The sequence below is a fragment of the Amblyomma mixtum genome, chromosome 6 (assembly GCF_055824585.1).
Source record: "Amblyomma mixtum isolate Tamu chromosome 6, ASM5582458v1, whole genome shotgun sequence".
In the NCBI taxonomy this organism is placed as follows: Eukaryota; Metazoa; Arthropoda; class Arachnida; order Ixodida; family Ixodidae; genus Amblyomma; species Amblyomma mixtum.
In genome coordinates this window covers 129,086,037-129,229,541 of record NC_143017.1, presented here as the reverse complement: position 1 = coordinate 129,229,541, position 143,505 = coordinate 129,086,037, and the positions used below count along the sequence as shown (strand labels likewise).

General features: G+C 47.0%; 4 protein-coding genes and 1 pseudogene across 9 annotated transcripts; 3 read left to right on the top strand and 2 right to left on the bottom strand.

The window, feature by feature from the left end:
• The first annotated feature begins 31,653 nt into the window (after positions 1 to 31,653).
• On the top strand, positions 31,654 to 61,285 carry LOC149340394 (ATP-binding cassette subfamily G member 4-like). The gene is made up of 12 exons (XM_089551118.1): positions 31,654 to 31,846; positions 33,060 to 33,219; positions 41,078 to 41,267; positions 43,448 to 43,593; positions 45,092 to 45,215; positions 49,498 to 49,612; positions 50,800 to 51,068; positions 54,074 to 54,151; positions 55,514 to 55,682; positions 57,324 to 57,424; positions 58,887 to 59,042; positions 60,932 to 61,285. Exons 1-12 carry the CDS (start codon positions 31,654 to 31,656, stop codon positions 61,283 to 61,285), a joined length of 2,055 nt encoding a protein of 684 aa, XP_089407244.1.
• Positions 61,286 to 63,602: 2,317 nt separating this feature from the next.
• Positions 63,603 to 65,626, top strand: LOC149340393 (uncharacterized). Its single transcript, XM_089551116.1, has 3 exons — positions 63,603 to 64,772; positions 64,942 to 65,228; positions 65,533 to 65,626. Exons 1-3 carry the CDS (start codon positions 63,603 to 63,605, stop codon positions 65,624 to 65,626), a joined length of 1,551 nt encoding a protein of 516 aa, XP_089407242.1.
• Positions 65,627 to 79,946: 14,320 nt separating this feature from the next.
• LOC149340392 (uncharacterized) lies at positions 79,947 to 82,709 on the top strand (annotated as a pseudogene).
• Positions 82,710 to 84,668: 1,959 nt separating this feature from the next.
• Positions 84,669 to 122,346, bottom strand: LOC149340391 (uncharacterized). Of its 4 annotated transcripts, none has more exons than XM_089549152.1 (6): positions 122,204 to 122,346; positions 106,178 to 106,451; positions 101,651 to 101,774; positions 99,428 to 99,568; positions 94,274 to 94,487; positions 84,669 to 84,912 (listed from the first exon to the last, which is right to left on the bottom strand). In XM_089549152.1, the coding sequence occupies exons 1-6, from the start codon at positions 122,322 to 122,324 to the stop codon at positions 84,743 to 84,745; spliced, it is 1,044 nt and encodes a 347-aa protein (XP_089405278.1). In that variant the 5' UTR covers positions 122,325 to 122,346; the 3' UTR covers positions 84,669 to 84,742. The 4 variants fall into 4 exon arrangements, with proteins under 4 accessions (XP_089405278.1, XP_089405277.1, XP_089405280.1 ...); XM_089549151.1 differs by having other exon boundaries at positions 122,084 to 122,237; XM_089549154.1 differs by lacking the exon at positions 122,204 to 122,346 and adding an exon at positions 107,512 to 107,651.
• A 5,678-nt stretch (positions 122,347 to 128,024) lies between these two features.
• LOC149340390 (uncharacterized) lies at positions 128,025 to 136,784 on the bottom strand. Of its 3 annotated transcripts, none has more exons than XM_089551232.1 (4): positions 136,445 to 136,784; positions 130,795 to 131,038; positions 130,046 to 130,433; positions 128,025 to 129,465 (listed from the first exon to the last, which is right to left on the bottom strand). In XM_089551232.1, the coding sequence occupies exons 1-4, from the start codon at positions 136,454 to 136,456 to the stop codon at positions 129,339 to 129,341; spliced, it is 771 nt and encodes a 256-aa protein (XP_089407358.1). In that variant the 5' UTR covers positions 136,457 to 136,784; the 3' UTR covers positions 128,025 to 129,338. The 3 variants fall into 3 exon arrangements, with proteins under 3 accessions (XP_089407358.1, XP_089407359.1, XP_089407360.1); XM_089551233.1 differs by having other exon boundaries at positions 136,448 to 136,784; XM_089551234.1 differs by lacking the exon at positions 136,445 to 136,784 and adding an exon at positions 132,423 to 132,511.
• Between the last annotated feature and the right edge of the window lie 6,721 nt (positions 136,785 to 143,505).

The following is a 143,505-nucleotide window of genomic DNA, read 5'->3' as shown; positions in this document are numbered from 1 at the left end:
AAAGTGTTTGCGTGTTCACATTTTTTTTTTCAGCGTAACCACCGGAAGCACGCACAAAAAATGTGGCGAATTCTGGATGTAAACTGAATTTTTCCTTACAGGTTAAACCATATTGGCATTTCTCACAGAAAGTTAACTAGGATTACTGAAGCCTGTCTTCAAACTGCCGACCATGGTCCTAATTTGCACATAAATTGCTCACTTTTTTGTGTTTCACTGACCTAGACAGAGTTCTTCACGGCATAAAAAAAGCGTTGTGTAATGTCAGCGCAAACATTTAGAGAACTCTAGCTGTAATATGCGCATAAGTTCACATCTGTATGAGAAAGGAGCTCGCGAAGCGATCTATCTTTACAAAAGACAAGTTATCAAGGCATAATTTATCAGCCGCCAGAACGACACTTGAAACCGTCTTCGCATTCGTAAAAAGTGAAGCGGTCCGGAAGCAATACTTGACCACTCTGAAACATTGTATCTAGACCACACTTCAAAAACCCGCGCAAAAAAAAAAAGAAAAGAAACTAGTCTACTCTCGTCACAGCGATGAAACAGCCCCCCACACAGCAAATATTCCCCCCTAACGCTAGATGTTGCGTTCCTCCCTCTTTCTCCTGAGCCTCAGAAGCCCCAACTTGAGGAGCAGTAAGTCCAAAGTATCCTTGTAAACCACTGGACGGGAGGGGGCGCAAGGGGTTCTGGAAAGTGAAAGGATTGAAGTTTGGGCAGTGAGAAAGGGCTGACATGCTCGAGGAAAGTGCAGAAGAGGGAACGGGTCAGTCATTATGCAGAGTTATGGAGACTTCGTTTGGCTAAACTCTGCCAGCGAGCATCTCTCCGTGAAGGCATATCCCAGCGAACGGGCGATGTGCGGCGGGTTATTTGGTGGCGGGGTATTGGGTGATGGGCGTGAGGGAACGAAAGCCCACGCGCCGAGGGGAGGGGGTGAGGTACTAGTAGGGCTGGTGCGCAAGCAAGCGGATTTTCGCTGTGAGAGCAGCGTGGCTTTAGAACGTCACAGGGCCTGTTCGAGACGTGGAAGGGAGAGCGAGTGATGCTGCACACAGACACACAGACAGGCAGCCATCTTCCGTGAGGTCAGCTACGTCAGGAAGAAAGAAATATGAATAAAAGTCCGCGAGAAACAAAAAGAAAAAGCCCAGATATTTTTGGCATCCCGGCAACGACCTCGAGTCGCCCAGTTTGTATAAGCCCCACAGCTAGGACCCTAAGCCGCGGCTCAAGCTCACCCTTCGTCTTCTCGCAACCAACAGATCCTCCCCGGCCTGCCTGCCCCCTCTCCCTCCTCCCTCTCCCCTTTTCTCTGACTCCCACTCTTCGCACATCTCGGCTCGGAGCTAGCGGGGCGCCGGACGCACGTTATAAGCCTTAAGGTGAGATCGGCCGCGCGCTGGAAATCCCTCGAATAATTCATGTTAAAATTCGAAGGGCTTTTCGAGCGCGAATACTGGTAGAAAAAGCTGCGAGCAAAAGCGCAGCGGCGATGCAAAAACAATGCGATGCTACGGCAAAGCAGCCAGACTTCGAGCTGAAGAGAAAAATAACCTTTTCAGTGAGCCAACATGAGGCGAAAGATGGAAAAAAGAAAGATGTAAAGAAGATTAGGCCTGTCAGCGGAGAGTTCCCGGAGCCTTGAGGCAAGTTTACAGGCCACACGTGGCTTTCGCTACAGGATTTAGGTCCGCGACTTGAGCAGGCAGAAAGCGTAAAAAGAGGTTTAAAAAAAATATACCTAGGAGGTAACATGTCCAGTCGAAGGGATAAAAATATATACTCCCGGTTCTCTCTGCTTTACCCGTGAATCGGCTGGTGGAGTAAGCCGACGTGTTTTGAGGCTGTGTATCCATAATAAAATATGTCATGACGCTGAGCAGCCCGCCACGAAGCTACTCGCTTTTCGCTTGCGAGTGAAAGCGGCTTTCGGCCATAAATCAGACATGCACGTGCATCCCCCCAAGGCTTATAAAGTTTCGCAGCTGAAGCCTCGCGAAGGCTGGGTCTTCTTTCGGCCGAGGGATTATTGAAAATATTTGCGGCTCCATTTAGCTGTTCGTCTCTTCGCTACGTAAGGGCTTGGGCGAGGATACTCCTAAACATGGAAGCGTTTTATGAGACAGTCTAGAAGTCTCTCAACTAGCTGTGGTGTACATGTATACGTTGTGGTGCACATATACGATGCACAGTCTGCGTCAACTTTGTGTAGAACGCTCGAGCGGGGCATTGCTGGGCAAAAAAGCGACGTGACACCTGGACACATCTGCTAGGTTGTAGGCACAAGTATCGTCCCAAAGTTGAGCCATATGAACCTGCAAGCACTGTAGGCACGGGAACTTTGCTGGCTACAGTACAATTTCAGTTTTTGTTGTCTGATGCAAATTGCTTCTGTGCTTCACACAAAAGTGATGCAGACTGTACATACACGTGAAGTCTACACACGTTGAGCACAGCTCATGTGGTCCACTAGAAAGCAAAATGGCTCCCTGCAACCAGGTCTGAGGAGAAAATAATTCCACGTTTTTCGCCCTTTTATGAAACAAAAAAAATTAGAGCAATAGTTCCGTTGCAAACCGCCCCACTCCTGCGCTGCCATTAGGCTCTCAGTACCAGTCACATCTGGACCAGTCACAGAGCGCAAAAGCTTTGCGAGCTTCCCCCCCTATTAACAGCCCAGTCCAATCAGCAGTTTGCTTTCATCCCGAACGAATGCCGGTATGTTGGGCTCAGAAATATCTGCTTCCCGATACTTTGGATGCGGCAGTATTTCCAATAGCAACCACTGCGTCTTGTGCATATCTAACCCCCCCCCCCCCCCCTCTTGCCCTAGAACATCCCGCGGAAGGCTGTCCGTGCTCCCAGTCCTTTAAGAGCTCCTGCTTCCCATTCCTCAAGCCTCTAACAGCACTTGACTACCTGGACAACTTTATATTTGTCCAGCTGTTAAAAGCGGTTTTCCGGTCATGATATACAAAGAGATGGATGCTATCAGCGACACTGTTTGTCAAGAAACATGTTCTTCACATAACTATCCCTGTAAAAGCAAAAAAAAAAAAGTTAAACCTTTGCAGTAACTTTTTTTTTTTTTTACAGTGATGGCAGTATAGCTTATGGTTTATGAGGGGGTCTCCAGGCACAAGGTCTCAGTGAAGTCGGTCCGCTGCGCGCAGCTACATGACGTCAACGACAGGTGGCGCACCATGTCAAAGCGAGAAGGAGCGCAGGCGTAAGAGCTACCACTCCAAACTTTCTGGATTGTTCAGCCGCTGATGCCGATGCACCTGCCATCCAGTGCTAAGAGGTGAAGCTGGCGCTTGAAAGAATGCGCAACAAATAGTACGTCGCTAACACCAGCAAGTAGAGTCAGAAGCCGCAGCAGTAGCCACAACAGCAGCCGCCAATCAGCCAACCACTCCTAAACAACTCTGTGCCACTTCGGGTAAAGCGACGAACCAGTTTGAATGGGAGGTCCGAGGCAATTAGTTTGGCTACTATAGCTTTATCGTACATATTTACTACAGCTGAGCGTTAAGCGACAGCTCGCGCTAATATTTCACCATAAGCTAAAGCAGAGCTTAGCTGCGCGAATCTTTTTCAACTACTTCACCCCCGAAAACCTTTTGTGACAACATGGGTGCATGGCATCACCGCACGGATGATGTTTCCAGCTCATTAAGAACGGCGACGAGGAGTTTCTCCTATAATCTCCAAACGGCATTTTCCCCCTGAGGAAAAAGTGCGCGCCAGTGCCTGGTGCGGCCCTTTCGAACTGTACGATCGAGAATTTTTTTACTGTGGCACCAGCCGTACGGGAACTTCAAGCCATCTGGCCGCAGCAGAATGTGTGGCTTCGTGGGGCTCCGGCATTATCCCCAGGAACCTCACGCTAATGCGTGGAAACAATGGAGCCCTCTCTGGTGGCCATTCTCGTGCTCGCCATGCTGCGGCCATGAACTGACCATAAGTTGGCCATATGTAGACTACGTGGTGAAATCAAGTCGAGCATTTGAGGACCATTAGAGGATCGCGTGTCGAACACGTGAGGCCCACATGCTGTCTTAGTACGAAGCACCGAATGAGCGCCAATGTGATAACGGCGTCCTCCTCGCCCGCAGGCTTGTCTCACCGCTGCGCCGGTGTGAAATTTATGTGCCGGTGTGAACTTTGTCGGACACTCCCTCATCCGTAATCCCGATCTCAATACAAGGACACTAGAGAACGTCGCCTCTTAAAAAAGCCGGCGATTCGTGTTGGAACGTGTAGTCTCTCAAGTTAAACCCATCGTTACTTAGTGTTAAAAAAATCCGGTTTTCTTTTCTTCATCTGCGGTTTTCTCAAGAAGTTAGTCCTGCATCATTAACATTGTGAAATCTACACGTTTTTCGTTTGGTTTATGAGGGTTTAACGTCCCAAAGCAACTCAGGCTATGAGGGACGCCGTAGTGAAGGGCTCCGGAAATTTCAACCACCTGCGGTTGTTTAGCGTGCACTGAGATCGCAAAGTACACGAGCCTCTAGAATTTCGCCTCCATCGAAATTTGACCGGTGCAGCCGGGATAGAACCTGCGTCTTTAGGGTCAGCAGCCGAGCGCCACAACCACTGAGCCACCGCGGCGACTGAAACCTACATGCGCATATGTGAGTGTGCCGAGAAGTGTGGCCATGGAACCTGATACCTGAAGCATGGGTTAGTGATGCGCGGCTGTGTGTCTGCAGGACAAATACCACGTGTGCTACGCATTAGAATCTACGCGAGAGGCGAGCGCTGACCAGTGTGTTCGTGGACATCTCCATTGCCCGGATCACTCTATGCAACTCATTTTATTATAACCCAATCACCTTTTATGTGCACTCTATCCCCTCTCTATCGTTTCCTTCTCCTTTCCCTCGTGCGGAGTAGCAGGCCAAAGTCAGGTTTCCCTCGGCCGACCTCTCCGCCTCTCCTTCCATTAAAGTATTTTTATGTTTTGCTGCCCCGGTAGGAAGGGAGACGGCCTGGACCGAGATTCCGCCCAGCGGCAACTGAACCCAACCTTAAGCAAGCTGTAGTTAAGTGATTTTTTTCCAGTTGTAAAAGCGGTATCGCCTGCATTCTTTCAATTTCACCCGCCGTGCTGGCTCAATGGTTAGGGTGCTCGGCTGCTGACCCGAAAGACGCCGGTTCGATCCCGGTCGCTGCGGTCGCATTTCGAAAGAGGTGAAATGCTAGATGCCCGTGTACTGTGTGATATCAGTGCACGTTAAAAAACCCCAGGTGGTTGAAATTTCCGGAGCCCTCCACTACGGCGTCCCTTATAGCTCGAGTCGCTCTGGGACGTTAAACAATCATAAACCTAAACCTTCTAATTTCGGCGATGAAATAATGTCCAGCCTTCCTAAATAACCTAAATAACGAATAGAGAAGGGAGCATCTATGGGACCAGTTTTGGGTGTTAGGGAGAAAGGGCATGCTTGCATGTTGGTTTGCATCTTGTAATAAATCGGCAAAGGATTCAAACCGCATCATTCCCCCGGTGCGGGGAGGGGTTTCTAAGGCTGCTGAAAACCAAAGTTTCACCGTGGGGATTTTCTATCTGCCACTAGCTTCCCCGTGAGTACATTACTTTGTTCGAGGTGGTGGTAAAACACAAACAAAAGGTGCGAAATACAAGGCGCAGGCACAAGTTGGAGGCATAAGGCAAAAGCCAGAAAAAACAAGCATAGGGTACAGAACAATGTACAGGCACAAGGCACAAAGTACACGAAGTTCCATCACAGGTAGAAGGTACAAGCTCAAAACACAAAGCGCAAAGCACAGTTTTGTACAAGACATAAGGCACAAAGCACAAGGCGCGAGGCACAAGAGGAGCACAGAGACCCTTGACACATTACAAGACGATCTAGGGCGATTGCCGCCTTACCTACCGCATTTTTTTTTCTTTTCAGCGCCTTTGCTCAGTGTGTTGCGCAGGACGAACAATAACGCAATAGTTCCGGCGATAAGTTCTTACACACAGCGTTTATCTTGCATGCAACGCCACGTCTGTGTCAAGCACTTGTGCTGTCCGCTGAAAAGCATACATATAAACGTTCGATAACAGCTCTTTGGTTCGAGTTACGCTGATTATGTCTCACTCGCGTTTCTTGGTTATTACACTTGCTAGTAAGCATTTCCTTCGAACCCAACAGCTATCGGGAAGGATTTCGTTTTCTTCGCTAACGCGAAACAAAGCTCGAGTGCTCTAACCGGCAATAAACTCGTCTGCAATTCCATATTAAACATGCCACCTGTCACGCCCTTCTTTGATTTGCGTAAAAGTCCCAGCTAGACTTGGCCTCTCTTAACCGCCCGTCTTCTCCGTAAGGCTGTTTTTGTAAGCTTTAGAGCTTACTTTTAGGTCCGCGTCTTTTTCGTCTTTGTTTTGGTGTCTTCCCTTTGTTAACCTCGTAGCTGCGACGTTTATTCCGGCTCCCTTCTCTCTTCTCATCACCATGTTTCCCTCCACGCCGCATCTCTTCTCAACTCCTTTTTTCTCCGTAGGGCTTCAGGCATATCTGGAGAAGGAGTTTCATGCATTTATTCATCTTTATTTGAAGACTGCAGGGAAAGAGAAACCATAGGAAAAATATTGCGTGCGCACGATAGTGACCGCGAATAGGCGCTGGCGCATTACGTCTTATTCATGTGTTTTTTTTTTCTTTGATTCTTCTTTCTCTCCTTCTTCTTTCACTTATCATGGGAAGCCTGCTTTAGGCATTCCGCCGCCATGTGTCTTCCCGAATTTGTATTCGATGGCGGTGCTATAACATCATTCAAGCCTTCGGCTCTCTCGGAGGGTTTGTGCTTTTGCGCATTTCCGCCCGTGGCTCGACTACGCGCCCTCGCTTCCAGTCAAATCCAGGAAAAGCACAGCACCAATCCTCGCTGCTCTCGTCTCGAAGCTTTCCTGTTCCTTTTTTGTTTCAGAAAAAAAAAAAAACGGAGTCCATCTGCGTGCAAAACAGTTTCCACTTTATTGATTTCCTTGACTTTTGCTTCGCCTCAGATTTTTAAAACATTTTATTTGTTGTTACCACCGCTTTAGCAACTGCTCATCCCCGGCAACTCCGCGGCTTGGCCGCAGCTTCAAGGATGTGAGGGAGGATTCCTTTCGGAATGCGTTTATCACCCCCCCTTCTCCCATCACCTAAAGCTGAGCAGCTCCTCTGTCATCTTTTGTTCCGTTTGCTTTTTCGAACGCACACTCGCGTTTTTGCAGACTGGTATAGGCAAAGCTCCTCGATGTATGTTTCGCGGCTTTCGTTGCACAGATGGGAAGGCTGCAATTTACTCGCGCATAAATCGCGCAAAGAAAAAAAGTAAGCCGATTGCGCAGGAACGTATTTCAGAAGTGCGCTCTCCTCTTTCTATCTATCTGTGTTTGCTTCAATAATTCAATTACCCTTCGCACCCCCCCCCCCCCCTCTCCTTGTTTCATATACTACTCCCAGTTCCGTGTTCGTATTTCCTTCCTTCGAGAGCTGCGATGTTACGTCGGCCTTGCTGCGATGACTTATCGAGACGCCAGCGCAATACACAGGCAATATTTTTCGTTGCTTGCAATCGTAGATACAAGAAAAAAATATGCCACTCCTTGTTTTTTCTCCTCTTCTCCGCGCCTTAGCATCGTAGTTTCTGAAGAATTCGTCACGCTTTTTGCTCTATGTGCGTAGAAGCGTTGCCGGTAAAACAAAGTGGAAACAATATCACCAAAATGTGACGAGCTTGGACCATATCTGACTAAGATATTTTTGACAAACTCAACCGGCACGTTCACAATGCTTGCATGACTGCAAAGCAGGCATAGTTGCTCTAGTGCTTTTTTAACCTCGAGGGCAAATGAACATGTCTATGGAGGAAACACCACTGTCACTATAACAACTCCGGAGAGGTTTTCCTTTGAGAGAGGCGGTTGGTCTTATTTTCATTAGAGTGAGCGCTCAAAATGAGGAAACACTCAACCTTCTATATCCCATCGAACGGATTCCCTCTATTCACTGCTTACCGGACCTATAGTTCAGATGAAGCCAGATAATATAGGCGCTGATGTAGAGCCAGCGCGAAATGAAACGCGTACAACAAGACTCTATTTTCATTGGTACTATGTGAAGACCGCTGCGAGCAAATAACGATCCCAGCCTATATTTCCTCCGCAGAACCTAATATTTTTGTGCGCTTGTGTCCACGTCTCAGTTAAGCTGTATGGGTTTGATTTGACGCTCATGGTACGTATGTACCGTCAACACCAGGCACGCAAGGTCGTCAAGTGAGAACGTCTCTTTAATGTATGAGGCAACTAGCACAAGTGTTTCACCACTTAAAAGAAGGACTCTCGCCAAAGAAATGAATGGAATGCAAAGCTAGCTTGTCGTGCTGTCACAGCTTCTGAACACCAGCCTACACACTTTGAGCAACGAGGGAGCGGGTATTCTCAAGTTGGCCACTACAGCTGTCGTTGTCAAATTCTTCCTCTGGAGGGACGTCAAAAGAGCGGAGATTTACTTTTTCAGGCTAAAACATAAAGGTAGAGCCTCTGAAATCCTCATTACTTTCGAGTTTTACAGCACTGTGGATGGCAGCACACTTGAAATTGATCCACCCACGGTGTAGGCCGCATGTAGCTTAATTCGCGCACAGCGACCTCTGCTGTCGGTTGATTTATCACTACAGAACCTGCTGTTTCTTATATTCCCTCCGTCCTCACTTTCCCCTTCTCTGCGCTGCTTGATTTGTGAGGTTTCAGCAGTAATTTGGTAATAGAGGCTGATGACGTCGTTATTATAGAATTGAATTTCAGGTGTCAAGGTGTGTGGTAGAAGCATCGGCACTCCATAAAGACTTGTCGACTGTTCTTGCTGATGTGCAGGCTAACGTAGACAGAGAAAGGCGCATGCTTCTCGCGTGATGTGAACGACAAGTGTCGTCTAACTCCGCTTTTTTTACAATGGTCTTCTGGTTGTGATGCTCTTGTTCTAAGTTTAAATGACACAGAAATCATGGTCACAGAGAAGGCAAACGTAGCAAGACGAGGCAGGGACAGACATTCATGCCCCATTATACGAAGTTTGCGGTGACAGGGTGCACACAGCTGACGCAAGACAGCGTTAATTGGAAATCAACGAGAGAGACTTTTGCACTGCAGTAGATGTAGATGGGCTTATGATGATGACTTATCTGATGATAAAGATTGCACATGAGGACTGTGATTGTTAACGCACACCGGCATACAGTCAGTGTCAGTGTCACTTCCAGAAGCGTCTCTAGATGACCAGGCACCAAACCTAGAAGCTCATTTATTGTTTTGCGTTGCGGCGACTATTCTGGATGAGCGTTTCTTGCGTGCGTGCTTCGTTTCTTGCAGTGCTTGGGTATTTGTGTATTTGGCAGGCCTGTATGGAACCGACACGTCTTCCGTTGAAAATTCGTTGTTGCTATCTTTCGTGCACGACTGAGACACAGGTATATTTGCTTGTCTTGTGAACCGATGAAGATATGTGTAAGATGTCACAGGTTCGGTTGTGTTTTATTTTACGCCCGAATGACGTGTCGAAAACGATCAGATAATGCGGACGATCTCGTTTTTCTTTGGTTTTATTTGAGCGTTAATGAATGTGGAAGCTTTGATGTCCTAGTCAGTGTGCCTGTTTAATATTCTTACTTAGAACTAGAGTGAGGATAGACTGACTGTTCAAGTGTAGGGAGGATAAATTTGTATTAGGCTGAGCTTAGATTAAGCTGATTTTTATCGAAAGCCGAGCAGAGGTCGAAGTGTAGATTGGTTAGCACCGTGCGCAGATATACTGCGGCAACAGTGTTGGAAAGTTGTTGCTGACCAACTGTGGGAATACTGGTAGCTGTGGTGCTGATGTCGTATAGAAAGTGTCTCGTACCGAAAACTGTTCCTGAACGTGACGAGTACTATACGTAGAGTGCGTACGCCACAGAGAGACATTATCGCATGTTTGAAGCCGATTCTGCCTAAAGAGAAGACCAGGTTTATTTTTTTTTCCTTTTGGAGCGCACGATAGATGCAGTTAGACTTCTTAGGGAAAGGTTTCTTTTTTCCTCACGCGTGAACAACTAATAATCTCTTTCATGTCACATGAACTGAAAGCAGTTGATATCGCTGCCAACATGTCATCGTGCCACCTTTACAGACTAGCACGAAGTATTAGTCTCACGAACAGATGACTTGTGCTAGCTTCTTTTGGTTAACCTTTTACGGCTGACAAGTTTGCTCATGCGGTCATTATTAACAGTGAAAGACGCAGTACGTGTATCATACAAGAAGGAGACTTCGATCGCGGAGTTGCAGCAAGGGAGGCGCGACTTTTTGCACCGAATACGGGCAAAAGAAGGTCGTCTCTATTAAACTTTCTAAAGCCAAATGTCCTTTCCAAGCTGACACGCCAGGAAAGTTGCTTGTAAATGGCCGGTTCCTTAAAACTTTATTCGAGAAAAAACGCTTCGTAGTTTGCAAAGCTTAAAGAGCGTTACACACTCAATTCCGTCGTTCTTCTCAAATCATTTCTAAAGAAACCATCCACTTGTCTAGCTGGACTCATATGTACTAATACCAAGAAGCAGAGTAAAATTGTGCGCCGAAATGGAAAGCATTCGCCTGGAGGTCTTCTGAACATCGCAAGTTTGCTCTTCACCATGCAAATTTCGAAGGTGCTAAAACGCCTTCGCTTTCATTCGACTATGGCGTTTTGCTCTTACTGCTAGCCGTTCCTGGCAGACGCGCCGAAGCGAACTTCAGATAGGACTAGGCAAGGGCGACAACAGAAAATCCCATTGCTGTCATCCCTGCTCGTCGAGCGCAAATCCTTTAATATTTCCTTCCACGTGAGGCGAGCACCATCCGCACTTTCTCGTTCCGGCCATCCGGAGGAGTCCACCCTGCACCCCACGGGCCGCGGAGAGCGAGACCGCCCGCTTATTTCGTTCTCAAGTGTCTGAGAACGTCTGCGCCGCTCTCTAAAATGGATTCCGCGCCTCTTTTATCGCTCGCTCTTGGTCATTCAATTTGGCCTCAGCTCTGGCAACCAGCGAGAGTAGACACCAGCGAGAAAAAAAACAAAAAAGAGAGAAAAAAGCGCTAACAAGAGGAAAAGGGCGTAAACCTTTGAAGTCCTCCTCCCCCCCTGCCTTCTTTCCGACGCACTGGGACACACACATACAAAAAGGCAAAAAGACAGCGCAGTGAAGTTTTCCGCAGCTGTTTCGGCGCGTTGGGCCCTGTAAAGCCGAGGCAAGCACGACCGAGCACACATGATCGAATTTGCTGTGGGATGAAACCCATTGCCTCCTCAAGTCTCTTCAAGGCTTCAGGCTCTCCTCGTGAAAACCGCATAGGCTGTCGTCCAGGGAGCCAGTAGATTCCAGGAGGGGGCATCAGGGAGGGGGGGGGGGGGGGGGTGAGACCATGGGTATAAGGGAACGGCGCCGAGGACGTTGCTGCTTCTACAGCTTCGCGGACGCGCAAGGAAGACAAAACTGCTTCTAGGCTTTGAAAAATCCGCGGATCTTCGTAGGGAAAGCGCAGAGTGAGCCGGCACTCGATATCGATTAGGCGACGAGACGGCGTGCATTAGAGTCGGTTTCCGCCTCTCTCTTGAGAGGCCGCGGCAAAGGGGCGGGACGGAGTTTGGATCCACGGAGCTGAAGAGCCGCTGCCGCTCACTCCGGGACTGCACGCGCTTCCTCAGAGCGAAATGGATTCATCGACGCATTAAGCCAGCTTCGTATGCGGCGCGCTTTCACCCACACCGCCCGCCCGACTCAATGGGATTTATCTGCGTCAGGAAAAAGGAGAGGAAAAGCAATCTGGCTGTCTGCCGGCACTCAGGACAGTTTTCTACGGGTTAGAACGATGTTTTTCTTACTTTTTTTATGCCGTGGATGCGATATTCACCTTCGCGTCCAACATAAAACACGCCTTCCATTAAAAATGGCCAGCTTAATCAGTTTGTGGTAAGAGTTTAGTGAACAAATCTGAAAATCGTGCCTTTGATATATCTTGTTCTCAGCGGCTTTTATTACTCTAGCGCAGGATAATTGGTTCGCACTGATTATTAGCGCGAACTTCATTTGTGTTAGGCAACTGAGAAGTTAAATATCTAATATACCTTATAATTAAGTTATGAAAACAAAAACGAACATCCTGATTCTTATTGTACTGTAATATGACATCACCACCCTCTATTCGAACTCCACCTCTCCCTTTCCTTCCCTTCCACTTTGCCCCGTCTGGAGTAGCAGGCGAGAATCTTGTTTGCGCCGGCCGATTTGACAGCCTTTCCTCTTATTGAAGCTATTGAAGTTTACCCTCTCTCCGTTTCTGAAAACAACCAAGAAAAAAAATTGCGAGACTTTTCCCTTTCAAATATAGAACTGTCGCGCTCTCTCGCTGGAAGGTCAGCAGTTTATTCCTTTCTGCAGTAGACTGCATTTTTAAACTCTGCATTTACGAGTTCTGTAAACATCTCCTTTTCCTTTCATTGTCACTTTCGTCCCTTAACTGGGTTTAGAAAATCGACACTTTGCCCTTTTTCCAACATCTCTTTACTCCAACGCACTCATTCTTCTTCTCTCTCTCTCTCTTTTTTTTTTTGCTGTGAGAATCCGCTGCTCGCAAATTTGTGAACCTAAACCACGCGCGGCAGTTTATTCCATCAGTTAATCAACAATAATTATTTGATCGACGCTGGCCAGTCAATTATGTACATATGCACCGCCGGCGATCATCAGGAGCCCATGCTTTCCTCACGCAATTATAGCTTGTAGTAAGGAGTTTTTTTCGACCTTTCCGAACACCCGCAGACACACACACGTACAGTCAGACAGTCACGCACATCTACATACATACAATGCAGCGAGAGCTGTTTTATGGATTCATTTCCGCGTGGTTCCATGCGTAGCCCGTGACGAACCGGAGCACAGCTGAGATGACGTCATTGGGAAATTCCAAGGAGCAGAAGATGGTGGAGCCAAGGTCGGCCGCAGATGCTGCGCGCGTAGCATGACGTCACAGCGCACAAGTAGCGCGGGGAGGACGCAAATGCATTTTTAGCGGAGTGCGAATACTATTTCTTCAAAACCCAGTCGAGTGCGAACAGTGTGGCTTTGCTACCGAACCGAATACGAATGAGGCAGCTAGAAATCTATCTGAATATGAATCGAATAGTTGTAGAACCAAATCGAATACGAATCGAATATTTTTTACACATATGCGCTACTTGAGCGATTATTCGTACAGAATGAATAATCGTGTCCAACAGCTTATCCCCACCGGTGGCACTGGGGTACTTCGCTAAATTTTATGTAGTTATAGCTCCAGCTGTCGTAAGAAACAACACTCATCTCCACTAGATGGTACGCAATAATAAGGCGGTATATAAACCTGACCCTCTTGCCACACGTATAGAAAAATTACCTTTTGCTTGTGATGAGGACAGCGAATTAACTAGCGCCACAACTCGGTAGACGAGACGGTCGAGCGATGTGTGAGCCATGGCTCTGAGAACGGGCATCAAGACAGGGTTCGCTAAACCTGCCCGAGTCCGGCCTAGAAAAAATGTTCCATTAGTGTCGAATAATTTTAAACATACACTATTTGATTCGTTCATCGGCTCGGATAGGAGGATCTTCGATTCGCAGTTTCAAAAATTCGATTGTTTGTCCAGTCCAGTGCATTTCTGCCCGGGCTCGATGCTCTTAATCGCACTCTTAAGCGCATTAATATGCTCTCGCTGATTAACGCCGCTAAGCTGAGCTGCACCATTTTTTTTCTGTTTCTCTCTGTTTCTATTCTCTAGGACTATTTCTCTCTATTTCGCTCAAGCTGCACTGCTGTCCGTCCCTGAAGAACTCAGGTGTCGGAAATACGGCCAGTTCTAGCTTATGGAGGTGATTGGCTGTAGGCACTGTGTTTTATTAATGTATGCCAGGGAGAAATGCACACGTGGAATGAACATGAATAAAAACACGTTTGCAAGATACCAGCGCATGAACTCGTGATTTCGCAATATCTAACTGGCGTGCCTCTTTCGTGAAAAGTTCCACCAGCATTAGAGTTGCTCACGCGCGTATCACACGCACTTACTTATGCTATGTGTAATACATCGACGACATAAGAACGCAGAAAAACGCACCCTTTACGTTTTTAGCTTCATGTCTAATAAAGATCCGTGTGGAAGTGTGCGCGAGGTGTCTCTGAGTTGCAAAAACGCCTTTGAAATTTTAATCTGACTTTCCTGGGAATGTGTCCGTTGCTGAGGAGACAAGGATTGGATGCTTGCGGTAGCGCGATAGGCGTAGAGCAGCTTTCACGGTCTCCGCCGCAGAAGATATCAGTGTCAGGAGCCTGCTTACACAAGTGCGCTGTCCTTAAGCGCTCAGAAGTCAACAATCCGCATGTGGAAGCTGACGGCTCGAGCTCTGTAACCTCCACTGCGCAAGCACAGAATATTGCCGCAGAGTGCCTAGCGAACGTGACAACCTGGTGTACCGTACCCGTAAGGCCTGCTCTCGAGTTAGAACGCGGCTCCATGAAGGCCTCGTGTTGTCAGAAAAGCTTCACATTATCCACGGCGACAGGGGGATCAGCCTAAGCGATGCTGCTCGTATAATTATTTTTTTAGTTATCTATCGCGGCGTTTTGATGCTCCAACTTCACAATCCAGTAAACGCTGGTACTCCAATAGAACACACATAGCAACGTGCAACGCGCATGTAAATTTCACCCCTGGTCTACAATAACCGAGGCGATATGTTAGCCGGCATCGATCACTTTTTATAATAATTATTTAAGAGCTTCTACTGCTTTAATAATACATCTCAACCTTTTCAGAGGAAACTTGGCCTTTTTTTTTTCTTTATCCTTCTCTCGCGCAGATAATGTGGGAAGAAAGGCAGATAGATTTAGCTAAACTCGAGGTTGTTTAGCTCTTCATCTCCTCGGCTTAATTTTGTAATGCGCCGATAGGGTTAACCTTTCTGACGCGCGCCGAGCGTGAAGCGTCGCTTTCCGCTTGAATGTTTAACGTGGCACGTGTCGCACAGCCGCCCAGTCGTGCTGCCACGGACGTCCGCTGTCAACGTCTAGACATGCTAGCGGCGGACGCGGCCAGGCGCGCACACGTACACGCGGGTGACAGTGCGCGAACGACAGCGGGTTTCTGCGGAGACGAGTATGGGCGAAGCAGGATGGACGCCTGAGCGCTCGCCGTAGTTTCCTGCACCGCTTCGTCAACCACACTTCCCGCTAGTCAAGTCAACAGTTTGGAAGCTACGCGCCTCTCCGAAGCTGCTTGCCGACATTTTCGGAGCTGTTCACGTCATTCTGTAGAGGAGGCAGCGCTCGCGATGTGGACAGAGGAGACAGCGGAGGCACAGCGCTGGCTGACAACGAAGCTGCATTTGTAATAAGGGAGTAATTACTCATTGACCAAGCAGCATTTATTGCAAGCACGGCGTGTATGGAGTGGCGTTGTAGAAAATAAGGAGTAACTAAAAAAAACAGAAGCCAAGACGGCGGTCTTTGTATCCCCTAAAAGAAGACATTGGCCAGATATTCAGTCATTTTTCCGAATGTGTCAGTGCAGTTTTTACCGGCTCACACCCGAGCCCAGTCTGTTCTTAAGCATGTTATTCATCTCCAAAAGTCGTATATAGCAAAGGGAACACAGAGTACCGGTCTTCAGCCATAACGTCTGCGGTAGCCTTTGTCTTCATGGGATGTGCCGAGAGAATGCTAACCCGTCGAGTGGCTCTGAAGTCTTAATACGCAGCCAATCGGCTTCCCTCTAGATTTGATTAGTGGCTGTGTTGTGCGTGTTCGAAGCATCAGCATTTCCTGCTTTGTTTCCATGTAAAGCTTCTTGATCAACTTAAAAGACCTTTTGGTGCCTTTCTGTATTCTACACTTGCGACAACAGCAGCCAGAATGGCCGATAAAGCCAGATGACGCTTTGCACTTGCAATACAAAACGTAGACTGTAATTAAGACCAGCATTTCAAGATTTGCAAATTGTTACAGAACAGCAGACACGATTTTTGTCCAGAACCTGTTTTCTTTGTATTTGTTTGTTATTCGCTTGTTTTATAAGCACTTGGCGATATGTCTTGCAACGCTTTAACTAGAAACCAGGGATTCCTGGCTTCTTTTTAAACTACAATGTTCTCTTCAGAAAGCACGATTGTTCCAGGGAAGCAATGCGGCGTAACGCTAACGGCAGGCCAGTCAAATCTTACAAACGATTTTTGTTATGCAGAGCGCAAAGGAGGCGCGCCGAAATAAAAACGGAGAGACTAAATACGACAACGACACAAAGCAAATGGATGAACTGCTAGATAAAAAGCTTTTTTTGTCTGCATAGCAGCGTCAACATAGAGCAACCCATTAGTTACGCGTCCCTGGGTTTTTATCCAGGGTGTTTAGGCTGGCAAAAAAAGAAAATGCTTTAACTCTTACCAATGCAAACCATTTTCAAACGACGATAGAAACAGTATTTGTTATTCTGCGTCCATTTTAAGGGAGCGGAAGAGCGCAGACGTAGCTTAGGCTAGATGCAGCCATCCATTTGAAGTATGAATCGTTGGCGGATTACACTTTGCCAGAGAAGCCATGCATAATTCCTAACTTAGGCGACATGTAGCAATCCATTTGAACTATGCCTCGTTGGCGGATTATATTTTTACCAGAGAAGCCATGCGTAGTGCCATTAAAAGTGTTATTGCAAACCTTTGTTGCTGCTCTTCCCTATGCTGTGTAGTTGAGCATTATTGCAGCAATATGAATGCGATTTCATAGGCACGCGATTTAAAATGTGATACAGACACTCAAAAAACACTTAAGACCCATTTAATCAATCACAGTGCTAAGCATAGCCGTGGAATATGTGCGAGCGGTGAATTACGTGCATTTTGAGAGCTCTCCGATACACGTCTTTCCAATCATGACAAGAGGCCGGTTTTACACTTTGCTTCGCAAATCAATGTTTCACTGACAGACGCCCATTCTGCCACAAATACAAGTTCATTGTACGGTACGCGAGACAGCCGTTAGAATTTGTGCCGTAGTCTCCCACCTTCCACTGCAGGGCTGTTAATCGTTCATCTCTTTATACCGCCGGTGACAAGTGGAAACAAAACGGAACTGTCGCAGTAATTATCACAGAGTGTTTTGCAACCACAGGCGTACCGGTTAGATGACGAGAGTGGTTATTTTCTTCAGTTTGCGTTGCATGGAAGACCCAGTGTCTACTTAAAGAAGTAGCAAAACTGCCGCAGGAACATCTCATAGTACCTAATGCACCACAAATGCCATTGTCAGCCTACGGTGAAGCACTGTGAAGCACCGCGAGGCACGTTGAAGCAAACTGAAGCATTTTGAATCACCCTGAAACGGTTTGTGCTCCCAGCACCTATGGCGAAATAAAAGACACGTTACTGCTTGTCATTCTACGTCATACCACATTCGCAAATGTGCGGTGTCGTTTCCCGTGCAGTGGTCAAGACTCTTCGCTCGCTGTAGCTGCTGGCAGTACAAAACGTTGCTTTGGCCTTCACTGCAGTGCACATAAACTTTGATGTCGAGCATGAGAAGCCGCCCCACAACCCGGTACTGCAAAGTGCTAGCCGCAGAGTTTTTCGCTCTCCCTTCATATATTTCGCCCGAGAAGAAACAAAAAGAGAGAGAAAGAGAGTTATGGTCAAGAAGGAGAAAAAAAAAACTGAAAACGAAAGAAACGAAAGGCCGCCTTTGATCGGGAAACTCGGCTCTTGGCGCCTACTTCGCGTAGTCGCCGACCCCTTCAGGCGTCAGACGCGACAACTGGCTGCTTTCCCTCGGGACAGCTAGCGGGACAGGCGTCGCGCGTCGAGTTCCTTGACAGCGCCTCCAGCCGCTAGTGGTCCCCGATTGCGAGGAGCCCACTTTGCTTGCCAAGCATCCTTCCTTTTAAACTAGGGTCCCTCGTCCGGAGGGCAGGCGTTAGGCCTCGGGAGCTTTCTGACGGGACAAAGGAGTCTCGGAGACAGGAAGCAAGCTGCCGGTGTATTTGCAATGCGCGCCTTTGAAGAAGAAATAAGAATGAATACGGGAGCTTGTCCTTTTTTTTTTTCTCGAAGTGTATGCGCGTGTGTGTGTGTGTGGGGGGGGGGGGGTGTTTACGTCGATTGCGTGTTGTTTGTTCGGCATTAAAAGAATCGCAGCGTTGCTTCCGGCGAAATAGAGAAAAATACGCCGTTCGTGTGCCAGCAAATCTTCCTGTCATATTCATTTTTGTCTATGAGGATGTAGACTCCACAGTTTGGCAAATTCTAGAATGCACGTTGCAACTTATAGCTCCTTTAGCTTCTAGAACAGAGTAGTAAATTTTTTTTTAACTTGAAATGATGTTCACTGTCTTGTTTTTTTTGTTTTTTTTTTAAGATCAACGGCGCTGCGCGACCTAAGTTCTGAAGGAACATTAAGTAAAAACAGCATACGGCCTGTTTCGGTAGAGTACAGCGTTCTATAATCAAAAAGAGACCCCACTCGTCGAAAACTGAGCTTTCATAAGATAAAAAGAAGCAAAAACTAAATACAGGTGGCGCCATCAGTGGCAGGTTTGGCAAGTAAACCGCGTGCGTCGACAGCATTTTTTTTTCGCGGATCCCAGAGGCTAAGCTACACCACCATTCACTTCAAAATGGCGCCCACCAGTCCTTTTAGTATAGACGTCACGAATTTGAATAGTGTGGCGGAAAAATGTTTAAATTCAATTTCCTCAGGCAGACATGCGTCTTTTGCCACCAGGAACCAGGAACAGTGTCGCCTGGCACTGTTGGAAACTGTAGCTGGGATGTAAACGGGAACGTGAAATCAGCAAACCGCTAGTAAGAAAACGCTTTATTCTTTTGCATATCCAGAGAAAAGCCGTTTATGACCCCGTCTCGACGCCTACCTGGCCATAAAACGCTATGGTCAAGTACATGAGCAGAGAAGGAGGACTCTCGCGGCTTCGTAAAGAAGGGCTCGGTAAAAATTCACCGGTAACGATTATTACCATCGTTGCATTGTACTGAGGCAAAAAGGCAGGAGTCATTTCGTGAGCGCAACACTAAAGGTAGTTTATTCCTCGATTTAACGAAGGAATGAGTGAAAGAAGGATTTAAATAGCGATTATTAATAAGCGGTGCATTGTTTACTTGCCAAAGCCGAGGTAGCGCATACGAATATTTACCTTGACACAAAATCACACTACAATGAGTTGATATTTCTTATCCTCGTCGTTCGCGCTGTCTAAATTTACAATATGATAACATATCAACTGTCCCAGAAGGCTCTTCTTCGTGAGCTCTACAGCTCCCCTGTTCAAAACTGTCTGAACTAGGAAGCCATAGCGTTTTCGAAACGTCACATTTTCTTACGGAACTGATCAGTGATCAGTGACAAGGGCGTTTTTTCACCTCGCCGCCGAAAGTGGAATCGACACTACGGCCTCGAGCTCAGTAGCTGACTGCCATAGACACTTAACCTTCAATGCAGGTTTTTAGCTTTCAAGACGAAACAAGGAAAAAAATAAAAACGGTTCAAGTGTCCAACTTTCACCAAGAACCACGTCAGAAAAGCTGGAAATATAGGCCTATTCCCTGTGACAGAATCTCATTACGGCTCTGCCACGTAACTACCGTCACCTGGAAATAGAAGTCCTCAAGTTGCTGGGTTATAGATTCTCTCAATATCTGGATTGTTCTGACATGCCCATCCATACCTTGTGGTATGGGTTAATGACTTCACAGGTGAAGGTGCGATGCAGATCGCAGAAATATGGAAACATGTAGCTAAAATTTACTAAGGATCAGTGCCCCTACCCCCCCCCCCCCCTCCCCTCCCCTCCTTAGAGTTTTCTGCCCTTTATATTCATCGGTATCTGCTTAACGCGTTTGCTTGGGCTAAGCGTGCAATGTCGCTGACATTACGAGAGCTGATATGCCCCAAACCAGAACTGAATGAGTGTACGCCTATTAGTTTCTGCTTTGCAAGTTTCTTCGTAGGCTGGGACTTAGCTTTACTAGTGAACGTGCTTACCAGTAACATACAGAGCGGCTTTGTGTGCTAATGCGAGTCTCGCAACGACAAGCTAAAGTATGTTAAGAAAGCTCACTGATCTTCTCCGATGCAAACATGAATTTTGAAAGCCAATCTTGCGATCCACACATAAACAATTTTTCATGAACCCAGCCCTAGAAAAGATAGGGTTATGATTACTCATGAAGACATATAGGAAGATAGCTTTGTGTCGTCGTCGCTCAAGCGCCCTTCATTTCTCCGTTGATGGATACGAACTGTGAACGGGGAACGTAAAATAGTCGCAAAACGAACGGAAAAACTGCTATGTTAGAAGCGCAGTGAACAGCGTGCAAAGTTGCCATACTCTGAGCAACATCGGCGCTGCTTGAAATACGTGCGTTCGGATCAACGGTGCTCCGTCAAGTCTTATCGAGGGGTTGACGCGGATTCCGCCTGGATGCAAATGAACATGCGAAAAAAGGAGAATATTCCTTTCTTGGTACTTGAATGTTGACGCGTCACAGCAAGATAGGCCGAGTAGGCGGGCCATCCGTATCAGACCTCAAGGAAGGTGCGAAGACCCATTGCCTCCTTTCCACGGTTTGAGCACAGTGCGTCCCTGTCTGCCAAGGAGCCGCATAATCTGAACAGCGAAGCAAGTAAGCAGCGATATAAAAGTACCAGCCTTCAAAATATATGGCCGACGTATATCAATGCTATCGGGACTTCATCGGCTCTCTCCGCGTTCGTGATCAGCGCTATAGGGCTTGATCGAAAGAGTTGCTGGCGAACTCAGTTCGAACTTCATGCATAGCCAGAATCACTCAAGCATTATAATAGAAAACTTGAACGATCTAAACAGAGTGAACTGTGAGAACTTTATAGGCACAATATACATCACAACGCAGAGTGATGACTGCTCATTTAAGCTTCAGCGTTGGGACGCTACTCGCGTCACCTGCGTGGGAGAAGTATCCATGTACGAAAAACTGAAATTCTCTGACGCGATTTTTCCGTACTCGATCGACCAATGCAATTTTGAATGTTGAATTAATCATAGCCGAAGTTTCTTTCAGTTGCACTTGGTAGTGCTAGCGTGAATCTTACGTGCGTAACAGCGCAATTATTCGAGGATATGGCCCGCCGTGGGCTTTCAAGTGAACTGGCGGCTTTTCACTGAACTTCACGTTTGGCAACACTAAGCGCCGGGCGCTGTAAGATAGGCGGATTTCGCGCGCATCGGAAGCGATGCTTCACTGCACACGCCTGAACAACTGCTGAACAACTGACAGCGCCTACGTTAGGTCGAGTGCTAGAATGCGTACATAAAAAACTCCGTATCAGTCACCATGATTAGATAAGTGGCAGATGCCTGTTGCCTTCAGTTACGGTGCTATGAGGGCCTTAATCTAAATAACCATCTCTCACGAGATACTGGAAAGTGCTAAAAGTTAGATGCAACTGCTTCGAAGTCAGCTGCTTCGTGTCGTACGAGAACACTTAAATTAGACGTCTTCGTAGCTATCATAGTTCTTATATAGAATTCTTGTATACTTCATTGACTCCAGTAAAAAGTGCGATTTCAGCGAACTGCCTCGTAGTGTAGGCCTTTTAGTGCCGTTCGTTTCAATAAGAGGCAGAAAAAAAGCAAAGTTATTCAAAAAATATTGGCAGCTGCGGTTTAATAGCACCGCGCCATCTGATGTTATGGCACGCTAAAACCAGAGCACTGGTAGAATGTCATGTAGAACGTCATCCTCATCTTCCTCGTTAGAATGACTACGCACACTGCAGGTCAAATGCCTCTCCTATGACTATTATATTAACCCTCTCCTTTCAGGCTGCGGCCACTGCATCTCCGCAAACTGCTTAATCTCATCCGCCCACCTAACTTTCTGCCGCCCCCTGCTACGCTTGCCTTCTCTTGGAATCCACTCCGTTATTCTTAAGGACCAGCGGTTACCTTGCCTTCGCATTACATGCCGTTCCCAAGCCCACTTCTTCCTCTTGTTTTCGACTAGGATGTCATTAACCCGCGTTTGTTCCCTCACCCATTTCGCCCGCTTCCGATATCTTAAAGTTACACCTGCCATTTTTCTTTCCATAGCTGGCTGCGTTTTCCTTAACTTAAGCTAAACCCTCTTTGTTAGCCTCCACGTTTTTGCCCCATAGGTGAGTACCGGCAAGATACAACTGTCGTATACTTTTCTCATGAGGGACATTGGTAAACTGGCATTCATGATCTGAGAGAACCTGTCATATGCGCTCCACCCCATCCTTATTCTTCTAGCTATTTTCCTCTCATGATCCGGATCAGCTGTCACTACCTGCCCTTACTACCTCCAGCACCTCACCACCAATTGCGAACTGCTGTTCTCTTGCTAGACTGTTGAATATTACTTTGGTTTTCTGCATATTATTTTTTAGATCCACCGTTCTGCTCTGCCTGCCTAACTCATTGATCATGCTTTGCAGTTCATGTCCTGAGTGATTTAGCAAGTTGATGTCATCTAATCACAAATTACTTAGATATTATTCATTAACTATTGTCCCCAACTGTTCAAAATCCAGGCCGCGGAAAACATCCTGTAAACAGGCAGTGGATAGCACTGGCGAGATCGTGTCTCGCTGCCTGACCATCTTCTTTATTGGAATTTTATTGCTGACTTTATGGAGGACTATGGTACCAGCGCAGTCGTTATAGATGTCTTCCAGTATTTTCACTTAAGATTCTTCTACACCCTGAAGTAGGATGTAGTAGCTCATAACTATTAAATTCTCAACTTAAAATCTGTGGTTTAAAAGTAGCAAATATTACATAATAATCATGAGGTGCATGAAGGTACGAGATGTGCCAGCTCCATTTGCACCTGCAAAACGTGGGTAGCGCAGGTTGAGGAAAATTCTGAGCCTTAGTTAATAATATTAAGTGATGGGTAAGTGATCAATCGCACCTTTTTCTCCGGTTCAACCTTGTATGCTCGTTTGAAACTTTAAAAAATCTGCTTTTTCAACAAAAAATTATAATTCTCATTATATAATGGCCCAGCCATAATAGAGCACTCCTTCAGATGGCGCAACTTCAGTTGTTCGCTTGAAGCCATCCTGAGCGCTGATGGCCCAGCATCGTTTTCCACGTGTATAGGGCGTTCAAACACGCGAGGGAATATTGATGTACATAAGCAGATTAAACTGCGAGTTGCGATCGATGTATGTTACGACTATAAAAGAAAATCTGATTCAGGTAAACAGTACTAACTGGCAGTTGACTGTTATGGCTGCCCCCTCACCCCTATCTCCCCCTCCCCCTACCCTGACACGGTTGCGTGCACTTATTTCTTCTATAAAACATGGATACACCGCTGCGAAGCACTAAATCTGGTTTCCCCAGTGTGTGCTAGTAAAAAGTGAAAAAAAAAAAAAGTGGAAGAGAGGCATTTGAATATAATAGTTGTCTGCGAATGAGTCGTGTCGCTATGCACCCGTTTACCAGCCTCTCCCGCACTTCGTGATTAGTATTCCGTACTGGGATTTTCCATCGATCCGATGGCCACACGTTAGCGGTGCACGCGTAAGAAACGGGTACATTGCTCAAGGCAGGGATGAGAAGGGGTAGAGAGGAGTGCAGGGCCGTGATGAGGCACGCCGAAATAGAGAACGTAATGTTGACCGACCGCATTGTTTAAGCTGTGTCAACGGACCCATGTATGAGGAGGCGAAAAACGGTGGTTGCGCTTGTGTAATTCACTTTCCTACCATAAACTCGGAAACTGAGTCACCTTGGTAGCGGTGGTCGCGTTAGTGTAGTTGCTCTGCTTTGGCAACTGCACACAGGGTCTTGAGAGAGGCCGTGTAGCGCAGGGCTCCGGACTAATTTCGACCACCTGCAGCTCTTTAACGTGCACTGACATTGCACACCATAAAAGAGTTTTCGCATTTCGTCACAGAAAAATGTGGCCGCAATGACGAGCACCAGATCCCGCGATATCGCGCTGAGGAGAACGCTCCAGCCACAGCGGCGGATAGCAAATTAATTCAGCTTGAGGAACAAGGAGGTTAAGTGAACTTGGCCGGGGTGACGGTGCTTGAGCAATTTTCTTGGGCTGAACAATGATGAGCAGCCGCCACCTCCTTCGTGCACCGAAATTTGCTGTAACCCACAGATTTAACAATAAACTGACAATAAAGCACTAGCATCTTCTAAGCATTGTTGCTACCGACAGCCGCTTCCTGCATTGTTGCGTTCTCCAGCAGCAAGTTTTTGTACCTTAAATTGTACAGCAAGGTGTGGTGCAGCAAGTCGCGGTAATCAAGGAATAGACGTATTCATATCTAATCGTGCTCTATAGTCTTCATTTTTTTTATTAACTTAAGACGCTACGCAGTGAGAAAGCAAAAGGCACGTGAAGGGATCCCACAATGGGCACGGTACCAAATTCGTCACCTACGCAAAGACGAAACCGGCAAGCCTTGCGTCCAACGAGCTCTTTTAAATCGCCGAAATCGCCGCCGTATTAGGGAAGCGGGCACCAGGATGTAGACTAAAACGTGGATTTAGATAAAAAAGAATGAGTCGGCGTGCAAGAAGAACAAAGGAAACCAGAAACAGCAGCGGCAGTATAAGGTCAGGCCCGGAGCTTATTTTAGGCGCGTGCCTCGGGCTGGGTTGTAAACGGCGCGCGCCGGTCTGCGAGGCAATGCAATTGAGGCCCTTTCTCCTCTTTGGCGTCGTTTATTAAACGAGGCCCGGCCCCGTATTACAGCGTGCCTCCCACGGTCGAGACCCGCCGGAAAACCCCCTCCCCGCGCTTTCTTTTTTAGTATCCAAGCACCTGGTGAAAGTCGTAGGCGGGATATACCTAAGCCTACATATGCGCCGTTCGCTTATTTGTTCCTGCGCTATAACCGCTTTCTTCTATCCCGCTGTTCTTTTTGCCATGTTGATGCTCGCTCCCACAGAAGGTGCTGGCTGTTGCGCGAACGTTTCTCAGTTTTGTGTGCGTTTCTTTTTTTTTTCAATGTTGCGCTTTGCTTCAGTCGTCTTTTTCTGCACAGTCGGGGACGGAAAGTAGGATTACCGCCACCAGACGCCATTTATTTTTGTCACCGTCGGTTCATCCCGCTGTGTACTACTCGGCTGCCCTCCGTTCTTTCCCGTTTCTTCTTTTGATTTACCCTATTTTTCCGGCGAGAAAGAAAAGAGGACAAGGGAAACCGTAGGGATAGTAAAGCTCGATTCAGACTGCACACGTGAGGCGTGCCCTGCCCTAACCTCTACCCTCGGCCCCATCCGTGATTTCGTCAACGGCCCGCGCAGTGGGGGTGCAGGCAAAGGAAGAGTTGCAAAGAGAGAGCGGGGTGGTCTTGTCGTTAACCTGAAGCTCGCTGTTTGTTCTTGGTCCAGCCGTTTTTATGGCCCGGGGCCTTCGTGTGGTGTGAGGACGATCGTTTACCGTTTAGCAGCGAGCTGAGGTCTTTGTTATACCTAGAGTTATAACTGTCCTTTCCTACGTGTACTCTGTTGCTTAACTCACCGCTCGCACATTTATAGCAGGATAAAAAATATACCGGACTGTAGAAGCAATAACAAGAGTAAACGTTCTTTATTCTTGAATGCAGGGAGAGAGAGAGAAAGCACTTTATTAAAGAGCGACTTATTAGCGCTCAAAATATTCTGGACATGGAGCACCAGAACACGTCGGTCGTCTGGTTGGTCCGACGCCAACCAGGTATTCCAGGTAGGAGAGGAAATAGGGGAAGTAGGGAGTTCGAAGGACTACTTGGGCACTGAAAGAGACAGTGCTCCAGATTGGCGAACTGCGAGGGGCGGGTGAGCTGACGCAAGAATGGTGTTAGTGTTAAGATTGCGGAGTTTATGAGCCTGGGTAACACTGAGTTGAGGGTGGAGTTTGGGGAAGGCAGACCGTCAGCTGTTAAAAGGAAGCTTTGGTTCCTTATGCCTCGTGAATATGGCGTAAATTTTTACCTTGCGTGAAAAAGGGGTAAGCGTACGAAAAGGCGGCCTACGAGGGGGGCGGTAGAGTTGGAATTCTGCATGAGTGGATCGGCATGCGAGTAAAAATTTTCGCTTGTAGACGATAGAGTGTAACTTTTTCGGGACAAGCGCGAAGTTTGAACGGTTCAATCTCATCTTACATAATCTGAAGAATGCATCATATTTGTTCTGCAGATCAATGGTGAAAAGGTTTTCTTCACAAGATGCAGCCAAGAAGTATTCGATAATGTAGAACCTTATAATGGCACTCTCGCAGTTCTTGCGATGTGACAGGATGATGTTGGTGCCATTCGTCCCGTGATGTGGAAGGAGGTAGAGAGAGAGCGCTGAGGAGCGTGATGTCTTTCCTGTGTGGGCGAGTGATACGGTCATACCTGTCATAGTGGTGTTGACACTGCATGAATGTCACCTTTACAGGGATGCAGACAGCTTCCTGATAGAGATGGCAGTGTTCGTTCACAGAAATGAGGATGACCTCCTTCTGAAGCTTGAAGCATAAAAATATGTGAACGGCAAAAATGATAAGTTCAACGAATAGAATTGTGAAATCTACGCACACGCGTACGAGCCGATAAACTCAGAAGTACACAGCGAGACCTTTCTGCCATAGTCATCCTACGTCACTTAACATATTCTCCACACCAGCAGTTACTAAAGCGCGGGATTGCAGCGAAACGACGTGTAGTTCTGTTTATTTCTGATAGTAAATGCATAAAAAACAAGAAAAAGATTTATAAAATAAAATAAAATAAAAATGGGCATTCGGATAATGGCTGACGAACGTTACACACAGTGAAAAGCAGGCAGTCTGTAATACCAGTCGTTACAAGTTACTCATCCAAGTGCGCTCATAAATCGTGAAGCGACTGTTTACCACCCTAGGCAGAAGCAAAAGCGAAGAATGCTTGGAAAGCTTCAAGCCTTACGCAAACATTTCCTTCGCGCAATATTGCTTAATGCGATCATACGATGGGGAATATTTCTTTGTCGTTTACTGTCCATGTAGCGCGAAGTATTTCTGCGTCCTCATAAATTACGCGTAGTGTGCTCCACTGCCATTCCAGATAAATATTTATTTTTGATTTTCTTTATTTTCTCTCGCTTCGGCGACAATTACGGCGATCGCAAGATGAGTTCACTGATGAGAAGAAGACTCCTGGGCCATGCAGTAAAGGGGGGAGAGGGAACTGGCTCTCCATCCTTGGTGCGGTAACAAAGGACAGGGTTACTAATGTGGCGTAACTTTCGAAAACATCTTTTAAATAATTTTTTTCTTTTCAAGCGGGCTTTCTTCTCCCTTTTTTTTTACGGTGTTCCGGCCTTTCGTCATTGCTTTTCTTCTTTATTCATCGCACAACTAACTCTGCCCGATCCCCGCCGTTTCGAAGGCCCAGCGGGTACGACCCCTAGCGTGAATTACTGTCTCTGCGGTCCTCGCGAGCCATTCTTAAGCTGGAAGCGCGCCAGTGGCCACGCTTCTTACGGCGCATAAATTGACGTAATATTTTATTCTCCCCCGAACGATGGGAATCTGCGAACTTCCCCGCTGTTTCGCTTATTCGTTGGCTTCGGACGCGTCCACATCCTTATGGGCTTCTCGCTTCCCTTTTCTTATCCCTTTTTCTCGAGGGCCGTATAGGGGAGGATTATTAGGGTCAAACGGAACCCTTGATTAATGCCGGACATTTTCCAATAGGAAAGCCGCCATAATCATCCCTCGCCGGAATGAATCAAGCGGCCACTTCGAGTCGGTTCATGGGGTTTGCGCCTGCCAAATGACTCCCGTATTTCTGCTCGTGGCTCCAGAAAGAAGTTCTTCGTTGTTAAACACGTTGAGGAGGGAGAGCTACCGCCGTCGTTAATTTGATAAGGGAAGCCGTATTCCGTATTCGAACTCGCGGCATTGAAGAAGAAGAAAGAACAAAAAAAAGAAAAAAGACGTCAATAAATGCCCCCGTATGGAGCCGACGGTAGCCCATCATTTCTGGTTTGGTGGTGGTAACTTCGAAGCCCATTAGATGGCGTTGAAAGCGCCGACTGAAACTAGCGATGCAGGCGCGTCCTAGAAACCACACAGTTATTCGGTTCTCGTTGAGAACGAATGGGTACTAACTCACATTCTTTATGGGCGATGCATGGATCGCTTGTTCTCTAACTGAGGAATTACGCGGTATCCCTGAAATCGCCGGCCTTTAAAGTTTAGTCTCAGAAACACTTATTTGGTAGAGTTCACTGTCAATAGCAGTTATTTATCCCTTCCAGTTGGCTCTTTGTATCTCTGCACAAAGGTCGTTGTTTTAATGGATTCGTTTCATCGTACAGTAATAGTGGAGAAGTGTACAATATAGAATGAGCATGTGATAGTCAGTCATGTCAGTGAGGTATCCAGTAACCTAACTAGAAATCAGCGAGTGTTGCCGCAAACAATGGACAGGAAGAAAGGACATTCAAAGCCCTGCAACCAATTAATGCATTGTATTTTAAACCAGTAACCCTACAACGGTTACGCTAACTAGCCTCCAGCCAAACGGTTCGTTGTGAAGGAGGCCGAGAGAGGTCACAGCATAACCTTTTATCGAAACATCGCTTGTGGACATCGGTCATGGGTAAATGTTGTCAAAGCTACGCTATCAGTACTGCCAAAATGGACCTCCTTATTGGCTTTGCGTGTTTGAGATGCATTAGAATAAGCGTTCACGGCGATGCCTAAACTTTAATGAAAAAGCATCAAGCGTGTTGTTAGTATTGAAGAGGTCACACTAAAGCGCAGCCCAAGATTGCTTCTATGTGGCCATTTAACGAAAGTTCAAGGAGCCTTGTAACGACTCTATGATCACTGAAAGAAAGTCCAAGGGGTCCTGTAGCGCCCTTGGATGACAGAACAGCTTCTGCATGTTTTTTCCTTTTCTTTTTCTGAGGCTTTTCCTACGATCCCGGCACAACCAGTCTCCTGAGACTACAAGCGCATGCACGTGGCATTAGAGCGTGCAGTTCAGCTTTCCTGAGCCAGTCATACGTCAGTCTCAGGTTAATAAAAGACCAATTCTTGCCAGTTTTAATAAATTGACGCTGCCAGTTTTCTATATATATATAACCAGAGAGCTTTTAAGTGCAATTCTGTAGCTATTACGTCACATGCCATTCACAGAGCAGGAAACTAAATAAAACAGTAAGCAATCTACACTTCGCAAGAGTTCTCTATGCTCAAGAAGCCTGACAGAGGATATAAGCGAATATAAAGCAAGCGGAATGGGATTAACATATATCGAATCTTATGTGACTGAATCTCGTCACTTGTTTCCTCACTCATCATTCCTCCTCCTCACTTGTATTCGGGGTATTGTGAGTTTGTTGTGGGTAAACATTTTTTGCTTTCAGCAACAAGAAGACAACTCTATCAGGGTGGGGTGACAAAAAGGCCCTTCTCGTCCTAACCGGGTCTCACCTCCCAATCGTTGTGCAACATCTCTGCATCCTTTTGACTAAACGCAATAATGCACATAGTTTAGTGCAGAAGTACATGGTTATAACATTACAGTATGAAGCACTAAATAAAGAAAGCACTGAACTCTAATCTCATGGGTGGCATTCGTTACTATGTCACAATTTTGCTTTAAGTGATACTGTTTGCTTGAGAACCTAGAGCATCATTCTGCGGGGACGCGGATGATGCCCTACTCTTCGCAGCTATGCGTGGAGGTCAACCTTTCACTACAGCAGGCCGCGGTTTTATAGTGACTTTCGTTTCCAATGTTCTCGTGTCTTGTCTACTGTGTGGGGTACTGTTTCAGTCTGATTACTTAGTCCACCAAGGGATCCCGCTGTATTTTAAACGCTTCTTTGTACTCAATGAACTAGTCCTCATCTGTTCTACTTCTTGGGCCTTCCGTCTTCTAATGAAACTTGCCTCCCATTTTTGCAATCGGTCTCTGGTCACTACCGCGTTGTGGAGACCGCGTTGTGGATGAGATCACATAACATGACACGCACAGGGTAATCAGACTGAAGCCATATCAAGTACATGCATCGAATCCAACGCACCATGAGAACCCAAAACCAGAGCGCAACTAGAGCGCCTTGCGAGCGAGGGGCAAAGAAGACGCAAAAGATGGCAGTGCGCGGCGCGCGTGCCGAACGGGCACCACGCCCAGTGAAAGCACCACGATGAATCCCAACCCGACTGGTAAGGCCTCCCTTCTGCAGCCGCCTCTTCTATTCCGCTTCATCTACGCTTGCTTGCAGCCGATGACTGCCGCGGTCTCTGCTTCAGCGAGCCTTAGGCGCCCTAGGCTGTAGGAATGCTTGCTGTCTCTGCGTTCATGGGCTCCGATTTTCTCTGTTTATTTAGCCTTGTGATTGCCCCTGGCTAACGGTGCGGAGGAACATGAGCATGCATGCACAGCTGTCCGCGCAGAATTTACCTTGATAGCTGAACTTCATGCGAGCTTCCCCGGGTCAATGCGATGGTTTTTACACCCCCTCGTGACTGCACGCCTGAGAGGACGTTTCTTTTGAGTAGAAGGGAGTGCCCAGCATTTCCGAAAATAACTGGTCCGAACTTAACACCACCGAATATACAAGGTATCAGATGTTCTTTATCACGTCGTTCGCGGCACGGGAAACTATTTTATCTTGCCGTTATTTCAGCAGTGCGCCGGACACTAACTTTGTCGTTCTGTTGTTTCTCTTCTCTCCCTTCTTTTACAGAAAAAGGAGGAACTCCAACAAAAGATGAGCAGTCAAGTAAGCTCACAGTTTAGACTCCCGAAAGCCTGTGATGTAGTTCATATTCGTGAAGGTTTGCTCACGGCATCATGTTAACTATTACTAGCCCCGTAGATCGCAAAATTTGCTTCCTACTGCGAAGACCTTGGTTTTTGTTTTGTGTATGTGTAGACGTTAGATCGAATTTTTTCCAAATGAAAGTTGGAATAGTGTTGAAATAGCGGAAATCATATTTTTCAAATTTTTTTTTCCCCTAGAACCGCAGCAACAGCATTATTCTGTTAGTTACGGCCTTGATGAAATGTCCATGTGATTTTAATTTTCCCAGAGAAATCGACCCCACCGACCCAGACACCTGCAGCGTCCACTAGTCATGGTACGACTTTTTTCTCCTTTGCTTGTTTTTGAACATCACAATCACAGCACAATCTAGAGCGATTTGAAGATGATCGCTTCCCGGCCAACAAGAGACAGCTTTCCTTGCACTTATAGTTTAAAACGCATATTTTTCTGCTTTCATTTTCTTTTTAACTTACATATTTTACATCACTTAATCACATAACGTCAGTGTGCTCAGCGTAAACACATCAGCGTGCCTATCCAACCACTAGATATGTATTTTTTTTCGTTGAGTTAACTTTGGTGGCTCACTGAAGTGTTTCTGTTAGCTTCTGTTGACGCTTCGAGTAATGTTCAGCTGTTAAAATTTATTTAGCCACGCACAGGACAGTGTAAAATCTACACCAAAATATCGCCTATCCTTGGAGCTTTTGTCTTGCGGCTGCCGGAGCTCCACGTTTAGTTAAGTGACCACACCACCATGTGCGCCGCAGACAAGGGCACGGCGACCACATTCTCGGACTCTGAGTTGCTGCGTAAAGTCCAGTTCCCCGTGGCGCGGGGGTCGAATGAGACGGCCGCCAAGACGGCGCCGCCGGCCAACGGGCTGGCCGAGGAGCTGCGCGTCACCATCCAATGGAACGACATCTCGTGCACCGTGCCCATCATTAAAGGTGAGCCACGATGGAGTGTACCTCCGTGCCGGCGTCTTACGCTCAGCGATATCTCGCATCGCTTCGGGCCGTATTCGTGAGCTGGTCCCCATTTCGTTCTAGCAAAACGCACAGCTGCGGTAGCAGTCAGAGAAGCTGGAAGAAGTAGTTTCTATTACAGAGACTTACGCAAGCCTTTTAGAGCGCAGCTCTTAAGCGCCCGTTCATGGGCTGAGCGGCGTCCCTGGCCGTCGGGCTCCGCGTAATCGAGACAGCGAACGAGCAGCACAGCGGAGGGCGAAAGAGAGCGAACTGAAAGCGGAGGATAAAATTAAGGTGACAGTTAAGAAGACGCGATGAGGAAAGCAGAGGAAGAGAGTACGGTAGCAGCAAGAAGAGGCTCCGCAGCGGTGACCCGCTAAGAAATGGCGCCACAGCGCGCGCGCCATCGTCCGTTCACCCGACGTTCGGCACTGCGTATTCGGTACATGCCGTCGCCAACGGTTCAAACAGCGCAGTATCTGCGCTAAAAAATTTCATTACCAAAAAGCGTAATCACCGGCCAATTTTTTCATTGCTCGCTGGTAGCCTCGTTTTTTCGGTTGGAAGTTGGACACCACTTGACACGTTTATTCGTTAGGAGCATTTAAATTACGCGCCTGGCCCTTGGGTGCCTAAACCTTACCCTTAGCAAAGTGGCCTTGAAAAGCGAGCGCTGTGCAGACGTCTCAGGAATATACGTGGCGACAAGCCTGCGTAAGCGAATGGTTTCGCAATATTATTTGATGAATTCAAGTCATGTTTGGCCTCGCATACTGTATGATTTAGTGAATGGTACTTACACTGAGAACATGGAGATGATGCACCACGGAAAGCAACATTCACGCAGCGAAGATTGCAGAGCTTCACGTACTAAAGTTTGTTCCACGGCTTATAAGAGGGCTTAATTTTTTTTCAAGTAAGTGTTGATATGCTGCATCTAAGGATTAAGTTTAGAAGGAACCAGTGGCGGATAGTTCGACTTGCACAATCAACAGCTGCCCCGTTTTCTCGTCCTGTGCTTAGAATTCGTGCGCCAAAGACACATTGCTTGACCTGTGCGAGTGGGTGCGGTTGCTTAAAACATGATTTCTTAGCCGTTTCTTAATTAACTTGTGCGGCAAGCTATGCTGTCCTGCTTTTCTTTTTCTCATTCCTGAAACCACTGCTGGCCGTGACTAACTTCCGCACGCAGGTGTGTTCGAGAAGACGGTGGAATCCATGAACAAGCCCTCGCGGAGGAAGACTGCCGTGCGCTGCATGAGCGGCAGTGCGGGGCCTGGCGACCTGGTCGCCATCTTGGGTCCTCCCAACAGCGGGAAGTCCACGTTGCTCAACATTCTCTCCGGATACTGGTAATGTGCCGCAAGCGGTGCCTACCTTACATTTTATTCATTATTTCAAGGAACAAGTACTGTCCTCGACAGCAATTAACGGGTTGCGTATTCTCGGACAAAAAAAATAATATTGAGCTGCTTCGCGACCTAGCTGCTCGGTAATGTTACACCATCAAGCATTTCAGGTGATTGGCTTTTGTGTACTGCTTAGAAATAATTTTCTTTTCCTTCACACCCACATCTCGTAAGCGTTTTTTTGCCGATAGTACGTGTCGACAAGAAAGAATGTTTGACATTTTCTGAACTCTAATCAGAGCGCACACTTATTGCGGCGTGCGGTAAACTGATATTAAAAAGTAACTCCCAATTAGATTTTATTTCCCTTTAAGACAACGCTCTACGGATGCGCAATTGTTAGTTTATCTTGCCCAGAGCCATGCGATGCAGCTTGTACCCAAGAATAAGAGGAGGTCAGCCAACCGCGACTCGGCATGTTGACCCTCAACAAAATGTTTGCCCACGCATTGAACCGAGTCAGCCTATAGGACAAGCTGCTTACAGGAAGCTTAGCTGGCTTGCAAAGACCCTGGCTTAGAAAGTGAGCTCTGTCTGCTGTTTGCTTTTTTTGCTACTACCTGGCAGACCAAAAATGATCGTCGTAGTGGCGGTTACTGGAAAAGTGACCACAAAGTGATGTAATCAAGCAAGGCCTACACCTCCCACGTGTTTTAAAATGCCCGTATTTGCAATTGTCGAACTATTGTGCTGCGTTGATCTATACGGGGGCATCACACACCCTTCCCTGTCCTCGCCACCCCTTTTTTTCTTTTCCCACCCTAATATGATTCTTAGTAAATGCATGTCTGTTTTCTTCATAAACAGATCATTAATAACGAGTACGTGGCGAAACCCTTTCGGTGTTCCCTACGAAACACATTGCTCCATCATACCCTGCACACATGCTTCAGTAGAAATGCGTGCGTGAGCGCCCGTATAGTGCGTAAAGGGAGGGGTTGGGGCATGGGTGCGCGTCATACTTCATCACTGTCATCTAGAGTAAACTGCTTATGTAGATTTGCAGAGCCAGACAAGCCTCCCCGGTTGATTAAAGAGTGTATTCTCAGTCTATTCAAATGGATGTTTTATCAAGCGCAGTGTTGCATTATAATGAATGCGAAACCATATACTGCGACGTTAATGACCCTGAATGAAAAATAGTTTGCTGTGCAAATGCTGCCTTGAGTTAGAGATGATCGAAACGTAATTTGACTTTATGTCACAGCGGATGAAAGTGCCGTCGTATAACTCTGTGTTCAGCTCATAGCAAGGGATTATTAGCTCAGTAGTTCAATAATATTTATTAATATCTTAATACGGTTTAAAATTTCTTCTATTATTAAAGTCCTGTTTTTATCAACAAGGACGATAACGTCACGCGGTACTACTTTTAGCGTGTTAATGCCGCTTGAAGCCGGCGCGAAACGAAATAAGATCGCACAGGCACAGGCAACACTTGAGCGCAAGTACTAGTCGCTTTTAATGTGCGCCTGTTAGCTGGTCATCATCCGTAAGTCTCCCTGTGGTTGAACTTTCAAAAAGTGTTGTAAATCTCGCGTTTCTACCGCAACTTTTACTTTCGTCTTACCCTCGGGTATTTCTTGAAGCCACTCACTCTAGCGCTAATCTCCTTCGAGTAAATGTCACGTGCATTAATCACTGTCATCTCGAGCAGGGGGTGATGGATTTTGCTCGGCTCCGTTTTCGGGCTGAACTCTGCTATTTCGGTGCATTCCCCCGAAACCTTTCTTTGCAATACAACTTGGAACCTATTTTTTGTTCAAACTTTTTCTTGTGTGTTGTGTGAGTGTCAGGGTTCTCGACGGTTAAGGTCGTTTGAGTGGCAACTCCTCCCCAAAAACAGGAGCATTTTCGGCGTACCAACCTCTCACCGAAGAACAAGACCGATTTAGCGCTTGCTATCTCGAAGTTGCCGTTAAGTGTGAGCACAAAAACAGCAAACTGTACATCCGCTTCTTAATGCCACTACTCTTCTGGGATTTTTTCTCATTATGTTGTCACTGGACTAAGCTAAGACTTGCATTTAAGCTTGTTGCAGAACTTTATATTCTTTTCCTTTTTTTCCAGCAAAGTTGAGTCCATTTTACCGGTGTTGATACATTTAATTTGACGAATGTAACAAGAAGAAACTATATCACAAAACAGCTTACGATGGACCGCACCTTTCGTTCAGTATTGCCCATGCTTTTAAGCTGGATTTAAAAATCGAGGTCTCATAACCATGAAAAAAACAAATTAGATAGCTGTTCTGAAACCGCACTCATTAGATTTGGCTCTAGAATCGTATCGTCTAGGTTTAGGTACGTCATCCGAACGTAATCACCACAAGAAACTTACTGAAAGGAACCGAAGTTTTTCTTTGTCCAGTGAGCATGCTGAGACCAGAGTAACACATGCACATATTGAGTCTGCTGCATCACTGTAGAAAAGCTAGAGAGTTAGCACACAGCTGAACCATGACCTCCTGTTGCAATCCTTTAAAAAAAATAACTGTCTTGCAAAAAAAAGAGTCAACTTTAGCAGCCTGGCACAAACAGATCTTCATTTCATAAGCAGAGATGCGGTCGGAGAAGTTTATGCCATTTCTTAAATTTCCTGCTGTCATTCTCCACTTTCTTTCGGCCGCTTACAGTATAATTAGCATGCATTTGCAGTGGTATACACGTAACTAAACCGTTGGAAAATCAAAGTGAACACTGAACCGCGCAGTAAAAAGTATTCGTACCATCCGTCGCAAGGCCTCTCGCTGACTTGACCAAAATCGCTGGTTGCCTTTACTTTTACCTGCCCACGGGGCGCTCTAATTATGGCCACCGTTTACGAATAGGAAACGAGGTTATTGCGGTGAGCGGGGGTTTAAAAAAAAAAAGAAAAGTCTATCACACCAACAGGCTTGCTAAACGAAATGAGTAGAAATAAATGGAGCGGCATCCCACATGTTTTTATATGAATGAGGCCTTTGACTTTTGGCATGCAGCGAGCGAAAGTCACTGCTGCACATTCTCGACACCAATATGCTACTGGAATCGAGTTACCGTTATTCCGGCACAGACCGCTTCATTGGTATGTCGACTTTAGAAGAACGTCAATTTGGGCTAGATGGTGCATTATTTGAGACAGAAATGGTAATAGCGTTAGGAGGTCAGCATGGACGGAGCAGTACCATTATAACACCATGTTATCTTACCTGCCTTTGCTGCTTAAAAACAGGACATCATAATTTGGTTATATGGGGTTTAACGTCCCAAAGAGACTCAGGCTATGAGGAATGCCCACCCCCTGTGGTTCTTTGACGTGCATTGGCACCGAACAGTAGCCTGATCTCTATCATCACCTCTATCGAAATGCGACTGCCGCGGCCGAGATCGAACTCGCGTCTTTCGGGTCAGCAGCCGAGCACCATAACCACTGAGCCACCGCAGTGGTTCGCATCATAGTAGCCTCACTCTCTTATTCACTGACATGCATGCGAAAGGCAACTCTGTAATATGGCATACCGTAAACTGGTTTTGTACTTACTGAAGCAGGTGGAACACCGTATCAATTTCAATACCATCCGGGCTACAACTCGTTTAACTTGATATTTGATTCATGCCTATGTTTCAATCAGCTTGCACCAACTATGTTGTTCAACGGTTGTAAATGCGCCATGTATACTTCTAAGTCCAAAAACATCGCAAAGAATTGAATTAAAAAAAAAAAGAAAAGCGTTTGACGTATACTTCGGAATCGTAACTCTTTTCGACTCCTGCATGTTATTTCACTCCGATATTCTTCAACTGACGACACCAAGGCTCGGTCTTCGTGTTTGCGTGGCAGTTCGGGTTTTTGTAGTGAAAAATCTATGGCGCACCACAGTTTTAAAATAGCTATATGTCAAGCGGGGCACTAATATGAGGGACAAAAACAAGGCGCTAACCAGACGACTGCCCCTCGCTAAGCGCTGGTGCGAAATGTTTTCATGGGCGGTCAACGTTGGGCGAGCAGTGTGGCTGAGTTTGCGCGAACGCAGTTTATGAGTGGTCAGCGGATATGGGGCTGCTGCTGCGACGACACAAGTGGGCACTCGATTCCCGCGTGCTGAAGCTAATGATGCTGCACTCATTTATAATGTAGTATGCGGATGTTAGAGGCCAGAAATAAACAAAACAAAAATTCATCTCCACCCACCCACCAAGGCCCACTAAGTTTCTGATGCAGCTGCTGCAGTCGTTAGCTGCTTAGGAAATGGGTTGGTACCTAATAAAGGTCAATCCTGATGATTTAGCCACATAATCACAAGTGGATATATGCTTGGTAACCGTAACACTTTACGAGCACTAGTAGCTAACTTCACTTCATGCAAGGCTGTAAGCCGAAGTATCAGAAGCCTCCGTCCTCTACCTAACTTTGAATTTAATTTGCAGCCATACTAGTAACTTTGCTCATTGCCCTTGTGTGCTTGCGCGCGTATGCGTGCGTGCTTTTCGAGTTTACTCATTTTCAAACTCCGTGACGAAGTGTCAGCAATGACTTTTTTAACATGAATGCCACAGAAGCCAGAGAATGAGTAGTGAGGATATGAAAACATATTTTGTTTCTGCATTTGAAAGAGCATCAGACGTGAGAGCGAAATATATCGTAGTAATAGCCAGAAATAAAAGTAACACGCATAAACGCCTTAGAGCAGCTCGGACTTTTGCAGCACTGCCACGCGTTATACCTTACCGGACGTGACCCTTAAGCAGAACATGTATAAAGAAGACGCCGTGTTTGATATTATGTACATACTTTCCCGCGACTAAGTACTTTATCTGCACTCCTGCTCTCGTTGCCAGAAGTCATTTCTTCTCGAGCAAGGTTTGTCTTTTTTTTTTTCTTCGCAGTGTGAAAGTATTTTTTTTTTTTGCTCCTGCGCTGTATGGAGAACCCGCGGCTTTCCGGTGTAAACCTCATTGGGAAACCCCCTCTCTCCTTGACTCGCGCGGCCGCATATTTTTAAGCACTGTTTGTTTCGCGTCGCCGGAAAGCGCTGACGCTAATTACCGCCAAACTGTTGTCGGCGCTCAAACGTGAATACGCACTCCTGTGCCGCGATTTTCTTTCCTCCTCTCTTTCACCCTTTGCACCGGAGGCGCGGTTCGCCTCCGGAACACGAACCAACAGTTGGCCGGTGCTCGTCGGCGGCGGCGCTCGCTGATGACGCCCGCGCACCCTGGCGAGAGGCTTGAGCGCGACTCCACTCAGCGTGTCACGTGCAGAGCACGTTCGCGGCTTTTGTGGCCGGAAAAGTCCCCAGCTTTGGTCGCTCGCACCGTTGCATTAGACACCACGGCAGGCGTGGACCGCGGAAAACAAGTGGGGAAAATAGTGCCCGCCAGTGTGGGTCGAGCCAGGTCGGTCCTAATGAGGCGGCAGAAATATAGCCCAGAGATTGGGGAGACGTGAATGTGTAACGAGACTTGGCGGGCACTGAGATTTTTTTTTTAACGGATAGGTAAGTCATAGCACTGCGCGCTAAGTCTTCTGTTTTTGTTTATTATGAAAACAGCGCGTCCTTCGGAGAGAGTATTTAAGTTAATGGCGATGATAATGTCTGCCGCGGTGAGGTGTGGTTAGCTCCGCCACATGGATGGCAGGCACAAGGGCGTCCGCAGAATTTTTTTCAGGGGGGGGGGCCCATTGGTTGTTGGCGCCGGAGGGGGGGGGGGGGGGTATATTCGTAGCGAAAAGGCACTATTTGCGGAGTAAATTTATTTATTTATATATAAATAAAAAATAAGTAAAATACACACATGAAAGAAAATTACAAGCAGCAAATTAAAGCGCGGATTGTAGAGATACATTGGAGTTTATCAACAAAGAAACAATTAAAATTAATAAAAATGCAAAAAGATACTATCAATACTCGAAGTGCTCAGTCTTACTGCATACGGGTTCTCGACTCACCCGAATTGATGACCAGCACACAGCGCAATATGTTCACAAACACGCAACTACAGTCACTCAGTCAGTCTTCCTTGAACAGCAACTGTAGGCGCCTCGGATTTTTCTGGGCGAATTGCGTAGTTACACGGGTGATAAATTCATTTCTGTGCTTCATTACACGCTCTCAGTGCACAGTCATCATATATATTGATTGGAAAAATGGTTGAACGAGTACGTTGAAAACAAAAGATGACTATATACAACGAAAACTTATTTACAAGATAAATGCACGCTCGCAGCTTCATACACCTCGCTCCATCTTGCTCGCGCATCCGCACAGTCGAGCAACCGCACACACACTGCTCGCCGCTCGTCGTTTTCTCGTCCGCTGTCTTGGTTGTTCTCACCTTCGTTGACAACCCGCCACTAAAAACACCGAAGCACAAACACAGAGGCGCGCACATGTGCAAGGGCTTACTTGCCACAATATCCACGAATGCGCACTTTTGGGGTTTAAGGAACGCCGCGCGACTTCCGAGGGGAAGGGACACCCGCAACTAATTCGGTCGGAAAATTTGTTTTGTGCTTTTATGGGGTTCAGAGCCCCAAAACGACTCAGGCTATAAGGGACGGAGTAGTACAGAGTTTCGGATAATGTCGACCACCTGGGTCTCTTTACCATGCACTGACACGCACAGTACATGGGCGCTGTTGTGATTTGAGGCCCAGCCAGAGGTGACAGGCGAGCCAGGCAGGCGCCATCGGGCTGCGTTGACCAAAGGCGCTGGTTTTCGGAGAAGACGCAAGGAACGCTGGTGTGGGGGCGCCTCTGGAGACTGCGTCGCCGTGAACAAAAGCAGCTAATCCCCTTTGCCGAAGGTTCTGAAAGCGGCGCTTCTACCGCACTGAGCTCTCCCGTGGATCGGAGGAGACAGCGAGCGGCGGCGGCGCCAACTCGTCGCCCGCTTGCCCCTGAGCAGCCCGACAAAGCGGGGGTGGACACGGCTGATTTGTCCTTCCCCCCTCAAGAATTCATCGGTGGCCGGCGTACGAACGTATCCTGATTCTAGCGAGCGACCTGTGCCCTCTTAGCGCGCGAGCGGCGCGAACTTGATTACTTTTGTATTTTGTAAATAGTGTACAAAGCTCTCCCCTGTCCTTTCTCGCTGTCGCTCCCCTCTATACATCTCCTCACTGTCCTCTCCCTTTCCCTTTCGTTTCCGCCGGCTGCAGCTCGGGTGCTTAAGATATTAGATAGCAATTGCCGCGGCCGGCAACACTCTTTTGCTTCACTTTTTATTTTTATTTTTTTTAAATAAACCACTACCACCACCACCACCTGTGCCCTGTGCACTGTCTGCCTCCGTGTCGCTATCTCTCTAGAGATCAAAGAAACAGACACCCATCTCAAGACGGCTCGAAACACATGCTCGCCGGTGCCGCTGCATGTCTGCAACAGGTCGTCCTTCAGCAGAGCTGGCGGTGGCGTGGTTTGAAAACGGCGGAACGACGCGCGCCCGGACGCGGCATTTCGCAGATGTGACCAAGCGTCGAAGCGGGGCTGCTTTTACCCTTTTGGCTGAGCGCACCACCGCCCCTGGCGTGCGGCCATCACTCACGGTTCGAGTGAGTGATTTTCCAGGGGGGTGCAGCCGCCCCCCCTTGCCCCCCCCCTCCGGACGCCCATGGGCAGGCATCGCAGAAAAGTAAAAATACAATCGAAAGAGTGATATCTGGAAGCGACTCTCTTTTTTCTTTTTTACAGTGCATATTGGCTTGCAGTGTTCGAAGCTGAGTAGTGTTCAAAGGAGAACTGCGTTTACTGCTCGAAGTTGTGCGAGGGCCCCAGGAAGGGGCCCCACTCAGGCGCTGCCTGCTCCTTGCCTTACAGCAGAGAGGGCTACGGCGGCGAAGTGCTCGTCAACGGCAGGCGGCTGGGAGCAGACGCGCTCAGCGAATGCAGCTGCCACATCCCTCAGACGGACCTGCACCTCGACTGCTTCTCGGTCAAGGAGACGCTGTGGATTGCCGCGGAGCTCAAGTTCCCCACGTCCACTGATCGCAAGGATAAGTTTCGAGCGGTGAGGTGTTGGTCAGCTGTTCTTTAAAGCAAGTAGAAAAAATTTCGCGGGGAAACCTATTTACTGGAAGAGTTGGCAATGCGATAGCATGAAAAGCTGTTGATTCCTTTACTGGGAGCGATGTCACTTCTGATTGTTCACGTTACGTCACTTCAGAATGGGAATTATCCGTTCTAGTGGCGTCACTCCCCACCAACCAACGTGAGTTTTCCGATCTGGTGCCGTCACTTTCCTCCAGCATATGGGCGAATTTTATGAACTACGACACATTTTTTCAATAACATTTCTGTAATCATCATCATCAGCCTTACTACGCCCACTGCAGGGCAAGGTCCTCTCGTAGAGCAAACATTTATGAAAGTTTTAGTGGTGGAAATCTAGCCCGTGGTTTCAGCAGCACACCCTGCCCCTAACGCAGAATGCGCTAAACGATACTCTACTTTATTTTACTTTCATAATGGATAATTATTTAGAGTGTAATTGTAAATGATAAATGCAAGCACATGAAAAGCTGGATCCAAGGCTCATTACATTTAGTCGAATAGGCGTTAACATAGGCAAGCCTTTTATGCAACTGCACAGTTTCAGGGGTGGCCTGAAATTATGGCGTTGATTAAACTCATGAAAGAAAACAAGTTTTGGGTATCTGACTAGTGGCACTATCTAAGAACATCTGTCATCACATGTTTTGCCGCATTCTATAAACGTTCCCTATTCTGAAATATTATTGGCATACAGCCAGGAACTCCCGATTCGTAAAAATTAGGTGGCTTGCTTTCTTGACCTCTAACGTGTGAATATTGGCAAAATCTTTTTCTTACCAGCGGTGTTCAGCTATCTGGACGAAAAGTTTTTCCTAATGAGATTGATATGGGCCCGACGTATCTTTAATTTTGTGCCCAGCCTTGAGTAAAAATTTTAACGCAGTGCTGACACGCAATCCCTAACTTGACTTTTCTGCAAGTATCAGTATCCATGAATGTATCCATACTCCTTGCGGAGTATTCGTCGAAATTATTATTAAATTTTACTCACACGACTTCCTCAAAAGTAACAAAACAAACCTCAATGAGACGGCCTTGTAATTTCTGTTTAACTTTAAACTATTACTGCAGGATTTTAAGCCTTCATCGATGCTTTTGTTCTTCGCTAATAGCATTGTCTCACAGGGCACAACCCTCTAAAAAAATCGGGCGCAAAAGAGGAGAATGCTTACTCCTGCAAGGACTTTAAAGTAACACATAATCCACTCAGCTTAGAATTTCGCAGTGTTCTGCAGTCACGTCCACAATTTCCTGATGCAGCACTGCTTGTCTTAATTCTTAGGCCGAAACCAGCCCAATAGATTGCAAGAATGCAGTTTCTGAACTTCGGTTCCCTGCCTTCCCTCTTCAGTCTTCGTTCTTTGAACGCTCTGGTTAGCCCTTTAGCAAGCGTCCACATACATGAAAAAGTAAACGTTACCCGTCCTGTTGTGCAAGATCAGGAAGTTCCATGCCTGTTTTTCCCTATCGCTGCCACCAGGTTTCTCCCCTGGAGGGCGCAAGCTGCCTGAATAAAGTTTGCTTCCGAATTCTTCGTCCGTCTGCCCTCCCGCCTGGTAGCCTGTCTTCTTTTCATGATATAGTGCATCCTAGACGACAAACACAACATAAAAGTTTCTGTCGTCACTACAGATTTTGTGTTGTTCTTGATCAAAAATTGTAGTAACAAATTTTTGTAGTAGCAGAATTTTGTGTAGTTACTTCCGACTACAGAAAAGTACTACAGACAAAATTACAATACTACAGAATAATACAGCAAAACAACAGACCAATCTGACGCTACGACACAACTACGAAACATTTTGTCGTATTTTTGACACGGTTCTGCCGTTCTTTTTTTTTGTTTTTTTTCACTGGATTCTTCCTGTAAGAACAGCTTATTAACAAGTCACTGAAGGTACAGTACCACGAAAGGCGGGGAGAAAGTTGAGCCCTCAGAATATGTCTTCACAGGAATCTCACTGTAATGTTAGCGCAAAAAGCGTTAAACTGCCAGTCTATTAGCAGGTGGTGCTTTCGTTGCTGTTATTTCTTCCGCTCTCGCGACAGCAATAAGCCGCAAGAGTAGAAACAAACTGCTCAGTCAGCTTGATTGCATGTCGCAAGCCCGTAAGGGGCCCACCGCCTCGTTGGCAGGTTGTGAACGCCATGGAGCGCTGGGGCCTGATGGACGTCCGGCGTATCCCGGTGTCCCTGGTCAGCAAGACCCACCGGCGCCTGCTGACCTGCGCCGAACAGCTCATTCGGCCGCAGCCTCTCATCTTCGCCGACGACCCTACAAGGCAGGCACAGTTCGCGTAAAAGCCGCGCACTTTACGCTTCATACCACCCACTAGGACGAACTGCTGAAGACGCAGCTCCACTGCAGTCTATCTTGTTGAACATTGTTTCCACTGGTACAAATTTATTCGTTGTACTACAGTAAACGCGCAGTGTGCATGCGCAGGTGGCTCTGTGGTTGTGGCACAAGTCTCCATGTTATTCTCATTACTTTATGACAAGTAATGCAGCGTATAGGATGAGATCAGTGACAATAACAACTTTACTTGAGTGCACCAGCACAGTAGTTCCGTGGCCTCAATGTAAATGGACATAATTCAACGACGCAGCGATGGCAGCTACAGCAGCTATGCCAGAGGCAAAATCACTGTGCATGGAAAAAGTGCCAATGTTCTCCAATGTTTTTAGAGCGCTGTTTGGTCAGATATTTCCAGGTTTCCTGCGTTCCTTAGTTTCAGGGTTGAAAATAGAAGGAGTAATAAAAGCAAACATTCCCGCACAAGCGCTTATTTGTCACCCTATACGTGTTAGAACTGGAGTGTTGGCTTATGTTGAAGCTAATCTTCTATGAAGAAACAATGCACTTTAGCATTCCAGTTAGAACTAAGCTCCACTAAGCTGTAAGGTGGACCGTCCGAAAGAAGTTGGCTTCGTCGGTAGTGAGGAAGCCTTAAAGCAAAGCGAGCAGGGTGCAGTATTTGTCAAAAGAAACCAGGTAACGGAATTTGCTTCACAGCTTTACAGAACAGCCCTTGAATAAGCCTTCAAAGAATGAGCAGAAGGGCTCTCCTTACATTACGCGGATTTAGAGCTCAATGGGTGCCATAAATGCGCCACTGCATGGCTATGAGAAAAAAAAAAGAACGTTGCTTGGCTATTTTTGGCGCAGACGGCACTTACCTCACATAAAATGCTAATCGTTCCTACCGACGTCACCACCTAGCATTCACAAGGACCGAAATTTCGAGCAAGTGAGTGCTTCGATCACTAACGTTACTTGTTCGTCTTAGTTGAAATTCGCTCTGTGGCTACATCTTACTGCGGCACGCCAATGCGTCCCGTATTATACACAATTCTTGGTGCCTGCACACAAATAGTGATGTAAAACTGATATAGTATGCACGTTCCATTGTGATGGCACACGAACCTACAGAACAGGGCTTGTTGGCATTCAGCAATTTCAAGAGCGCCAAAGTAGAGTTCCCAAGAGATGATCAATCACGTTTCTCCAACAATCAGGAGCAAGCAATATGAAGAGATACCCATTGTTCACATTCAACAGTCGTTTTTTTCTACTTATGCATAGAAGTTGAAAGGGCATTAAATGAATCAGATGCATCCGGAGGAAAACTACTTGATAAAACAAGTGCGCTTATCACTCGTACGTGGCGAGTAATCCTTGACTGCATGGAAAAGGGGGGCACCTCTTTGTGATCCTAGTACCTGTAAAGTGCTTGCCGCAACACTCATTCGCCGCATACGGTGGGTGTTGGTCCGCAGAAACGTGGACGCAACGCAGGCGCACATCTGCTTCCGAACGCTCAAGTACCTGGCCTACAAGGGCCACACAGTGATTGTTGTCATCTCGAATCCGACCGTCCTGATGCTGAAATATATCACCAAGGTGAGCAACCTACTTTCCAGCTTTTCTTTTTTGCGGTATCGCAGACCGACTAGAGCGAGGCTCTGTTGCGTGAAATATGTTATTGCATCCATGGCACACATATTGATGGCAATGTCACACCCTCGTTTTAGACGGTACATATATTGAAAACCTCAAGCTTGTGCCTTAAATTAAGCACTGAAGTTAATCTTCATGGCTTTGTAGAAGAGCTCTGCCTGGAGTTAGTCGTGAAATGATTGCTCAAATTCCTTTAAGGGCTTTGAAAAAATAAGTTTAAGGGGAACCCAAGGAAATCACACGAGAATCTAAAGTAAGCTCTGAGGTTGAAAAAAATAGAGCACTGAATACATTCATTATTATTGCATGGGACTTCTAACCTACTTACAAATCATTACATTTGTTCGAATTTTTAAGTTTAAGAACAATGACTACACAAAATCGCGGCGTAAAGTGCTAACTGGCTGCACAAACCAGTGGAGGAAAACAGTAGAAATTCTATAGTATGAAGATAGAACACTGCGATGGCGGCGGTTTTCCTACAGTCCACATGAGCCGCACAGACAACAAATATATCAAACATTGTATTTGTTCATGGGCAACGCTTCTGTGTCTTTATTCAATGTGGACGCTCTTGTTTATGAAACCTTGAAAGTTTCTTCATAAAATGTAAAACCTTAATAGAAAGCATGGGTGCTAACAGATCATTACTCATGCAGAGACATGTTTTCCTTTACCGATATCTGCTAGTGTATCAGAAATAACAAAAAAAAATATGATTATCAAAAGTTTGCTTCTCCTGTAACAATAGTGCCTCACAGGCAGAGCACGCTCTACAGGAGCAAAGTGCGCGCAACACGCACGCACGCACATGAAATACCATATAAAGTAATCTAGTAATCGGAGCACAAATGATCCAGGTGTGTGAACGCGAACACATGGACCCACTGTGAGGGACGTCTAGATAACGGTATCTCACCTTATGTTCTTTAGCGCAAATAGGGCGAAAAAAAGGGTTACCTTGTTGCCTGTAAAGCGTTTTCAGGAAACATCAAAATAAATCCTGTGCTCACGCTTAAGTCTGTTGTTTATTTTATCGGCACAGTAAGATTCAACACCGGGAAGTCACCTAGCATATTTATGGCTACAGAGCACGAGGTGAGGCTCTACTTAAGATCTGCTGTGACAACTAAAGAAAAGCGAAGCGTCGGGTGTGTCTGTCACCACTTTCGAACTTTGTGAACAGATTTCAAAATCACTTGCTGAAATTTAAAACCGGACCATAAATTAGGAGCAACTTGAGAAATGCAGAGCTTTTTTTGTCGAAGAAAAATTGTTTTTTTGCAAACAATCTGAAGTGCAACAAAGCTTTGTGATATGCATAACGACAGCACCACGCAATTGCGGCCTCGATGTTTGAGTGTGAGTAAAATTAATCTTATTCTTTAGCTTTCTGCATTTTTAACATCATTGTTGCGCAAGTCACCCCTCCCCCCTCTTCTCTCATTTTTTTTAACGCAAGTGCAGATGAGTGTGTAGCGCTCGTAATGTCACGTAGTTTGCAACTGGACGCCTTGACGAATACTTTCTTGGCTGCTCCAAACACATCAAGGTGCCCAAATAATATGCCAACCTTGATAAACACATGACCCTGAACTCAATCAGCTTGTGTGACCTTTGCTTGGGTGGACCCAAAGTTTCAGTTTCAGCATACAGGGTCCAATAAACTCTGTGCGTGCGTGTACGTTTACAGGTGCGTGCGTTTTTTGTGTGACCGAAGCATGGATGTAATTAAAGTCCATGAATGTCATATAAGCGACCTGAAAACAACGTTTAGGGCACACATGCGGCTCTGAAGTTGACTGATAAGTTTATTACCGTAACCGATGCGTATGCAAGTAAGCACCACGCCATCCTCGATGGTCCCAACGCACAACATCCGCGCAACCCCACAACAGGACCAGCGAGAGCATTCACGCATGCGATGCAGTTTACCTCAGGGCTCCGAGACCCGCCACACATGCGCATGTTTTTTTTTATGACTGCCTACATCGACGATCCAGACTTAACTGCGGCGAGCGGCCCAATTTTCGCATGACTTTCTACAAACAGCGCCAAGGGGCTGTTTGCATCGCCATTAATTTGCATTCAAATTTACTCTGCAGCGCACTTAGTCAAGACAATCTGCATTGCAAATGCGAAGTTAGTTCCGTACGAGCATTTTTCGTTTTTAAGAATTTCTTGGGATGCGCTTTTTCGCTTTTTCGAGTCTTTGCACCAGGCTTATTTCCCGTGTTCTTTGCCTAAAGACAGTCCAGAAGCCCGCTGCTTAAAATCAAGTATGGAAGATTGCCGCTAAACTTTCTACTTAAACAGGAATGGCGTATATTTTGTCTGGTTCTTTGGAATCGTTTAGCTCTTTACTTGAGACTAAAGCTAAAAGTTAACTCTTGTACTAGATATAGTCGAGCTGAAGGGAGGAAAGAACTTTTTTTCAAGAAGTCCTTGTCAAGAATGAAACTGCATTCAATTAAGCAGGCGGTAATCTTTCTACAAGCTCAGCTATAAGTCCCTGCGCGCACGTCATTATGAAGAAAACATTCATAAGAATGAAATCCTAGTTCTGTGAATTTTTACAACTCCTTTATTTGTTCATTGCTCCTTTTACCTTGAAGTTATGGTTCCTATAAGTAACATTTTGCGAGTCTACGCCCGTTTAATACTTATATTTATATGTGTCAACACCCACAAATCTTTACTGCGGTGAGAGGACGCCTCTATGGTATAAATTTCGTTCGGTATAATGGCGATGCACATAATTATGGCTTTCTTCTGTCTATGTAGCTTCCTGAGAATTGGCAACAATGATCCACCTGGGTTTTGCCTTCATTGGATGTATGTTGGCCTAAGTGGATAAAGATAAGAAAACAGCGGTAATAGCCAGGAAAAACAAAGCTAATATTCATGCAATTATTGGTCCTAGCAACCTTGTCGCAATCGAAGTCTCGAAGTTTATTTTAATATAGACTCACGCAGTGAACAAACTATGCCAAGGGAAATAGGCCAGGAGATATTCGTCGATAAATCGCAGCTTTTTCCTATCTGATTCCGTTCCGAAGCTGGGCTCTCAGAGAGCACCAAGAGCGCCACCCACAATAATACGTCAGGAACTCACGAGCACGTAACTACATCCACTTAGAATCGCGTACCTGCAATACAGCACAGCCAGCTGTGAGTACGGCATACAGGGCGCAGGAATTGCACTAACACTGCTATCGGTGGCAGCTCCTGCTTATGGTATGTCATTGGGCTGTGAAGATAGGCGATGCGGTGAATGTATGTTGGGCTCAGTGGATACATAAGAAAACAACGTTCGCAGTTAGAAAAAAACATAGTGTGCAAAGTGTGCATAGTGTGTGGGTGTGCAAAGTTTCTCGCTGAGAATAGAAAAATTATTCCGCGTTGCTTAGACACAATAATGGTAATATTTCGTTATGAGATAAGGAAAGAAGCTGTAACACCTAAGCCGCACCGTGGAGGAAAACATAGAGGGGTTGAATGGAGGGAGAGAACAAGAATCGCTGCAGTGAAGGGCTCTAAATTATTTTCGACCAGCTAGGGTTCTTCAACGTGCACTGACATAGCACAGCACAGGGCGACGTTTGCAGTTTGCCTCCAACGAAATGCGGCTGCCGAGACACTGCTAAATGGAGCATTTTTTGCTTGTTGTAGAGGATTAGTTTGTTTGGCAGTTATGAATTTTTCATGATCCGGGTAAATAAAAAGTAGAAAAACGCCCTGAAAACACCAGCCTGTAAGGGTTCTTTCACGCTGTCCATTATCTTAATGACGGCGAGCGTCAAGAACCCTGGCGGCGTCATGCGGATCTCGCAGAGCTCTGCTAAGCATCCCACAAAAATTAATTTACTTCTCAGAATATTAGTTTTTCACTTCATGCGCCTGTTCCTATCCTCCTGTTTTCCGGGGCGTTGTTCTTTTTCTTAATATTCCATTGTTTTATGCGTGAAAAATCACGGGTAACATCACACTACCCCGTAAGCCCGTAAAGAGTGATCATGGAAAGTGGACCATGGATCATGCAACAGTGGAAAGTTCGGAGTGCAATGAGAGTTAAGAGGAATCCAGTTTTCGCTAACTGAGATGCAGAGGTTAGATACGGCCGAATAACGGAAGCATGAGAAGCTCGCGAGGTTTCAATGCCGAGGTCTCTGCACGAGAAATCTCTCTTCCCAACTAAGACGGGGCCGGCGCTTCTGCCCATCAGCTGTACGTGTTGGCTGAAGGCAGGCTCATCTACAGCGGCGTACCGGCGGACTTGCGCAATCACCTGGGCGCACACGGCTTCCTGTGCCCGCCAGAGGTGTCCGTCACTGAATACAGTGAGTATAGCGAGTACCTTGCGTCTGCGTGTTTCAATGACGCCCTGTTTCCTTGCTTCGTTATAACTTTTGTTATCTCACAGCCGCTAATATTTTGTACCACGACTTCGCATCAGAGCTACACTTATTATTTTTCAGGTCATTCATTATGGCAGGCAAACACCATCATGACGGGGAGAGAACAGCACCTATGCATTAAAGAATACGTGCCACTAATAAATTATGTGATCTTAAAGTGTGTCCCTGTAAAAAAAAAAAACAAAAAACTTTGCATTTCTAATAAGGAGTAGCACTATAGCCTCATACTCAAAAGCAAAATTCATCATCATCATCATAAACCTAACTACTCCCACTGCAGGACAATACCACTCCATTCAAACCGGTCTTGCCAGCTGCGGCCCTCTTATCTAATCTCACCACCCACCTGACTTTCTGATGAGCATCGGTTATCTTGCTTTCGCATTACCTGTCCTGCCCATACCCATTTCTTGTTCTTGATTTCCAGCAATAGATCTAATGATATCAGAGAACAAACGCGAGTTAATACTCGCGTTTGTTCCTTTTGTTGTATCTTAGCATGATTAAGTACATTCACAGCTCTAGTGCTTGAGGTGGTACACTGAAGTACAAGCTAATGATAACCATCAGCGATGAGGTAATGATACACCTCATCAGCTTACCACCTCACTCCTGAGACGGTACTCTAAGGTACAAGCTAATGATACCATCAGTGTGAGGTGATGGCGCACCCCACCAGCTTACCCCCTCAATATTTCAGCACTACCTCTGAACGCCAGTGCCTGAATGAGTGCACCCGAGCTCGTTTTCTTTGGAGTGGTGCACTGATGGTACAAGATCCAATAGCTTGCGGTACACTTAATGTGATTTTGATAGGGAAGGGGGGGAGGGCGGCGATGCACATAATTTTAACATATTACAAACCCCAAACTCTAAGGGGGCTTGGTATGACACACTAAGTTTTGACGCGTTCCAAGCTCCAAGAGTCTGCACTTGCGTACAAAGGTAGTGCAGAGAGCTTAGGGTGGTACACTGATAAGTGCAAACATTAAGAGGCCTGAGCGCACTTACGCTGTGGTATCAGTGTAACTGAACCTCAAACACACACATACACTAAAGTCTCAACGCCGCAGTGAATTTCAACACGCCCGGCACTCATCTGGTTTCAGTGCTCCAGGTGGCAGCCAAGATGCATGGTGGCCTCCGCGCCCTAGCAGAGACCGAGACGATGAAAACAAAAGAAATGCAGCAGCAACGGAAACAGCAGCAGCAGTCGCCGTCAGCAAAGCCTTCGCCGAACGGCGCCACGGCCAGCGACCAGCCCCAAAGCGTTACTGTGGAGTCGCGGCGCCCCAAGGCGAGCGAAGCCGCGGATGGCAACAACGAGGCGAGCAAGGCGACCGAGAGGCGACGGAACAGCCTCGGCAACATCTTCGAGGTGCGCATGCTTCCTCCCCCCTCCCACCCCTCGTTCTCTATTTTTTTTGTGCTTCACCTATAACTGTAGTAGCGCTGTGTCTGGTCTCTTCTGTCCTCGTCCTTGTTCAGGTGCGCTGTTGTAACCTCATTATGTCACATCAGCTTGCCCGTCAGTCTGCGTTGTTGCACCAATCATAAAACTTTCTTTTTTAACACCACAGACGTCCATTTGCGGCATTGATAAAGCTTGTCCGACTGCTAGCCGTAGTTAGACGAGCTCTTTCCCAAACATCATCATCATCATCAGCCTGACTGCGCCCACTGCTGGACAAAGGCCTCTCCCAAGTCTCTCTATTTAACCCTGTCCTTTGCCAGCTTCAGCCACCGTATCTCAGCAAACTTCTTATCTCCTCCGCCCACCTAACTTTCTGGCGCCCCCCTGCTACGCTTGCCTTCTCTTAGAATCCACTCCGTTACCCTTAAGGACCAGCGGTTATCTTGCCTTCGCATTGTATGCCCTGCCCAAGCCCATTTCTTCCTCCTGATTTCGACTAGAATGGCGTCAATACGCGTTTGTTCCCTCACGCAGCGGGCAGAGTGGGTGAGGGAGGGTGGAATCGTTTGCCAAACAAAAGATTGGCAAAGCATTCGTGCTTACAAGGTCTACTGTGCACTTCGAAAACGCCCTAGTTGGTTTTGATCATACTGCATCCTAAGCCTTGCTGCACTCATCACTGCACTGCATCAGTAGAGATTAAATAACTATATATTATTTCTCTTACCCTTAAATTCAATATCGTGCCTGTATTACACCATGTGGACCTGTGCTGTTTTTCTGGTATAAAGAAAGTGCATCGAAGAAAAGCACAGATGAAAGGGAATTACTTCATAAAACAGCACATGCACTCTAACCCTGCGATGACTTCTAAGGTTGTGAAAAAATGGTTCTAACATGTTGGGAATATACCTCCTGCCCTATTTCCCACAGAATTCCGCAGCAATTTCGTAGAAGAGCACGACACATTGCACCAAACTATTCACTATAAAGGCAGTTTGCTCAGGATTTTTCCCGCGAACACCACGAGGAGGGTGGGCTTTCGCTATGAAAAGCAAGGAGCGCCAGTAGTAAGGCTGGCTATGTCTGTTGATTGTTCAACTGAAAGGTTTTGTTGTAGCTTTGGTGAAACATTTTATAAATATTCTTGTGCACGAGTTGCATTGATTTCGGTTGAGCAATGTTAAAAGAGCGCGTGAATGGCATGATGCGTACAGAACGCACTTTCCGCTGCAGACTAGCAGCACTCAGCGGTGACGGTGTGCATATGGGCAAGGCACAACAGTGAGAAAATAAAATGTGTACATCGAGTGAGAAAGTGGGCCCGAACACGAGTTGTAAGCAAAAAGAAGGATAAGAGCATGCGAAATCAGTAGAAATGCTGTGTTGGTCAAATGTTTAGGGGAATCTCCCAAGGTGCAGTAGATTTCTAATAAGGGAGTAATTACTCATTGGCATCCACCCGAGCACATTCATACGGTTACAGTGGAAAGCTATACAGCTTTTACAGCTTTCTTAGCCGCATGGCTGCGCTCGGGTGGACGTCAGTGAGTAATTACTCCCTTATTAGAAATCTACTCCACCTTGGGAGATTCCCCTAAACATTTGACCAGCACTGTTCCCACTTCGAGTTATTTATCGATTCGCTCTCACCTTACCATAAGCTTGCCGTCCCGGTTAGCTCAACTGATAGAGCGACTGCTCAGGAGAAGCGGTAGACCCGGGTTCGAACCCCGGACCAGGACGAATTTTTCTTTAACTAGGATGTTTCTGAGAAAGCTGTATAGTTTTCCATTGTAGCCGTATGGCTGCGCTCTGGTGGATGTCAATGCGTAATTACTCCCTTATTAGAAATGCGGCGACTTAAACTGTGCTCACATTTACAGCTTGTTGAGTTCCTGATCAAACGCTTCCAGGTTGCTGCGATCGTGAACAGAGATTTGTTTAATAACCATATCAAGCACATCCTTTAGATTCGTAACTCAGAATTTTAGCATGTCTTTGCAGAATATAACCCGCCTTGAAAAGTGTGTTTAATATAGCAATGAATAAAGAAGACGGTCGAAGTCGTCTCCGGGGAAGTAAATAATCAAGTGCTAAAGAGAATGGGATTCAAACCGTGTGGGGTGCACTGACGAATTTCGTTTTGTCTGTAAACAGCGCTTAATGAAGGCCCAAGATTTAGAGGAACCCCCAAGGTGTGTAACAACGCAGTAATTACTTTTTAGCAGCAACCCTATCGCATCGAACACGTTAGTTCAGTTGGTAAAGCAACTGTACTGGTGAAAAGGTGGTCGCGGATGCGAACCCCGGACCAGGGCGAATTTGTCATCAACTACGAGGTTTCTCTGGCAGCTGTACTGCTTTCCTTTGTGCCTGTGTGGCCGCTCTTGGGTGGATGCTAATGATTAATTACTCCCTTATTACATAGCCCTTGATGTAAAAACAATCATGAACTGTTACTGTGCTCAAGCAATACTGTTGAACGTATTCACTTCGAACCTTCCTTTCGCTTTCCTTTTGCTCAAGTAAGACGAGTGATTCAGAAAAATGGCTTCCTCTGATTATCCCAGAAATCGCAAAGGGCAAATCGTATGTTTTATTTGATGCGCTGAGACAGTTGGTGTCGGAGGTCACGATCGAAAAATCGAAACTTTCTAACGTAGGTTTATTTTCAGGGCTCGATATCATTTAATGCGTTTCCACACTCTATACTTGAACGCTTCAGGTACGTGCATAAGGGAGCGTGTTGCGACAGCAGGTTATAACGTCCTACTTTTGCAATACGATTCTTTCTGCAGTAACGGATCGATTAAATGTCCGCTTTTTTTCGATTCTATTTCGATTCTATTATCGCGATTTTTCCTTCTTGTTGCACTGGGCGTTTCATTGGACGTGCCATAATCGCGGTTATGTTCTAGCCCAACCGGTGTGTACAGATCCTCGCTTCTCTGCGTTCTGCCTTCCAGGGTCGCACCAGCGTTGACAACAAGGACCTCTTCTCTCTTCTTTTCAACAGGTTCATTTTCTACACTTTCCGGAGTTCGGTAAGTTCCCCGCCATCCCGCGCATTCAATGCCTGAATTGGTTACGTTTCTTAAATAATGGCGACGATAAACCCTTCACTAATAAATGTGCGTGCTTAAAAGGAGACTGAAACAAACTTAACGCGATAGCATAAGAAGCCTCACCTGGAAGAAAATGTGTCGCCAGACGTTATACTCGCTGATTGGCTGACTAGAAGTGACGTCATCAAACCGGAGCATTCCCATTAGCTGATAGCTGCATAGGAAGTGACGTCAACTGACCGTAGAGTTCTCATTGGCTGGATGGAAGTGACCTCGCTTTCGGTAAAGTCATCAACAGCTGCTAATGCAATCGCATTGTCAACACATAATAGAATCAGGTGACCCAGTAAATTTCTTGAGAATTCGATGAGATTCATCGATCTAAATGTTCGAAACTTGTAGGTAAATTAAAGCAAGTGTTTTGCGCACGCGTTTGGAATGGTGACGCAAAACGCCGATTAAAGAAGAAATGTTCTTCAGGCTTCTTCTCAAAGCATCAGAGGACTGCGGAGAAGCTCATATTGACGTCAATGCTGCCAAGGTTTCATTATTCCGCTGCCTAATTCGCCCACAACCTGCCATGCGTCGGCCCATGCAGCCAAACAACGCTTCCAGTGCTTTACATTCGCTGGTGGTGGTTTCCTTCCTTCGAGAAAACGTTTCTGCGTTGTGAATGTACCGCCGCTGCAGATGACGTCACCACTGGGCCCTCTACCGGTCGCTGGGCTTTGCGGAGAAGCCTAAACACCGCCGCGGCTTCATTCGGCGGTTACATCACCATTTCAATTGCTACCGCGAAAAGACTTCGCGTGTTTCAAATGCAAAATTCAAACATTCCATCCCTTTAGCTCGTCTTATTCTGAAACTTCTTTAACTGTGATTTAAGAAATCAACACTACAGAGCTAGCCATATTTCTGCTTCACTGCAGCTTTGACTTCTTGATCGCATGAACAAAATGTATTTCCGCTGCTCATAGAAATATTCCGTGGCGACGAAAATGCGGAGAGATTTTTTTATATATAAAATTTCTCAGCAATTGTCTGCACTGGTGGAACGCAACATTCGCACTTTCAGAAGAATAGAACAGTTGGCATTTTTCATAATTTCCAAAAATTCATAGGTGTCTAAGCGTGAACAAGAACTGACAGTAAAGTGTGAGCTTCAAAGAATAACTCCAAGAGCTCATTTGCTTGCGAAGATATCAGTTCAGCGAAGATCGATATTCAGAGCCATACAAAAGAATGTAGATGAATGGACATTGTGTTTTGCTCTCCCAGCAGAGATTTACCGATAACGCGAAAGCATACATGCATGTATTGGTCTTATTCTTTCTTTTCCAGGTTTACATGTCGTACAGGCAGTTTGTCAACATCTCCTTCATCGTCATTTTTGCTAACGTGTTCAACTCGGTCGGCGTAGAACATGACTACACGGACATGAATGTAGCGTTCATCTTCCTGTACATGTCCTGCCTCTCGGCATTCTCGCTGATGAGCGCCACTGCCAAAAGTGAGTACGCCTACAACGTTAAAAAAATTGAAACAACGGCAAAAAAAGGACTTCATCAAAATTAGATACAATACAGTGCAGTGCAATCCAATGCTATCCAGTGCATATCAATTCAGTAAATAAAGTACAGTACTATACAAAACAATACAATCTTTATTGCGCGTGAAGGTAACAAATACAGATGGCAGGCCTGCCCAAGCCTCCGACTAACAGTGTCTGGCAGTCAGGCCGCAGGAAAAGTGCACGAAACTATTAGCGGAATATTAAATTTAAAATTATACAGAAAACGCTGCTTCAAACTTCGTAAGCTCTAAGTGCTTTCTTATTCTCACGTCTTGTTTCTAGCACAGGCGCATGTAATTTATGTAGCTGGAATATAATACCGACGCGTTCTTCAAACTTTTCGTAGCCTTGTGGATCAGGCATGGTTCTTTGGATGTTAGGCAGCAGGCCGGGGTACAATGCATATTGTAATCTATATTGTAATTGCTATTTTGTAATCGCTATGAGTGAAGCGTTGCGAAACCGATGATGCCTCGAAAGCTTTAGTGAAATTGGCCGCCCCAGTGCATACCTCGCCTCATGCCTCTACCACGCCCCTTGACATTTGGCGATCGCCAATTTCTGCAATTGTATCAGGCATGGTTGCGGCGCCAATATGTACAAGTGGTTGTAGAAATTGAAACATTTCATCTTTCAGTGCTCGTACTTCGCCTTTCACCTTTCGATGTTCGTAATTTGGAACTTCTTTCCTGACCCTACTCGCGACCTGCCTTTGAATCTTTGATCTTTGTTCTGCAATTTGTAGCTGACATGCTTCTGCTGTGCGTTTCCTTGTGCTTTCATATTATCGCACATGCTGCTGCTTGTTATCACTTGTTTATGTATTTTTACCTTCTTTTGCAGCAACCTCATGCGATGTCAGTTGAAGTTAAAGAACCCGAGGTAGTCGAAATTTCCGGAGGCCTTCATTACGGCGTCCCTCATAGCCTGAGTCGCTTGGAGACATTAAACCCAAATAAACTAAACTAAACTAAACTAAAAAACAATGAGGCGATCCTCGGTTGGTCGACTGAATGCGTTATCAGCCATATATTCGATATATCCGAGGACCCAACATGAAATTTCGTTATATACGAGGTGCCATACTCTTAGCTTCGTTGTATTACAAGTAACACACAAAATTTCGTTATATCCGAGGTTAAGATGCGAAAGTTTGTTATATCCGAGGCGGCATACTTAGGCTCGGTATATCTGAGTAATTTCGGAGTTCGATGGGCCGGTGGACCACCTGCCACTGGCTACGACAGATGGCGGTCGCCATTTCCTCTTGCACAGAGCCTTCTAATGCTAGCGCATTTATAAATAAAAATAAATTCCCCATAATCCATTTTTGCGAAGTACCAGTTTCTTTAGCTGTCATTTCATTTGATGCGGGCAGCTGATATCGTGTGAGTTGCTTTCTTTCGCTTCACACTCAATGAAGGTGACGAACCCCGAAACCAGCGCTGTAACGGACGGTCTGGAGTGCGGCGTTTATCATTTAGATTCACACACGCAGTATCCGCGTGAGTAGCACAACGCAAAAGACGTAGTTCAACGGGTGGCCCGAGTGACGCCGCGCTGTTTTTTCTGATTCAGCGCCTTTGCTCATCCAGCACGTGATCCACGAGCAGCGCTACTCTCTCTACGGCAAGAAGACATACTTCCTGGCACGGGTCACATGTGACATCATGTACGAGGTGCGTTTGCACCTGCTATTTATACAACAATGGATTGCCGATAACGCTTAACTTGCGATTCTCGTTTCCAACGTCATTTACTCCAATGTATGTGCGAAATGCTGGCAGAAATCATAGCCTATGCTAACACTCTCTCAAGAGCGCTGCTCGCTGGGCGTGCCCATACCGACAGTGCCCCAGAGAGGTTTGAATTCATCCTCACATGATCGCTCTTGTAGTAGTCTATGAAACAAAATGCTCGAGAGCGTGGTAGCGTACGGCACCTCAGTTGCAGTGCTTAGCATGCAACTGAGCCTCCAGGAGAAACGCAAATTTGAAGCTAAATATAATGCAAGACGAGTAAGAGGAATTCTAGGTTAACTGCAGCGTTTGCCGAAAGCGTTCGCAGGTAAACTGCAGCGTTTGCCGAAAGTTTAGAGATCGGGAAGTTTGCTTCTAAACCGTGTAGTACGTGTACTAACATCCGTGGCAGTCGTAACTTTCGGAAAAGAAGAACCAGAACTCATCTTACCTCCAATAGATTTTGAACGCTGCTAATGCACATTGAACCACACGGCGTGGCTCAGAAGCAACTCCCCTGCAGGGGCTAAACTTTTGACGAAGGGCGTACCTCGCGAAAAGCTCTATTGGCAGTGCATCAGTCCAAAAAGTACGCGCGGTGGGTAGTGCGGGCGCATGCGCTGGTGATTAGTTCGATAAACGCTTTGTTCGAGATAGGTGAGCTGGTTTTTACACGCTCAGTGAAGCACGTCCTGCGCACACGCAGACACGCGAACCTGAACGAAGTTTACGCCTGTCGCAATATGGCCTCAGAAAAATTGCCTGTATCAATCGCAGTGTTCAAACATTTTCAGCACATGTCCCGAAGTGCCTCGTGCGTATCCGATCTTGCCCGTATTGAAGAGCGCGGGGTGGGAAAAAAATCATCACGAACCTGTGGACAACGCTTCATTAGCTCATTCTTAGGACTGTCTAAAGATCAGCAGTAATGCTGTCATAGCGAGTATATGTAAATATACACAACATAGCGTAACAGCATAAAAGAAACTTGCTTTATTTACTCATATGTTTCCATCAATCTCGTTTTCGCCCTTAGCTGTATTGAAAGCACTCATGAGCAAAGCTCAGATAAAAGCGGCCCTTATTGGTGAAGCGCACCGATATGAACAATTGAAGATTACTAAAATGCAGTGATGAGCTGCCACCTTACAAACGCAAAACACAATGCTTTTAAATTTTTTTTTTCAGTGTAAAATATAATATTATATGAGCCCATGGGAGCGCCCCGAGCTTGCGGTCAGGGCGCATAGTCTTCCGGTTCATTCGCAGGCACCGTAGGTCAGTGTGAAGAACTGCTACTGACAATGTAGCGTTCGCCATAACTGCCAGAATATATTTTAAAAAACAGAAAATGCAGAATAGATACAACAAGCAACCATCGATGCTTGTTATCGGAACGCAGCTTATGTTCTCGGTGTCGTCGGGAATCTTCGACTACTACCTCACCCACCAACCCAAGGAGGAGAGCCGCATCTTCTTCTTCCTCTGCTTCGGGTTCCAGGTTTCCGTGCTCGGACAGGCCTTGGGCACGCTCATCGGAACCATCTTTGAGTACGAGGCAAGACCCAGTCCTTCTCGACGCGAAGCACAGCCACGCTTTCTTACAATAGGGCGATTTTGGTGCGCAAGAGTTAAATCATCGTAATGTGTTCTGAAGGGTCTTAAAGAGAACGGTAACGCTTGTTTACTGACCAAATATAGCGTTTGAACTTCACCGCTTTTGAGCCAAGCCTCGAGGTTGCTTGCTCTGTGGTCGTATATGGCTTCGCTGAGGTGAATTGTTCTTAATTATTCTTTCGTTTGAAGGCTTCTCTGCTGTCATAATTTCCTAAACACATTCGATTAACATCCCTCCTGCTTCGAGTTGTTGGTCAATTAGTCCTCACTTTGCAGACTGCTTGTCGTGCTAGTCAGCTTATTGAGCAAAGCGACTGCCCCGGAGAGGCTGCAGTTCCGGGTTTGGGCACAAGACAACGACAAATTTTGCTTCAAGTTTGGATATTCTAACTGTTAGAAAATGCGCAGATTTCATTTCTTGCAGCACGGCAGGGCTCTGGACAGCATCCTTTCCTGCAATTGTAAAAGTAAGGGATACGCGACAAGAGTCATGGTCATGGGCAGGGCATGTGATGCGAAGACAAGATAACCGATGGTCCATCAAAATAAATGAGTGAATTCCAAGCGAAGAGAAACGTAGATGTCGGAGGCAGAGAGTCAGGTGGATAGGTGAGATTAGGATGTCTGCGGGAATAGCTTTGGTCACAGCTGGCGTAAGACATGTTAATCGAAATCTACTGAGACGCCATTAGTCTTGCAGTGAACGTAGCTAGGCTGATGACGATGGTGCGTGTAGCATCACGAAATACTAACGCGAAAAGCGTAGCGTTAAAAACGCCTTCGTTTCAGTATTCGTGTTTTACTGGCACTAGTTGAGACACGCAGCGGCCCGCTGTGATGAAATGATTACAAATTAAGTCATCAAATCAAAAGAAAAGCGTGGTGAAATAAGTAAACAAGAGCGTCAGAAAGCAGCAGATGCTCTAATCAATTTACTGCGAGTGAGCCTTTGCAGGGAGAAATAAAGTGGCTTTGGTTCAGGCATTGTCATCCGCTTATGCATGATTAACGTATACCATCCACTAAGACAAAGTTGTGATGCTTTCCGTCATGAATTTTATTGCTGTGACGCGAAATACGAATCTATTTTATGGCGAGCTCCTCTTCCTGCGTACACACATGCATGCACACTTAAGTCCTCGTATCATACTTAGGGGAAATAAATAGCGCACAAGAGAAGACGGGACAAGCGGGGAGACACAGACAAGACACAGATAGCGCTTGTCTGTGTCTCCTCGCTTGTCCCGTCTTCTCTTGTGCGCTATTTATTTCCCTTAAGTATGTCATACCAACATGCCCAAGCCTCGTCTCTTCCTCGTATCATTCCTGGCGCAGCGGTGCAGCGGTTAATTGATGCGCCAGTGCCCTGCTGCCACCGGTAGGGCTTGTGCAACACAGGTTGCTCTTCCCGAGCAACCTCTCGCGACCAATCACTAAATTAACTGCCACCTACCACGGTCGTCAGTTTGCTCACAATCTGTTGGGCAGGTTGTGATGACGCCACAAGGTCACGTGACCTAGGCGGCCCACCTAGGTTGCTTCTCCAGCAGTGTTTAGCTCGCGACGACGCCGACGCCGGACTTTCTGCAGAACTAGAGCCTTCACGCTATCGCGTCAAATTAGCGCCAAGGATGGGACGAGAAGAGGAACGGCACGAACGCTTGTGTCGTCCCTCTTCTTCACGTTCCGTCCTTGGCGCTAATTTATAGTCATGCAAAACCAGCTAGCCCAACTTGATGCTAGCCGTAGAGACCAAGCATGGTCTCTAACGACTAGTCCTGCACATTGTCACCATTTCCGTTGTCCTTCTGCCCCGCTGTTCTTCCTCAGATGGGCTGCATGGTGGCGATGACGTTGTTCGCCTACTCGCTCCTCTTCAGCGGCTACTTCTTTCCGGTCAAGCAGCTGGCATACCACGTGATGTGGATGCCGTTCACGTCCTACCTGCACTACGCCTTCCACGGCTCCATGACGGCCCTGTACGGCTGGAAGCGCGGCAACCTCACCTGCCCCTCGGAGGCCAACCACACCTGCCCGTACGCATCGGCGGCCGACGTGCTGGCCGCATACTCAGTGCGCGAGAACCAGTTCTACTGCGACCTCGTCGCCCTCTTCGTCGCCATCCTGGCCGTCTGGCTGGCCGCTTGCAGGTTGCTCTCGTTCAGAATCAAGTGGCGCTTCTGAGTGGATGGCGTTCCCGGACGGTTGAGATGTTCCCACTACTTGCTGCTCCTCAATGCGGTCTTGTCTCCTGTGCATATAACCAACAGTTGTCCCCCACGAACGCAACTTCGAAGGTGGTAAAATAAAACCGTGTTTTCTCTTTGCCTCACCATCACCTTCATCCTAGAGGAGCAAGTTTTTGAAACATAATGCACACGTGGTCAAGCTTTTCTGAGCAAAGTGGCCGCCACCATATCGTAACCTGATTTAAACGCAGGCTTTGAGAACATTATTCAGGCCCATGCGGTAAAGAGACTGCTGGAATGAATTGAAGTTGACCTAGATTGATGGATTACGACTCGCTAACAACAAAGACTATTTTCAAAGAAAACAAGTTCACATAGAAAACTGGAAAATGAGAGCGGGATCACCACCACAAGGTCGTTACGGTGATTGAACAGTGGTGACGTCGGTGAATTCAGGTGCTTTGTTACATAGGAAAGAACCGACGATCCGGGGTGTGATCATCTGTTCTTTTCTATATGACAAAGCACCTTCATAGACGTCACCACTGTTCAATCACGGTTCGCAATCACGAATGCACTTTTGCTGCGCAAGACTGAAAAAAAAAAAATACACGAAGAAAATGAAAGCACGCTCCACTGACCTAGGTGATCAGTGAGAACGACGGACACTGCGGCGAGTGCCTTTTCGGATGAGAAGAGCGCTAGAGAAAAGGCCACTGAGAAAGAGGAGCGGAGGACAAGCGCTGTCTTGAGTCTGCTGTCTTGAGCATATACAGCAACTCAACTCAAAAATCACGTCATACCCTCCGTTGGGAAAGAACTTTTTTAGGTTACAAGGGTTGAGGTGAAGGCTAGTTGGCTTTTAATGTTTCCTAAAATAACACAAAAGGCACGCAAGAAGGCACAGAGCGAGCGCCATATGCATCGCTTTTTGTTTTCTTTCGTGTGCTTTGCATTGTATTGGAAAGCTTGCGTAGGTGCTCAGTGAACCAGAACACCGTCAGCACTACATAAGGCAGCGTCCTCGCTCCGGTTCGGATGAAACACGAAGTGGTCACTGCAAAATCGACTGACTGGAGAAGGTTTCCACTTATCCCTTAAATTTATCACCATTACTGGTATAGTTTGGGCTTAGAGCTCATGAGTGCGCATAACAGAGTTTTAGCATAGCCAGACAGTAGCATGGCCGGTACGGTAAAGCGTTGCCGTTGTGATGCTTGCCAAGCCACCATTTGCCGCATGGTCGTATAGTTACCGAGTCATAATAAAAACATAGGGTCACTGACCAAGTCAAAGTTTAACAGCTTATTCTCTGTATTTCATTACAGAGTCTCTCTCTCTCTCTCTCTATCTCCTTAATTGTTCACATTGTGAACATGTTTTTATTATGCCTCCACCTGACCAGACGATGTTTCGTCGAACTCTTGACTATAGTTACCGATTCAGCGGCAACCGTACGACGGTGCTAAAGCTTCCTAACAACAAATCCCAGTTTTAGCGACGTAGAATATTGGTCACCGTAACATAAGCGGTATCACGCAAATTTCGCACAACTTCGAAGCACTTTCATTCGATGATGTTAAACGCCGTTCCCAAAGAATTTTCCGGTCTTCTCGTGCAGTTTACAGCGAAACAGGCAGACATTGTAGTGGAAAAAGATGAAAACGACTCGATTCGAAAGTAGCCGTAATTATTCGGAGACCTACCGAATAGGTTTTGAAGAAATGAAGGCGCAGTAACTCTCATAGCTCGGTGGACACATCAACAGCGCCGTGTGGGAAGAGAAAAAAGAGGAAGTGGAAGAAGAAAGAGGTTCCGTAGTGGAGGGCTACAGCATAATTTCGACCACCTGGGGATCAGCACAGCACACGCACGCTTTTGCATTTCGCCTCCATCGAAATGCAGCCGCCGATGCAGGGTTCAAATTTGCAGGATCTGGAGGACCCGATCCTCTTCTCTCCCAGCTGCCCAAGTAACGCTGTCAGGCTCGAAATGTTCCGCGCTGGTCCTTCGCCTTTCTGCGTGCACAAGCAAGACATTACTTCCCCACCCCCGGGCTGGCGACGCAGTGGAGGGGAGGCTACAGCACGCGGAGAGCTAGTGCTTGCGCACGCGGGACGAACAGACGCGCACGCCACCTGACGCTGAACGCTTGCCATACTGACTGGCAACTATCCTGCGAGATTTCTGATGCGAAAGCATTGGTAGTCCCACTACGATAAAAGCCGGTGGCGTGCGTGTGTACTCGCACGTAGCACAGAAAATCCCAGCGATATGGCAAGAAAAATAAGGAGACGTCATCAAGCGGCCGTATGACGCACACAGCTAGCCGAGCACAGCACACTCGGGATAGCAGTCTCTTCATCCTCAACGTATACAGCCACCCGAAGTGCCTGCGGTACGACTTCGACCGACTATTCACGCTTGCCAAGCGCGCCGCACACAAATGCCCCCTCCTAATTGTAGGGGACTTCAACGCCCCACATACGGCCTGGGGCTACACAACCGACACCTCAAAGGGACGCAGGGTGCGGCTCGCAGCTCAACAGGCCGGCTTCTCCCTTATCACAGACCCCACCACCCCTACTCGCATCGGGAACAGCGTCCTTGCAGACACTACTCCCGACCTCACCTTCGCCCACCGCCTCCTCCACGCTGCGTGGTGTAACACCCAGGAGAATCTGGGTAGTGATCACTACATTATCGAGATTCTCCTACAATCAGGCCAAACACGCAGACTCCCTTGTGGTGCTACCATCACGAAATGGGACTCATTCCGCACCTCCCGAGCAGCTCGTACTCTAAACACCATATCAGACATAGCTACTTGGACCGACCAACTCCAGCGTGACGTCCGCGCCGTGACTCGCCCCCTCCCAGAGGTATGCCCTGCAGACGCAATGGATTCCCATCTCATGCACCTATGGGAGGCCAAGGCGGGTCTTGAGCCGAGGTGGCGGCGTCAGCGCTGGAATCGAACACTCAAACGCCGGCTGGCCCGGCTCAACAAGGAGATTGGGACACATGCCGCGACCCTATCTCGTCAAAATTGGGAATCCCTCTGTAACAGGTTGGATGGTAACATGAGCCTGCCTCAGACCTGGAACCTATTCCGCCATATCATTGATTCGACTCAGTCCAAAACACACCAGCAACACAACCTCATAAAGCTCATACACACATCCGAGGCCTCCCCGCAGGAACTCCTCGAGGAGCTTCGTGATCTCTACTACCCCGCATATCCCTCCGCAGACCACCCTGACTACGAAGGCTCACCCAACGATCTCCTCGACCGACCGATCACCGAGGCGGAAGTCAGGGCAGAACTTCAGCGCCTCAACACGTCCTCAGCTCCTGGCCCCGACGGAGTGCACAACAACGCATTCCGCAACCTCGATTCCCCCTCCGTCAAAGCCCTAACCGACTACTTCAATGAGTGCTGGATGCGCGGCGCCCTCCCACCTCAGTGGAAAGACGCCAAAGTAGTCTTTATTCCCAAATCCGGAAAACCCCTTCTGCCCGTTAACCTTCGTCCCATCTTTCTTACTTCGTGTATGGGCAAGCTCATGAAGCATGTTCTCCACACTCGGCTCAGCCGATATCTGAAGAATAACAAACTCATGCCTTCGTGCATGTTTGGTTTCCGCCCAGGCTTGTCCACCCAGGACGTTTTTCTACAAGTCAAAACACCACATCCTTGACTCCCCCGCGGGCGACACCAAGGCTATCCTCGGTGTCGACCTGACAAAAGCTTTCGACAACGTTACCCACGCAGCCGTCCTAGAAGGCTTTCACACCCTAGGCTTAGGTCCGCGGATGTACAATTACGTCCGCGACTTCCTCTCCCAACGCACAGCCACACTCACCTTGGGTGATCACCAGCTCCCCGGTGTCTCACTGGGAGCACGGAGTCGGAGAACGCCTCAGGGTGCTGTGCTGTATCCCATTCTCTTCAACATAGCCCTTCTCCAACTCCCTCACCAACTCGCCCAAGTTCCCGACATACATTTCAGCTTCTATGCTGACGACATCACTGTCTGAGCCAATCGAGGCAGTGATGGCGACATGGAACACAACCTACAATTGGCCCTCAACATCATCGACTCGTACGTTCGCGCGCGCGGCCTAGCCCGCTCCCCTTCCAAATCGGAACTCTTCCTTTACCGCCCCAGGCCGCACGACCCCGCCAACCCTCCCATATCACTTAAACTAGGGAATCATCCCATTCCTCTTGTCTCAAAGATTCGCATCCTGGGACTTGTCCTTCACTCCCACGGCGCGCACGGCGACACCATCCAAGCTCTCTAGACCCAAACTCACCAAGTCACCCGTCTAATCCGACGCGTGGCGAACCGGCGCGCAGGTCTGCGAGAGCGGAACACTGTACGCCTCACCCAAGCCTACATCACGAGCCGCACGGCGTAGTCATTCCCCCACCTCCCCCTAAAGCAGAAGGAGCGGGACCGCATCAACGCGCTCCTCAGGAGCTGCACGAAGGTCGCCCTCCGCCCACCCCCCAGCACCTCTACTGCCCGGCTTCTCAACCTCGGTACCCACAACACATTTGAGGAGCTGGCAGAAGCGACTCTAACAGCACAGCTGACTCGCCTGTCGGGTATCGCAGCAGGCCGCACTCTGCTCTGTCAGCTAGGCATCGCCCCGATCATCCATCCTACCGAGGAGGCCCCCCTACACCCAGACCTACGCTCCCATCTCATCATCCATCTCATCCCTAAGAACATGCACCCGGAGCACGACGGAGAACGCAGGGCAGCCCGCGCCAAAGCCCTGCACAAGCTTTACGGCGACAGTTCTGAGGTAGCATTGCATCCTTAGTACCCATTTCATGGCCGCATTTTATCTTCGTTTTTTTAACCTCTTCCACACTGCTGTCCTTCTGTCTTTATCTCCCAAATTCCCCTCCCTACGCAGAGTAGCATGCCAGCGATTTTTAAACGCCGGCTAAATTCTCTGTATTTCATTAAAGAGTCTCTCTGTCTCTCTCTCTAGCCTATGTGGACGTGGCAGCGTACTCGTCGGACTCTCGCATGGTCCTCGCCGTCGCTAACAATCAGGCCCGATTACTCGCATCAGGCTCTATTGTGAAGGACTGTGTACGGGAGGCCTAGGCATGGCCCAAAAGAACTCTCTCCATCGACTAACACCAGAGACACTGTGTCTGGCTCAAAATTATCGCCCTGCCCCGTCAGCGAAGGCGGTTGTGTGGAATACAGCGGGCGCAGCACAAAGACGTGCGAAATAGCCAGAGGGCTAAAGAGGAGAGGCCGCGCGGGGCGCCCAGCGCGACCACACGCATCCCTGCGGCCCGTTTTGCAGCGCGTCCCCAACTCCCCCCCCCCCCCCCCCCTTTGGCGCAGAGACAGGCACGTTTGTGCGTTTGTGTGTGCGCGCATGCACGCCTGCAGACGGCCTTGTTGCGAGGTACGGGCTGTGGACTCGGAGAAGGCTGGGAGTTGGGTCTTTATTAAGGGAAGTTAACCAAAAAGAAAAGAGGGCTCCCAGCAGCGGAGGTGAGGCGCTGGTTTAGGAGAACCGTCGCCCTCCGAGGGACACCTGATCCCCTTCGACACATCCCCAATGGGACCGCCGGCCTTCGCGGCTTCGTGGAAAAATCGGCGGGCGCCCTTGGTCGGCTGCATGAGCAGCGACGGCGAAAAATCGTTGGGCGAGGAGGACACCGAAGGAAAGAAAGAGAATCCTCAGAGAGGCGTTGGAGACAGGAGAGACAAAGGAGAGAACGGGCAGAGACGGCGAGGTGGACGGAAGCGGATCGCGCTGGTCTGTAGTCGGTGAGGCCGGACCCGAGGGCATCCGTTGCAAACTGACCGCCAGCCGAGACGCCCAAGAAGCCGGACGCCACAACCCGTCAGAGTACCGCCAGCCGAGACGCCCAAGAAGCCGGACGCCACAACCCGTCAGAGTACCGCCAGCTGAGACGCCCAAGAAGCCTGACGCCACCACCCGTCATAGTTGCCGAGACGTGGGACCGCCACCAGCCTGAGCGCCACCCTGCCAGAGCAGCCGAGGGCGAGGCACCTGTTGGCCGGACTGCACCGCGACGCCTGATACAAGACAGCGGTGAGCGGAACTCCCAGTTACACCTTCAGGCAGAGAGTGTGAATAAATTAGGTTGACTCGGAGGCGTTGTGTGTTGGCTCACTTCTCCTCGCTTCAGCAGAACCCGTAGATGGCAACAAACAACTGTGTTGCATTGTGACTGACCCCCGACAGGCGGGAACGTCACAAGTGGTGGCAGCGGTGGGATTCTGCTGAAGTTTTGGTGCGAGACCATTAACCCTCGTACCTGAGGAGAAAGGGGCCAACATGTCGCTACAGGAATCACCGAGTCTTCGCGAGGGGTTGATAGGAGCAAATGAGATGCTGTTGGGAGCTGTGATTCCATCATTCACGGGGTGTGACAATGGTCCCAAGATAAGGGACTTTCTGCAAATTTTAGAGCAGGTCGGTAATCTGGGCGGATGGCAGGAGAAACAGTTAGTCGGGATGGCGCGATGTAAGATGGTCGGGGCTGCTCTGGACTTTGCATGGTTGGATGAGGAGGTGGCAGGCGTGACTTCGTATAAATCGTTTAAAGCGCTCGCGCTGAAACGATATGATACTGAGCCGGCGTGCAGGAAGTTTGAGAAGTTTCTAAGAGCAAGGCAGAACATTGGTGAGAATGTACGCTCGTTCGCGAGCCGGCTGCGTAGGCTCGGAACGGAGGCTTTTGAGGACGTTGATGGCGATGACACGTCGAAGAGAGAAACGAGGCGCGAAATCCTTAGGGAGCAGCTGGCCTCTATTTTTCTGAATGGGCTCCGTGATCCGGTAAGGAGATTTGCTCTGTCACACGATCCCAAGACATTCGAAGAGGCAGTGGAGATAGCGTCTAGAGAGGAGCAGTTAGAGGAAGTGACGAGCACGAGCACCGCGACGGTCCGACTTGTAGAAAGCAGAGAGGAGACGGGTGATTTTGTTGAACGTCTGGATCGGCTGGAGAAGCTGCTCGAAGAGGTCCTTCGGATACGTGAGGGCCCTCCATCTGGGCAGGCGCTAGAATTGAATCGACGCGTCAAATCAATCGCCTGCTTCTCGTGCGGCAGGCTAGGGAACATCTCACGTTTTTGTCGTCTGCGACAGATATCGCACGGGCACATTTCAGGGCGCTTGGACCACTCCAAGCAGCGTAAGAAGGAAGGCGAGGACAGCCCTGAAGGTATCAAGGAGCTAGATAAAACATCTACTGAGAGCCGCGCCGAGCGAGGGTGTTCAGAAGCGGCAGTGAGCCTATGCACGGACAAAGCAGAGGGAGTTCGCGAGCCAAGGGAGACCAATCGCCATTCAGACGCGCTCAGCAGCGCGGCGGACGCAAGGCTAACCGAGGTTCCCCCTGTGATTGAGCAAACCCGCCTGTACGAGGAGCAAAGGAAAGATTTGTCTGTGCGAAAATTGATAAACGAGTGCTCAGAACGAAAAGAGTCAAGATTGTATCATTTGGACTCTTGTGGTTTACTGCGTTTCAGAGACAAAGCGCACAGTGCCTCAAACCGAGTGGTTGTCCCTTTGCTAATGAGGAGTGAAGTTGTGAGGTTATGCCACGATATGGAAGGCGGAGGACATTTAGGATTTCAAAAGACCCGCCGGGCGGTTAGCAAAGGCTATTTCTGGCATGGACTGAGACAAGATGTTGCAGAACACTGCAGAAACTGCCAATGGAGAAAGAAACCGAGGGTGAGCGAATTGCATGGACCACCTCCTGATCTTAGTGTGACTTAAGGGAAGTCTGGGAGTTGCCACGACCATTGAACTGTGCTCATGACTTTTCTGCGGTTGCGTGTTTTACTTAGAGTGCGGAATTGTCCGCCGTGCGAAATTTACTCCTCTGTCTGGGGGGACTGAGGGTCCGCCCAAATTTTGCCGTGTTGTGAAACCAGTGCTTGTGCGCGACGACGATGTTTGGCAGCTTTGTTGTGCTCGAAATATGACTGCTGCCATAAGATTGAGTTGCGAACTTTGCGACGTACTGTTGGTTGTGAAAGTGCGGTGATCACAAAATTTTCATAGAAAATTTCTTTATAAGAAGAGGGGGTTGTGAAGGACTGTGTACGGGAGGCCTAGGCATGGCCCAAAAGAACTCTCTCCATCGACTAACACCAGAGACACTGTGTCTGGCTCAAAATTATCGCCCTGCCCAGTCAGCGAAGGCGGTTGTGTGGAATGCAGCGGGCGCAGCACAAAGACGTGCGAAATAGCCAGAGGGCTAAAGAGGAGAGGCCGCGCGGGGCGCCCAGCGCGACCACACGCATCCCTGCGGCCCGTTTTGCAGCGCGTCCCCAACTCCCCCCCCCCCCCCCCCCTTTGGCGCAGAGACAGGCACGTTTGTGCGTTTGTGTGTGCGCGCATGCACGCCTGCAGACGGCCTTGTTGCGAGGTACAGGCTGTGGACTCGGAGAAGGCTGGGAGTTGGGTCTTTATTAAAACCAAAAAGAAAAGAGGGCCCCAGGCCCTTGGAAAATATAGACTGTCTCCCCGGACAGCTGCTCTGTTCCGCTGCTAGAGGAAGACTCGCTTTGTCCGTTGAAGGCCAAGTTTTCGAAAGCCGTGGTCGCGTGACCAAGCCGGGGTTCTTGTAAGAGACCACCCCGGGTTCCGATGCGAGAAGAGAGAGGACAGCCGTAACCCCCTCATAAATATGTCAAATTCGAGAGGAGTGCGTCTTCGGCTGAACATGAACCCGCGTTCGCGAAGAGGCCGGCACCCTGCGGCGCCGAGGGTAGGCCGGTACGCTCGCGGCAAAAAGAGTTTCCCGGAGTACGCGGGCCCACTGGCCTGCATTGTCTTGCAACGCGACGGCCTTACTAATGGCTCGAGGTGGCGAGGGAGGCCGGCAAGTTAGCACCAGGAGGGCTCCCAGCAGCGGAGGCGAGGCGCTGGTTTAGGAGAACCGTCGCCCTCCGAGGGACACCTGATCCCCTTCGACACATCCCCAATGGGACCGCCGGCCTTCGCGGCTTCGTGGAAAAATCGGCGGGCGCCCTTGGTCGGCTGCATGAGCAGCGACGGCGAAAAATCGTTGGGCGAGGAGGACACCGAAGGAAAGAAAGAGAATCCTCAGAGAGGCGTTGGAGACAGGAGAGACAAAGGAGAGAACGGGCAGAGACGGCGAGGTGGACGGAAGCGGATCGCGCTGGTCTGTAGTCGGTGAGGCCGGACCCGAGGGCATCCGTTGCAAACTAACCGCCAACTGAGACGCCCAAGAAGCCGGACGCCACAACCCGTCAGAGTACCGCCAGCCGAGACGCCCAAGAAGCCGGACGCCACAACCCGTCAGAGTACCGCCAGCTGAGACGCCCAAGAAGCCTGACGCCACCACCCGTCATAGTTGCCGAGACGTGGGACCGCCACCAGCCTGAGCGCCACCCTGCCAGAGCAGCCGAGGGCGAGGCACCTGTTGGCCGGACTGCACCGTGACGCCTGATACAAGACAGCGGTGAGCGGAACTCCCAGTTACACCTTCAGGCAGAGAGTGTGAATAAATTAGGTTGACTCGGAGGCGTTGTGTGTTGGCTCACTTCTCCTCGCTTCAGCAGAACCCGTAGATGGCAACAAACAACTGTGTTGCATTGTGACTGACTCCCGACAGGCGGGAACGTCACACTATCACCACAGACTCATCAGAAATTGCAGAGGAAGCAGCCATTGCGCTCACTCTCATCTCCACCTCTGCCACTAAAATTCTCTCCGACTCAAAATCCGCCCTGTCCAATTTCGCTAAAGGCTTGATATCCCGCACCGCGGCTCGGCTTCTACGCTTCTGGCACCCCACCCGCCCTGTAACCCTTATCTGGACCCCCGCACACGCAGGCTTCCCGGGTAACGAGGAGGTCCACTCCCTCGCCCGAGGTCTCACTTTCCGGGCTGTAGTTGGACCCCTTCCGTCATCCCGGGAGCGTCTGCTTACCTTCAGAGATATCCTTGCCCACTACCGAAATACCCGGCGCGTTTACGCACCACCGGCTCCCTCTCTAACCCTAACCCAGGCCTCCCACTGGCGCCGACTCCATACCCGTACTGCCCCTTACCCTATTCTCCTTCATGCCCGCTACCCCGATCAGTTCCTTTCCTCCAGTAAGCTCTGCGGAAAACCGAGAGACTATTCATAACTTCTCACATGCCCCACCTTCCCACACCCTCCATCCCCAACCACGGCGGAGTCATATTGGGGGACTCTCCTGGCCAGCCCCGCTGCCTTGAAGTGGAGAGCCCTCCAAGCACTGTCCTTTGCCCTTTAAAGACAACCCCCTAAGGGTTGCCTCGTGCCACGTAAGGGGAGGCAGGGTTTACCCCCTCTGCACTGCTTGGCAATAAATGTTTCAACCACCACCACCACCTCCACTTCAGACAATCATATGCATGTCGTTCGTCTACACATACTCGCCACTGGCTGATACTTTCTAGTGGCGCTAGGGTGCCTCGATGCCAGCGCCGCTTTTCAGGGTGGGGACACCCTTTGTACTACCCTGCGCCGCCTCTCGGCGCCATGTTGGTTCTTTCCCGCCGGCCGTCGACCTGAGCGGACGTGCGTGCGTGCGGTCTGTTTTACTGTCCTCGTGGAGTTGTGGAGCGATAGCTCGCGTTTTGTGTACCGCCTTGTGAAGTGTTTGCTTGTTCAAAGAACATGACTGGCTGTTGTGTCCCTCTGTGCACTGGATCGAGCGCGAAAGGGCAACGGGTATTTCGTTTCCCCCGCAACTCTGAACGAAGGAAGAAATGGGCAGCGCAAGTAAAACGCGACAACTGGGCACCGACGGACACAACGAAAATATGCGAGGTAAGGTAGATGATTTTGTGACACAGCGTTAAGATTGCGTCCCTTTGTATTCATTTTCATAAAGAAGCAGAATGTAATCTTGGCGTGCCTTTTGTATTAATAAGGCGGCAGTATGGTGTGATCGGTTTGACTTGTTGCAACGGCGAGCTTTTTTTTCTAGCTAGAAGTGTCGGGGAACTTGAGAACTTGTTTCTTTGATGAGTTCGTTTGGTCGTTTGTAAAGACATTAGTAGTTTATTTGTTCGACACGGGTGTGCGTGAACCAAGTGCATTACGATTCTATTCTGCTTGTCGGCTCGTCGTTCAGTGATATACTGTGGTTGGTTTTTCATTGTTACAGCTCCACTTCGATCAGGATCAATTTGAATTGAATCGTCAGGATGGACGACGGCTGCTCAAGTGGAATGCCTTGCCTACTCTCTTCGATTTCAGGCGTACGTAAATCTGAATATTTTTTAGCTTTTGACGCGTGAAATTTCTAAACGGTGCAGTCATATTTTAAGTGCTTTTTCCTTTCTTCTCTTATCAATTCTGTACATGGTTCGTGTGCAAATTTATTGCTTTTCTTTTCCCCCGACTGCACTCGTTTAAGGCTTCTTTGAGCATGTAATGTGCATATTTAACAAGCAAAAGACGTTTAACAAGACTTACAAGCTAGTTGAGCAGTGCAAGCGTATATTCATTTTGTTTTCAAGTATTTGTTGCTCTAATTGTTAGCAGGCTTTTTTCTCAAAGTTGCTGTTTTTTTTTCACCATGAATTTATATGTCCTGAGACAGCACAAACTGCGTACAAGCTTTGAAGCTTCGGCTAGGTTGTTTTTAGAAATGTTTGACAATGCATAGATGGTTTGGTTTGGTAATGGGCTTTAACATTCCAAAGCGACTCCGGCTATAAGGGACATAGATACTTATGATCAGTATATTATGTTTTGTCAGCTTCCCCAGGAGCACAACCATATCGAGGCAAAATGAAATGCGCTGTGTGGTATTGCATGCTTTGAGAGATGAAACTTCATTGCAGAGATCTGATACTTCTTTGCGGAAAGAAATGTTTCTTCGTAGCATGCTAATGCAGAAGTCTGCTCAAGCATTTGCTGCATAGCAGCTGCAACTTTGTTAAGCAACAAAAAGCAATAAAGCGCTCGTGTTTGTCCTTCTCTTGTGTCGTCTTTCATTGCGCTATTTTTCCAATTCGTAAAACTTTATATGGACATTAAAAATAACATTTTCTTTGTGCGCGGACAAATCGTTAGGGACGTTGCCATTTGTATACCTGATATTTACATTTCAGAGAAGTTTCCAGCTCACTCTAATACTTTTGTCGCATTTTCATGATTTTTTTATTTTTAATTTTTACAGCTCGGCCCAGCCATAGAAAGCCTCCATGTCCACGGACACTGCCAACAGCCCCTGTCATCGAACAAAGTCCACCTCTTTCACAAGGGGATTGTGAGGAAAGTAATCACTCCTCCGACATTACTGAGCACAACAAGAATGTGAAAAAATCCAGTGATATCTTTTCTCTGCAACCAAGCAAGTTGATTAAGAAGTTGCAGGACTTGCAAAAAAAGAATACTGCACTCAATGAGCGGCTGTTACGTTCCAGAAAGAAACTAAAGAAAGAGGCAAAACAAAGAAAGCGTCTTCAAGACAACATGTCTGCTTTGACTTCCAATCTGAAGTTTCTCAATGAAGACCAGAAGTCTGCCTTGCACAAAAGAAACAGAAAGGGATGCGTGTGGAGTGCCGAGACTGTAAAAAAGGCTCTCCAGCTTAAGTTTGCCTGCGGCTCAACGGGCTATGATGTGTTGTTAGAGCAGGGAAACCCTTTGCCCTCTAGAAGAACTCTTTGTAGGCGTCTTCAACATCTCTCATTTCAGCCTGGTGTCCTTAAAGAGATATTCGACATCATGGAAACAAAGGTTGCGGCTATGGCAGACATTGAAAAAGACTGTGTTCTTTTTATGGACGAAATGGAAATAAGGAAGGGACTTGAACTCGACCGTGGCAGTGACACATTTCTTGGAACAACGACACTTCCAGAGAGTGACCAACCTGCTAACCATGCACTTGTGTTTATGGTGGGTGGGATGAACACCCGATGGAAGCAAGTGATCGCCTACCACTTTACTGGGGCATATGTTTCCGGAGACACACTGAAAGACTTCGTGTTCCACTTGATTCATCTGTGCACACAAATATCACTGCGTGTGTTGTGTGTAACCTGTGATATGGGTTCGTCTAACCGTGCCATGTGGCGGGCTTTGAATCTCTCCAGTTCACGACATTCAGTGACTGTGTGCAGTGTACCACACCCATGTGATGAACAAAAGGAACTTCACTTCATGCCAGACCCTGCGCATGTTCTAAAAAACATAAGGGGACACCTTGTGCGTAAGGATGTCATGCGCCTCAATGATGACATTGTATCCGAACATGGATTACCAAGTGCCGATGTTTCCGTACAGCATGTTGAACGTGTAATTGATCTGCAGCGAGATTCCCAGCTACAGGTGGCCTCGAACCTTACTGATGTTCACATATCAAATGGCCACTTCACGAAAATGAAAGTTGGCATTGCCGTGCAGTTTTTTCGAGAAGTACCACCAGCTATTCGGTTCTGGATTGAAAAAAAAGAGCTTCCTCCTGAAGCAGAAACGACAGCATGGTTTTTCGACCTTATCTTCAAATGGTACACGCTCATGACAGCGCGCCATCCTGTAGTTGCTTTGAGCCATCTCCATGAAGCAAAATACAAGCAAGCCATTTCAACTCTGACTCTTGCTTCTGATGTGATCAGGGGTCTCCACATTGGCGTCAAGGGTGTATGGAAGCCATGCCAGACCGGCGTCGTGATGTCAACGGATGTGATAATGAAACTGCATGCTGTTCTGATCAACGAGCATAGGTACACATTCGTGCTGACTGGAAGGCTTGCTCAAGACTGCCTTGAGAACCTGTTCTCAGTTGTACGAATGATGAGTCCCGTACCGAGTGCATATGATCTGAAAAACGCACTGAGAATAGTGTCGGTTAGTCAATTCCTCAAGGTACCGAAGACGTCAGGATATGAAATCGATGATAGTACCTACCTTGTTGATTTGCTTTCAGCAGAAATTAAACAAGTGCAAAGCATCACCCAGTCTGAAGAGAGTGATGAGAGAACAGACTTCAATCTCGACTTAGAGGAAGTATCTTCTCTTGAGGAAGATGTGCTTGCCCACTTGGCAGGCTTCTTGTTAATGCCAATTGTCCGCAGTGTGGAACACTGCTCTGTGTGCATGTCCATGCTAGTGGCTACAGAACCTGGACAGGAACATCACCTTACTCAACTAAAAGAATATGTCCAAGGTGGCAGAAATTTAATTTATGCCAGCAGACAAGTGCTGGACTTTGTCTTTCAGTGTGAGAGTGCTTTCAAGTCCTTCGCTGAAGCTGAAGACCTAACCCGTCTGAGAACGCCTTTGAAAACACTGAAAGAAATTATTGCAAAACATATAACCTTTCCAGAAAACCCATGTTGTCTCCACAAAGATGGGATTAGAAAACTTCTGGAGCGCTTTGTCTCCACTCGGCTTCGCATATATCTACGATGGCTTAACACTCCAGAGAAACCAGCCGAGTGTTACGCTAGCAAGACTGTGGCAGGTACGAGCCTACAATAAGGCAAGCAATGAATATTGTAAATAAATTTTGTTTGATTGCTGGAAAATGTTCTTAGTCATTTTTCCTCTTCAAGAGGCACTTGAACTGCTGTCGGTCTACTCATGCAACATTTCATTTTTCTTCTAGTTACACAAATAGGATTAGAAATTCATAACAAAATTATTATTACAAGTGCTGCGAACTCAAAACTCCATCCAAGTGTAATAAAAATTGTAATAATAATTCCAGTGATGTTTGTGGGAAGCGTACGAGTGAAAAAAGTGTATAAAAAAGGGGGTAACCACGCAAGAAAATATTGCCACCTTCAGGTTGCGATACACGGGACGTGTGTCGCACACCCTCTTTGGAAACGAACTGTTTATGTAAGCAGACTGCTAACCAGACGGCAGAGAAGAAAATTTACATTTACATCACGGTGCTATTGGCTTTACACGCCCGCCTCCTGGTCTCTGACCGATAGCTAACCTGCCGCCGCAACACACCCGGCGCATTCGAAAGAACCAAGATGGCGCCGAAAGGAGTGGGTGTCTCCACTATAGTGCCTAGAATACTGGCTAGTGTGTCGACCGCGGCCTCCCGGGTGGCACCGGGAGCAATGAATGCCGGCGGCCGCCGCGAGGAGCGCTGCAGAGCCGGTGGGTGCGGGCCGCCGCGCTCCTACCGCGCTCGCTCTGCAACTGCTGCAAGGGGCCTGCTCAATTTTTACTTTCATTAAGGTGTAACAGACCACAGCTTTCAGCTGTCACGGATGCATCTGACTACAAGTTTCAGGGTTCATTTTGAGTATTTGACAAGAGGCGAAGTATTTAACGGTTGTATTTTGCGAAAGCTTGAACGAAGTTCGGCGCGCAACTGAGCTTCAAACATCCGTGCTCACAAAGGAAACACGGGATTTGTATTCTAGCGACGATTGCATAATGGTCTCTTTTTTGATACAAAAACAACTTGAAATGCTGCAGTTATATTGGCTTGCATTTATGCGTTCTCTCTGTGTATTCTAGGTTTGCTGACAAGTAAAGTTTTATTCATATCTTGTGTATGTGAACAACGCAGGCAACAAAGTTGCGCAACACTCGTTTTTATTTATAAGGTTTGGTTTGGTTTGGTTTAATGGGATTTAACGTCCCGAAGCACGTTTTATTCTCGGTGACTATGGTCGTTTATCAAGCGTAACAGTCATGAAGGAAACCTTATCATTAGCACCCTTGTCGCTGCGCAGGAAAATTTCCCGTTTGTGCCTTTTCTTCAGAATTTACCACACCAATCCAATTCTAAAAAATGCACTGATCACATCACCCGCATATGTATCGTCGCGCATCGATAATCCGTGCAAAGTAGGTATCCCCCACTTCCGCACTACATCCTATCAGTATTCATTCATTCCTAAAACAGCAACAGAGTGGAATCGTCTGCCTGCCGCGTTAGTGCTTACAAACAGTGTCGAAGTTTTCAGGAAAAACTTATGCTTACATTACAAAGCATAGAAGTTTTTTTTTTTGTTCTAACTCCCTCCTTTAGTTTGAAAGTTTTCAGTTGTATTGTTGTGTGTTATATTGTTATCTACTTTCTTCTCCATTCTTAGCGACCAACATTAACGAGTGTTGCCACTCATTAGCTATGTTTTTCTTACAATGTCAGTGCTTTCTGTTTAGTTTTAGAGATTGTTACCCCCCGAGCCCCGGGGATAATCCACTGTTCACGCCTGTATTCACTTTTGCCTGTCTTTTTGTATATGTCGTTTTTTATTATTTATCTCGCTTTCCCGAAATACTATGCCATAACATTAGCCTCTGTTAATTTTTTTTGTCTGTTACATTCTTTGGAACTGTTTGTTACGTATGTTGCATTGGTTTTTTTTTTTCACTGCATCACTCTCCCTCTGTAATGCCCTATGGGCCAAGAGGGTAACTTGAAATAAAGAATAAATAAACTGAGGCTCTGAGGGACGCCGTAGTGAAGGGCTCCAGAAATTTCGACCACCTGGGGTTCTTTAACGTGCACTGACATCGCACAGCACACGGGCCTCTAGAATTTCGCCTGCATCGAAATTCAGCCGCCACGGCCGGGATCGAACCCGCGTTCTTCGGGTCAGCAGCCGAGCGCCATAACCACTGAGCCACCGCGGCGGGGCTCAAGGAACAACAAACGCCGGGAAATGGCAGAATTGCATGGTGACTGGGAGCATTTACTGGCAGCGGCGCTGTTGAAGCAACTTTTTCAGTTTAAGCAACTTTTGGTAATTGACGGTCTCTGTGCACCATCATTTTGCGATCCACCGGCGCTTGCTGGCTGCTTCACGACCAAAACGTGTGGAGCACTTTTCAATCACAGGAGCTCCGTTGTCGGCACCAGATCCTTCCGCGTCCACCGCTTCGGCACTCTCAACAGCTAAACACAACTCGGAGGCTTCCGACGGGGCCCGCCCCTGGCGCTTAAATTTGCTGGAGGCTCTTGCTCGCACAAATTTCTATTTTTTCTCTTCGCTGGCACTTAAGGCACAAGGTGTTTCGGATAATCCGTAAATATTGTAGGCACGGCGTCGGGTTTCAAACGAGGTTTATCGCGGTGGAGCTCACTCCGTTTACGGTGACACTGAACGTGCGCTCGTTACAGGTGCTCTCAAAATGTTTCTCGTAAACCACAGCAGTTGGCGTCAATCTTCTGTCTTTCCTTTTGATGTTTTTCTCCCATTCTGAAAGCCGTAGATGGTGCAGTAAACATAGAAACGCGCTCTTTGTTCGAGCGGTAACCACTTTTGCACAGCGGCACAAAGCAAGTCTTTTCCTTGCCCTGCCGCTTTGGCTTCGACATCTTTCTGTGGCGTTTATAGACAGGCAAAGGAAAACAACAATCCGGGACTGACTCCATGAATTGACAACAGTGTAAACGACACGGTGAACGACATGCTGAACGACACAGTGAACACACACGCACGGATACACGATCGCACACAACGCTCGCACAGAACCCCGATGCAATCCGAACGAAACTGCTAGGAGTACGGAATGGCTCGCATGTGCGAGGACCTGCGCAGAACAACAAACGCTGTACCTCGCTGAACAGAAAAAGACGTGCACAAGCAGGTTAAATCACGCACGTGTAGACGAACCGCTTGCTGCCTTCCGAAACAAGAAAGGCGCGCTGGCCGCGTCGTCTGCTGCGGCAGCACCCTCCCGACAAGCAGCGTCCTCTGTCGCCGTCGGTGGGCATTCATTGCAAACGGCGCCACCCTCTCCCATAGCGCAGCGCGGGCGGTCGTCACACTAGCCAGTATATTCTAGGCACTATATCTCCACCCTGAAAAGCGGCGCTGGCATCGAGGCACCCTAAGTGGCGCGATCTGCTGCTGCTGAGGCCAGCTCGGGTGAAGCGAGTTGACACTGACGGCCGGCAGGGGCGCTGCTGCTCCTAGCCCCCGGCGCGCACGCTGGCAGGACATGGCAATGCGGTGTGCGATTTAGCTCGCTTTGCGCGCGCACTGTAACGCAGTTAATTCCACTTTAGCGTTCGTATCTTGCTGTTAAGTAGTGATATCAGTGAGCAGGAACTATGTTGCACCAATGACAGGGAATTTAACGAAGCTATGGCGATATATAAGAACTGATTCCCACTTTTTTGCGCCAGGCTGCCGCACCGGCTATCCGGGCGCGCCAAAAGCATTGTTGTTTGCCGCACCAATATATGTAAGGTAGCTTCGGCTGAATATCACTGCATTGGGCAAATTTAAATCTTAATTAGCTGCCAATAAAAGTTACTTGTGATTCGATATTGAACTTCATGCTGCAGTTTCAAGTCATATATCGATGGATAGCTTATTTCGAGTACGATTGTACTACGTTAATTGCAGGTCCTAATTAAGTCCCGTTAGTTAATTAAGACTAGAAACAAATTCGCGATACAGCACTAACTAATATCGTTTAAAAAGTCTCAACGAGTACAATCCAAAAACAAACTATAAACCGTGCAATACCGAGCTATCGCTCATCTACCTTGGTTGAACCATGATTAAACCACGGCCATTTTGTTTGTTGTTTAGCTAAATCTTGTATTAACGTAACACTTTGAATGGTTCTTAGCTGTACATGCATCTCATCGTAAAATTGCTCTTGCAGGACCATTCATGGTGTTATTGAAGTCATGACATCAGGCTTTCCAGCTGAAGCATTGCCTCATCTGCATCAGCCGAGAAGTTGAATTCTTTTCTGTCGTTTCTGTCACAGTGGGAACGCCACACAAATGGGCAGCGGGGCTTTCTAAGTTAGTCCGCAGTAACTGGACTGCGTGTAACACTATGCAGTACCTTATCGCTGTTGAAGTAGTTTCAAGTATGTAGCAGGGTGAGCCAAGACCCCGTGGAACATCTTTATGGCATCGTCAGGCAGTCATCGGGATGCAGTACTCATCCTACGCCTCAGCAATTCATTGCTACAGTGAGCTGTGTCAGCTTCAGCAACCTTGCGCACTCTGTGTCAAGAGGAAACTGCGGGCCCACTGTTCTAAGTTCACTCTTGAATGCAGATGCTGCATTCAAGAGAAACTGATTGACAGATTTCTCGATGCCGGAAACTTGAACGTAGCCGACGCACTGCTCACGAAAGCTGTGCCTGACCATTCTTCCGTTGTTGTGGCATCAAGCGACAGCAGGCTAACCTTTTACACTGCTGGTTACGTCGCGCGAAAGTTCGTTCTAAAAACGGGTTGTGGTGTCTGAACCTTTTTTTTTTCTCACCAAGGAGGCAGCGGACAATTTGAACATGGCTGAGCTTGTCCGTTTAAAGGACAATGGTGGGTTACTTTACCCTTCAAGCAAGCTGTTTAAATTTGTGGCTGACCTCGAAGAGTCATTCACAACATGCTTTAGCCTTTCAGAGCTGCACTCTGAAAGTGTGCTTGATGTTTTGGACCTTGTTAAGCAGAAGCATTAAACCGAGCTTGGATGCCCTGAGCACGCTCAAGCCATAGCTGCAGAAAGAACTGCATTTTACCTAACTACTCGTCTGCATTTCTTCACGAGGAGCATTAATGGAGCCAGCGACAGCAGGCAGCAGGCGTCTGTGTTGTGTGCGTCCCTTGTCCCGTTTTGCGCTACCGCATATACCGCGTCAAAGTACCTTAAATTGAGTAAGTGCTGAACAAGTCAATGGCAGGGAAGTTGTGGATTTTCGCTAGCAAGATTTTTTCTTATCATTTCTGCACTGAAGTCAGTTGCAAATAAAAACTTCATATTCTTTTTCATGTGTAGATAGCTGTGACGTCAATTTTATAATTATAACTAAATCAACAACACCACCAAAACTCACGTCATAGCGGTAAATAGTTCATATTTACAAGAGCATTGACTTCTCTAAACCATATATGAGCTCAGAATGCAGCATAAAATTTAGCTTAAACGGTTTACTTCTGAAAGTGTGTGAACAATAAATGGCGGTGGGTACGCACTCTATATGGCATTCCCAGGTGAAAATCTTTCCCAGCTCAACTGGTTTATGAAACAATTTCCAGTTGGTTCCAACTGGAACCAACTGGAACCCAGTTGGTTCCAACTGGAACCATCTGGAAATTGTTCCATAAACCATTTGGGCTGGGAAAGATTTTCGTGTGGTTTGCTTTCGGGTTTTGATCTTTAAACCGCAGTAATGGTCGTGCAAATAATTTGCTCAGCATGTGATGCTGACCGCTTGGCACTCTGCGATGGCGTTTCGCGCCAGAAAATCACTGCAAGTTGGAGTTTAGCCGACGACGCGAGTATCCTTGCTTAATTACGTGGCTTTCGGACACGCCTTTTAATCCTCAACAAGGCTAGTCATTGTAGCTAACAGGTGGAGAACAGCAAGAAGGAATAAATGAGCGATTCTAATTAGTAAATGAGCTGAAAAACGCAAGATAACAGACGAACTTTTCAAAACTCCGCGAATTCCCGTGCCTATGAAAAGTTGCAATGGTGCCATCTGGTGGCGTCTGTTAGAAAATGGCTTGCCTGCGCCTCGCCGCCCGCGCCACTAGAGGGTATTCTAACATGTGGCACCAATTTTCCCGGCAACATTCGTACCGAAATTATGACATAACTGCTGTGACAGCGTTCCGGGTGGCTTATTAGGGTTTAACGTCCCAAAGACACTCAGGCTATGAAAGACGCCGTAGTGAAGGGCTCCGGAAATTTCGACCACCTAGGGTTCTTCAAAGTGTACTGACATCGCAGTACACAAGCCTCTAGAACTTCGCATCGATCGAAATTCGACCGCCGCGGCCGGGATCCGTTCCGGGTGGTGTCATACGATTTTTCACTACATACAGCTTACATGTGCTCATCAAGTTGGAGGCTAGCTTGCGATAAGGATTCGAACCGATGACATATGCACCTTCATTGTATGCCTTCGCCGACTTTTCGTATCAGAATTGATGCAACTTCGTTGTACAGCGTTCCGGGTTGTGTCATATGTGCGCGCGTGTGTGGGTGGTGTCATATTTTGAAAAAAAAAAAAAAAAAAAACTCATCCCCTGAAATAAATTCAGCTCACAAATCACAATCAAGCGCCTACATTTTGCACCCATGATTTTTTCGTATTCCCACACGCAGTCTTGCGTCTATGCTGAATTTTTAAAAATATTCTTCCTCCTTCTATAGTGAGCATGCGCACATACAAAGGACAGTGAAAAATTATATTTATCGAGGCTGCTGCTCTGTGCTGCTCATTATAGACAAACAGGAGCAACGCCTCCCACTAAAAGCTCTTATCCATCTCTCCAAAATGTTCTGTTATATTCTGCTAACTGTTACTCAAACTGCTTTTGCAACAGTGCAAAATGAGCGTTTGCTAGAAGTGTTTTTTTTTATACACGTTTAAGGATGCATGAGGCTCTATGCATTTCACATTTTGGACAGTTCCTCGACGTGTCTGACAAGAAAAAATGAAGCTGATATCGGTAGTTTTGAATCTGGCGTACCACAACCACAGCAGAATATTACTTGAACAGTGGTAGCACCACCACTTGCTGGCGGGTAAAATAATACTTCAATACACACGTGGTGGTGGTCAGGCGCGAGGTATGAAATGTTGTACCGCTACCCTTACCTGCAACGTGCAGTGGCACAGGAAGAGGACATCTCCCTTTTTTTTTCGTCTTTCACATTCCACCTGCTGTATTGCTATATTAAAGAACGCCTCGAAAAGGAATTTTTAATTAAAGTTCTGGCATTCTGATGTCCCACTGACAGCAAGTAATAGACATGAGCAGTAGGCAGGGTGTTGTGTGGACTTATGCAGACATGAGACTGTGTGGATCATAAACCAGAGCCTATTCGTATCGTCCAAATATGCGACAAGGTGTACACTTCACATGCCAATTGCCAGATATGTGCTTTATTTTGAATAAGGGATAACTGATGGAAACTATACTATTCGGTAAACAGTCGTAAAACCAGTCGGCTGCGCGATGGAAGCACAGTACAAGTACGACTACAAAAACATGTGGCGTGAAATGTAATGACCCATCTAAAAAAACAATGTACACTCATCACCTGTGAATAGTCACCGAAAACGCAAAATTTAACTTTTAAGCATGTATTCTTTGCACACACTATTCCGGGAAATGTACTTTTACCCATGCAAGCTGTACAATGTGAATCATTCAAGCAATGCACATAACAGATTACCTTAACGAACGCCTTGAAAGGCGAGCCAGGATAACTCTTCGTAAACATTTCAACATCTTCCCTTTGCTTCATCTTATCATACGATCGAGTCATCACCAATAGTGTGGGAATAGCAAGGTTAAGCTAGGAGGGCTAACCTCTTCTGTTATTAACAAAATCTATTGCTAATTTCTAGACTCCCCGTTGACAGCAAAACACTAACCTAGCACAGGCAGCAGTCAAATTCCTTGAGTATTCAGGCTAAGGAAGAAAAAAAAACCGTTACCTGTGCAACACTTCTCAAATGAATACCTCTTTCAGAGTGAAACTCAATAAAAAATTGCAAAATATGCATTAAAAGAAATGGGCTCACATATTGTATTTGCACCTGGTCACTAACATACCACTGTAACTTGTTCCAAAACAACACCATCAGAAAATGGTTCCACGGAGGTTAAGCAACAGCTGACAACTGCAATCCTAATACAGAGTGCTGAGGACTGCTCGGAAATAACATTAACAATATACAAATCAAAAATCATGTTATGTCATTTAGCTCTGTACCTGCAGAGAGACAATGTCGTTAAACATTAAAACCAATGTGCGCTATGGGTCATACACGTACAAAGGTGGAAATGACACTCGTTCACGTCACCAGCGCTATCAGCGCCTTCACTATCCATACCGAAAGGTTACAGAGGTGACTCATGGTATGGCCAAAAAATATCAAATCGAAATATCGAATAAAAAATATCAAATATCAAAGATGTCTAACAGGGGAGGGTTCTATGCCACATATCGGCTGTTTGGGTTCCTTGATGCAAAAATGTTTCATAACCCTTAGTCTAGTATCTTCTAAGGAGTTTCAATGCTCAGCTTCACTGCATCTCTAAACAGATATGCAGGCATGAAGGCACCCTTGTATTGTTTGAACAACAATACAAGCAGATCACTCATTTTCCTGTTTTTCCTCGCTTCTCAATTGTTGAAAAACAAACCCATCATCGAAGAAAATGGTGCACATCAAAGAAAAGTACCATGGGCGAAACACCTGGAACAATGTTGCAATATGAGATTCACACATAAGAGCCCAATTCTGCCAACTTGAGGTAACACTCTGCAAAGCAGTCATAGGTATTTTCAGAGTCAAAGATATTTAGAATGCAACCTCGTAAAAAACTGGAGCCTGCAGGTGAGACAGTTTCCTTAACACAAACACAGCAACCTTGCTTCAACACTTCATGTTTATTTAATTCAAAGTTGGTCTGAGATGCTGGGAACAAGGCCTCGTCCAGCGAGGCTATGGTGATGACAATGGTGCTTTAACACATGACTTTATGGCCGCTGCGATCTGGACGAGAGCCTCAGTGGCACGCTCCTGGAGTCGCGTCTGCCTAAGGAGGAGCTCGTACCTGCGCCGATTCGACTCCTCAATGCTGTGCCGAAGCTGCTTCTGCTCGTCCAGGATCTCTGCATAGTGAATGTGAAAGCAAGAATTGCATGATCATTCCATGGTGCCAACCACAAGTAGCTCCTAATCCCCACAGTACACAAAACAATGCAGCGACAAGCTAAAAAAAAAACACAGGTGCTGACTACGGAGTTCGCGCAGGAAGAAAGCTAACTTGCACCAAGCTGTTTATTCTAGTTACACGGAAAAAAGAGGCACAGCTACACTAACAGCACACTTTCTGGAACAGAGATTAGAATGATGTAATTATTTTTAATCATTTATATTCACTCAAGTCTCAGTGCCACCAGCCCATTTCTACTACTTATCACCTAATTTCTACCTGCTACCCTCTTTCAACCTTTCTTTTCAACTAATTCACATTTGAAGCTGGAGATTCATCAGCTAGCACCAAAGTGCAAGAAGCTGGCATATGGCTGGTCACTAAAAAGAGGTTTTCTTTAAATATGTGATAACAGATAGCTCCACATCTTTGGTTAGTTGCTTTCACACTAGATGAAACCAGTAAAGTTTTTCAAATATTTAGGAGGAAATAAATTTTCTTCTTTCTTCTCACTGCTTTTTTTTTTAAATGCCACTGCAGGAAGGCAGCATCTCACAGACATTGGAATTCATGCACTGGTCCTTGACAGTTGCTAATATGTGGACTGAAAATACCCAGAACATTTGGATGACATCTTCCAAAGAAGTGAGCGCACATAGACACACAAGGCAAGGACTCGGATTAGGGATTCCCCCCAGCCTTATTCTTCAGGTGCCACTTCCGCGCAGGGCTTAGAAAACAAAATCTTTATCAGAAAAATATTCATCACTGTGTAGGGATCCGGCTGTTTACAATAACTATAGAATCTACCAAAAAGTGAACGAAAAAAAGTGCTACACTGACTAGAAAAATAATGTCGCTGCAGAGATCATTGAAGAGGCTGCGTTGCCCGGATACAAACCGAGAACCTCATCCCCAATGTGTCGAGACTTGTGAAGGGGCCACTTTGCTTGCCAAATGCCTACCAAAGTACTTCTATACCCTTACTGGTCCAGAAACTTTGCCGTAAGCTACATGAGAGCTTTGTACCCTGCTAGGGGTGACCATGCAGCGACGGTAGGCGTTGCCCAAGTGCACCAAGCAGACAGTAGCTACAGTGACTGCTGTTGTCACTGTGTGATCGTGGCAGTCGGATACAAAGACGATACACTAATGTTATTTCCTTGTGTTACAGCTGGTATGCTATGAGCGCCGTGAAGTATGCCGAACACTTGCTGTATAACAGACAGCTGTTCCGGCTATAGAGGAACGCAGAAAAAGGTGTCATTCTCCTTCCCAAGGACACCGAACAGTGTGAAAAGCAGAAGCAGGCTATATTGCTGCAGGAAACTAGGGTTTTCACGTGTCCCCCTGCATGCTCGCATTCATGGAAAACGCTTAGACATAAGTGACATTGTTCACGTCATTGAATGGGTTGTGGAAGGTACCATTGTTGTGTCACAACTTCAGATACCAAAGCTGGAGCCGGACCAAGCCTAATAGACGGCCTCCTGGAATACTTGTCTAACCCAAAGTGGAGACATCAGCCGATAACATAACGGAAACATGCAAAACATTGCTGAGAGCTCTCGGTTGACAACAAGGCAGTGAACACTGCACTGAGCTTGAACAAAACCTTTTCTACGAAGCTCCTGCTGCAAATGTGTTGCAAATGAAGGGGCTGCACAAAATTCCATGCATAGAGGGGTAGCACGAAGAAGAAGCAATGAGAAACACGATTTTTTGTCACAGTGCATGCCTGTCCTTCACAGAACAGGCTAAACATTGTTGCACATATGACTCGCATGAGCAGAGCACAATACCACATCAAACGGCAACAAGAATTAAGTCAACAAAACTGATAACAAGACAATAGCTATGTGACAGCGTTAAGCTGTTCATACAAATGCAGTAGGCAGCATTTTAAAATGGAGATTCAATGACGACATAAAAATTAAGAAGCAGAGAACGAGAGTGCTAGGTTCAGAAATGTAATGAGATGTTACCAGGGGGTTACCCTCAGGAAAAGCGAGTGTGGTGCAAAACGCCTGGAGGCATTGCAGAAAGGCTAGGACCAACATTTTCGTATTACAAACTTGCATCTGTTTGGTCAAATAACCTTGTACCATAAAACAAATCAGTTATTGGCATTTGACATGCATGCAGCCTTGATATGTAGCTTGCAATATGATGCGGTGATTCGTATGAGACGAAAATAAACTGCTCAAGGCAATTTGTTCATTGCAGTCATTTTAGTGACTACCAAAATGGCCAAGCTAAACAGTGCGAGCTATTGCATAAATGTTCAAGTACCTCAGGTTAGTTCCTAATTTCCTTTTCCAAGCATCCGTGAAATGCTGCACTTATATCATTGCCTACACAATATACAGAATACAAATTTTAGTCGCATTACTCAAGAGGTGTCGTGCAGTGATTAGTCACATTCTGCCACACACAACACTTCAAAAATGCCTGTGTTTAGAGATAAGAACGGTAACATATACATTCACAACAGGCTATACGCGCTGCACGGAGTTTGGCCAGATACTTCTATACTGGTTGTGTGCACAGTCATACATTGTATTGCCAAACTGGAGCAGAATTTTAACCTGTAGCTTTCTGATTACAGCTTCACTTTTACGCTATTTTCCGGAGTGCATCCCCTTCTCATTGTATAAAGGCTGCGCAGGCGAAAGAGTTGCAGTGCAACTGTCGGGCGCAGTATTTGGGTGTGAACACTGCCGCTTCAAGTTGAACCCGGACATATGATACTCAGCAGGCAAAAGCTTGTCATGTGCTAATGAAAGACGGAAGATATATCTTTTCATGCCACCACCATATCACACAGAAGAAATAGTGTCCACTTGTTGTTGCCAAAAGTCCTCGCTAAGCTTTGATTTTTCTGCTAAGTCTTATGAAACATCTATTCCACACAAAATACTCTCATGTAATCATGCCTGAAAAATGTCACAAACAAGTCTCAGCTGCAATGGGCGCCAGAAAGCGCTCATGCCTGGTAAGTGACATCCATAGCGACAGCTTATGTCCCCATATCAAACTTACGACGCTTCATGACCAGTAAAAGTATTGAAGGACTTTGAAAGTACAGTGGAACCTCGATTATACGACGTTCAGGGGACCGCGCGAAACCGTCGTATAATCCGGGTGTCGTATAATCGAAAATCAAAGAATGCGGCCAGTGGCGCTCGGCCTTGCGCCGAAAACTGTTGACCGGCTTCAAGCCCGCGGCAAGTACGCCAATCAGATTAAAAAAAGACAAAACCCAGCATTTGTTTGAAACAGATTTGCAAAAAAATCTTTATTACCGTTTTAAAAAAATCGGTAATTTCTTTTTTGCACCTTTGCCCAACCTCGGCGCATCAACTTTCTTTCAAGGGCTGCCACGTCCGGCAGTAGGTCGCCAACATCGTCGCGCGCGCAAGCTAAGCGCCGGCGAGCGCGGCCTCGCCCGCTTATCTGTTTTTCCATCAGCGTCGGCTCCTGCGGACGCATCATCTGTTGCTGGGACGCGCGTCTTATCTTTTCTCTTTATCTTTCCTCTGATCTTTTAACTCTCCTCGGCAGCGGTGGTGGCTTGGCTCACGCCAGTAGGCGGGCCCGTGCGCTTTCCTTTTCATCCTTCTCTCAGTCGCAACAACAACACGCAGGCCGCGCCTCCTTGGGACTCCGACTGCACAGGCTCGACGAAAAAGAGAGCAAGTGCACTTCGCGGCCTCGGCAACGCTCTCTTCCACGCAAAAACGGGGGTGCTTAGATTCGCATGCAAAGTTTTTTTTTTCAGAAATTTTTTTCCGAAAATAGGGGGGGGTGCTTAGAATCGCGAAAATACGGTACATCCCGGCCTGCGTTTGCTGACGACCTTTTTTGACGGACGGTACGAGCCAGCCGTCGTACGATGCGGGGTCCTTCTAAAATTTGCGTCGTATAACCGAGGTTTTTAATGCATTGTCTCTATGGGGGTTTTGCCGGGACCGCACAAATTCGTCGTAAAATGCGGGTCGTCGCATGACCGGGGGACGTATAATCGAGGTTCCACTGTACTCCCAAATGTTGTCAACCAGAACCTACCACATAGGTTCTTAGTGTGCAAAGCCCAGGGCAAAAAGAGTAAGAGCCTTTGGAAGCACATCCCATACTTGACTGCTTCAAGGTTTTGCGCGCGCGTGCACGCACACAAAAACTTCTAGATGCTCAAGATTTCTGCACAATTTGAGAGCTGAATAAAATACAAATTGTTTTAGTGTGATCTTTGCAGTGGAAGTTACTGCCGATTCTCTCCAGCGATCAAGATCGAGCTGCACCCTCATAGAGACAGCACAGAACGCTGCCCGGGGAACGCAGACAAAACAACGCTGCCCAGGGAATGCAGACAAAACGACAGAAGCAAATAGGTTGACAAAGTACGAACCCATACAAAGCTAGGCTACAACTGCGAAAGAAAACAGGAGCTACTTTCAAGGCCCAATGTTATGATTTAGAGCAGCAGCTTTTACAACTCCTAATGAATATGAAGATCGGACGCGGGCGGAGTGGGTGAGGGAACAAACGGGGCTTAATGACATCATAGTCGAAATCAAGAGGAAGACGTGGGCTTGGGCAAGGCATGTGATGCGAAGGCAAGATAACCGCTGGTCCTTAAGGGTAAAGGAGTGGATTCCAAGAGAAGGCAAGCATAGCAAGAGGTGACAGAAAGTTAGGTGGGCGGATGAGATTAAGAAGTTTGCAGGAATATGGTGGCCGCAACTGGCAGAGGACATGGTTAATTGGAGAGACATGGGAGAAGCCTCTGCCCTGCAGTGGGAGTAGTCAGACTGATGATGATGACGATGAATGCACATGAACAAAACTTCGCACACTCACTGCACTCAATGACTGTAGTAGACTCATTGTGGCATCACTGGTGAAAGAATACTACACCATGTTACACTGTTTTTTCCACCAACGCAGGATGAGCATGTTACCAAGATGCATCTTACAAGGACTTGAAGGTCCTCAGGCCAATGAATAATTTGGCAGTAAAGTTCCTGGAACATTAACAACCAGCACAACTATCTTCATCAGAAGAAATTATTCACCAACATGGCATCAGTGCTGATGCGCTCCATAAATATATATATAGTGACATGAGAATGCACATGACTGGCTTTGAATCAAAATGCATTTGAAGCACCAGACTCCCATTGAACCACCATTTTCAGAAAGCTTAGTAAACGCTAGCTATCAGGTGCTAAAAAGGGGAATTTTTTTGGTATCTCGTTTCTTCTCAGTGTAATTATTATGCCTGCTGAAATGTTACATAAAAAGCAAAATGGGAGAATTTCAAAGAGGTAAAAGTAAAAAATATGCCAAGTATCTAGCCGGGGTGCCCCCTCTATTTTTTCAGTGCCCACCCAACAAATCAGGGCCCCTCTCCTAGCCTCCTTTCCTGCTCTCCCCCATCAGCCAGCCTTCGCACCTGCTTCACTGCTGTGGGGGAGAGTGCAGTCTTGGTGGCGACACACGGTGGAACACGGATGAAATGAAGCAGCCGCAAGAGGCTCCATGCAGCCTCAGAGATCAGTACATTCTGACGATCCAAGGGTCACTCCATCTGGCTGGCACCGCATCACAGCAACTAACTGAACTGAGCATAGAGTTTCTTACTATTACTACCTAGAGGGAAAGCTGGCAGCCCGTCTATGGGAGTTTGCATGGCGACCCCTCGAGACCACTTCGGCCACCATGGGCGCTCAAAGCATCATGGGGCGGTGAGCTACTTGTTGCGGAACTGCAACTTTTGGCCAAAAAATAATAGAAAAATTAAGCTTTTTGATAACTACAAACATCCTAACATTCAATATCTTGTCTAATGATTGCAACAAACGAGCAGAAAAGCATTTAAGAGCAAAGTTTGCCCAAAATAAGAGACGACTCGCTCTCCTATTGGCCAAGTAATGAACACTATAACAACTAATATTTCGTAATTAACAAACGCATTTTTAAAAGTAAATATGTTTTAAAAAGAAATGTTGTTACTTAGATACTTTAAGAAGTTTTTTAATAGCATTTCAGAAAAGTGAAACCTTTTATTGGCGTCGTGTGTCTATGCGTTTTTACTACTATGTTTTTTGCACACTGCGTTTGCGCGAAAGTCGTCTGCGCACATACAAACAGCGTTTTCGGAATGAAACATCTCAGTAGTGCCACTCCGTGTTCCCGAAAAACTACGACTGTGCCGCAACAAGTAGCTCACCGCCCCATGATGCTTTGGGCGTCCATGGTGGCTGAAGTGCAGCGCCGCCAGCTTTCCCTCTAGGTAATAGTAAGAAACTCTATGGAACTGAGGCATCCAAAAGGCTCCCACTACGAAGCGAGCGATGCGGCTAACATGAAAAAATAGAAGAGGCACTGATCTAGCACAAAAGGAACACTGAGGACTCCACCCAATTTCTGTTATACGTGAAACTCAATTCTATGGTGCTTTGTGGCTACGCTGATGTTTGTCCAGCACCAAATGACATTCATTGCTGAGAAAACTGCATTTCACAATTTTTCCGCCACTCTATTCGAATTCGCTACATAATCTCCACTTTGGAGTAAACAGTGATAAGCGTCTGGGAAAACTGTGCTGGGGCAAGCAGTTTACTTGCAACGAAATCAGGTGGCTGACGATAGCGATAATTTGTTTCAATGGCACAATGACAGCTTTGGCCGAATAGCACCATGGCAAATTTGTTTTTCATCTTGACAAAATGGGGACAAAGACCCATTTTCCAAGCATTTCACCTCAGAGAAGCCGAGCACCAGGCCGGGGTAAAACTTAACCCTTTGAAGGTTTTTGACGTATATGTACGGCGGCGGTTTTCTGTCCCGCAAGGTCTTTGCCGTACGGGTACGGTTTCGATGTTCCGTTTGAAATTTTGCGCCAAAAGAACAATGCGTGCTCACTGGGGGGTGCTGCCACCTCTTAGGACTTACAAGAAGTGTTTGAATTTTGTGCTGCCTTCTTACGGAGATAAGCAGAACTTATGTCTAGCGGCGGCACAGACTGCGGCAACACCCCTTTTGTAGTTTTGGTTTCGCCGCGTGATCGCAACGGAGTCGCGCGAAATTTGAGTTTTCTTTTTGTCAGCACTATCTTGCAGGGGCTGCCGAAGTTCATTTCTATCTTTATTGGCGCTGCTCTTAGCTTGCTTATCACCGTTGCTCGCGAGGTATTCTCGCCCTCTGTGGCAACGCGCCTACGCGGTTTCGATTCCGCCGCGGGATCGCAACGGAGTCGGGCGAAACGTGTTTTCTCTTTGTGGGCACTCTCTTGCAGAGGCGGCGAAAGTTGATTTCTATCTTTATTGGTGCTGCTTTTAGCTTGCTTATCACCATTGTTACTCTATTCTATTGAACATTTTCCAGTTGTGAGTGATGCTGTCACTAAAGTACTGTTCCTAATTTTTTTTTTACTATTTATTCTCGATTATATACATTTTGTAGATTCAAGATCCGCAATAAAGTAATCTGACCACCTGGGAAAGTTTTCTTCAAAATAATTCGACCCTCAAAGGGTTAAATGTAACCACTCGAAGCCCGCTGGGATAGAGCGCCACATCTCCAGTATAGGATGCGAATGCTGAAGCCACTAGGCCATTACTGTGGTCGAAATGTGCTGGTGATGGTGACACCTGTATTTCATTTTTTTTTGCCTTTTCTAGCTTATAAAACCTCTCTTTTTAGTGAAAAGGGTGTCTGTAACTAAAACGCGGACTCCTTCTTATAAGTCTACTTCAATTTGTCCTCAGTGGGAGGGTTACTGAATGCAAAAATTTATATTTTGACGAAGAAAAGATGGGAACATACATCGTATGAAAGCATCCATTATGGAAATAAATGCAGTAGCTAACACCTAAAAAGGCAGAAAAAAATCTGTCACGAGATGAAACTTCAATGGTGCCACCAGGAGTATGGTTTCAAGCTGCACAGGGTAAAAATAACCGTTGAAATCAGTGACAAATGGGCCTGGGCAAGGCATGAAATGTGAAGGTAAGATAACCGATGGTCGTTAATGGTAACGGACTGGATACCAAGAGAAGACAAGCGTAGCAGGAGGAGATACCGTATTTACTCGCATAATAGGCGCACTTTTTTTCCAGAAAATCCGGCTCAAAGTTCGGGGTGCGCCTATTACGCGGGGTAAAATTTCCGGAAATTTTTCGACTCTCAAAATTGAACACACCGCGTGAACGCACTCGTGTACGTGCCGCACCCTCTTTTCCCGAAGAAAATATTAGAAAAAAAAAGATCCGTGTAAGGGCCGCACCGAAACTTTCCACGACCCACGCGGGAATAGCCTTCGAAATGCACGCGCCGAGGCCTCTGCGATCGGCTCCGGCTGCGCGCAACGGGCACTTGATCGCGGAGGCTACACACGCGCACAGGAGCTTCCAGACGCCACCCACGGAGGGCGCCCGAGGTGGAGCTTATCATCATCACCAACGTTTTCCTCCGCCGCGAGCTTTCGCTATCCATATCGCCATCAGCATCTCCAGCTCGTTTTTTTTGTTTTTTTTTTGTTTTTGTTGCTGTCAAGTGCCGGGATCTGCGGTAGCGCGATAGTTCATCGTGGTTTATGGCTTTGCCGCGGAGCGTGTTGCTGTTTTAGCTCGACGGCCAAGCACCTTAACAGCTACACGGCTGGGAGTTTGCTCTCGAACACGGCTAGCGTGCGGCAGGTCGGAAAATACGACGTGGCCGAGAAGTGCGGCAGTTGCGACTGCGGCGTTCCTAAATTTTCGTACGCGACTCCAAGCGCCGAGGTTTTCGTGGGCCTTAGTCGGGAACGTTTCCGGCTGGAGATGAAGCTTTCCAAACAGACGTTTAAAGTGAGCATCCCTGAAAACTGTGTGCGGCTGTTCTACGCGATGTCGTTGTACGAGCTGTGGGTCCGCAGCAGCACTAGTGAGGACTAGTAGTCAGTTCAGCAAAAACTTTGTAAAAATAAAGATTGGGGAGCGGGGGGTGGCGAGGTGTCGGCTTGCAATCGTGTAAATACAGTATTGATCACAGTGCCAAGTTCGGGGTGCGCCTTTCATGCGCGGAAATAAAAAAAATCTGATTTTTCGCGCCCAAACTAGGGGTGCGCCTATTATGCGAGTGCGCCTATTATGCGAGTGCGCCTATTATGCGAGTAAATACGGTAGATAGGTGGGCTGATTAGATTAAGAAGCCACCTTAGGCTGCAGCTGGCACAGGACAGGGATAATTGGAGAGATATGGCAGAGGCCTATCCCCAGCAGTGAGATTAGTCAGGCTGATGGTAATGATGAACATGATCACAAATCACTTACTTTCTAATACTTCGGAAGTACTAAGTGATGCAGGTTCAATAAGCTGTGCAGTAAATGGCACTGAGGGTTCGTGGAGATGCCCAAGGTCCACTGAAGCATCGCTGTTGCTCTCTGGTTGTGCTGGCCATGGCATGGTCTCCGAGGATGCATCCGACATGGCAGCATCCTCAAGGTGGGCTTCTCCACCTTGCTCTAGTTTAACCCGAGCATCAGCCTACGAAAAAAGTGACAAGAAGAAATTCATCACCTGCACCATCTCTACTTGGTAAAACAAGTAACCTTTATTGAACCATTTAAATTTAGAGGCAGAACCCTTCTAAACAAAGTCTGGTTAAAGCATAGGCAACCATGCAAAATTCCGCTAGTACTACCATGTACATGGTTAACAACAGAGATGACTGGAAATAAGGGTGCAGAGAAGAATCATGCAGTGATGACCACATGACCAAATGTTAATGCTGACCACCTATGACTCACGCCAAAAGCTTTAGATCTGTTTAAGAAGAAAGTAGAGGCAGCGCTGTTATGATTCATTCCAGCAAACAATGCACACACAGCAATAAAGGGCAAAAGAATGTGCACTTGACGACACAACACTGTCACCAAGTGTATGTTCCCAGCGCTGCGTCATCAAGTGCGTGTAATTATGTCTGTTTTTTGTGCACTGTTTGCACCAGGATAAAACACTACCAACCAGCCCAGCTTACTGTTTTCATATGGTTTCGTTTTTTCTTGAACCACTGCACCGAGACAGATGCACAGTTCAGAGGGGAGGACTTGGCTTTCAGCAAAAATGTTTGTATTTCTAGATGTATCTAGATGAAAATTTTTGAGCATATTAAAAATCATTTTATGACTACTCTCGTATAATTGCTCTGTTCTATCTACAGAAAATCGTTTTCTGATAGATGCGATTTTAATTTTGGTTGGTGGGTGCCGCAGCCATGTTTATTTTACCCAAGTTCCAGCTACTGCCGATGCCATTTTGGGCTAATAATTTGCAGCCTGTAGGCTGCTGCCAAAGCAACATGTGACCTCTGGCAGTGTCAAATGCTTGTTTTATTCCTGCCAAGCCTAGAAATTGTGCCAGGGGGGTTTGCCCCGTGCTTAATTTCATGCATGCTATGCCATTTGTGCCTGCAACAATCAACTGTGAGCAGGTGACCACATTTCGACGGAGCAAACGACCAGCACCGGTGAGTGCCATGCTCACAGTTCATGTGCGGTTTCTGAAGCCAGTTGCCAGTACAGTAAATGCGGCACTGTGTTGCGTGGTGTAAAAGGCGAAACTGAAACAGGTTGAAACTCAATATAGATGAGAGCAATCAAATATTTGTGCTTTCGAGGAGCACAGTTTCTCACGAATGCTTGTGCTGTCCGCTTGGCCATGGCGAGTGCGACAATTTAGACTGCAGAGCTTACGATAGAGTCATCCCATTCGCGAATTGAACATTTGGGAGATGTCAGTGAGGTACAAGACTGAAACAGATCAACGTGTGATCTTTGCGATGTTTGTCTGCAGCGATGCATACAATGAAAGCGAAATTCGGTATCTCCTACCACTCATGTAGGGTTGTTCATACTATGAGCGATCCAAGCCAGTTCACTGAAAGCAATACGTATTTTCGCCTACTCAGCTCCAGCCAGTACTCCTGATCCACAAATACCAAAAAAATGTGTAATTACACGGACTAATGGGCTGATACGTTAGTGTAACGCTGTTACTACTTAGTGGGAAGCCGATTCACCCCGCCTGTGTTGAGAATTCCAATCTCAGTTGGGGAGATGCACTGCTCAAGTTGTAACGTTTGTTACGCCTGACACGGTAATGCATTGCCTAATTGAGTGGGTCTATTTACTAAGCATTCGATGCGCTTTCAGACAAACGATTTGCTACAATGCATGACAGAGTTTATCGCCCCATCATGCGGCGTGTTCTTTCTTTTTTCATTGCCACTGCTGCATTTTTGCAGACTCTGCAGTTAGGCAAAAAGTTCGTGCCACCATGTCCATTCATGCCGCCCTGTGTAAATGTAGTTAGTTTCATACTAACATTATGTTTTTTTTTTTGTAGCAGCTTTTGTGTGTTTGTAGCAGGGCAGTTTGTAGGTAAGCTGTGCTCCGTTCTGCGCTTGAGGTAAGACAAAGACAGCAGGTTTCTTTCTGTGTGCATTTCGTTGAAAAAGTGCACCAAACATACGCTTGAGCTCGTTGTTGGCATAAATCTTTTCTGTTCGTCCACTCTCAATGTAACTCGGTGGCTGGCGAGTAAGTGGCTAAACAAAAAACACATCGCAGCCATACTGAGACCTTTGCATAACAATTGCCATAGCTCATGATAAAACAGTGATGTCTGGAGGACATTGGAGTTGTGTACAAATTTGCAGCTTTTGTTATACAGATGCAGACAAGCATTTGACAGGTGGCAACGCAGCCGGACGTTGCTCCGTGCTGGATTAACAGCCCAGGGAAAGACCGCAATAGTGGGGTGTCGCACAACACATCTGTTTGGGAGCATTTCACCCCATCCTCCTCCTCGCAAAACGGTGTACAGTCACCGACCGATTTTTCGGACTTGGCGGAACCCAAAAAACGATCCGAATAATCGAACAGTCCGAAAAATCTGTTTAAAAAACCTTTTCTGCGAAAAAATGGCTTTCCAAATCGCGAAAATCGCTGCTTACCACGTCCCGCCTACAGGCGATAACAACAGCCTCTAGTCATACAAAATGAGTATTCATAAGAAACAGAGAAGGCCTAGAGGCAGCGCTCTAACTCATGGTTAAACCTGTAGCTGTCTAAAAGTGATCTCCACTATGAGGCATGCTGCACAAAGCCAGTATATTAATTTTGTGTCCATCATTTCATGCGCCTAAGAAAATACCTTTTGCTACTGACTATGACGGTGAAAAACCTCACATCACATCTTCTTCGATGAGTAAGGCGACATTTTTGAGCTACGCATGAAGACAAGGTTTGCTTGACCTGGCTGAACCTTGCTGCAGCACCCAGTATTGAAGGTCATATGTTTGGGTATCATGAACGTTGCCACACGAATGTATCACGGCGTGGCCTTGAATGCGCAGACCAAGCGCGGTAACATGCAGTGCAATGTCGGAATGGGCCCTGCTTATGAAACAGCCGTCGAAGAAAATTACAGTGTGCCCGATTCAAACTTTGCGTCTGTCATTCGCAAACTATTCGAACACTGGAGATTGCATTCGATTCACTTTGAATATTTATTAATATGTACTATTTGATTCGTTCGGCAAATCGAAAAGTAGGGCATTCGATCTGATATTCAATAATTTCAAATATTCACACACCCCTATTTCCCACAGAACTCAATGTAAAAAAACATCAGCCTAAGAAGAAAAGTTTAGCATGTCTTTCGGTTCAGATAACTTTCGCAGCGACTGCGATCAATGACTGCGTGCAACGGCACTCATCTCAGGCGGCACTCGCGTGGCACTGTCAATGAGAGAAAAGAATATGTAAAATGCTCATATGCAAGAAAGCATGCCTCCATAAGATTGCTTCCATGCACCTTTGTGCAAAACAGTGGGAAAGAAGTCTTGTGGTTATGCGCTTTCTTTCCAGTGCGGAAAAGGCGGGGCACCAACACGCCTGCACTGGCGTACAGATATTGGCATCGCCCGTGCTTTCCTCACACAAACCAAAAGGCACCAATGCACAGAGTGCACCCACTCATTGACATGGAGCTTAAGAACTCTGGGGCCGCATTTTGAACTGGCGCGGTGTTGCAAACGTGCATTATCACGGCGCAGAGATGGCTACTTATCAGTACCATGTGCATTGACTGCGATGTATGGAAAGGTGCGTGGCGTGCCTGCTCGTGGAGTTGCTAACAGACGTGCTGCAGAATGGGTGAGATAAGAACTACTCTGCTACAGCTCCCTTTGCTGGGCACTTTTGGAGCACTAAGAGTAGGATGGAAAGCAAAAATCTAAAAGAAAAAACACGCATAAATAGAAGCTGCTATGGGATACAGCAAGAAAAGAGACGGCGAACAATAAAAACGAGACCACTGCCATTTTAAACTAGAAGACACAAACTGGTTTCATGCTCTCAGTGTTCAGCTCACTTCATTCAAAGTGCAATAAATGCCATTTGCAATTATATACCCTCTGAAAGGCTATTTTATTCACTGTTTTCAAGTAACATTACACAGACGCTTCTCGCCTACTCACATGTCTTTTTGAGGGGCATTTCTGTAACAAACAAATTTTCTGGACTCTTCAAGTTCACCTTAAAGGGAGTCTACTTATATATGTGCAAGTAGCTTTAGAACTTCTGAGTGGTTGCCACAGGGGTAGCTTCCACAGTCATCCAAGCTGCTGCAGAAGACATATGCGCCTTCCTTCCCTTCTTGACCCATCTCCCATCTGTACTCGTGAACCCATCCCATGGTACAGGGGTATCACTTTGCCTTTCTTCTTTTCGGTGGCAGACTACTGGCAACCTTGGAATGTAGCCATTTAAAACAGACTGCTCACTAGCAAAGACAACATGACAGGAAGCGACAACTTTTCGTTGGTACCTTTAGTACATTTGCCACCACTACAAAATCTACCTGTCTACAGCTTTTTTAGTCTGAATTATGGAATATCTGATTCGTAAATTAAAACTGTTTATATCCGCAGAAAGAAATGCAGCTGATAGGAAGGGTTTATAGGCACGTCCAAATTAAGAAACAAGGGACTCATGTAAAGCCCGAATAATCAGATGGAGGTCCATGTCACATGTCACCGGGAGACAGCCCTACCACGAAAAAATCGCCAACTGCATGTCCTGCAGTGCATATGTTGCAGTACAAAGCATGCACTAATTGCAAAAGATGTGAAAGTGAGATTGCAGTTAGCCTAGCAGGTCGAGAGTGTGCATCCATCATGTGTCCATGCGACAGCATTAGGAGGGCCATGAAGGCGAAAACTGTCGGGCGTTGGAATCTGTGAAACCCCTGCCCGCCAATTTCTTCAATGAGCTTTTCAGTTACAGATCAACCTGTTTGCTGCCTATTCCTTACTATTTTTTCCTATCCAGTCCAGTGATTAGTGCCATTTTCTAATGGTTGCAGCAATATCTTTGGGATTCTCTAATCACCCATGGTTTTTGACCTTCCCTCCCACTCACAAGTGTCCGGGCACCCTCGGCTGATAACTGCGCACCAGCCGGCGATGACTGCCGTGGTTCAGAGGGGTCAGGAAGCACAACTTCCTCATCAGCCTCACTCTGGAGCTGCTGTCCGCCCAGTGCTGGAATGGTGCTCGTAACCTGTGGAAGCAAAACACTTCCTTGTAGCGCTCATTCTGCTTTCATTCACACACCAGTGAGAAAGTACAGGCTGCTGCATCACCATGTAATACTGAAAACTGCTTTGTCAAAAATTTGGTCAGGGCTTGTTAGCGCCCATTCCATCTACTGCATGTTATCTGTACATGTTCCTTAAGGCTGCTATTCTGGACTTCAGATTCAACTGCCGACTTTTCTGTTCAGTGAGGACGACTTGTTTCGCTGAATCTGTATGGGGCTTGAAGAGAAAGTTTACTTCAGAGACAGGCACAGAAATACTGCCGTATTCAAGTAGATCTTTCCCTGTGACGACAATAATGAGGGAAGAATACGTGGTTTTTGCAGGAATTCATATTTTAAATTGGCCAAGAACGGCAGGCCAGAGCTGATGGGGGCTCCACACTATGTTCACTCTGGTGGCTGATGGGCTCAGCCACCTGGAGTGGACACATTGCTTTTTATGAAAAGGACTGAGTATGATACAGAGGGTTATTTTAATTGGATGGCACATCAGGGACCTTAATATTTTCTCTCGCAACCAGTCACTGTTTCGCATATAGTTTAACCCTGCTTTTTCGGCATCTCTTAAAATGTTTTTGAAAGGCAGACTGCCACTTCCTCAACACTCAATTGCAACCTGAAATATCAAAACTGAAAATGACCCCATGGTCACAATTTAGAGTGAATGGTAGTGCAACCTAGCCTCCCAGAAGTATGTGGAAAAAAACTGCCTTGATGTCCCTGCAGTTTGCTTGCAAAAATGGCAGCGGTGGCAACACCAGTACTTCATATTCTGGCTTTTTCTAGCTCATGACACCTTCATTTGCAGTGAAATTAGCCTCCTTGTCATTAGAACAAGCTAATCTATTGACACAGACCAGCTTCAATCTTTCCTCGGTGTTCTTTTAAAAGGCATATCCACAGCTGAGAGTCACCAATCACACAACTGATTTCAGTGGATTCATTACAGCCCTGGAGCCCTGAATATGTAGCAAGCGACCATAACAAACTTACCATTCACAGGTGAGAATCATGCAGTCATAGTTGCTACAGCAGGAAAACATTGCGATGGAGGAATGACTTGGATAAGGGGGCTTCATTTTAGCAAACAGAATGAACTATAGATACCAGCAGCAACAGAAACAGAGGTACAATCGCGTCCCTCATTAATATGGACAATGAATTATGGACAATTCTTCTGGGGACTAAACTTTTTCAATGTGTTTACGCCTCGTCAATATGGAAATCAGCTGTCCGGACAACGGCCAGGGTGAAAATGCTGAGCGCTTTGGGACCTACATATTTTTGTGCCATTAATACCAACAATGAGGAGAACAAAATCCCGAGTGCCTCTACCAGGCGTTCCGCCCCTTGTATAAACACAAAAAGCCTGCAAAAGAGAGTAGCAATGCCATAGTAACGGCCTGTGTGTGTGCATGTGTGAGTGGTTTCATGCTTTACTGTGGCAAAGTGCTTGGTCAATGCACCTTACCATTCACCACAAAGCATGAATGGCTGCAAAAAAATTATATCTGCGTGCTATGTTGAAAAATACCTTCAGCAGGAGTCAACCGAGTTACCACAGAGTTCTTGGAATGCGAACATTCGTAGTAGGAGATATTTCACCATTCCATGACATGCAATCACGCGTCTCAAGGACCACTAGGTGCTTCAAACGTGCTTTAATCCGCACTACATGATTTTAAAGATAATGGAAACCAAAATAATGTACCTGGAGCTCTCACGATTGCCCATTTCCATTTCACTTCCCACCACCATGCACAGAAGCAGTCCGTAATAATTATCTTTTTCATTTTCAGAACATTTCTTTCTTGTTTTTCTTACAATTTATTATTACAAACTCGCTCTATGGACACTTTGCCTGAGAACCATAACGTGTACATGTTAACAAGGCACCACTGTATTTGTCATGCTAACCACATCTGTCTTGCACTCTCACTCGATTCTGCAATGCAGTTGCAAAATGTTGATTCTGTCAGAAAAAATCAGAAGTCATGCTCTGCGGTGATTTCTACTGCTCCCTATTCACGATTTATGTATCACCTGTGCCTGGCATGTGCTGCCTGAGGTGGGCTTTGGCTTCACCTTGCGCATGAACCGGTGGATGGCCCAATAGAAAGGCCAGCTGGGCATGTTCGACCCAGTCACACCTTGCTTTGTCCACTTCCTGCACAGCAAAAATGAGAACAACAGGACTCGGGTAAAGACTACCATCCAAAATGCAGACTTTAAATTCAGGTTTACACCAATACGTATTAATGGAGGTCTATGCAGAGGTGCATGTTGTTGATACCATGCTGTCATATCATATAGTCCAGCATTTGCCATAACAAACCAATTCTTACAGAGCAGTAGCAGATGCTGCCCATTATGTCTAAACCATCACTATCATCTATGCTTAGACAAATGTGCAGACTTAATATAGACTTAAATATAAGAGCAAATGGTACTTGTATGCAAATGTAAACAAGGGCAAAGCCCAGTTCCCAGGCTGCGTGAAGGAGGAAAAGTCCTTGCAAGCTGACAAGTATACCACACAAGCAAAAGGACTTGTGTCCCCATATTCACAATGTGTTCACTAGATCTTTCAGTAAGTTACAGCTACAAGTTCATGTGTCTATCTGAGGTTACAGTGGTCTATGCAGGAACAGCAATTAACCATTTCTTGCCATATTTCTGACTACATGGACTGCCAAAACCAATTTTGCTTCAATTGCTGACCGAAGCCTTCCATGAAATGTTAGTCATGAGCTGCATTAAGTGTGCAAAAAAAATGTATCGCAAAGGCCAAAGAAAACCTTGAATGCCACATATGCACAGATGGAAAATGAAACCAGGAATCTAAACCTCTAATTGCGCTTCGTGATTTGCACCTCAATTTGTAAACAACAGCCACCGACATAAAGAATGTCCTGTGCAAAAGTAGGGTGCAAAATGCCACTAATGAAAACCTCTGCACCGGCTTCTTTTTTTTTAACATATTTTTTTCCTTCAAAAACTGCTTGCAAAATTCTAAACTGCACAAGGGTAACTGCACCACAGTAAATGCTCACAATGACATCAACGTTAATTCATGTCCGGAACGTCCAACCAAGCTTCAGAGTATTTAGATGCAGCCTAAAGAAGACAGCGATTCATCTTCATGTTGAATCCCCTCTGCAGCTACTAAGCCCCCTTCATGTGTTGATTTTCTAAGTGTGCAGTGGGCTGTGCAGCAAAAGCCACCAAGTAAAATTTCTCTACTCAAGGGCCACTGACCACCCTCTGGTCGAAAATATGTTTTGCGCCTGTGTTTGTGAGGTACTGTCTCTGGAACATGCGGCAGCAAAAATGTTTCAAAAAGGCTCATTAATATGTAGCAGAGTTACAACCATCAAAATCAAGCTACTTCACCATGCTCCTCTCCTTCCATTCCCTCTCAGAGATTTCTCTCTCTTCTGCGTGGTCAACTAGCCTCCGCAAGCAAAATTCACCTGCCTCTTTCGATGCTAGCGGCAGGTGTGGAGTCAGGTGGAGTATGTCATATATCTACGTCATGGCCACCCCTTGGAGAGTATTGTTTTCTTACTTTTCACTACCCAGGATGTTTGAAGCGAGGGTTGCGGTGGGGGCACTTGGCAGCATTTCAATGTGCTTTTCTTTTTCTTTTTTTTCAAATTTTCCCACCTCCTCCACCCCCTTCCCTGTGCTTTCTGGAGGAGCGCTCATGCATTTTCTCCACCCACTGAACTATTGAGAGATGCGATCAACTAGACCACCTCAACAAGCTAGCAAGCGCACCCTTGCATATATACTATGATTGTCTATTCCTAGTTAGCAAGCGTTATTCCTAGTTAGCAAGCATCAAGCGTCCTTTTCATGCCTATACGTTCGTTTCCGTGATGCCTCTTCACTGATTTATATGACCACAGGGGCGGAAGTCCCTTGTGTTCGAAACACATGGCGAAGCGCAGACCCGGGCGGGAGCCGTCCGACATTTCCTGAAAAGCAAGCCTGTGCATGTCTGCATGTCTCTGTGTTCCTTCAGCACGTTTGTGTTTTCTCTGTTTCCTAGTTTGCAGCTTTCAGCAGAGCTGAGAAAAACCAGGACATTGGCAGTGTAGACCAGATGGACGAGCGAGAAGCAGTGTGTGTGCGGAGCGGGAAGGCTGCACAACGCTGCACAGCACACCAGACATGCTGAAGCATAGATCAACAAGAACAAGAAATTGAAAACTGTTTCTGCGGGCTTGTATGGGTGTGCAAAAATGAAAGGCGCAACGCAAAAGCACACACTATGTCCAGAGGTGGCTATGCGTGCCCTTCACTCGTCAGTCAGAACAACGAACCAATGAAAAGCCTTTCGCGAAAATGACCTCATCTTCAAGGGTGGCGAGGTTGGCTTCCTGAAAGGAAGTGCAAAAGAGCTTTGATCTGAATTTTTACTGCTTTTCAGGGCACGCATGGCTCTGGTATTTTGCAGAGGTTATCTTCGATGGCTCAACTAAGCACTGGGCTTATTTGTTCAAAATATCCAGACCCTGCTCAGTGGGACTTTAAATACACACACCTCTTATTTGCCTTGCCACAGAAAGTAGTCTATAAGGCAACTAATTTCAAGCAGTCTGAGTTATTGAACAAGTTTCAACAAAAGTCTTAATTACTTGCGGGCGGCAAGAGTTTCTCAGCAAATGTCCTCTTATACACTAGCGCACAACATTGTTCATTGCATGTATAACGGCCGAAAAATATTGAACCATATTTAATACACTCTCTCCATATCTCACTCAGTTTGTAGCTCCTTTAGCCACCAACAAAGCAAAATATATGTTTAATCCTGCACAAGTCATCAGTCTCATTTTTGTCCACTTTATCGGCAGTGAGATGCCGGAGATTGAGGTGGCATGCATTCAGAATATGAGAGTAATTCAATCAGTGCACTTTTAACAATATTGCAGCAACTATTACCAAGACAGCACTGCAAGAATTTCATATTATTTCAATCACCAAATTGGAATCAAAAGCCAAAAACGTTATTTCGAACTGATACCAACTATTGAAGTCACTGTTAAAAGCAGAACTTCATACAAATTTGTTGATTACATGGTTCTGCCATTTTTCATCAGTAGTATGACACCGAAGACCACACAGATTTAATGCCACTTCAGTGCTGATCAAACAGCCAAATATGAGAGTATAACTAATGACAAATTTCTTTATATGGCTATATTTTTCCATGCCTCAAATATGGCTTGTCCCAAAAGGAACTCACCCTTCAGCGAAATATCCAAATATCTATACAATTTGTAAACACACAAAAATGTGCCTGAAACCTACATATATAATAAGCTTCCTTATGAAGGACCTTCTCAATGTTACAACAACTCTCTATAATTTATAGAGCTGAGTGAAGCTGATGCACAGTCAAAGATGCACCATACATTATTTCTGTGCCCAGTACTTTCATTAACCTACATCGCTGAATAAAGTGTGCACGTGTGAAAATGCGAAAAGCAATGTGAGAAAAATGCACCAAATATCCCACCAATTTCTCTTTCATTGTTTTGCATTTCAACATCCTCCTGAAATAGGAAAAGATATTGTGCCCTTTTATGCAAAAGTTACACCTAGACAATTAGGCATGGAAGAGTAGAGGACACCAGATTAATATCACTTGCTTGAATTATTTTTGGTTGGTTTATTGGTTTATTGGGGCTTAACGTCCCAAAGCAACTCAGGCTATGAGAGACGCCGTAGTGAAGGGCTTCGAAAATTTTGACCACCTGGGGTTCTTTTAACGCGCACTGATATCGCACCGTACAATGGCCTCTAGAATTTCACCTCCATCGAAATTCGGCTGCTGCGGCCGGCATCGAACCCACGTCTTTCAGGCCAGCAGGCGAGCGCCGTAACCACTGAGCCACCACGGTGTGGCTGCTTGAATTATTTTTAGTGTGCACCAAAATCTTATGGTGTACGCTGAAATCTGCGGCGATCCGCAGCAAGTTTTCTTGTGATGTGAAACCGAAAAACGTTTCAATGGGATATTGGTTTGGTTTATTGGGGTTTAACGTCCCAAAGCGACTGATGCTATGAAAGACACCGTAGTGAAGGGCTCCGGAAATTTCGACCACCTGGGGTTCTTTAACGTGCACTGACATCGCACAGCACACGGGCCTCTAGAATTTCGCCTTCAAGAAATTCAGCCGCCGCGGCCGGGATCGAACCCGCGTCTTTCGGGTCGTAACCACTGAGCCACCGCGGCGGGGCTCAATGGGATATTGGGATGCACATTCTGAGTTCTGATTGGAATGTGACACAGTGGTCCCGAAACTCCCCAGACTTCTAGACTCCCCAGACATCTCGTCCCTTCTGGGATTCAGCGAACTGCTCCAGATCGGTAATTGGAATATGCCATTAGTTAACAGGCGACTTCAAATTCAGGTTCTTTCAATACACAACCGCTGCAGCGAGGTATCAAATGTGATTTCATGCTAAGCAGCCGGACACCCTACCCGCTGAGCTTCAATGCCAGATGAACATTTTCAGCAAAGCACAAGAACGCTGGATGTTCAAATTGTGACACAGTACCTGTACATCTGGGTCATGTTTTCAATTTTAGAGTGCACTTGCTTCTTGTTCTTCATGTAGCCTCTGGCACGTAGACTTCGGGCAATCTCCAGGTAGACAGCGCCATTGCGTTTTTGGCGCCGTAGGTCATCAAAATGTTTCTCCCAGAGGTCAATAAGGACCATCGTCTCCAGGTCGGACCAGGCCACGCGGGGAGCCTTTGAAAATGTGGCAACTGTGGCTAAGGCAGCTGGAGGGGCAGCTGGAAGCACGGGCAAGCTGTGCATTTCTTTTGCTGCACACAAGAAAAAAACATCTGAATATTGGGAAATCAGGGCATGTAGACACTAAGTAGCCAAACTTGTTCTAGGAAACAACCCAAGCATAAATGTAACCAGAACATACATAAACTTGGCTTTTAACAGTTTGGTTTGGTTTATGGGGTTTAGCGTCCCAAAAAGACTGAGGCTATGAGAGACACCGTAGTGAAGGGCTCCGGAAATTTCGACCACCTGGGGTTCTTTAACGTGCACTGACATCGCACAGTACACGGGCCCTAGAATTTCGCCTCCACAGAAATTCAACCGCCCCGGCCGGGATCGAACCCGCGTCTTTCGGGTCAGCACTTGAACACCATAACCACTGAGCCACCGCGACGGCTTGGCTTCCAACAGTATGCAAACCTTAATAATGTTGCTCTGAATGTAAATCCCTTCAAAGCCAGCAGTCACTAACTGTACCCTCAGTGAGTGCCACAGCAGCCATGCTTTCGGTGAGTTTTTCTTCAAAATTTGCGTATTACACACAACACCACAAAAAGCCATTGAAAAGAACAGGCCCCAGAGATAGAAAAATTTACAAATTGACCCTAGTATTTACTCTGCGACAAGCAGCACTGCACAATTTAGCATGCCTAAAGTGCTGCGAGCCTGAACAAAAATTTTTACAAACAACACTGCCCTTCATTGCCGTATTTTCAGGCTTCACTTGCAGTATGGTATGAAATTCACAACAGCTGTGGAATACCTACAGTGGTTACACCGTGCTTCTGAGCCCAAATGCAAAGGAATTATCCGATCTGGCGTTACATTTCCACATTGCACACAACACCACAAAAAGTCAATGAAAATAACAGGCAACGAAGATGAGAAAAAACCGGCAAACATCTAAAATGTTGCATGAAACCGCCTGCTCGAAACCTGTTACTTACTCCGCGCGGAGATAGTGCAAGGTACGACGCTTATTTCCATTTTCAAGCTCGGCTGTTGTTCCGGCGGTCGGTGCATTTGTCGGAACCGCAGTGCCACTTGCAGCCCGCAGCAAGAAAACGAGCAAGAATGAAATTAGGGACCTACATTCGTGATGATAACTACTAGTAGCATGTCTCACGGTGCGCTGAAGTGAAATATAAAAGACGACGAAGGGATTGTCTCGCCGGAAGAAAACGTCAAAATCGCCGCACGCACTACAAAGCCATAACAAAACTGATGTTGGGAGTGATAGGACTGTCTGTATTTAGAAGAGTTTGTTTCAGAAACCGAAACTTTGAGCATTAATTTTTTGTTTCCATTCTATTCCAATTCTGATTTTGTTCTCAATTTCATTCTGCTCTTATTTATTTATTTTCATAATTGCTTATTTTATTTGTTTTGCTGAATCTTTCTTAGTCTTGAGTTTCCCTCCTGTCTCCTAGATGTGGAGAGGGGAAGGGAAGGACGGTTGGTAGGTGGCAGGTGGAGAGAGAGAAATCCTCCTAAACATCACCTGCCATGGTTGGCAGGTGGAAGCTTCACACAGACGCCGAATGCGATTGAAATTTTAAAAAATGATGGTCGATTTGAGTAGTTTCGCAAGTCGATCGGTTTTCCCTTCTATTCTGGTGTTCAGATCTAGTGTTCTCGGATGGCAGTTGTTCGGATAGCGATAATGGGCTAATCTCCATATAGCATTTCCTTCAATCATAGATCTCTGGGAGTCTTCCTACCATTCTTGGCGCAGTGCTCATTGGACGACAAAAGTCCGTCGGACATCCGTTTCAGATCCGAACGTCCGCTACTGTCCGCAACCCAATTCGAATGTCCATCGGTCGTACACCGAACGTCCATAATCGGAAATTAGCAAAGTCCACTGGTAGTAAACCATCGGAGGTCCTGCGGATTTTCGCTTTTGGACGTCCATCACTCGCGAACCAGCAAAAGTCCTGCGGATTCACTATTTTGGACGTATGAGTCGGCCCGGAGCGGTATGATCCTCGTCATCTGCTGTACATATCTGTACCTTTGACATTTTTCAAATGCATATGTACAAGCTTTCGTTGTCAAACGAACAGTTACATGCGTCAAATATGCACCTAGCTCTGCCACCATACAGTTTCTACCCATTCAAATAATTCAAAACGCGCTGTTGCAAACGGGCCCGCGGAGCCCGCTAGAACGAAACGAGACGAATGGCTGGAGCAAAAAGAACAAGGTTTATTTCGTGGCTTTCGTTTTTATAGCCAGTCAGTCAAAGAAAACGAGAAGGAAAGGTGGCCGTGACGCTGTGTGATAAGATGAGCAGGGCGGAAGAGGGCACACGTGGCGCTGACGAAGCAGTTAGCTGTTCGCAGCACGCGCATTACTTTTGCGCTCAAGCCAGCAACAGCCACTGCCAAATCCGGTCCTGTGGCGCCGCGCGTCGCTGGCGTCGCTCTTTCGCGCGGCGGGAAGTACGCGGCGGGAAGCGTGCGGAGTGGAAGCGGTAAGTTCGATTAGTTTATTCGTTAGCACACTCTTCTCGCGTAATTTTGGGCCTTCCTTTGCTTTGAAGATTTTGGAAGCGTAGCTGCAGTCAAACTATAGCTAGGAGCCGGTGAAGTTTGAGGAGCTGACACCAGAGCAGCAGCAGGTTATTCTAGTCAAGAGGAAGCCTCCGGAGGTGGCTGTCATCCAGGAAGATCTGGAAAACAACTTTGACAGACATCGGTACCTCAAATATATCTAGAAGAAGAAATAGCCGTGTGCACCTTTTTTATGATGTATGCTAGATTTAGATGACATCCTTCATGAAGCAACCTACTGCAGTGCATTCTCTTTGTTATCGTCACAGACTACAGCGTCGCGAAAGCCTGGATATCAGAAACTTTTATTGTTGACTGTGAGTCACATTGGAGGTGTCTATGTTTTGTCATTGTTCATTAGTTTCAGAAACTGATTGGGGAGTATTGTTGGGCAAGTTAGTACTTCACTCAGGTGTAAAATGCACTCGGGGACAAAGGACAAGCCAAAAGTCTGCACGGTGGTGTCCTCTTTGTTTTGATCTGTCTTCGTGAGCATAGCATGAACCATGTTGGCCAGTGCTAGCAGTATAATTATCTCCTGTGAAATAAATGCTGTTGGTGCTCGTATTTACAGAGCACTTCCTTGCTTTGTTATGCAGAGAATGGTAGTCCTTCAGGGCTCTGTATCTCTGGCAGTTGTGCTGCTTGGCTCATTCTAATTAGTGACACTGCCTTTAGGGTGTTTTATTTAGTTATTTATTTACCTCCTGAAATGAAATTTTTCATTACAATGAACTGTGACAGGGTAACAAAAGCAATAGGATAGGTATAACACATGGCTCTTATATGCACAATTTCCAAAATAAGAAATGAGTGCCTTTCCATACTTGTACTGAAGAAATATGGAGAAGGCGAATAGTAACTGATTGAAACACTGGGCACGAACCCAGCATAAAGCATTGTTTGGAGCGATGCACCACATAACGTTTTTCAAAAGCAGTACGGCTCCCAACAAACAGAACAGTAAAAAAAAATAATGTATACTTACTTAGATACATGATGTGGTTGTAAAAAACTAACCATGAAATATGCACGCTACAACAGGCCGTTCTTAGAAACAAAGCTATTAGTAGCTATAGGTACTTAAAGCGTATTGGCTTTGAAACAGCTACTGTAGAAACTAGGCCTTTGGCTTAAAGCCTCTGAGGCCACCTTTATCTTGTGGGAGCAGCTTTGCTATCCTGATGCCGCCCCGTGAGCTTACTGCCAAACCATATCCTATAGGCGCACTCTAGCAGCAGAGGTTTAACTCCTGGTGTACATGGAAGCCAGTTTTTTATGTTCAGATCGAGACAATTTTCCAGAGTGCTGTGGTTCGTTGTGGTTCAGTGACACCTACAGGACATTTCTTTTTAATCAAAAGAGGCGTATTGATGCAGTCTGTAGTGTTTCAGCAATACTTACTATTGGCCCCTTGGTCAAGAAAGCTCTATTTCTGAGTGTGTAAACTTAATGACTCACACCCCACAGGCTGTCAGTTTGTGCGCTGTTGAATGCCACTGGCACTCTTCCAGCAGACAGCAGATGCAGAAACATGCTATGTGTGCAAGGCATGCTTCCGGATCTGCTGTCTGCTGGAAAGAGCGAGTGACATTCAACAATGCACAAAATGACAGCCGGTGGGATGCGAGTCTTTAAGTTTACACACTCAGTAATTAGCTTTCTTGACCAAGGGGCCAATAGTAAGTATTGCTGAAACACTGTAGACTGCATCAATACGCCTCTTTTGATCAAAAAGAAATGTCCTGTGGGCGTCCGTCAGTTGGAAAGTTTGGTTCATGGGGTAGCGTTCGGACGTCCCGCATGCGACTGCCGTGTTCTGACGTCCTCTGAACGTCCTTTGCACAAGCGAAAATTTTCCACGGGACGTCCTGTGGCCGTTTAAAAAAGGCACGTCAGTTTCCGGATGTTTGACGGACGTCCGAATATCCGATTTTGGCGTCCATGGGTCTCTCACTGGACTGCCATTTTCTTTGCGCCGAACGTTCATCGGACAACCGATGTACATCCGTCGGACATTTGTGGACCTCTACAGAGGTCCAGCGGACGTTCAAACAACCGTTGCCATGGCATCCGTTGGATGTTCGATGGCTTTTCGTGGTCCAATGGGTGGTGCAGCGGTCAAGTGAAGATGCGCCACTGCTCTTCTATGGCAGGTGATGCCATCGGTGTGACTCGGGTTGCTAGGTTTAGGGCGCGACCCAGGTTGCTCCTCCCGACCGGGTTGCTAGGTGTATATACAGGGTGCTTTTTTTACCGTTTACAGATTTTTAAAAAGAAGGCGCTGATAGTATCGTGAATGCCGTCTTCACGCAATGTGTATTCGGCTCGGCGGACTAAAGATAAGGACATAGCGGCCAAATTTATTTAATTAATAAGCCAAATATCGTTAATTATCTTTCTAACTCTCCACTTTACGCTGAATATATATCGATCGAAATATTGAAGACTAAAGATTCAAAGCTAATACAATTTTCAGCATATTCCCTAAGTGCAACCGATATTGAGATATTCGCGATTGAATTTTCAGCCTTTTCGGATCCGATTCGAGAACTGAAAGCTCAGAATGCGCCGGAAATCTCGCCCATGATACTACGTAAGAGGTTGACGAAATGATGACGAGAACCGACGGCACAAATAGCGCATAGTCACTGCCCCCGTGAGGAGCACGCGCTCTTTTTTCGTCATTGGCACTGAACTTGGAGGCACATTTCCTGCCATCATCAGCTTAGAAAAAGCAGCACGGTGATAACGAGCAAAATTTCCCTGCCCGCTCTGGCTCGGCCAAGATAGGAACGGTGTGCAAGCTGTTTGCTTGTGCTTTATCGTTTTTCATCCAAAGTAATAAAGACGTGAACTGACCAAATGTTTAGGGGAATCCCCCATGGTGGAGTAGATTTGTAATAGGGAGTAATTACTCATTGACGTCCACCCGAGCGCAGCCATACGGCTACAAAGGAAAGCTATACAGCTTTCTCAGAAACTTCGTAGTTAAAGAAAAATTCGTCCTGGTCCGGGGTTCGAACCCGGGACCACCGCTTCACCGGAGCAGTCGCTCTACCAATTGAGCTAACCGGGACGGCAAGCTTATGGTAGGGCGAGAGCGAATTGATCAATAACTCGAAGTGGGAACAGTGTTGACCAAATGTTTAGGGGAACCCCCCAAGGTGGAGTAGATTTGTAATAGGGAGTAATTACTCATTGACGTCCATCCGAGCGCAGCCATACGGCTACAAAGGAAATCTCCCTATTACTCCCTATTACAAAGACGTGAACTGATGGCTGTTGCCCCGTCGTATCTCGGTGGCTAGGTTTTATGCACCAGTAATGCTGAAAGTGCTTGATTTCAACCGCCACGCATGCCATGAATCTCTCCTTCATGGACAGCAGCGCTCGATTCACAACCTGAGGGGGTATATTCGCACATGCCTTGATGATTCTTTGTTTGAGGTCTGCCACGTCTTCGGGTTCAGTTGCGTAGACTTTCGTAACCCCAAAGAAAGAAGTCTAATGGAGTTGGGTCCGGTGGGCTAGGTGGCCAGAACTAGAGTTACTGTATATGCTGCCAAAGGTAGCTTTGGTAGCATATACAGTAACTCTAGCCAGAACATGATTCCACTGCGCCCTATCCAGTGACCGGGGAAATTGCTGTCGAGCCAATCCCTTGCACGCGATGAGAAGCGCGCAAGCACCCCGTCGTGCTGAAACCACAAGCCATGGACTTGATTTAACGGGATTTCGGACATGAAATCGCTGACAGCACCATTGAGAATTGCTCACTCTGTATAACTTTGCTATTATATTTTCTTCCAGAAAGTACCGCCCCACTACTCGATTTGAGTAAATGCCACAGCAGACATTCACCCACCAGACTTGGTGGTGGTGTTCCCGGAACCAGTGCGGATTCTGATTAGACCAATAGTGGACGTTGTGTATGTACAGGCGCGGACAAAAGTAAACGGAGCACGCAACTGTCTTCAAATATTTTTCACGCGTCACCTAATTGAAATATTGAGCAGTGGTGCGCGCATGCTGGTAGCGGAGGTTGGTGGGCTTTCTTGTAGATAAACAACGCTTCTTCATTACCAATGGAGAAAGCGTGATTGCACTTCGAACGCAATAGCGTACTCCGTTTACTTATGGCCGCGCCTGTACTTACATTGACTTCCCCATTACGACAAGAGTGGGCCTCGTCCGTCTACAGAACTTTCCTAAAAAAGTCTGAGTCTTCTTCACATTTGATCAACGCCAGTTGCTGTATTCATACCGCTTTTTATAATCGTCTTCACTGAGGTCCTGATGCAACGATATGCGGTAAGGATGAAAACTATGCTTCTTGAGCACTCTCCAGTCTGAACAGCGGGAGGATCCAACGGCCTCGATGATTTCACGGATGCTGGCTTCGGGGTATGCACGAACGAAGGCGAGAGCATTTCTCTCGAATTATTCACTCAGGATAACTACCTTTACCTTCCTTGAATGAAGCACAGATCCTGCGGACCGGATCAGTTTGCGCATTCTAGCTAACATCGTATGTGACGGAACCGGGCGACCAGGATTCTTGGAGGCGTAGAGCCTTGAAGGGACACAGAGGAGAAATTGAAGTTGACTTGCATCGACAGAATACCAGCTCCTGATTACAAAAACGCCACTCATACTGACAACAAAGCTCTTGTAACGTAGAAAAGAGAAAGAACCAAAATACAGGTATCGCCGCCACAGGCCAAACTCGCAAGTACAAGCGTAATGACGTCATAGGACAAAACAGTGTTGCTAGAACTAGTAGTTCTAGCAACACTAGGACACGAGAAGCTACGAATCACTGAGGCGCAGCAAATGCATGCGCAAATCTCCTTGACGTCGCCAGATGGCGCCACGTACCCGACAGCTACGCGTGCTCCTGCAGCATCGGGACCAATCAGCGCCTGCTCGCAGCGGCAGGCGGGCTCCCGGTATTCCGCTAACGGTAACAAGGTACACGGTATGCTAAAGGTGTCTATTTGCGAGAACTTCGTTGACGACTTCGAGAACGGGATCCATTGTAACGCTGGCAAAACGCCGGTGCAAAGGTAAACGAAGCGACGGCCGCAACAGCCGATAGATGCCTTCAACGTGCGGCCGGCGGTAGCTTTCTTTTCGGCTGCTGCTGGGCCGCACTGCTGGCCGCCAGAAATCACGGAGTCTGCGTTACGTCATGTCACGTCATGTTTCACATCACTTAGTCCTGTGTCGTCATAGGAGAATCCCAAGTTTGAATCAGAGCGGCGGGGAAAACTTTTTCAACTTCGAATCCAAATTGCTTAAAAATAAATGCATCTTTCGCTGCCGGCCAAGTGGCAACAAAGCCATGAAAGGCCGAACTATCGGATTTTGCTATAAAAAAAATATTAATAGAGCTCTCCTCAGTGTCCCTTTGAGGCGAGGCGAGCGTTGCCATTCGTTTTTACGCAAGCGACAACCATCTGCACCTTCGCGGTCAACGATTATCGCGGTTGCAGCTGCCCTGCCATTCCAACGCGCATTCAGAGTTCATATGTATAGTATTGCAGCAGCCTTGTTCGTTCTGTTAACAGAATCAACAGCCGGCAGCGGACCAGTGGAGATTCCAGTGAAAAGTAATAAATCGGTCCTTTCTTGTCCGAGCCAGAGCGGAAAGGGAAATCTTGCGCGTTATCGCCGAGCTGCTTTTTCGAAGCCGCTGACGGCAGGAAACGTGCCTCCAAGTTCAATGCCAATGATGAAAAAAGAGCGTGTGCTGCTCACCGAGGCAGTGACTATGCGCTCGAGCGCCTGCCTGCCGCAGTCGGGGCTTGCTAGCCTTGGTGCCATCGGCTGTCGTCATCATTTCGTCAGTCTCGTATCATGGGCAGGATTTCCGGCGCACTCTGAGTGTTCAGTTCCCGAATCGGATCCGAAAAGGCTGAAAATTCAATCGCGAATATCTCAATATCAGTTGCACTTAGAGACATGCTGCAAATTGTATTAGCTTCTAATCTTTACAGCCTTCAATATTGCGATAGAATATGCAGCGTAAAATGGAGAGTTACAAAGATAATTAACGAAATCTTGTGTCCGCCGAGCCGAATATACATTCCGTGAAGGTGGCATTCACTACACTGTCATAGCCTTCTTTTGCACGCACGCGCGCGCGCGCGCGCACGCACGCACGCACGCACGCACGCACGCACGCACGCACGCACGCACGCACGCACGCACGCACGCACGCACTTACACACACACACACGCACACTAAATTATAGCTGCTATGAATTCGCCCTTAGGTCTTTCGTTTTCTCTTTGAATCCTCCTGACTCTGTCTCGTACGGCGTCTGTGGTGTCATGGTTGCGCGATGCCATTCAGCCTGCAGAATTTTCTGTTGCGTCGTTTAGTCCCCCGTCAAATTCCCCGTGCTGGGATACTGCGTGAGCTCGTGGTTATCGGTGCCGGAAAGCTGCGTTCAAAAGTTTGTGCCATAATCAGTCCCCCTCTAATTGGACACGAATCAAGTTTCATGCATGCCGTTTTTAAACGCGCAGCGGCAACAGCAAGACAATAGCATAATCCTGTCTTACATTTAACAGATTCCAACCACCGACGTGCTCTTTTCCGATTCCTGCGCCGTGCTAAATCTCCGCAGCAGGCGGTATGATCTTCATATGCGCTGCTGAGCCCTAGTGAGGCGGCTGACTTAATGGATACTCTCGGTCGCCGTCTTGCAGCTCGTTTTTCGTCGTCATGCCCGAGGCCTCCCTCGTTCCGTGTTAGAGTGACGTATTTTTCCGAGGTGATTATATGCCAGAGCTGGCAGCTGTAATCTCGGGAACCCGCCTTTCGGAACGATGGTATTACTTCTGGTGTGTTAACATCCTGTGCAAAGTTTCTTTGCAGAAGCTACTCAACTTAATTAACTGCTCCCCGAAACACCCCCGGGTCACTTGCTCCTAGAAGCTTGCTAAAGTTGTGCTGTCATTAAAGAACCAAAGCTTGGGACACGTAACCGACAACATCCGACCCATTTTTCTAACTTCTGTCTTGGTCAAACTTTAAAGAGTTTAACCCAGATCATTACACATAATAAGATTCTTTCTCCACGACAGATTGTCTTCCGTCCAGAGTGCTCGATATAGTCTGCGCATCTTGGTCTGGAGAGTAAAATGCGTCTTCTGTTAACCGATGTTTCAGTATGGATTTTGGTTTGATTTGGTTTATGGGGTTTAACGTCCCAAAGCAACTAAGGCTATGAGAGACGCCGTAGTGGAGGGCTCCGGAAATTTCGACCACCTGGGGTTCTTTAGCGTGCACTGACATCGCACAGTACACGGGCCTCTAGTATGGTTTTTCCGGTCAATCATTCTGAGTCCATTTATCTCTCGTACTGTAAGTAGTCGATCGTTCAGGTTTCAACTATTTGGGTGTTTTTTACAATTCTTTTATGAGTTGGCGACCTCATATCGAGCGCATCACGCTTAAAGGGGAGCGCGCCCTAGGTTTCCTGAGGTAGGGGATGCCAAGATATGCGCTGGTAATTACCTATAAACTTTAAGTGCGCCCTATCTTTGAGTTCTGCTGCGCCCTGCTTTCTGGCTCTACTGCCTACAAGCTTCGGCTGCTTCTCCCGCTCGAACGCCAAGCCTGGCGGCTTTAGATTGTCTTGCCTAGTTTTGTGACGATAATATGTGCTTTGCACCGAGGCTTGTGTCCTTCATTTGGACTTGCGGTTTCAGCAGCGTACAGGTAAAGTTCAGATCTTTCTCAAGCTATGTGGTTCAACCCTGTCGTGTTCGCAAACTATTTTCGTTCCCTCGCCTCGTTTATTTTTCCGCATTTACTGCTCGCGCTACGAAAGGCCGCATGTCGTATTCGTTCAGTCGCTTCTATCCTCGTTGCTGGTTGATGTGTATTGCCTTGCTCCATCCAGTCCTCGTCTACCTCAGTTTGATTTATGTTTTGATGACACATATAACAATCAGTCTATTCCGGTGTCCGCCTTGGTTTATGTTTGGCATGATCAATTGGAGAATTTTCTGTCGCATAATGTAATTGCTACTGATGCTGCGCACTGTGAGGAAAAAGCAGGGGTTGGTATTTTCTTGTCACAGCTTGACTTGGCTTTCTCTATTCGCTTGCCTGATTACATAGCCATTTTTATTGCCGTGGTTTCTCCATGATTTCACCAGCATTCTCCCGGCCGGTAGCGTACAAAAATACAACAGCCATCCGAGGCCCTCATAAGTGCGCCTTTGCCGTGGACGGATGTGGACAAAATTAAGTTCACTATTTTGCTTAGAAGACATTGACAGAAATTTATCAGCACACAAACGTCATTGTGTTGATATGATTGGTTTAGTTTGGTTTGGTTTATTGGGGTTTAACGTCCCAAACCAACTAAGGCTATGAGAGACGCCGTAGTGAAGGGCTCCGGAGATTTCGACCACCTGAGGTTCTTTAACGTGCACTGAAATCGCACAGTACACGGGCCTCTAGAATTTCGCCTTCATCGAAATTCAACCGCCGCGGCCGGGATCGAACCCGCGTCTTCCAGGACAGCAGCCGAGCGCAGTAACAATTGAGCCACCGCGGCGGGTGTGTGTTGATATGAGTTCAGCCAGCTCAGGAAATAACCTCCCAGGTCATGTGAGTACTGCCTGTTCAGGTTAAGTAAATCGTTTTGCGATAATTGCCCCTTTGTTTGTTCATTTAAAGCTACTTTTGCCCCACCCTTTAAGGTATTTATTGAAAACTTCGAGAACATATTAGAAATTTTAGAACATCCGCATTTTTTTTTTCCAAGTTGTACTTTTTGCACGGCATACGGGTTAAAGTAGTAGAGAGCAATGAGGTTCGAAGCAAGCATATACGCAAGGAATATTAATCATCATCATCATCACCATCAGCCTGACTACGCCCACTGCTGGGCAAAGCCCTCTCCCATGTCTCTCCAATTAACCCTGTCCTTCGGTTGTGGCCACCGTATTCCCGCAAATTTCGTAATCTCATCCCTAACTTTCTGCCCCCCCCCACCCCCCCCCCCCCCCCTGCTACGCTTGCCTTCTCTTGGAATCCACTCCGTTACCTTTAAAGACCAGTTAGTTATCTTTCCTTCGAGAGAGCACGTTGTTGGGCGAGTCGGTCGTACATACTTGAAGGAATTGCGCTAAATAAACACGGACGAGAAAGGACATAGACAGGCGCAATTGGTTTGTTTGACGAAGAAACACAAAAGAAATAATACGTGCGTCCGTGTCTTTTTAGTGCAATTCCTTTCTTTAAGTATCTTTCCTTCGCATTACATGCCCTGCCCAAGACCACCTTCTGCCTCTTAATTTCAACTAGGATATCATTAACGCGCGTGTGTTCTCTCTTTTTTTTTTAGCTAGTTGGTTCATGGTGAAAGCTGGTGAAAGTAATATGAAGACGGCGCGAACAACGGACACAGAACGGACACACGAACGACCGGTCCAGCGTTCTGTGTCTTTTCTGTTCGCTTTGGTCGCGCCGTATTCATATTACTTTCACCAAAGAATGTTAATTTCCCTTTCTATTTTGTCCAGGGTATGGGAAGGCAGGTAAGGGGAACCACTAACATAAAAACAATTTTGATAGCAATAAAATCAGACATAAGCAACTTTATGCTCTCTTTGCCTCTTTCTGAAGTAGCGACTCGAGCTCGACCGCGTCGTGGCGCAGAGTCGTTCGTGTCCGGCCACCATGAATGCGTTGCACATAGTAGACGAACTCGCGCTACTCAAGGCTGCTTTCTTCACAAGCCTCATTCGTATTATTGCTTGGGACCCATGTGGACTGGAAATTCTAGTACACCTCAGTGCAGATGAGCCTCGAGGCACCGATAAAATTCAGCTGGCCATTGCCGCGCGCAATAGGCGCACGGAACTGAGTCGCAAACGATCGCCTCAAGGATGGATTGCTGCCATATATTTGCAGCTGCTCGAGTCAGTCGAGAAGCAGGTCCGACGGTGAGTATAAGCCGCAGGTTGTGCTCGTCTCGTTTCCAGAACCGATGCTCTCAGAGCAGTCGATGACAACGGCGTTTCAGAAAAATAAAACTGTCTTGGTGGTGGCTTTATATCGGCATTGTCATCTTTGCCATTGCAGATGAGTAAATAGCTACTCACAAATCGGAATATTTTTCGAACCCTGACCCAGTCGAGGCATTCTCAAGCCCACTATACTTCTGAAACGGATAAAGTAGGTCTCTAAAAACGGAGCCTGTAAGGAATACCTTATGAAGACGCCATATTTCTGTAGATTCACCTTTTCTTCCCATTCAACAAAAGAGGGCTTCAAGTGCAAGGAGAGAAGTTCTATAGAAAGCTCTTGAATGGGACAGTTTACTCGCTTGGGAAAGCTATTGCGCCGAACCTATGAGCGCTCTCCTCAATGTATTTGAGTAATTTTTCCACGGGTGTGGAATAATACAAGTGTAGTATATCCACAGAGGATGTCATAGATCCAGTTCCAGAATTTTCCGTTAAAACATGTTCTAAGCAAAATAAGTCAAATAACTGGTGTAATAGGTCGTTTAAGGTATATCCTTCCCACACGCATCAAACGTTTGCTTTATCATTCACTCTTTCAGTCACACTTGAACTGTTGTCAACTAGTATGGAAAAACACAACATCCACTAATATAGAACACATCCACCTGTTACAGAAAAAGTATCTCCGACACACATATAATGCTTCTTACACTGCTTCCACCTCAACTTTAATTAGCAACTCTGGTGTAATTCCAGCTCACAATCTCTATAGATATCGCTTAAGCCATGTATACATAAACAAGAAATCCAGAGGAATATCAACAATATACGTAACCTATCCCAATTACAGGACAGAACTCCAAGTTACCTTACAAGACACTTCGAGGATTTGTCAGTAGCGATGTCACGTTCAAGTTACGGGAAACAGTGCCTTAAGTACACAATACCAACGCTTTTTAATTATTATAATTCTGTCCGCTTTGACCTTTTCACGGCAACCTAGAAGGACCTCCGGCAGTTGTATTTGGTTTCTATGTAATGTTATCTAGCCTTGCTGTTGTTTTCTTTTGGATTTGTAGAAGTGAGTTCCGCTGTTGTTTTATGTTCTTTTTGTTGTTGTTTTCTGTTGTTTTCGTTTACTACGAGTACTAATCTGTATCATATTAAATATGTATGTATCTGTGTGGATATCAAGAATATGTTACGTGATGCCGCCACTCTGCCAAAATAAGGAATTGTGGACCCGTCAAGCTGTCCAAGGACAGCTTTTTTTCTACAATCCCCCCATCTGTATTTGATGGCAAATAAAAAGGATTTCATTTCAAAATGAAAATTCTTCGGCACAGCTCACTCAAAAGGGGCCGTCAATAGTGGGTCTCCAATAGAGTCACTAGTCGTCAGTGGTTGGTAGGAAAGGAACAGTGTCTCACTAAATGTGGACATCCTAACTGATGATTGGTTATCAGGAGATGAAAGGCGCGATAACTGTCTCACTTCTGGGTGGACACCTCAACCGCGCCGTGAAGGAACGGAGGAAGGTAGGAGTGAAAGAGATAAAAGAGGTGCCGCAGTGGAGGACTCCGGAATAATTTCGATCATCTGGGGATAGTTAATGTGCACTGGCATCGCAAAGCACATGGTTGCCTTTTGCGTTTCTCCTGCATCGTAACGCGGCCGCGGAGGCCAGGAATGCGGTGGGAGGACAGCAAGTGACAAAGGGGGAAAGCAGTAGTATTAGTACTTCAGAAAAAAGTCCTTTGTATAGTTTATGACTTGCCCGTTAGACACACAACTCAGGATTTGGTAACTAACCTCAACATTATCACCATATTAAACCTCTATGCTTACAGACTGCTGCGCGTGTATACAGTTGAGCAAAAGCGCCATGTTGACACCATTTCCTCTATGGCTCCTTTGCATCAGTCCGATTCACCATATCCGCATCGCCACAAACCACAATGGGTTTTACCATTCACAAGAACTAGCTACGGTCGTCAAAGACTTAATTATCAACTGCCGTATTTACAAAACCAGTTAAATGAAGCAGGCGTAAACCTCCGTGAAATCACCATCTCCTCTCTGCGTAGTATGATTGTTCATTTGGTTAAGTGCTAATACATCAACTCCTGTTTTATGAATTGCTCTCCACCCTTTTTGTTATTTGATGACTGGTCGTCTACTGTGCTGATACTCCTTTTTCGTTGCTGATACCCCCTTTTGATTTCTGTGTATTCTGTTCGGTTACAGACATTGCTTATATTTATGTTTTTGTTCATCTATGACTTGATGTTCAATTTAATTCTTCGTTTTATGTTCTTAATGACTTGATGTTCAATTTAGTTCCTCGTTTTCTGTCACTGCCGTCTGAACAGGAGAGGAGAACTCCGTCAAGCGGATAGCCGCTTTTTTTCTCCCCTCCTCCATCAAATTGTATTTGATTTGGTGGAAATAAAGCATTATTATATTATATTATTATAATACGCATTAGTCGGCGCCAGGCACCTGCGAGCGCGAGCTATATACTCGTCTTCGTCTTCCACTGCTCTCTGGAGAAGAAGGCGCTGCGCTGCCTATTGGTCGCCATGTGCGAATGCAGGCCTCTTCGTCTCTGTTGAGTCCCCTGCGCATTGTTCGCTGTGATGACGTGTCGCTCTAGACAGAGTGAACGGCTTGAGATATACCGAACCCTCGTGAGTGACGCTCAGTGCCTCAGACAGGGACCATGCTGACGCAGAAGCGTTGCGCCTGCGAGATCACGAACTGAAGCGTTGAGCAGGGACAAATCTACCAGCACGTGCTGCCGAGGCCACAAGCAAGGGAATAATATACGAGAATAATATACGTGCTACCGTTCGAGATAAACGGTGTAGGCGCGAAGTTTCATCAGTGCGTGACGCCGAAGCTGAACGCTAAAATTCGCGCTGCAGTTGGCAAACGTCCATTTAGTTTTGGATACAGTGAGCAAAAGCCTTCGTGTAAGTCGTTTGAAAATATGAAGTTTGATGTAGAATTGGAACTTGCGATCATATTATTCATGCGTTCAACGATATGGCCTTTTCATGGCAGACCAGAAGAACGACTTCTGGGTGTGAACGGGGTTGGGCGCTTACGGTGCAGGAAAGTGCCTGAGACGACCTCCTGGGACACTTGGGCCATGATGGTGTTCCTGCGGGCGCCGTAGGGACGGTACCAGTGTCGGAGGAGATCAGCTTTGGTTAACCTTCGCTTACCTTCTGGCGCCGTGTCGCGGTCACCTGCACTGCGGACACACAGGAACCGACACGCTGGGGCCTGGGTGCTTCGGTGACGGTAATTGCGCGCTGACTCGCCGGCGACGCCGGCAAATGACATTTGCCTCGAGGAGACGAACGCGGGCAAATGCCATTTCACGGAGCTAATGTCATTGCTGACGAACGCCTTCGTGACGGCTGCTAGGCCCAGACAATCACATTGGACGCGAGCGAGGTGGTGATGTGAAGAAAACTGAAGTTCACGAATAAAAATAACCGGAGCAGAAATGGAAAGAAAAATCATAACGAGACAGGGACGCGCCGGACCACAGGTCTGATGCGCACGATTGCTATTGTGATGTCCCGAAATGACGAGCGACGAAAAGGTAATATACAAAACACGAGGATTTATTTAAAATGAAAACAGGCGATATGCGTATATGCCGCGAGCCGAAGAAAGCTTTCCTTGGCGCCTTGTATATTTAATACGATACTAGGGTTGATATTTAGTGTTTTGGTTATGGCGAGAGAGGGAACAGATTGACTTCAGACATTTCGCGCCGCGTTCTTTGTTTCCTATCGTGCGCATCACCTCGGCCCTTAGCCTTTGTACAGAACTCCTTAAGGCGCGTGAATGCTGCTGGCGGCAATGACTGTGCGTGTTACAGGCGGCGTTAAAGGCGAATAGAAGCGTGCTGTGATTTATAAAAGAATGACTTGATTTCTTGGTTGTACATTATAACGAACAGCTATGCATGGCCACTGCCGCAGTGCCACATGTGCATGTGTCAGTTACGCCCGTTTTTTGCTTATGCGCAATGACACCGACATCGTACTTATCGCCGACCCTGGAGCACAAACAGGATGACGTTCTCTACAAAGCATGTTGCGACGCATGTTACATGCTCGAGCGCAAAAACTGCTCTTAAAAAGTTTATGCTGAGTTTATGCTGAGGAATACATTTAGTTCAGGGCAAATCATAAATTGACCGATAGAGCGACCAATGAGCGGTGTATGCCCGTAGCGCCCCTCAACGCGAACAATAAAGTTCAGGGAGATGGGAGCAGAGGAGGAGCAGGAGGACAGCAGAAAACGAGAAGCAAGCAAGCCCGTTGTGATGCAACGCCTGTGATTCACGTTGGCTGCCGGGAGTTTGCAGCATGCGGACCGCGCGGAGGCTACGCAAGCACGCGGTGATGCGGTGCGAGTGTGGCAGTGGTTACTGCGGCATACAGTTAAAAACTATGACTTCCGTGAGAAAGTGGCGGCCGTGCACCGATGAACACCCGCTGCTAATTTTTGCTAACTCCGGTGCAGCCACTTTAATAACGCCTCTTGATACCCACTGTTACTTTGAGGACACAATGTAGGGCGTACTAGTCTGGGAACAACGATTGTTCAGTCGACAGAATGGTCAGAGTTACAAGATCAGAGTGCTTAAAAGTACTCACATATTCTCTTCAGATTTCCATAGGGGCTTGTTGAAACAGCAGAGTGTTAAATTTTTGTATTATCTGCGCAAGCATTCATGGCAGTGCCATCATATGGCACTGCAAGAGATTTTCTCCGCACTTTGGCTACACACTGGCCAGCTAGAATAGGGTTAGTAGGGTCCACCCTGTATGGAAAAAAGCATTGGCAAAAGCCTCAGAACCGCAGTGCCCCTGAAGCGGTTACCTCCTGAACCACATAGCCACGACAAACATTGCGAGGGCGAGGAGGAGGAGCAGGGCAGGAGAGGCGAAACGTAGTACGCGTCATCATTTCACGATTAACACCAGGTCCTAATTATTAGCCCGTCATAATAATGAAAGTGTAACCAGACATGGGCGCCCCCGCCTCAAGAGGGCTTCACTAGGTGAGGAGATGGTGATGGAGGGTTAGTGTAGAGACAGTTTTGAGGGCTAGGGTGAGATAGGGCAGATGGTGAGAGAGACAAAGATGCACGGGTTGAGCCTGAGGGTGTGTTCTGACCAGGCGGAACTGAATAATTGGAGAGGAGCTAATGCTCTAAAAGGAAAGCCTAATTCTTGGTACATAAATCACATAACTACGGCGCGAAAAAATCAAGAACAGAAAAGGAAGAAACAGCCATAGACACAGACAAGCAAAAGCAGCGTGTGTCCGAGTCTGTTCCTTCCTTTTGTGCTCGTGATTTTCGCGCTGCAGTTATGTCCCAAGAATATAGCCAACTTACCCAGAAGATATTCAGAAAAAATTTCATTTACATATGTACACATTCCAAGGTTACCAGATACATTCACATTTACAAGAACACATGACATTAAGCATGTAAGGCTAGCCAATTAAAGAGGTACCATAAACATTTCTAAGTAACTAACAGGAATGGGCGTTGTAAAACAGGATAGCATATATACCTATTGCCAGAAGAGCGGAAAGGCAATAATTACACATTGAAACATTGAAAAGGAGACCTTAGAGCCAGTTTGGCCTAAAAACCAGGACAAGACGACCGTCATTCACAGAAATGAATGGGCATGACCATTGCCGGAGAAACTCTTCCTCAGCCAAGAAAAAGAGTTCCTCGGACAAAAAACTGATCAGCACCCGTCGGAGACGGCCGAGAATTGGCCACACAGCGCGGCATCGAAAGCGACTAGCGACCGCGGCGCATCGACTGCGCCATAAACTAAAAAGACCTGCAACTATTAACAGGCGAGCAAAGCGGTCGCTGGGGAAGCATATTGTTTTACTGATAACCGAATGAAGTCGACGGATGCGGTCAGCACTCCTCGACCGCTGGCCCTCCAAGCCCCGAAGAACCATTCTCTGCGCGCCCACCACTCTTCCCCTTCGATGACCAAAGTGGTAGTCTGTGAAACAAGGCCACATCTAGAGAAGTGACACTGTAGGGTTTTGTCCATGCTTTCGCTGTTCTTTTTTGCTGCTGTTAGTTCTCGTCCCCTGTGCAGTCGTGTCCTTTGTCGAACTGCCCGTTTCGGCCCCTCGCTCTATGAAATAGACATTCAGTTGAAAGTCACCGCTCGTCCGCGAACTTTTGGCCTTCCTTTCGAGATACAGCTGTAGGGATTGCGTGCATTTCCTTTAGATCGCCTTCCTTTAATTTAAAACACGAGATGGGCAGATTGCTTGGAGGAAGTCGATGCGTGCGACGCATGTGAAGCAGGCCAGGGATGCGGCCAGCAAGCGAGCCTCCGGTCCAGGCCTGACACGTCGACTGCGGTGACCACGGCCTCGAAAATGCGCGGGCCAAGCTCAGCGGTGTTCGCGACACCTCATCGGCCCCGCAGCGAGCATCTCTGCAGCACTTTAGGTCTCGTTGCGACCGCACCTTGCCACTCCATAGATAAGGCACCGCTTCTCCCGCTCTCTAAAATTATTTGTTTGTCCGCGTAGCTCCACCGCTGTACCTGTGTTGTACTTTGTATTGCTTCGTTCAATCGCGCAGCATTGTATGCGTTTATGCATCTTTTTTTTCAGCCGTTAAACTGGCATTACCTTTGTGTTAACTGAACCACACCTTGTATTTTCTCTTTGTGACCTCATAACTCTCCTTTTGTTTATGCTTTATTTTGCTTTGCTTGATGGAAACCACGCTGCTGTTCCTGTTAAGCTTTTTGCGTGACAGTGTTTTGTTGCTACCTGATTCACAATAGAGTTTTGTCGTGTTCTTTAGTCGTGCCTCTAGAATAGACGCTGTGTTCTCTCTAAAAAAAAAAAGCGCCATTTCACCATGCTGGTGACGGCAGGCAGAGGCAGCCATACCGGAAGAACGGGCTTTCTGCGCTGCTATTGGCTTGCTTCATCTGCCGCGCTTCCGGTATCACGGGACGCCGCGCGTTAATATCTGGCGGAACCAGATCGGCGGCGGCGGGCATTTTGTTGCGGAAGCAACACTACGCTAGGTGTGAGCGATTTCGCGGAGCCCCAGAGAGCCCCAACTGCGCATGCGCGAGGAGCGAGTGTGAGGCAGTTACTGCATAATTTCCTTTCCTCAAATACAATTTTCATTTTCTTCATTACGGCCCTTCTTCTGTTTCTTCTTTCACTCTCACTTCCTCCCTTCCTCTACAAACGGATGACGGGTGTCCACCGAGAAGTATGACACAGTTACTGCTTAATTTCCTTTTCTCAAATACAATTTTAATTTTCTTCATTACGGCCCCCTTTTTCCCTTTCTTCTTTCATTCCGACTCCCTTCCTGTACGGTGCGTATAATGAGTATTCTAGTTCACTATAACGGTGCGGTTCAGGTGCCCACCGAGATGACAGAGAATTACTGCGCCATTTCCTTTCCTCGTTGCGTTCAACGGGCAAGGCATTGTGCCGAACGGGTGGTGGCGTTCTGTGGATTCCCTGGCAGCGCTACAACACGCTGTCGCGTTCTACTCCTAAAGGCGAAGCTTAAGCGTCATTAATTAGTAGTTAATTATTATTTAGTCACTAATCAGTAATTAGCCATTAGTAATTTGTCATTACTCAGTAGTTAGTACTTAATTATGTGTGACCTCATCCAGTGGTGACGTCACCAGTGCCACAGCGGCAGTCAAAGTGGTGCGGAAAACGCTTTCGCCTCTACGCACTTTGGACAGTCCAAGTGCCACCTGAGACATCCGCCTGGCCTGAGATGCCGCCGCCGCTGTGATTGCCGCGCCGTTGCTTCCGCAATTCTACTCGGGATGGCCATTGGTCACACAACTGACAATTTTTTGTTTCTACGCCGGGCGTCGAGTGCGCGCCGTCGGGCGAATATCGCCGACTTGCAGCCGTAAAAACGCTCCATGTATTCCGGCCTTCAAACACGAACGCTCGAGTGCGCGTCCTGCGCTGACATTAGAGCCACTCAGTGCAGGGCGCTGGGTCCAAGACTATGCTGCACACTATGTTTTTCACGGCTGGAGATAGCTGGTGCAATGCTTGCACCCAAAGAATTTTCTCAGGCCCAGTGGCTGAAGACCAGCGGCGCTATTGTCAGTGTAACACACTCGCTCAAACGTGCTGCCGCTGCTTTGGTACAGACCGCAGCTTTGTTGGCAAAACTGCGCAGTGCCGTAAGCTTCGGGGGAGGGTAGTATTATCAAAACATGAAGTAAGAGTCTAGACCCTTGTAATATGTCGCCATGTCTAAATCGGACGCTTAATCTTTGGGAGAATACTTTGCGTGGGCCACGAACAACCTGACCATCTTCAGATTCCTGAATTCATGCAAGCATTCTATTGAACTATTCTCGAAGAAAAACGTTATTGTTATTAAAGAATTTGTAGTTTTGTAGCGTTTGCACATGTGGCGTCCTGTAACACATGGCGATTATTGTTGGGGCATTAATTACATGCGTTTGCTTTGTTACTGAACTTAAGAAAAGAAACTGATTCAGTGACATCTCTCTTATTTTGTATAACTGCCTGATAGCTGGCCTGCATTCAGCCGTGTGCAATATAATTAACTTGAGTAGGATTTCTGTGAAGTGAAAAAAAAAAAAAACATCTTTGTCAGGACGCACAGCAGCGAATGCGCTTTCAAGGCGCTGACATTATGTCATTCGCACTTGTTGAGTTGTTCGCAAATAAACAAGTGCCATGCATCTGATTTACAAAAACGCAAGAAGCAGAGCAGCCACGTGACTTGTTGTGTGCAGTAGTCAGTTTATATTCACACTTTGGTCGAGAACATCTACCAGAAAGGAATTTGATGAGCCGGATCTTTTATGAACTAACAAAGTTAAATGAACCCATTTCCTATTTCAAAGACTGGTACGAAGTCATGTGTTGAATGAACACAAGTAAGAAATAACAAAAAGAAACAAGACAGTACGTGGGCGTAGCTTGTCGAGATCTTTATTAAATAAAAACTTACTAAGACTAACAGTTCACTAACAATCCACAGCCTGTTTTCGAATCATAACGCAAACACACACATATTGTCACCGAGGTCAATGAACATAAGTGGCCATTAACTGAGTTTGGTTCATGTTAAAAACAGTATACCTATACCCAGTAGGCATGGAACTATTTTTATTCATGCTCGTTCCTCCTCTTAGCAACGAGAGCGTGCAGCTGCATGTACTTAACAATACGTACTTCTGCTGGCGATTTACGCAGTACTGTAGCATAATACAACGCACTGAAACATTAACACAACAGCGCTGAACAGAAATAGTCGGTCGCGGCAAAGGAAGCTTCCCAGGTTCAGCTGCTGAATCGGAGCATGCCTTTTTATCACGCTCGCGCAGTACAGGATGTGCGCTGTGTACAACAACAGTAACCGCAACGTGCGAGCTGCGGGGAGAGCAGTAGCTCTCTCTATGAGCTCGCATGTCAACGGCTCATAACTTAGCACAAACAAACAAGTAAAAAAAAAGCTATCCGCTAGATTTGATCACAGTGCACTCAAAGAGAACGTTTAGACTGGTATGTCTATATACAATGTTTGTACATGCATGGTCTAGAGAGCTTGTCAGGGGACGGTATAGTCGCAAGGGCGGGGTCAACTAAAGCCCAGATTCCACATATTCGACATGAGTGTGGTCAGAGAATTGTCGTGACGGTTAGATTACTGCATTGGCTGAACAAACTAACTTTTTATGAGATTTATCGAGAATAAAAATAGTCGCAGATGTGGAACAAGACTCATTCAGACAAAGATTGCAGTAGGCTAAAAAAAAAGAAATACGGTGGCGTTCTGTTACTGCCTGGTTTCTTTCGTACATCAGAAGCTACCGTCCGTTACGGCAGTGCTAAACCAGACATCCAATCGCGAAGTGTCATTACAAACTTAGTCACGCTTTTAAGTGTCATTCAAGTTCGCCCTTCAATAGGAGAAGGCGAACTGGAATTGTCAGTGTCCAAAATTTCTCGGCGTACTGCTTCGCATTGTTAGCCCTGATTTTCACGTAATACCTCCTTCAACGATCAGCATTTTCATCATGTACAGAATAGTCATAATTTGATAACAAATGCCGTATTTAAAAGTACCATTTCCTTATATATATCAGTATTCTCTTCATGCATAAAAACCCTGTGACTATCGAGCACGTTCCTGCCTCAGTGAGTATATCCTGCCTCTGTGAAGACTAAGCGATCCATCCATACCGTCCCCTATTCGCGTGCTCTCTTTAGTAGCCAGTTTGGGCTGCGCCGGTGTCCAGGTTTCGCTTAATATCCTCCACCAGCTCCTCCCTGCTGGTGGAATCCACCGCCGTAGCCCCCAACTCCGCCGGCACCACCGCCGTACACCTGGGCAGCTCCGCCAAGACCGGACGCCGCGCCGTAGCCTCCGGCGCTGCACAGAGGACACGAAGAGAAGCGAAGTCAGATAAGAGACCATCAAAACAGGCGTGGAGGCTTCCTGCGTAAACTAGTCGGCACCTATAGTAAAGTTACATTCCGGTCCATAAACGATGCCCGACATACGATTTCGAGGAAGCCCAACACCGGATCCCTTACCGGGGGCAGTTCCCTGGCCAGATTCCGAGGCTGAGGGCTTATCAGATGTGGAACGGTTATCTGTACAAGATGCGTACGCTGACGAGCATGCGTCGCACGTCTTCTCAGCTAACTTAGCGGCATTCTTTCATGCGTTCAGCTCGTGTTTTGTTGAAGCCGAGCTCACGGGTGCCGAACACATCGTAGTATCGGCTGTTGAGGAGAGTGTTTCCGGATGCTTTTCATATGCTACGTTTGCTTTCTGAATGCTCGCTCTCTGCAGAGGATAGACTGCGTCTGCACTCAAGATCACTTCAGTGTTCTTGGTCGCTACAACTATCACTGTCACTTTTTTGCGGAAGCAGTGTCGAAAAGTGCGGTAGCTTTTTTCCTTTTGCTCTTTCTTCGAGTCACAAAGAACAACCGTCGGCGCTTACCCGCCTCCGTAGCCACCGGCTCCTCCGTAGGCAGCGCCAAGTCCGGCTGCGCCCGCTCCGGCGCCTCCAGCGCCGTATCCTCCACCGAGAGCGGCTGCTCCTCCGCCGTAGGAAGTGCCCTGCGCGCCGAGTCCTCCAGCGGCGTAGCCCTGAGCAGCGGTGGCCTGAGCGCCGCCATATCCTCCGGTGGCCGCCTGAACACCGCCGACGCCCGCACCGTAGCCGGCGTGGTTAATGTTGTTGGTGAAGTCGAAGGCACCGCCGTAAGGACTTCCGGCGCCGTAGGCTCCGGTGGCGGCTCCCTGAGCGGCACCGCCGTAAGCGGCCGCGCCACCCGTGGCAGCGCCGCCGTAGTCGGCTCCACCGTAGGCTCCTGCGGGAGCGACGCCTAGTGAACGAAGGAAGAGAACAGAATAAACCCATCTCAGACAGTCTGAGAAATAAATAGCATTTCCCCCTAATTTTTTCGAGTGCTGAATACAGTGGCGAACTAATTATTTAGCGGGCGTGTACAGCTGTCAACAAAGCCGAAACAGCAGCTAATGAGGCGAAGCTTCCTATTTCTTATGGAGAGCCAGAACATCGCGTGACCTTTGTGTGTGGAAAGCTGTGGCGCAGGTGTTTGATCTCGCTTTGACACAAGTGCGGCTGCGACCTGTTTTACAGGGACGGATGCGTTTCTCGAACACTTTGCCCTACAGTGTGGTGTCATCATGCATACTAACTCGTGCCCGTGTAGACTGCAGTACCTCCGGCAGCTCCTCCTCCATAGGCTCCGGCTCCGTCATAGCCGCCGGCTCCGGCACCGCCGCCATAGACTACCCCAGCTCCAGCTCCTCCAGCTCCTGCGCCTCCGTAGCCGCCTGCTCCAGCTCCTCCGTACCCGCCTGCTCCAGCTCCTCCGTAGCCGCCGGCTCCGGCACCGCCGTATCCGTGCTGGGCAAGCACCGCCGAGAGGCCGGCGCATACCAGCACTATGCTGAAGAGGTTCCTCTGCATGGAGAAGCATACCGATCATTCGTTATGAGGTACAAAGCAATGTTACAGTGGGATTAAGCCTTGATGGTCGTCAGCATTTTTGCGAGATGTGCTGCTCAGCGCTGGAGTTTGTCCTTTCTTCGTTCATCGTCTGTGCTCGCTATTCCTTTTAAAATGCCAAACCAACATTCTCATGGTGGCGTAACATATATAGCTAAAGTACGACTCCGGCGTATCTCACATACCGTGCAGATCTTACTACGAGAAAAAAGCGTATGAATAAAACGGTGAACAAATGGAAGGGATAAACAAAATGGATAGTCGGGAGTAGTAAATACTAATCGCCAGCTGGCGGTGACGAATATACCCTTTCAAAACACGCGGGCGGTATTATGTGCAGGAAAGGAAGAGCAATCTTACAGCAACTGCTGGGTTAGATACACGATGTTCGCGTCTAGACATGGCAGAAATGAAAAGTATTGTCCTAGCAGACTTTGCAGAGCCGGAAATGATATTTTAGGGAAGATCTATTCTACTCTCTCTGAAAGGCAGTATCTGCAGCGAGATGTCACTTTCTCTGATCCACAGGCCGAACCGTCACAGAATAAAACAATTCTGCTTACAATGTATGAAGAAAATAGCTCACAGTGCAGAAAACCAGAATAGGACTGAAAATTAAAAAAAAAAAGGGCAAGAAGGAACAGCCAATGATACGTTCCAACTGAACACGTTGCTCGACTCGATGCAATGATTAGTGAGGAGACGGTGCATGCTGGATATAAATTTACCCCGTTGTCCACAATGAGTGTTGCATGGACAGGAGCATTGGCTATTTGGACGCGTGAATTTGCTCGGCAAGGTGGCTGCAGCCACCGCTGCGATTCACATGGTAACCCGACAAAATCCGTCCACTATCTAGCACGCCGTTCCTGCAGTCTAGAGAAAAATATGGTGCGCATTCTAGAAGCAAAAGCTTGTTGAGGAACCCTGCGGTAGTACTGAGAAGAGTGAGACATTAATAAAAACGAGTTGTAAGAATGAAGGCTCACTTTGTTAGGGATTAAAAAAAGCTGTCACGGTTTTTCACTTTTAGTGTTAGCTGAAAATTTATTATTTAAGTGTTTCGCTGCGCTGGTACAAGTGCTCGGAGGCAAGTTATGCAGTTCTTGAGTAGCTTTCCTCAGAAAGCCGTGAACAGTGCGAAATCTACATTAGAGTTGTGCAAGGTCATACCACACGGCAGGCTTTAAGTGTCCCTTTCTTGTTTTTCGCCACCTTTCTGTGAGCTTTCTGCCAAAACTTCCTGTGAATGGTGAACTAGGCGTGAAGGAGTTGTGAAGAAGACCGTCCATTTTTGGAGAGACATTCTTTAGCTTGTTAGGCACTAGGCAAAACTTACCTTGAGCATCCTTCCCAGTTTAGCAGCGCAAAACAATCACCGACACCCGATCGAATGGCGAAGCCGAGAACAAAGCGTGCACGACTGCTTTTCATGGCTGTAAAAGGTTGGTTTATGGGGTTTAACGTCCCAAAGCGACTAAGGCTATGAGAGACGCCGTAGTGGAGGGCTCCGGAAATTTCGACCACCTGGGGTTCTTTAACGTGCACTGACATCGCACAGTACACGGGCCTCGAATTTCTCCTCCAAAGAAATTCAACCGCCGCGGCCGGGATCGAACTCGCGTCTTTCGGGCCAGCAGCCGAGCACCATAGCCACTGAGCCACCGCGGCGGCTACAAGGCTGTAAAAAGAATTAGGGGCTGAGCAGTGAGTATTATGCAATGGAGTGGTACGACTATTTTGACGGTACGGTCAGACATCAGTTGTCTGTCTATCGTGTTCGGCCAAGTGGCAGTGAGGTGTAGATCCATCTGTTATTGCCAGCCGTTTACTTAGTCTGGCAGTGCCAGTCAGGTTTGCACAAATGCCCGACAGAAGATAAGGTCGAGACTGTGAAAGGCCGTGAATTTCTGGGATCCGACTAATGTCTACAGGCGTTTCGAGGGCATCCTGCCACCTTCAGATGCACTTTCATATGTAGTATGTGTTTATTGCTCAGCGAGGTCGATGTTGAAGATGTGCATATGCCAAATCCCACAAAGTGGACCGCTCTCTAACAGACAGCTAGCTACCTTGACAACATGAACGATCACTATCTGTTACGAAACAAACCATGATATTTTTCGAAAGAAGTCTGACTTTGTACTCCGTTAGAGAGAGGAGAACAAAGATGAAGGACAATGAGGTTAACGAGAATGTTACATATTGTTTGCCACGCCCCGATATAATACGAATATTGTGCTGCACTAGTAGAAGGCAAGCCACTTGATGTGGTTTTAGAGCCTTCACTGTCAGTTTCTGTCTTAAACGAAAAAAAAAAAAAAATATGGGATCACATGTTCTTAGCACATATTACGCACTGAAGCGGCAACACAATGATAGATGCGCGGAATTTTCGAATTGGCATTATACGTTCTGAGACGTGCCCTTCGCTCGGAGGATACCTGAGAGAGTGAGCATGTCAGAAATTGAAAATCTGCAATTTAAAGCTGCAGAACTTCAAAAGGGAAGACATTAACACATCTAGAGCTGATTCCGCTTGGCTAAAATAAGGAGCTATACTTTAGGTGTATGCTTGAGATGGCTAAATCTGTAGTAATATTTTTGACACATCTATAGCTGCTTCCTCGTACGTCTGCAGGGCGGTCGTTGTGGGCTTAATTTTTTTTTCCTTTCGGTGAACCTTTTTCGAGCAATTTTGTTGGCTGAAACGGTGCCTTCTGTGAGGCCATTAAATAATAAAGTCCGCGCTAAGCGGAAACTTCACTAGCAGATACCAATTTTGAATCAAATATCACCTTCCATGCTATGATCTTTTTCACGGCCGTCAGTGTGTGTGTCGGGTGCAGGAAAATCGTACACGAGGAATGCCAACAACTACCAATTTCTAACGAATTATTTCCTACCCGTAATTATTATTAAATTAATTTCCTTCATTAAGGAACAGGAATAACACAAATAAAAAAGTGATTTTTTTCCCCTAGACTTTTCACTCATTTCATTTACACATTACGAGCTTTTCGCCTACCTCGTTTTTGCATGCTCCAGCCTTCCTTACTGCAAGATTGAAAACAATGTAGGGCTGCACGTGTTTTGTTCTCTGAACGCTTTCATGCGAGAGTATAATGGACAAGCAGTAGTTTGTGTTTCTTTCATCACGTGCCGCCAGAGAAAATCGGGGGTTGCGATTTTATAAAATATATTGCTGTATTTCGTCAAAATCGGAATAACTGCATATTTTACGTGAATTCAACCGACTAATAACGATATCATTCCTGCTTAATCGCAGAGAGACTACATGAAACCCTTTCACGAATCTGCACGAAGCAATGAATTCCTTTCATTAGTATTACAAAGCATTCAGATAAGATGACTATCGTAAACCAGGAGTGTACAAAAAAAAGGGGGGGGGGAATTCTGCAGTTTTTTTTTTGTAATTGATCGTTTTACGCGAGCTCTTATAACACCCCGCAGTGGCTTTGGCTAAGCTGCACCCGATGGTAGTTGGTGTCATACGTCAAGAATTGCTCGTTGGGTTGATATATCCTGTGGCTCTTTATCCGGCGGCTAAGTATCCACAAGCACAGGTAGCTGCCGGGAGTGAACCTTACGGCTCTATTTCGTGCGACTGACCCCCGAATGATCCCTTATAATGTATCAACTGAACTGACGTTATTGAATGAAAGCATGCGCTTTGTGATGAAGGAACTAGCAGGTATTCTCTACGTCTCTTCTGCGATCACAATTGCTAGTATGGCGCAGAGTTGTCACGTGCTCCGGGAACGAAATTATGAACATTCAGATCTGCCATAAGCATAACGTAGTTTCACATCCAAAGGCTAAAATTCGCCGACAAAGCAGATGCCTGAGATGTTTGGGCTTATACTAATGCTCGCAAGACGGCTAGATTCTTCGCTCGCGGCACGTTGAGCAATGACACGTTACGAAGTTTAGGCTCCTGGTACGAAGTGAAAGACGGCGGAAGACGTATTCTTTCAGTCTCATGCTATATAGCACACTGCCACGCATTCAGTGACTATAGACCGGTTCACATGCTCGTTGTGATGTTGTCTTACGTGCCTTTTATTCAAATTCCAGACTGGTTATTGAGATTGAAATCATTCATGGGGACCTGTTAAGGTACATGATTAGGTTAATTCATGACATGGACCTAACTACAAAATGCGGTCTGAGAGCTTACCGCGTATAGCTTCTGAGAGGATTGGGGCACGAATCAGGTTCTTCCTTCAGGGAACCAAACTACTCTAGTAAGCCGGTGAGGGCAGTGAGATGCATGTGCCATCAGATACCGTTTCCTAAGAAGGAAGTATTTAACCTATGCCGTTTATGGCCCTGCCTGCTCTCGCCGAACTGGGAAATGGGCGTGAAGACCGGCACACGTACAAGCTAACGCTAACGAGCCGGTTAGCTAAGTGACCAGCGCCGGCCAGGAGACGCTTAGCAGGAAGCGATCACAGTAGTTTTGAATTAATGGCCGAGCATCAGGTGCCGCTACATTTGCATTCTACGACCCTGTAAGAAACAGTGTCTCTGACCTTAGCAAAAGGAAAAGAGTTAAGAGGCAGCGACCGAAACCATTGGCTTTCCCATCGTAAGCCAATGCGCATTGACTATTTATCTCGTGCTTTCAAAACTCTGTCGTTGCTCCGCTTCCTGCCACTGACGTACCGCGAATCGTGAATCCCGGCTGAGAAGTTGCCAGAAATCTTTTTTTCTGATCTACACACGACCACTGAATTTTTTTTTTCCCAAGCCGAAAATTTTTGACTGCATGAAGTGTCCTAACCTATAATGAAAATGATAATTGAAGGTTACACAGCTGGTTACCGACGCGGGAAAAAACACGCAAGCATTAAAGCTTTTTTTGCGAACGCGCAACTTCAGGTAAGTTGTTCGCATCAAAAACTAACGCATGACAGCCGCGCGCACTTACGCCTGCAGCATAATAACTATCGCTCACTTATTCGAATCTGTCCGCGCTTGCAAAGCGGAGCCAAGCCAATCTGAAGGTCCCTATCAGGGCATAATTTTGCTCATTGCAGCTCAAATACAACGCCACGATGCCGGCAGTGAGCGTTGCTGACGTTCAACTAAGGTATTCCAAAGCGGGTGACGAGCTGTATTCGAGATTGCTGATAGGTCGATACCCTAACACCCAGCAGCGCTCCAACTCCTGATCCGGCACTCCTACAGCCCGCACTTCGCATCTCAAGCCAATCAGCGGTGATACGTCGGCTCAATTAGCCATGCTCCGACGGCAGCAGGTAAGCCAGCCCATCCAGCTATGCACCGCGTCCGCTGTAGAAAAGTGCAATCCAAGGTGGGAGGTGCGCGACTCACGACGTTCTCCATGTCGTGGGCTGTGAGTTGTCGGTTGTTCCTCGCTGGTGCAGCTGTTTCGTCGTCGACTACGGTGTTTCCGAACAGATCCCAGAGGAGTTGTGCACGGGGGAACAAGGCTCGCAGTGCTTATAAGCGGGGGTGGTGCGAGGCTGACCCCATTCTGAGAGGGAGAGAGGGCGTGATCGGCAGAAGAGGGAGAGCGGGAAAGTCAGTTGTCGCTGCTCCTGCTGCTGCTAGTGCCGGAGCTCTCCGAGGGGCAGCGCGTTCGCGGCCGCGTCCAAAGACGGGCTTGGCGAACAATCGACTGCCCACTCCTGTGGCGAGGAACTGTCAACGAGCGAGAGGCACGGGCGCAGCGGCGCCGAACGTTTGCGGCCCCGAAACCAGAACCTCCCCAAAAAACCCTGCCCCCCCCCCCCCCCCCCCCCCCCCCTCGCCCGCGGCCGCTACCTGTGCCATTAGGTGAGAAAAACAATACATAGGCCGGAATCGAAAACACTACGTACTGTCTTCCTACGTTTCTCGCACCAGCCCGCTCTCTTCATTTTGTTTTTCTATTTTTGTAGCTGTTTTTCTCGCTGTCCAAGACTGTCTTTACTTCTCTTCGCCTGTGTACCTGCCTCCCGACCGCCCTCAGGGAACTCTACAATAACCTCACCCTTTCCCACCCAAGCAACCCTGTTTGCTTATCTGTTGTTCATTTCCAGTTTCCAAGTGCCTCGCACCTTGCATTCGCACCACTTCCTCTCCTCTTTCTCTTCTCTGCTCACAGAGAGAAAGAGAGAGAGGGCAAGCCGGCGGCGAACGGAAGCAGAGAGTCATCGAATTGGCCCGCTTTGTGAGTGGCGCCTCTGAAAAGCACCGGCTATATTTATGTTACGCGCGCGTGGTGGCTAAGTTCGCCGGGGCCCGCGCGGATACCGGTCTGGGCTGAAGCCTTGACAGATTTTCCTCGAAATAGCGCCTTCGCCACGCGCCGGCCACCTGACCGGCCCGGGCCGGTTGTTGCGCGCCGTTTGGCGGCCGCTCCGCCGCCGAACGTAGCAGCCCGGTCATCGCCAGTGAGCGAAGGCTTAAAGACAAGAGCGAGCCGAACCTCATCGCGAATATCGTGGGGAGAGCGCGCGCGACTTTAACTGGAGCGCGCGCCGAGAATAATACCGGGCGCGGAAGCGGAGGAGGCCTCGAGTTCCCGTCGCGTGCAGGCACACCGAAAGCAGCGTTGGAGTTGCCGGAGTTTCCGTCCGGCGCCAGCGCCACTGCTACCGTTGTTTCCGGCCTATACCAACCACTCCTCCCGTCTCCATTTCCCTTCTTCACCCTCTCTATAGTGCATTTCTCCTCCGGGTTTGGTGTTTATCGCTGCGCATACTACGTCGGAGGAGGATGTCTATTTGCAGACCTCGTCGGCATGGTTATAGTATATTGCGGGTATGCGGGGGACTTTCCCCGAGACGAGATATGCAACGGAACGACGCACGCGTAGCCAGGAACGCGGCTTCGCACGTGCGCGCGCGCCGGAGACGAGGAAGCTTCGTAGCCGCGAGGGACTCAGCAATGACCTTAAAGTACGCCCGGCCCGAGATGGGGTCGCTGATACTTGGGGGATCGCTCACGGCGCGAGAGACAAAGGCGCTTAGCGGAGCACACCCAGGGTCTCCAAGATCCTTTGTGGTAAGTGCTTTGAAACGTGACAGGCGTAGATGCGGGAGAAGCGTGGAGGCGGTGCTAGTGGTTGTTGAGATAACAAAAAAAAAAAAAAAAGAATATACGCGGCATTCAGAGCCAGTCGTGTAGCGCTTCCACCGCGAAAGTAGCTGCTGAGAATGCTGCGATAGTGCGAACACATAATCCCCCGTTTGTCGTTCTCGAAAGGAACCGATCAAGGGCTAAAAGAGAGGGGGTGAAGGAGAGGGGCTGATTGGGATGCGGCGTCACCTGTGCGCACAATACGGCGCCACTGGAAGCCGATTTCTCCGTCAATCGCCCGAAAGATCTGCCGGAAGATTCCAGAGTCTGCGCCGGCATACTTCAGCGGCAAATTCCTCACCGTATGGAAAAAAAAGGGCTCTGACGTCAGCTGTGCGAGTAAAGCTCCAAACCAGAGATCTCTGACAGGATTCCAGCCTCTGTTTACCTCTAGAAATTGGAGAAACGGAGAAGTTGGTACTGTAGATTAAAATTATGTGTTTCCCCATTTTCCACGTGCTTTATATTCCCTTTAGGTATTCTAAATATATAGTTTATATATCTTTTTTGGAATAAAATTGGTTTATGCTTGAGCTTGCCCTTTATGACTCATTGACAATTTTTTCCTATTCTCTCTGCACTAAGCTGATCATAGTTACCATTCGTTTACAATATTTCCAGGTAGTACTGAAACAGTGTAACTTCTTTGTTTAGTCCAAACGCTGACAAATTGTTCAAAATACCCTTTTTTCCTAGCGTTTGTAAATTCAAAACACAACATTACCATACTGTTTAATTCGAACGCCATAATAATGTCCGCGATACAACATACGTTGTATGTGCATTTCTAACATTAGCATGACGTTTCCATGTAATAATGTTAGTGCAATTTGAACATCAATTTTACATCTTTTTTTAGTGTTTGATGAACACCACGCTGTTATGCCGCTTTTGTTTGGTGTCGAAAATCTTTTCGGCTATAACTACCCTGCCTTCCTTTCTATGAGCCAAAAACATTAGAAAGATATTGCGAGGGATGCGAAGAAAAATCTGACTCCTGGTCATGCCTGATCATTTCAGACTTTCTTTTTTTGTTGTAACGATACGAAAACAGAGCAGCGCTGTCAATGGGGCTCAAACCTACAGACTCTCAACATGTGTCTGAGCGCCTCGCTCAGTGAATTATTGATGCCTCGAAGCTTGAATTGTTTTGGAGAATTAGAGCTATTCTTGACAAATACGCGGAGTACCTCCCGCGACAAGTCCAACTGCGCAGTTCACACAAAGTCAATTTCAGAGATCAGTTTCTGATGTGTCGTCGGTGCGTAACAAATGTGTACATCATAGTTACATTTGTGTTGGTGCAAAGAAACCGCAAAGGTGCGAAGTGCGAGTTAGCTCCCGAAGGAAGCGAAAACAGCGACCAAGCAATTTTTATGTGAAATTAGTCAGTGTCCCGGAACTCGAGAATGTTGACACTGTCACAGACCAAGCATGTGTGTGGGCGTGTTGGAGGGAAAGGGATGCTGGTGGCAGAGGACACTTCTTTCAGGACAGGTTGATGCATGAAGGACACGTTTAGCTTGGTTTTATGGGGTCTAATGTTCCAAAGCGACTCGGGCTATTAGGGATGCCGTAGTGGAGTGCTGCGGATAATTTAGACCACCTAAGATACTTTAACGTGCACTAACATCTCACAGTACACGGGCCTCTAGCATTTCGTCTTAATCGAAATGCGACGACCGCGGCCGGGATCGAACCCACGTATTTCGGTTCAGCCGCCGAGCGTCATAACCACTGAGCTGCCACGGCGGCCATCAAGAAGGAAACGTGTGTTGACACGTCGCGTTCTGTATCTGACACTACTCAAGTCGGACATTTGTTTCTTCCTTTCAGAAGGCGGCCATGAGAAAAAAACTGGTCAGAGTGACCAAACCTCAAGGACAGCATTTGCGTTTATCTTTCCGCAAACACGCATACTGCTGAAGGGTGGGTAGCGCCCTTTGTTGGTTTTCTCGGAATGCTCCATTGGACACTGTAGTCAAGTGTCTGTTTAAAGCTCTTAAAGTGATAAAATGGGCCGCACCATTAGCCCTGCGAGCACGGCACTATGCACAAGACCAGATTTGATGGTTTTATCCCAGCGTCCGGACCCGTAAAATTCTTTCAAAAGTGATATAAAGATAACAAGATACCATATGATGGCAGGTGTGGTCTTGTTTGGCCTTCGGAAACTGGGCCGCTATGTGTAGACAGCTTGAGTGTACATTAATAGATAAAGCGTTCCCTTAAAACACAAATCCAAGTCAGATCAAGGCCAGCAAGTGCTTTTACATGGCTATTCTCAATTAGACAGCTTCCTGCAAAGCCGAAGCGCTCATGGCTGGAAAACAGGCATTCGTGCTGCAGAACGTGATAACGTGAAAGACGGCTGAAAGATTAACATTCGCCTAAATTGAACACAGGTTGTTCTAGTACTTGACCTTAGTTACATTATCGCTTAGGTTTTGGGGGTTAAACGAAAAATACCTTCCTTGAGCTCGTTTCAACAAAGCTGATTTTAATGTTTCATGAAGCTTGATAAAAAATACATGTTCTAAATCCCACATAGCGCCGCTAGGGAGATAAGTAGCGGCGGCTGGTAATTTAACAACTAGAGTCCTTCTGTGAAGGATTGTCATAGCACTTTGTAGTGAGTTCCGATGAAAATGATTGCGCGAAGTCTCAATGCCACGCAATTTAAAACTTTTCTCGTGGCCTCCCCAGTGCGGGCGAGAACGGTGTAAAACGACTAAGAAATGTGGGACAAGCACTTACGCTTTGTCATTTGCTTACATGCATTTCGCTCCGTCTGCATGTTTTATGAATGGTTAATTACTTGTGCTGTAGTTGTAAAAACAATGACCATTTCACATGTATTGTATCGTTTTTACTGGTATATTGGTCGGCATGTTTATACGTAGACCCCGGGGTATTCGTAAAAAGGAAAAAGAAAAAAAAATGCTGTAATGTCGCAATGGTCGATCAACAAAAGCTTTAAGGCGCTAATGTACTATTCCAAGCAACCGACACACCACATCACATAGCGGGTCTGCGGAGACGCCGTGGGAGTTATCCCTGGGGAGTCTCTCCTACTAATTTTCTTAGTATCTGACCCTTTTATGGCGACGTCCAAATCGCGTACTGTCGCTCAGTATTTTGACGTTTAGCGCAAGATGGCTCCTTCAAATGACGCCGAGAATGATCGGCAACATTCACGAGGCATGACTCATCGCGTGGCCGAGAGACTGAAAAAATATCGTTCTTACGATGACTCCTGTATAGTGTGTGGTCAACCCAGCGATGGTGTCTTGGGGCTCCGTTGTTGTCTTCGTGATAGGTGCAACGTTAAGAGATCGGAAGCAGGCGGAGTGGTTGAGGGAACAAACGCGGGTTAATGACATCCTAGTCGAAATCAAGATGAAGAAATGGGTTTGGGCGGGACATGCAATGCGAGGGCAAGATAACCGCGGGTACTTAAGGGTAACGGAGTGGATTCCAAGAGAAGGCAAGCGTAGCAGGGGGCGGCAGAAAGTTAGGTGGCCGGATTAGATTAAGAAATTTGCGAGGATACGGTGGCCGCAACTGGCAAAGAAGAGGGCTAATTGGAGAGACATGGGTGAGGCCTTCTTTGCCTTGAGTGGGCGTAATCAGGCTGATGATGATGTCTTTGTATGAGCCTTATCTAAGAATACGGTTGTCTTTAAAAAGAAGGGGCGCTTAAAGCCGTCGTGCTGTAGCGGTGGCAACAACTGCCGTAGTTTGTGAAGGCTTGAAGGCGGCCAGAACACACGCCTTTCCGCAGAAGTGTCTTTGCCACCGTTTTGCACTCTTTTCCTGAGCTTGCAGCTGGGATTCCACCTCACCTTAGCTGTGACTCGCGTATTAGTCGACCCTCGATTTTGAAGAGTGCGATGTCGAAAAAAACAAACAAAAAACAAGTCGGCCTATATGGCAGTAAATAGAATAGTACACACTGAAGCAAGTTAGTGCCTTGTTGCTTGGAAAAACTTGAGTGTAGGCACCCTGGAGTGACCAGGCGGCGCTTCTTTCATTCCGCGTCTAAAAACTGCTGCCGACCGCAGCTTGGGCCACTATAAACGCGAAGTGACATTCTGAAAGATTAGATGACGGAGTTTGGCTGACAACATTTCTTGCCGAGGCGCTTTGGACCTTGCCCAGTTCGCTGATGAACTGCACCTGTGGCTTCAACACAGCGGGGAAGCTCAAGCCTGCAAGCGCCGGAGGTGGCGTGGAAAAGCGCTGCTGGTTAGAGTCAGACTTTACTACTACTGGCGCACCTGAAAAATACTTCATGCTCCCGCTAGGCTGTGTTAAGACGCTGCGATTGGCACTCCACCGTAGGTTGCCTAAGCGAGCCAGCGATTATTGCCCTTTATATATCCAGTATATTCAACGATCCGTCCTATTCAGTATTTTGCAATATTACACTTATCTATAGTAGATTTGCGTTTGTATTTGCGCACCTTCTTTTAGCGTCAGACGCCGCCGTTATGAGATAGGTACAGGTGGACAAAAACGAGGTTACTGATTGTACTACTTCCTTTAGCTGAAGAAATTAATAGCCCGATATTGGAGGCATTACTCAGACGTCCACGTACAGGTTCTCGAAAAGTTGAATAGTGGACCCTAACGACAAATATGATTCGCTCACGATAGCGCCACAGCAGAATGAGCGACTAATCACGCCCTTATAAGCCAAGTTGCCATCTAAGTGGGCATCGACCACAGACATTATTACTTTCTTTTTTTGCTGTTGAAAACCAGTGAGAACTTCCGGCTCCTTCGCCGTTATCAACCGTGTAAAGTGCAGTGAGAACAAAGGCCTCCTCCATTGGTCTTGATTTCGCCCTCTCTTGGGGTAGGCACAGTCACCCCATAATTTCTTCGTCTCTTCAAATGGGTTTCTTTAATCTGCATGGTTTCTTTTAGAAAGATGAAACCTCGCTCACATATGATGGAGGACTGCTTTCGGCTTTATAGCTCACTCTATCTCTTTCCCTCTTTCGCGGCCCCTCTGCAAGCTTTAAACGGATTGCTTTCAGACACAAATAGCGTATGAAGACCTGAATGCTGTAAAAAGGCAGCGTTCGAGTCCCAGTGGTCAAAAGGAGGTTACGTGACCCAAGAGCGGTGACGTCATTGAGTTTGCTACCATGACGGACACGATACTGCCGCCGCTACAACGAGAACGAGCTCTTAAATGAGAAAAAAAAAAAAAAAAACATACTTGATACAGATAGAGAGAGAGATGATAGCAGACTTTAATGGTGGCCAAATACAACCGCTGATACAGCTGCCCGTGTAAA

Bases quoted from the DNA above. Each gene is read 5' to 3' on its own strand.
- LOC149340390 (XM_089551232.1), bottom strand. The intron at 130,434-130,794 runs GTACTGCAGTCT...TTCGTTCACTAG, and splicing joins TGGAGGAGGAGCTGCCGGAG to GCGTCGCTCCCGCAGGAGCC. The intron at 129,466-130,045 runs GTAAGCGCCGAC...TCCTCTGTGCAG, and splicing joins GCCGGTGGCTACGGAGGCGG to CGCCGGAGGCTACGGCGCGG.
- LOC149340393 (XM_089551116.1), top strand. From the start codon at position 63,603: ATGACGCACACAGCTAGCCGAGCACAGCACACTCGGGATAGCAGTCTC. The intron at 64,773-64,941 runs GTAGTCTTTATT...GTTTCCGCCCAG, and splicing joins CTCAGTGGAAAGACGCCAAA to GCTTGTCCACCCAGGACGTT. The intron at 65,229-65,532 runs GTATCCCATTCT...CTTGTCTCAAAG, and splicing joins ACGCCTCAGGGTGCTGTGCT to ATTCGCATCCTGGGACTTGT.
- LOC149340391 (XM_089549152.1), bottom strand. From the start codon at position 122,324: ATGTCATTTGCCGGCGTCGCCGGCGAGTCAGCGCGCAATTACCGTCAC. The intron at 101,775-106,177 runs GTACTGTGTCAC...TTTGCTGTGCAG, and splicing joins AACATGACCCAGATGTACAG to GAAGTGGACAAAGCAAGGTG. The intron at 94,488-99,427 runs GTGAGTGGGAGG...CTTTTTTCGTAG, and splicing joins CCGAGGGTGCCCGGACACTT to GCTGATGCTCGGGTTAAACT.
- LOC149340394 (XM_089551118.1), top strand. From the start codon at position 31,654: ATGTGCGCCGCAGACAAGGGCACGGCGACCACATTCTCGGACTCTGAG. The intron at 41,268-43,447 runs GTGAGGTGTTGG...CCTCGTTGGCAG, and splicing joins GCAAGGATAAGTTTCGAGCG to GTTGTGAACGCCATGGAGCG. The intron at 49,613-50,799 runs GTGAGTATAGCG...ATCTGGTTTCAG, and splicing joins GGTGTCCGTCACTGAATACA to TGCTCCAGGTGGCAGCCAAG.